This window comes from Bombina bombina, chromosome 1 (genome assembly GCF_027579735.1).
Source record: "Bombina bombina isolate aBomBom1 chromosome 1, aBomBom1.pri, whole genome shotgun sequence".
Lineage (NCBI taxonomy): Eukaryota > Metazoa > Chordata > Amphibia > Anura > Bombinatoridae > Bombina > Bombina bombina.
The window spans coordinates 835,407,459-835,551,637 of NC_069499.1; the positions used below are offsets into that span (position 1 = coordinate 835,407,459).

Below are 144,179 nucleotides of genomic sequence, written 5' to 3' on the forward strand. Positions count from 1 at the left end.
AATGAAAATCTTTGGATTATTGTGTTTCATGTCCCTTTAACTGAGAATTAATGCTAGGAGATGCATTCGGAAAATAGGGATGTGTTATATATTATATGTTAAAGGGACAGTCAACCCCAGAAAATTTGTTTTTGAAAATATAGCTAATCCCTTTATTACACATTACTTATTTTTGAACAACAAACACAGTTATATATTAATATACTTTTTACTTATGTTATTATCTTGTATCTAAGCTTCTGCTGACTGCCCCATTATTTCTGTTCTTTTGACAGACATGCAGTTTAGCCAATCAATGCTCACTCCTAGGTCACTTTACATGCATGAGCTCAATGTTATGTATATGAAACATGTGAACTAATGCCTTATAGTAGTCAAAATTTATTCACATTAGAGGCAGTGTTCAAGTTCGAAGAACTTAGCATATGAACCTCCTAGGTTTACCTTTCAAATAAGAATACCAAGAAAACAAAGCAAAATTGTGAATAAAAGGAAATTAGGAAGTTGGTTAAACTCGCATGCCCTATTTAAATCATGAATCATCTTTTTGGACTTGACTGTCCCTTTAACTATAGCTATGGTGTACATCTTTAACATTTAAAAATACACATGATAAATACATATGGCATTGATGTTTTCAGATATGTTTAGATTGTTTTGGAATAACAATAATGACACATGTATTGATCAAACGTGTCACTTATTCAAGTTGAAATATGGTCAGCCTATCTATAGCCATATATGGGAGGAGAATTCATTTTTATAAATATTAATATAAAGATATTCCTCATCTAAAATATGCGCATTACACACAGTGATTGATTTGGTTACACTACTACAATAAGATATAATTGAAATTGCAATACATGTGCTGTCAACATTACAATAAGATTTTTTTTAAATAAGATTATATGTCCTTGTTCATGTAAAAAGGACAAAAATGCTTTAGAAATGGAAATCCATTCCTTAACACTTGTGGTTAGCATCACTTAAAGGGACATGAAATACCAAATAAAAAAAGAGGATCCACAGAGAGAATACTATTTCCATAAAAATAACACTTTACAAAGATTATCTCATTGTATCAATCCTGGGATCATTTGTTAAAGGTGCATCAATTCACGCAGAGTTTACAAATGAACACATGGATGTGAAATTTAAAATATACATATATATATATATATATATATATACAAACATCAAGATATATATATTGTGACAGAAAGCAAGGCCTGGTTATAAATGGAAGATATTTAAGACCAAGCATTGTACATGCTATTTCTCCTTTCAGTTAAAACCCCAGGGAGAAAGAGTGTGTATTTGATTATGCAGTTGATAAACTGTGTTCTGGGTCCCTGGGGTTTGGGATAATTGGGGAGAGGGTGGGCCATTATCCCAGACAGCTGTGGAGCTGTCCAGCAGCTAATCACAGGTGTGGCTAATTAGAAGTTGTGAGGGTTTAAATAGCAGCCTCACTTAGGCCTTGAGAGAGAGTTACACAGCTACAGAAGCTGGTGTGTGTTTGTTACACTGTGTAAAAGACTTTTGTTCCTGTGAACTGTAAAAGGACATTATTTTTACAAAGCACTTGTGGAATGCTGTGAAGTGCTGGGACACATTTAAAAGTACTTAACTTTGCTGCAGAGGAAGGATTTCCCTCTTTTGAAAATGAACTGCCTGTTTGTTATTGCTGTGAAAAATAAAGCCTTTTAAACTACAGTGACTGTCCTGTGCTGCATTTGTGCCCTAGAAGACCATGGTTAAAAGTGTTTCCTGTTACACTGGGTGGAGAATCCGGGTAACCACGTTGTATGTCTGTGGGCATAATAATTTGCAAGCAACATGGAGGAAGTCATTAAAGCTTTGATCCATTCTAATGCTATACAGCAGGAGACTAACAGAAAAGCTGCTGAAAATAGTGCAGCACTGCAACAGTTGGCCTTGGCCCAGTCAGAGAGTGCTATGCTGCTGGCTAAATCACAGAAGGAGAACACTGAATTGTTGATACAACAGGTGGCTGCTGTGCAAGCTGAGACATTCAGGAAGACCCGGGAGGAGCAGCAAAGTGCTACACAGACTCTGCAACGAGAGGTTCAAGCCGTATAAGAAAGACTGAACTCTGAATATGTTGGTGGCAGCCAAGGTTCCAGAGTAATAAGGGCTAGTCATTATCTTCAAAAAATGACAGCAGCTGATGATGTTGAGGTGTATCTTTTGGCATTTGAACGCACAGCAGAAAGAGAAAAATGGCAGACAGTTGAGTGGGCGAGTATACTTGCGCCATTTCTTAGTGGTGAACCTCAGAAGGCCTACTTTGATTTAGAGCCAGCACAAGCCAGTGACTATGAGAAATTGAAAGCAGAAATCCTTGCACGCCTGGGGGTGACTTCGGCAGTCCGTGCACAAAGATTCCATTCCTGGATGTTTTCATCTCATAATTCTGCAAGATCCCAGATGTTCGACCTTATACACCTTGCCAGGAAGTGGCTGCAACCAGAGGTTAATTCGGCTACCAAAATAGTGGAACTACTGGTGATGGACCGGTTTCAGCATGGATTACCTGCTTCCCTGTGGCGGTGGGTTAATCAAGGTGATCCTCAAACAGCGGATCAGTTGATTGTATTGGTCGATTTATAGCTTCAGGAGAAGTTTTGCAACAATCTTCAATGGATCAGCCCCACAATCCCAAGTCCCAGAGCTCTACAAGAACTGGTAAGACTGTTCAGGGGATAAAGGGGATAAGAGAGCAGCAGGTGTATAGGCAAAACACCGGAGACATTTCCCCAGGAATTAAGGAAACATTTAAATATAACCAACCTGTAAGTTGTTTTAAATGTAATGAGGTTGGGCATATTGCTAGAGACTGTGATAAAGATGAATTGATGGACTGTAATGTTGCACATTCACTATTGTCTAATAGCAACAGCTCTGTTAATAATGATTCCCATTGGTGTACTGTGACGGTTAATGGTAAAGTGTCTAGGGCTTTGCTTGATTCAGGAAGTATGGTCACACTAGTGGCTAAATCTTTAGTACCAGATGCAGTATTAGATTATGGGGAAAAAATGGGACTTATCTGTGTTCATGGAGATAAACGGGAATATCCTACAGCTGAGGTGGAGATTGAGACTCAGTGTGGTAAATTAAAATATTGTGTTGGTGTAGTACCAAATTTAGCCCATGAGGTGGTGATAGGGAGAGATTTTCCAAAATTTCTGGAGTTATGGGAATCTCCAGAAATATGTCAAACTTCTGATATTTATGTATTTCCTTTCTCTGAAACCGATTTTGAAGGGGGTTCCATTGAAAAGGAGAAAAATAAGATGTATTGCCCTATGCCTGTATTAGTAGGTGATCAACCTTCTCAGAGTAATGAAGTACCAAGTACTAGCTCGGAAAATATTGATGATTTGATAGATCTGGTTGGTGGCCCTGGTAATTTTAAAAAAGCCCAATGGGAGGATCCAACATTGGTAGAGGCAAGAAATAATACCAGGGTTATAAATGATGTTGTGACACAGCCAGGAAATGTCTTACCCTATCCTTATTTTGAAGCAGTTAATGATTTGGTATATCGTGTAGAGAAGAAAGGAACAGACATCGTTAAACAACTTTTGGTGCCCCAGACTTTTAGGAACACTGTATTAAATCTTGCACATAACCACATTCTAGGGGGGCATTTGGGAGTTGAGAAAACCAAAGAGAGAGTTCTTAGAAGGTTTTATTGCCCAGGGATATTTGTAGCCATCAAGGATTATTGTGCTTCATGCCCTAAGTGTCAACTTACAGCTCCTGCTAAAGATTTTCGTAACCCTTTAGTGCCCTTGCCTATAATTGATGTGCCTTTTGAAAGAATTGCTATGGACTTGGTGGGTCCGCTGGTTAAATTTATGTCCAGGGTTACAAAAGAATTGTGTAAGTTGTTTGGCATAAAACAACTAAGGACCTCAATATATCACCCTCAGACTGATGGTTTAGTAGAAAGGTTTAACAAAACTCTCAAAAGTATGCTAAGAAAGGTAATTGACACAGATGGGAGAAATTGGGACCTTCTGTTACCCTATTTAATGTCCTCTATCAGGGAGGTTCCCCAGGCTTCTACAGGTTTTTCCCCATTTGAACTGTTATATGGGCGGCATCCCAGGGGATTACTAGATATAGTTAAAGAGACTTGGGAGCAAGAGACAACACCTTATCGAAGTATTATTGAACATATTTCCCAAATGCAGGATCGTATGGAAGCTGTTATGCCCATTGTAAGGGAACATATGGGAAAAGCACAGGAAGCACAAAAGTACAGCTACAACCATAATGCTAGAGCCAGTGTGTTTCAACCTAGGGATAGGGTGTTAGTTCTGGTCCCTACAGTTGAAAATAAATTCTTGGCTACTTGGCAGGGCCCATATGAGATAATTGAGAAAGTGGGTGATGTTAATTACAAAGTAAGTCAGCCAGGGAGAAGGAAACCTGAGCAAATATATCATATAAATCTGTTAAAACCTTGGAAAGATAGGGAAGTTTTAGTTGCCTTAAAACCTACAGAACTCCCTGTCACTGAACCAGAGGTAAATATATCGGAAACCCTATCTGTACATCCGAAGCGAGAGGTCAAGGATTTTATTAGAATAAACAAAGAGGTATTTTCTGTGGTACCGGGAAAAACTAATGTTATTAAGCATGACATAATAACAGAACCAGGGAAGAAGGTCTACCTATAGGGTCCCTGAGGCTCGTAGAAAGGCTATTAAACTGGAGGTAGAAAAAATGTTAAAGCTTGGGGTAATTGAGGAATCACAAAGTGAGTGGAACAGTCCAATCATGCTTGTTCCAAAGCCGGATGGTTCATTAAGGTTCTGTAATGACTTTCGTAAGCTTAATTGTGTTTCCAAATTTGACACCTACCCAATGCCTAGAGTAGATGAGTTAATAGAAAGGCTAGGAAAAGCATGTTATCTCACTACAATTGATTTAACGAAAGGGTATTGGCAGGTGCCTCTCACTAGTCAAGCAAAGGAAAAGACAGCTTTTTCAACCCCAGAGGGCTTATTTCAGTATACGGTGTTGCCATTTGGTTTACATGGGGCCCCGGCAACATTCCAGAGGATGATGGATAGAATTCTGAAACCCCATGTTCGTTATGCGGCAGCATATTTGGATGATGTTATAATTTATAGTACAGATTGGGAATCCCATCTTCCAAAAGTTCAAGCAGTACTTGATGCAATACGGTCCGCTGGGTTAACTGCCAATCCTGCAAAATGTACTGTTGGTTTACAGGAAGCTAAGTACTTGGGTTATACTATTGGTAGAGGATTAGTTAAACCTCAGACAACAAAAGTAGAGGCCATACAGAACTGGCCACAGCCTCTAACAAAAAACAAGTAAGAGCATTTATTGGGATAACTAGTTATTATAGAAGGTTTATCCCGAATTTCGCTACAATTGCGGCACCCTTGACAGATCTCACAAAAGCAAGGGCCCCAATTATAATAAAATGGTCCCCAGAAGCAGAACAAGCTTTTAAGCATTTGAAAGATGCCCTTTGTGCCCATCCAGTTTTGGTAACCCCCAATTTCGCTAAAGATTTTATTGTACAGACAGATGCGTCTGATGTTGGTTTAGGAGCAGTTCTCTCGCAGGAGTGTCAGGGAGAAGAGCATCCTGTTCTTTTCCTAAGCAGAAAACTTATTTCACAGGAAAAGAACTATTCTATAGTGGAGAAAGAATGCTGATGGGTATATATGTGTGTATGTATGTGTGTGTGTATATATATATATGTATATATATATATATGTATATGTATATATATATGTATATATATGTATGTGTATGTGTATATATATATTATATATATTATGTTATATGGGTAATTTGAATCTCACATATTAAGCATATTGAGGGTAGCCTTAAATCTTGTATCGAATGTTTATAATGCAGCACACAGTATCTCAATCTCATTGCAGCATTTCACAAGTTTCTTTTGTATAAGTTGTAACATATGGTTCTAATATTAGATCCTCTCTACAAATGGTTATATGGGCATATTCTGTTATGTGCTATAACAACATTCTTATTTCCTGCGGGCCCCTTATGCAGATCTGAAGTTAACTATGTTTTTTGTATATTTCCTGTGACCTCATGTATGACGTATACTGCTTATTGTATAAAGTATTAAGAAAGTAAACTGTTGCTTATATGCATTGCTGTTTCTGAATGTTGGTAAAAGGCTACATTTTTTTCTGGTGAAGGGTGACCTTTGACCTAGAGATAATTAATGCCAGAAACTACTGAAAGGATCAGCATAGTGATATTTTTTTTTCTCTCTCTTGTTGTAAACTTAAGCATTAAGCACAATAACTGGTAACGGAGTTCAACCATTCTAGTTAATGTGGTTTTTGCAAAAAGATTCAATAATTAATTGCTCTTAAAGGTAAAGGTATTGTATTTTTTTATTTTTATTATTTTTTATTATTTTTTTATTTTTTTTGTATTGTATTATATTTTGTTGTAAAAGTTTTAAAAGATAAGTTAGGATTTGAGAATGGGCAAATCCCAGTCTAAACAATTTCCATCACCTAAGCAAGGAGAAACATGTAAAGATTATGTGGGAAGGGTGTCGCCCGATGGGTTTATGTATATTATTCCTTGGGTTCAGAATATGGCAGAATGGACAGAAGCTATGAGAAGCTCTGATCCATTCCCCAGAGAGGGGGATAATGATAAATTTCATATGAACATGGTAAAAGGGTTGTGTCTAGGTGACGAAGAGGCATTTCCATGGTATAAAGGTGATCCAAGATGGAATATGGATTATATGAAAAAGGGTGGGGAAAATTGGCTGACTGTTGCTCCATACTGGCAATATATTGATATAGATGGGAATAAAAAGAAGGGTAAAAGTGAGAAACAAAGACAGAAAGCATATTAACCCCCCGCCCCATATAATGCCCCTCACCTACCTTTGCCATCATATAACAGACTATATCCTAGACTCCCATCCCCTAGTGACATAGATCTAGAGACTATTGCTATTGCCTCTGCTCAGGTACCCCAGGAATGGACCTTGCCAGGACCTTCTGTAACTCCCTGATACCAGGTCACTAAACCCCCAATTATGCCCAAACCCCCGATTAAGTTTGAACCAGTAACACCTTCCTACCCCCCTACAATAACCCCACAATATAAAAGAGGGAATGAAGAAGTAGAGGAGGAGGAGGCAGCTGTACCAGAAGCTAGTATGCCATTTCTTACTGTGGGGGACCAATTAATTATTAAACCTTTGTCCCCGGGTGAATTAAGGGAAATTACCAAGGGAGCCCCAAACCCCCGTCAACATCCATCAGCTTGTATTATGTATTTAAAAAGAATGTTACAAGGACAAAACATGACACAGACAGACATAAGAATTATCATTGATGCACTTCTAGACTATGACCCTGAATCAGGTTGGGAGTGGGGTAATGTAAAGAGTATTAGTAAATTGAGTCGTGATCCAACAATTAACTATGCCCTAAACACACGTGAAGGACTTGATGAAATGTGGACAGAATTAAGTATAGAAATGCATAGAATATGGAAGGATAAACAAAGTATGTCAATTGCACTAGCGTGCTAACAGAATACAAAGGAAACAGTAGTAGAATTTGTTAAGCATTTTTATAAATGCTGGAAGGAAGAGGCTGGAATGGAATCAGGAGATGCAATGGGCTCTCTGAAGGTCCAGACTTGCATTAGTAATATGCAACCTCAGCTTTCTTTGTTGGTAAAACAACTTGTCTCTGATTGGCCGGAGTTGACTCCAGCAGAATTCTTGAAAAGAATTCATGAAAAAGAAGGGGCAGGTTGTTTTGAAATCAGGAAATTAGAGGGAAAAAACTTTGCTTTTTATCAAAAGCAGAGTTTACAACATTGTGATCCATTCCAGGCCAGGGAAAGGGATAATACAGGGAGTAATAGAATGTATGTGAGAGGTAGAGGGAGAGCTAGAGGAAGAGCTAGAGGGAATTATACTTCAAACAGAACACATTGTTTTAACTGTGGGGAACAGGGACATTGGAAAAATGAATGCCCAAAACCCCCTAATAATTCTGGCCCCCCTTACAATTTCCGACAGTATAACAGACAGCCTTACATAGCCCCTGCACCCATGGAGGCACCCAAACACAACATACAATGGCCATAGGGGTGCCAAGAAGGTAGCACTCCAATTTTTCCAGTGGTGTCAACAAGTTATCATGAGCAACCATACTTAGTCCTAGAAGTGGAGGGAGAACCCCTACCATTTCTAGTAGACACAGGAGCTACATGCTCTGCCTTATGCTCAGATATGTATGATGGCATTACTGGAAAATCTGAACCTTCTTTAGGGATTAATGGAGTGCTGACTCAGACTCGCATCACACCGCCACTTAAAGTTAGGGTACCCTGTACTGGCCAACAACTTTTGCACCCATTTCGTATTATAACTGGGTGTCCCCTTAACCTTTTGGGTCGTGATCTTATGGGTCCCCTTGGTTTGAAAGTAGCTGTCACTAGACAGGGTGGGTTAGACGTGAGTCTAGGGTCCACTAACCTGTGTTTTTTTAATGACATATTGACAGATGTCCCATCCTTTGTATGGGCATCTTCAAAACTTGACGTTGGTTTTGTTCAGTGTACCCCATATAAAGCCAGATTAAAACCTAATGCTACTCCAGTGTTTATTAAACAATATCCATTGTCTAGAGAAAAGAAAGAAGGGATAAGACCCATGATAGAGGAATTCCTTAAACAAGGAATCCTCCGTCCAGTAGTATCTCCCTATAATACCCCCATAAATCCGATCCCAAAGAAAGACAATGAATATAGGTTAGTACAAGACCTAAGGGCAATTAATGAAATAGTAATCCCAATTGCCCCAATAGTCCCAGATGTTACAACCTTACTCACAGCCATTCCACATGACGCCTGTATATTTACAGTCATTGATTTAGCTAATGCATTTTTTTCAGTCCGATTGGACCCTGAGACACAGCTACTTATGGCTTTTTATTATGATGGGCGTCAGCTTACCTGGACACGCCTCCCTCAAGGCTATGTGGCCTCACCTGCGGTCTATTCGCTGGTGCTCCAACATACCTTGCGGTCATGGACTCCCAGCCAAGGTTCCGTCCTCCTTCAGTACGTCGATGACCTACTGTTGTGTAGTCCTAACCAGGAGGCAAATACAGTAGATACAATAAGTCTGTTAAAACACCTTGCTGCTGAAGGTCATAAAATAGCAAAACATAAGCTACAAGTAGGAGTGACAAAAGTGGATTACCTTGGTTTTATGCTTTCCCAAGGCCACCAGTCCATTAGTCCCAAACGAATCCAAGCGATTCAACAGATCCCAAAGCCAGTTACTAGAAAGGACATGCTCACCTTTCTAGGTATGATTAATTATTGCAGACAATGGATTCCTGAGTGCTCCCATCATGATTCCATTCTAAGGCAAGCCACAAAAGGGGATAGCCCTGAACATATACAATGGACCACAGACATGACTAAATCCTACATAGCTCTGAAGACTAGCATTATTAGTGCCCCTGCTTTAGGACTACCTGATTATTGTAAACCATTTCACTTGTATGCGAGGGACAATTGTAAATCCATGGCTGCTGTCTGTGCCCAAGAGCATGGTGGAGGCAATATGCGTCCCGTAGCTTTCTTTTCCAAAGTAGTTCCAATACCGGTACAAGGGATGCCGGCGTGTCTCCGAGCATTGGTGGCTTGCGCCATGGCTGTAGAGATGGTTGAAACAATCACATTAGGCCATCCAATAGTACTACACACTAGTCACCAAGTTTTACATCTTGTAAAAAATGTCACTACCCAACACATGACTTCTCAAAGACTTTCTGGTTATGAATGTATATTACTGAATAATACAAATCTGACTATTAAATATAGTAGTGTATCCTCAGGGCCAACTAAAATACTTAGTGCCTTACTTACAGGATCACCAGACTTTCCAACAGACCATGATTGTATAGAGGTAATACACCACATTACCACACCAAGACCTGACTTGATGGATAAACCTTTTGACCATGCTGATAATGTGTTTGTTGATGGTTCTTGTTCCCGACCTAGTGATGGTATTTATAAGACAGGCTATGCCGTTGTGCAACTACCAGACATTGTTCTAGATGCAGGCCCCATTCCTTATCCTTCTGTACAAGCTGCAGAATTAATAGCACTTACAAAAGCATGTAAATTGTTTGAAAATAAATCTGTTAACATTTACACTGACTCTCGCTATGCTTTTGGGGTTGTGCACGATTTTGGTATGATATGGAAACAACGTGGTTTTGTTTCAGCAGATGGCAAGACCATCTCTCATACAGACCTGATTAATGACCTTTTAGAGGCCATACAACTCCCAAAGGACATAGCGATCATACATTGCCGTGCACATACATACAAGTCTGACCCTATTTCCTTGGGTAATGCGCTTGCAGATAAAATTGCTAAAGAGGCTACTTATGTTTCTCATACACCCGGATCCACCATCCGTATGTATGCTGTTTTAGCCCCACCTTCATGTCCTACAGACCATATGCTTCTTGAACTCCAGGGACATGCCACTCCTAGTGACATATCTTTCTGGACTACTAATGGGTTAACTTTAGATGAGAATGGTTTGTTTTCTAAAGAGGGGAAGGTGGGCATACCGGAAAGCAGTGCACCACTCTTTATAGCACAAGCCCATGGTGTTGGACACCTAGGTATAAAACCAACAACTAACTTATTGAAGCAATCTTTCTACATTAAAGGTATAGGTGATCATTGCAAGGCATATATTAATAGATGTTTATATTGCTTACAGACCAATGCAACCATCCCCAATAAAGCCCAGCATGACCACTTACCCCCACCTACAGCCCCAATCACACATCTACAAATTGATTTTACACATATTCCAAAAACTGGCACTAAACAATTATATCTGCTTGTAATAGTTGCCAGAAGCTTTTGTTACCCAGAGGGAAGATGCAAAAACAGTCGCTAAAATTTTAGCCACTGAAATAATTCCCAGATTTGGTTGTCCGCTTCAGATTAATTCTGATAACGGTCCAGCGTTCATTAGTAAAATCACACATGAGTTAGTAGAATGGTTACAGATTAATTGGAACTTTCACATTCCCTATCATCCTCAAAGCTCAGGGATTGTAGAAAGAATGAATCGCAATATCAAGGAAAAACTTTTAAAGGTAACAGCAGGTACATGGGTTAAATGGCAAAACTATTTACCTGCGATTTTAGCAGAAATCAGAATGACCCCAAATAGGACAACCAGGTTGTCTCCATTTGAGGTCCTAATGGGTAGACCATTCCCGACTCCATGGGTAAAAGGCCCACTTATCATTAAAAATGGTGATTTAGTTTGTATTAAGGAACAATATGTAAAACAATTGATTGATAAATTGAATGGCATCTATGGTGATGTGTCTTCCCATTTACCTCTTCTCTCACAGGAACCAACCCATCCTTTCAAGCCTGGAGATCTGGTCTGCATTCGCCAGCTGAATAAAGCAAAGAAAGGAGGTTTCCCGTTCAGCAAGCCAGTCACTGTGATCGCTGTAACCAGGACTGCCGTACTGACTGACGACAAGGACATCTGGATACATGCTTCACGAGTGAAACTCTGTTCAAAGAGAGGAGAAGCGGGTGACAAGCTATCGGTCACCCCTCACAAAGGAGAAGTGGGTGATAAGGTATCGATCACTCCTCACAAAGACCAGGATGACGATCTCAATCATGGATCCAAGACATTTCTGCAAGATCTTCCTTTTCCTAATGGGGATATTGATCTTTGTGTATATCCCAATAGTATTAATAACGGCATGTTATTACTCACCTGAAGATGCTGAACACTTTACACCTATCTGTGATTTATTTAAAACAAATAATAACTCTAATCTTTTAGTAAGACCAAAAAGGTTTGCACCATTACATAGGACACCCCGTGTAACTGTCAAATGTTATAATTTGTTTGCTTGGTATGGTGATGCTAACCCCACACAATGATATACAACAGTGTAGCATGCAAGTTACGTCTTATATCAACTATACAAGCTACCTCTTGTCAGATCTTCCCCCCCCCCCCCCGTTTTATGGGAATGCCAAATAAATTTAGTTTCAGAATGAATTCACGTTCAAGTACACATGAACAAGATACAAAAATATTCGGAAACATACAATATTTTCTATCTTTTCTTTATCATAACAATCTAACAATGCCTAACATAACAACAATACAGGATGGTGGAAATCAAACTACAGTGATTACATGGCCTCAGAATACATACCTTGTATTTATGAGTACACGGTTTAGAAAGGGTAGTTCCTCAGATAGTGTGTATGGTGGTTTTATACAATTTTGTAATCCACACACAACAACCAGCATTACACAGTTACACACAATACCCCTTCCCCACACTTGTGTAAATACTACAACATTCTCCCATATGGTATACATTTCCCTGAATATTTCTACCCCAGATGTCTCCTTATGTCGCCCGTCACGCAAACAACGTGAGTGGTATGATACTTTGTTAGGAGGAACTGGTGTAACTTTAGGTGTTCTTAATGGTATTGATAGTGAAATTATACGTAACAAAATATCAACTGCTGGTGCAGATATTGGGTCAGCATTACATTTGACAGGTCAATGGGCTCCTACTATATATGAACCTCAACGAAAGGGTTTACAACTTGAATCTAGTATGTATAAATATTTGAATAACATCACAATGGCCATAGAGAATTTAGTCTCTGATAGTAGTAGTTGGAGCCTTTGTGGTTTACGTTATGTATATATGAGTCAGCAACGTTTAGATTTAGAAAACATTCTTATGTTAAGAGTGATAAACTACGCACCTTGTTAGAATTAGATAACCTCAAGCATAATGTATGGTTGAATATTGACACTTCTAGTGTAAAGTGCGTTGAATGGGAACATAATGGTTATGTTTCAAAACACTATTGTCTAGTATCAATTACTGCCTACACACCTGATGTTGTTAAATTAGCTTGTAAATGTTTTGCTTTACCTCATCCAGTTTTTAATCTCCTACATTCTAATTGGACGTGGTGGAAACCTACATTTATTGGTAAATATATAATCCCTGCTGAAAACACCACCACATCCCTTGAGCATTGTGATAGAACTGATCATGGCATGTAGACATGCCTCCCCAATCTTTGAACCCTGTTTATTAGCATCTGAGATTAATTCTTGTACGTGGCAGATATATCCAGAGAGTTTTTCTGTCATGCTAGAGACAGCCCCTCAAACTGTGTGTATGTCTACAAGTGTGCCAGTTGACATTCCTATTATTGACAGCCAGCTACCATTTTCTGGCTGTGTGTTTAATGTTAGCTTTTTGACTTGGGATGATAATAGTTACTTTCTGCACCCTGTACTTACTTTTCACGAACATACTTTCTTTGCACCCCATGCCCTACCTATTTCTTCTTATCAGTTACCTGTTTCTACCATCCTTCAATTAATGGAAGGTCACAAAGAAATGTTCACTCACCTACAAGGACATGCTAAAGCTATCTCTCATGGGGAAATACAAACCCATTTTGTTAAAAACAAATTATTAACAGTTTCATCAAAAATACAACAAGATTTAAGCCATCATTGGTATGATTTTTTGACAGGATGGTCCCCAACTGGGACAAAAATGGTTAAATTTGCTTTTTATCCTCTGCTCATTATTGTATTTTGTTTACTATTATTAACATTGTTTAACTGTTACATGTCTTGTACTTTACGAAAGAAAATATCAGGTATGATACAAGATGCAGAAAAAGTTCAACTGCAAAATTTAATTAGAGGTAGACAGATAGTTTATATTGTAGGAACATTACAGGTTATGTGATCACGATGTGATCAAAGAGGGGAATGATGGGTATATATGTGTGTATGTATGTATGTGTGTATATATATATATATGTATATATATATGTATATATATATGTATATGTATATATATGTATGTGTATGTGTATATATATATTATATATATTATGTTATATGGGTAATTTGAATCTCACATATTAAGCATATTGAGGGTAGCCTTAAATCTTGTATCAAATGTTTATAATGCAGCACACAGTATCTCAATCTCATTGCAGCATTTCACAAGTTTCTTTTGTATAAGTTGTAACATATGGTTCTAATATTAGATCCTCTCTACAAATGGTTATATGGGCATATTCTGTTATGTGCTATAACAACATTCTTATGCAGATGTGAAGTTAACTACGTTTTTTATATATTTCCTGTGACCTCATGTATGACGTATACATCACTATAAATTCTTTGTGTGTTCTTCAATAAAGGGGACTCTTGTGAAAACACTCAGTTGCATGTGTGTGTGATTTCAGTGGTCACCCCAGGGCCCTGAAGAAAACGTGTGCTGCACCCTTATCAGCCAGAGCAGAGCTAAGAAACAAAAGAAGTAACCCTACAAATGCCTTGCCATTAAGTGGGCTTTAGAGACCCTTAGGTACTATCTGTTGGGAAGAAAATTTAAATTAATAACATATAATGCTCCTCTCACATGGATGAGTCAGAATAAGGAAACAAATTCAAGGGTTACTAGGTGGTTTCTTAGCTTGCAACCCTTCAATTTTACTGTTGAGCACAGGTCTGGTCTTTTGCAGGGCAATGCTGATTGTTTGTCTCGGGTACATTCATTGATGTCCATGGTCGCTCAACCCACTGGGTGTGAGCTGGGGGGGAGGATATGTGACAGAAAGCAAGGCCTGGTTATAAATGGAAGATATTTAAGACCAAGCATTGTACATGCTATTTCTCCTTTCAGTTAAAACCCCAGGGAGAAAGAGTGTGTATTTGATTATGCAGTTGATAAACTGTGTTCTGGGTCCCTGGGGTTTGGGATAATTGGAGAGAGGGTGGGCCATTATCCCAGACAGCTGTGAAGCTGTCCAGCAGCTAATCACAGGTGTGGCTAATTAGAAGTTGTGAGGGTTTAAATAGCAGCCTCACTTAGGCCTTGAGAGAGAGTTACACAGCTACAGAAGCTGGTGTGTGTTTGTTACACTGTGTAAAAGACTTTTGTTCCTGTGAACTGTAAAAGGACATTATTTTTACAAAGCACTTGTGGAATGCTGTGAAGTGCTGGGACAAATTTAAAAGTACTTAACTTTGCTGCAGAGGAAGGATTTCCCTCTTTTGAAAATGAACTGCCTGTTTGTTATTGCTGTGAAAAATAAAGCCTTTTAAACTACAGTGACTGTCCTGTGCTGCATTTGTGACCTAGAAGACCATGGTTAAAAGTGTTTCCTGTTACAATATATACATATATAAAATAATTACTATGCTAATCATAATCTTGCAAAGATAAAGCTTTACGAAAACTATATCAAGAAAATGAATCAAATTAAATTAGAGATGTAAATATTAAATTCATTTACAATTGTATTACATAAATGATTCCGGAAAGACCATTATTTGGTTTCAGGTCCCTTTAAGGATTAACCACATAAACTAGAGATTTCAATCAATGACATGAATAAAGAGGACAAAGAATCGTGGAATGACATGTATTTTATTAGTATGTCAGAAAACATAAACAACGTTTAAAATAAATTGTTGAAAGATCATTAAAATTGTAGCCCCATTGGAGCCATTTGACAAGGTAAAAGAGTGCAACAGGCACAACAATAATAAAAAAAAGGCCAAATGGCAACAATAAAAACACAGAACATCAACATGTGGACGGAAGATTCTTATCTGCGCCCTTGGAGCATCTCCAGATCCTCCACTTATTGGGCATCCCCTTCATCGTCCTGTGCCTGTCCAGCTCCAGATTCAAGCATTAACTCTACATGCATCATACGTTGTAGAGTCAAACGCTGAACCTGTAGCTGGGCATGCAAGGTGTTGTTCATTCCTCTCAGGACAACTGCGTTTCTCAACACGGCCTGCTCTACGCATGCTAGAGCTTCTAGCGTGAGCCATGTTGAGTCACAGCCTAAAATAAAGAAAAAAAAATATTAATGATACACAACATAATAAAAAATGAGCAAAGATACATTGTCATCATAAAGACAAATCATTCTTTAAATTAATTTGTTGAAATTGATTATTTATACATTAAATATGTTATTCAGACATAAACCATTAAAGGGACAGTTTACTCAAACATGTTGTCCCCTTTAATTGGTTTTCAATGATCCACTTTTACAGCTTGAGTGTATAAAATCTTGTAAAAGGATTTCCATTGTACTTACATTGGCAATTTAAATAGTTTAGTTATACGGTGGTATCCACACCTATCCTTAAACATTTTGGCGTTGAGGCCAAGCTGTGTAAACATAGCATCCAGAAGAAATTACATTCCAACTGGAGATAATGTATGAAAATTTTTACATAAAGATTTAGATCCAAGTATTGGTGATTGGTATATGTAGTGATATCAAATTAAAGGGACACTGAACCAAAATATTTTCTTTTGTGATTCAGATAGAGCATGACATTTAAATGAAGTTTGTTTGTTTTTTTTTGTTTTTTTTTTTACTTAAAAGTTGCAAGCAATTTAATATAGGAACAAAAAAACATTATAAAAAAGATAATTTTCTTAATAGCTTTCTACAATTTTCTCAAGTTCAACCAAACAATTACTATTGAAGCTTAAGAAACCATTGTCTGCATGATTAGCTTAAAAGGCTGCAAGCATGTGCAAAAAATAAAGTTTAAATGTGCCAGCAAATGAAAATGTAAATGTGATCTTACTTATTCAGTCAAATTATGTTTTTTTTTTTTGTTTTTTTTTTTAAATAGGTTTTTATTGAAGTCATAAACAAATATAACAATAATGAAACGTCCAACAATGGTAACAAAGGAGAATAGTACAGAACTAATACCATGATCTTGCCAGGTAATCAACACAAGTTATGCCAACATTGTATACATTCAAAGATTCAAAGAGTAGTACTCCATGGTGAATGGTAAAAGAATGGAGAAGTGATAGCTGGTTAGTATTATGAAGGAGCATGGAGGTTTACTAGGCAGTAAATCTATCTAAATAGAAGGGGCATATAAATCCCGTTTATTAAAGGTATTAGTAAAGAGTTTGGACCATCTAGATTGAGACCTCATTTTTTATTTTTTATATGATATGTAGACTAGAGGTGACCCCACCTTGTGATAAATAAATACACCGTAAAATATTAATTAAGAAAATATAAAAGCAAGGAGGGGTTGGTTTTATGGGGGAAAGGGAGGGGGAAGATAAAGTATATTCTCCACATTATCATGAAAAGCATTTATAGCGTTATATAAACTAGTAAAAGAAAGATAAACATGGATTGGCTTATGTTTGGCCACTTATGGACCAAATTAGCGGGGAGAGGGATAAGGGGACGCAGCGGGCAGGAGCCGCTCAAAGTGGAGTGGGGAGGGGAATGGGGGGAGCGGAGCCAAAGAGGACAGGAGAGCAGGTATGAAAAGACTTATTAGATGGATATGAGGGTGGGCTTCACAGGGGGGACCCGTTATTCACATGACTACTGGGATGGGCATGGCTTCATCAGAGCAAAGTAATTATCTAAATATAGTGTTATGCTTATATAATGAGTAAGTGATGATAAATGCGTAGAATATGCGACCAAGGTAAAACCAGAGCTCAACTATGGGAAGTAAGGGGCCTTGCCAGTTACTCTGTATCGAATTATGGAAATAACTTGGCTCACCATATGGGGGCTTTGTATAAACTTAAGCTCATAGCAATATATGTGTTAGGGTATTGAATCAGTTACCTCCTGTGAAGGATTAAAGTGGTCGCACCTTAATGAAAGGAAAATAAAGCACATAATGTAAATACGTTAATGAGGGAAACAGAGAATACATATTATAACCATTAGCAATCGTATCAGTGCAGCTGAGCCCTTGTCACAGCACATATATATAGCAGGAGCTAGAGATTATAGAAAAATAGCATGATCTGCATACCTGCCTGAATGTCCGATAACACAAATATTAATACCAGAGGAACTGTATTAGCTATGTTTCTGCACACATGCTGTATCTATGTATTAATATTCTGATATAGAGCTCGACGCTACATTTCAGCTGTATTTATATATTAGAGTGCACCATACTGGATTTGTCACACAATACACACTGTCCCTTCAAACTAAAGGCCCTGAATTGTATATGTTACAATGCACAAGTCATATCTATGTACTAGAGGGCTTTCTATTCAGCTTGTTGCTGAACTCACTTTATACCCATGAACTAAAGGGATTACGCTACTTTTATTGCTATATATAAACTGTACCTATATGTTAGATATCAGTATGCAGGCAAGGGTGCAGTTCATAATAGAATGATATAATGGTTTGCATCTATATTGCAACTAGAAACTAACAGCATACTTAGGTATGTCATAAAAGCTGATAGCTATACAGAGATGAACTCAGAAAGAGGGAGATGCACATATTAGTAGTGAGATGAGTAAAATCGACATTCTGTGAACTGAAGGCCCTTTTCTATACCTTAGCAAAGAGATCTGATATGTATTAATCAACCTGTTTATAATCTAGTTGATATATCAGGCACATGGTTATATAGGGTTAGATATATGTAGAGCCATATAGACTCTAGCTCTGAGCCAACATGCACCTAGGTTACTGCTACCTCAGTAAACTGTTAATGAGATTGGCCAGAACTAGAAATTATGCTAGGTAGTCATTATTTAATAGTATGAAACATATCAGCCAAATACTGCTTAGTAGCATAACAAGAATTTAACAGAATTAGGCTCAGATGAAATACTAAGCTGATGCATAGTTAGGGTAAGTTATAAGAGTCCCAAAACCTCCTAAAGCAGCTGTGCTACAGCGTACACTTCTTACAACTATGGACTGGGCCATGAGAACTGCACTACAATAACTAGACTATAAAATAAGCCCACACCAGATTTAGTATTAATATAAACAGTAACATGCAGACCATAATCTTAAGAACAGAAAGGAGAAATCACCCAATACCAAACCACCCACGACATTGTATAGCTAGTAAAAATAGTAGAGCATTTACAGAGTATTAGACACATGCTATCTTACATACATTATGAAATTACTCAAACATGACTCTGGTATTTACTCAGTTCTTGCATATCAGGACAGTTCTAACAAAAATAAAAAAATGTTTTGAGACTTAGTCCAGTATCAAAGGAAAAATGCAAAGAAGAAACATGGAGAGTATGGAATTCAAACTGGAAACTAAGAACGATGCAAACTGACCAAGCTATATGATAACATTATGAATAAGCAAAGTTAGTTAAGTTCCTTTTACAGAATTTGCAGGCCGTTTTCTTAGGTTCCCTTACTAACCATCATCTAGACCGTTACTGGTACAGGCATCTGCAGACTGCTGGAAGTTATTAGTATTATGGCTAAGTACAATTATATGAAAATTATACTCTAGCACATCCTGACAGCTGGAGACAAAACAAATTTACCCCACTCCGGTCTTGAAGCTTGATAACTGACACAGGGGGAACTGTGGATCACACTGCAGGTCAGGATGACTCTTGTCTGGGGCCGGAGCTGGGAGAATCAAGGCAGGGCTCGGAAGCAGTGAGCTATCACTCAGTGATCCAGCGACAGGGCCTCCGCGGGAGGGCAGAAAATCAAAGGACTCCAGATCCTGGCCACAGAAGTCGATCGCCCCTCCGCAACCAAGGGGCCGGTGTAAGCGTGACAGCCTCTGCAGCAGTGTTGAGGTAGGTTTAGGTCCGGGATAAAATTGAAGAGTTACGAGCTGCAGACCTCCCTCCGGTTGAATTATGTCAGGCCGGAAGGCAGCCGCCTGCAAAGGCTTTACTGTGGTATAAACTTGCGGGTGGGTATTAGCCTGTCGTTGCTCCGCATTCGTGTACTGCGACCTCTTCATGTTGGGTTCACTCTCCTCTGTCGCTAAACTACAGTCAGAGGCAAGTTCCGCTCGTAGTGAGAGGAATTGAGAGTCCAGCTTGTCCCCTAGCTGCTGCAGGAACAGACTGATATCCGCCATTTTGGCCATGACTTCTCTCTGCGATGGTATGGCAGATCCACTAAATGATGATCGTTGTGGGGAGTTATATTGAGTGATGTTGTAGGGTATAGAGGTATAGCTGCTTCTTCATAAGATTATTGCGGCATAAGATTCATACTGTCCCCTAGGTCCCCAGACACTGGAGTATGATGCCGCGTGGTTATGTCCAGATCAGGGTGTTAAGTCTTCAGTAGAATTCTGCGTTTCTAGTTAACTCTGAGTTCAGCGAATGGCATTTTCTCTTGTAGATCTTAGTTCCCAGTGCATTTTGCAGAAGGTTATATATATAAAAAGCCATTTTCAAGCATATAAAATCAGGAGCTCAATCCAGGCACGTCTTACTCCCTTGATGGCTAGCTCCGCCCCCCATTTAAATGAAGTTTTAATTTACTCCTATTCTTAAAATGTTAAAATTCTCTAGCTATCTTTATTTAAAATGCAATAATGTAAGTTTATATGGCAGGCCATTTTTGGTGATCAACCTTGGTTGTCCCTGCTGATTGATGGATAAATTCATCCAACAATAAAGAAATTATGTCCAGAGTTCTGTTTTTTAAAAAAAAAATGATATGCATTTCTTTGTTTAAATAAAGATAGCAAGAGAATGAAGAAGAATTGATAAGAGTATTAAATTATAAATTTGATTAACATTGCATGCTCTATTTGAATCACAATAGAAACAATTTGCCTTCAGTGTACCTCTAAATATCTTATAATGTTGATTTTGAATGATACTTACAGCTGTGCCTGGGAAGGACAATCCGACACCCAGGACAATGAAGGTTGAGACAGGGGGAAGGGATGGGATTGGGTTGGGGAGGGATGGGCTGCCGCTCTGGGGTAGCCCGTACAGCTGGGGAGTGGTGAGTTGGGGGCTGGGCAGGTGGGGTAGCTGTACAGGCCAAAATACGGGGAGAGCGGCAAAGGGGGGCGAAGGGGTGTTTTTTGGGAGGGATAGGACAGGCAAAATGGGAAGGGCCAGGAGGGTCTTGGGCCTGTGGAGGGGCCTGGGAAGGGGCAGGGGCCTGGGAAGAGGCAGGGGACTGGGAAGGGGCAGGGGACTGGGAAGGGGCAGGGGCCTGGGAAGAGGCAGGGGCCTGGGAAAAGGCAGGGGCCTGTGAAGGGGCAGGGGACTGGGCAGGGAACTGGGCAGGGGACTGAGCAGGGGCAGAAAAATGATGCCCAGAAGTGGAGGATCCATCTGAAATATATAATAAAAATATATTAACATCTCATACATCATGAAATCAAATCAAGGCATTTCAACTTGATTATGTTTTCAATATACTTAGAAGTGTGTTTGAATTTCTAAACAATGATGACATAAGGATATGGTATGCATATAGGCACTCAGATGAATAGCAATGACTGTCTGTACAATTAGAAAATGATTATTGTGGTTTGGCCTGGATTATGCATGTGACATCATGATGGCATGAATTACAAATTAGACAAAAATGAAAGAATAATCAAAGCATATGTTCATGCTGCCTGATATAGAAAGGGGGCAGTAGTGTATTCTAAAAGAAAAAGAATATTCCTTTTTAAAGTGCAAAAGCTGTAGACTTTGAATTTCTTCAATAAAATGTTTTACAAGAAAAAAAAAAACATGTTGGTTACATGTTAGATATATTTCACATACCATCAGACTCCAAGGAAGCCTCTTCCTCCTCCGTCCCACATGTTAAATTAATCTCTGTAAAACATAACATGTTGTGTACACGTTAAGATCAGATATTATAACATATGTTACTGTTGCTCAAAGACACACATCAATGTTGCATTAAAGATATACACACCCAAAGTTATGATTTACATCATTTTGATGTAGCATACAAATGACATTAGATTTGTTGTTCTCAATTATTCAGAATTTCAATTTATTGTCTGTATTATTTTACAAATCATAAAAGCAGAGTACATTGAACATTTAAGATTTCTCATGTGTGTATCACTTGATGATTGTTGTCAAAATTGAAAATATAAACAAACATATGCTATCCATCTTCTGAATAACCAAGGTGTAGACTAAGAAACTTTGAGATCTTAATCTTTCAATATTAAAATAAAATTGATATATAATCAGAGGAGTTATTGTATGTTTGATTCAAATGTAATGCTTCATCAGAATTATGCTCATAATATTGATTACCAATACACCTTCAATGACATATAAATTAGTCAATGGACTTACCAGAAGACTGCAAAGGCAGCTCAGTGTCAGTGCTGTATCCCTCTGGGCTCCCCACAACAACTCTCTCTATGAATGATATAGATATATATTAGTGAACACAGTTTGGGCATCACTAAATCACATCTGTATCGATTTATAAGAATAATCAACTTCGAAATGTGAAGAATAGAGCAGTCATTAGAAGAAAAAATGCTTGACTGAATCAAGGGGATTATGAATAAAATGATGTATGTAACATATGTTTAATTTCTGACTATATTAGACATCAAATTAATCTCATATGATGCTATTGCATATCTAAATATACCCATTGATCAATGTTCTTCAAATAATACACACAAAAAACATTTGGAATAACAACTGTCGACAAATATAAACAAAGACATGGGGCACATCGAGCCATTTGTGCAATGTACAGTAATCTTGTATAGGACACAACACATATTGATCACAATACCAAACTGAATTGATTTGTACAAATATGTAATCATGGTGCTGTTAGAGTATGCTTATATCTATAAAGTAACTCCAACAGTGAATATGTGAATTATATATCAATACTGTTTAATCCAAAGAATGTAAGGATGAATTAATCTATTGTTTCTTAAAGGGACACTGACATCAATTCTTTCAATCAGTTTTCAAACTGTTAAAAATAATTTTACATTGACTCCTATTATAATATTTATTTTGCAACATTTTAATCTTAAAGGCAGATAAGCATTTTCTTTATCAATAAATATTGTTTGTTGAAGGTATCCACCAATCATGAAGAACAACCCAGGTTGGTCAACAAAAATGGAGCTGCAGATAAACTTACATTCTTGATTTTAAAATACATTTATCAAGAGAATATTGAAAATATGATTATAGTAGTAAATTATAAATTTGATTAATATTACATGCTCTATCTGAATGACAACAGTAATAATTTTTGCTCAGTGTCCCTTTAATAGAAAAATATATTGATTTGACAATGTTGCTGTTAATGAATTCTGTAGTCCATATGTTGATGTACTGAATGGGATGGAGCATGCAATTACAATCGAATATGTTAGTTAAGGATATCCTCAAGAATCTTTAATTATCCTCTCTTAAAGGGACATGAATCTCCAAATGTGTAATTGTATACTTTTTGCAACTATGTATTATCTGAACACATGATTTGAACATATGAAAATAGGCAAATTTCAGCATAAAAAAACAGCCGGTTAATCTCAGTAATGCATTGCTTAACCTAAACCAACCTAGATATGTTTTTAGAATAACGAAAACAATAGACTGAACCAATTTAGCTAATCAAATGTTGATAAAAAAAAACAGAAAATCACGTGTCGAAATCATTCAATGTAAAATTTAGTTGTTATGTCCCTTAAATGACTCGAAAAATTAAAAATATGTAATGTATATTTTAAAATTCGAAACATATGCAAAAATGTGTGAATGTGGTCAAAATGTATCCCAATAATATCAAGCAATACACAGGGGAAAAATATAAATTGGCCATTCAAAGAATCTTACAGTAAAATAAAGATATAAAGAATCGATGGGATATCTTAAAATAGTCCAACTTTCAGATTTGTATTACAATGTAATCCAAAATTTGTTTTTTTATACTTATTTTTAAATATTGTAAAAATAGAATTTGATGATCCATATAAATATCGATCAATGTGGATGTATTATGTAATGTTCTGTCCATGTTTCTAAGACAAATGTCAATTAAAATGAGACATACCATACTGTGACAAGCCCTGGCTTGAGGTTCCAGCACCAACATCCAGATCTGTAAAATATTAAATGAGGATTGGATATCATTAATACAAATCAGGCCATGTTTAAAAACTTTTATTTAGTACAAAATCACTGACAAACTAATAATCTATTTTTAGTCCCATGAGTTAATTGTTTCCTCAATTAATGTCATCATAAATATATCCTGTACTCTTATTTTCAATCTGTTATGTTGTTGACTGTAGCTTTAATTCATTTGTTGTGTTATTTCATTCTCATCAATTGATGGACATAGTTCATTGTTTATTTAGATTTTGATATTATATTTTTTATTATGTATAAGATTAAAAATAAGAATACTGTATTCTTCACATATATAATAATTAACATTTACATTTGACCAACATGTGTAAAGCGATGCCATTTACAGCAAACCCATGTTCACGTGTGTGCGCAATTCTATTTTTCGGGATCATTGCGCAATGATTCCAAGCGGAATTACGCATCAGTGATTTGACCAACATATGTAAAGTGATGCCATTTACAGCAAACACATGTTCACGTGTGTGCGCAATTCTATTTTTCGGGATCATTGCGCAATGATTCCAAGCGGAATTAGGCATCCGTGATTTGACCAACAAGTGTAAAGCGATGCCATTTACAGCAAACCCATGTTCACGTGTGTGCGAAATTCTATTTTTCGGGATCATTGCTCAATGGTTCCAAGCGGAAATATACATCCGTGAAATAAATTTTGATAAAGTAGTGTGATGAGTATCATTTCATAAAGACTTCAAATATATTTGCAATTGGGTGTATTACGAGATGAAAATAGTATATTTGTTAATATTGAACAAGAACAAAGAATATTTCTAACTGTCTTAGGATTCGATAGTTAATGTATGAAATGGCGGATGATAGTGATTTCACGGATGTGCAATTCCATTTTCGCTCTGTGACGCATATTCTGTAGAGCGCAAGAAACATTCCAATTTCATGTGTGACTAATCTAAATTCAGATATCTAAACATCATATGTAGGGTATGTTGCGAGATCTATATAGGTTGAATATGTGACTATATACACATTTCTTAAAAGTCTAATCAAATATTAATATATTATATGAAGTTGGATAGTTACCTGGTTCAGATTCTCCTTCGGCTCCTCTAGGCCACCGGACAGAGAAGCAGCTGCACTGGCCCCCGGGTCAGGACTTTCAGATCCAGCAGCTGGGAGGGAAGAAGAGGAGGGCGAGGATGGAGAGGATCTAAATCTTTTGGGGACCCGGAGACTGAGGAGCTCGCATAAAGTCACCTCATAAGGGAGTAGGTAGAGTTTCCGCAGGGGCTTATTTTTTTTTGCCCCCTCTTTTACGGGCTTGTACCCACTCTCTTATGAGGTCGACTTTTTTGGACAATCGCAACCTCATATCTCCGAATCTCCGCATGATCTGATCCTGGCTCCTCTGGACGCCCAACACCAATTGAACCGTATTGGTGATAGACTCCCAGAGGGCCTTCTTAACATGCGCATCTGTCGACCTCCTCTTGTTCCCAAACAGCTGGGGATAAAAGTCCTGGACGGCGTGGACCAGTGCAGCACTCTCCTGCTTGGTAAACCTGGGAGTTTTCATGCCTGCTAGCCCCAAAAAAATATTATATAGATATAATATATATACAACCTGCAGGCATTAGAGAACTGACAAAGATGGCAACGTGTAATGGACTTTTATATGGTGAAGTAAACATGAGATGCACCATGGGACATGTTATCTGTACATCTGATTGGATTAAAGTTTTAAATATTGTTATCATGTCTGTGAGACCATCCTGACTCAAGTTGTGTTTGTGTGATGAACTCTGATTGGCTGTTCCTTAATGTTTCATATCTTAGTAACTTCCATACACAAACCTCCTGGTGGTGCTGTTACTACATTTTTTCATGTAGACTTATTTGTAACTCATGGGCCTGTCATGCGGATATGTGTGACGCAGATTTAATATACGTGATCCATTAAATATTAATGTTTAAATTCTCGTTAAAATCTAATACTGTCACATTATTAAATGCTGTAGTGTCAGGCTTTTGGGTGTACTGTTTCCTTAATTAGAGTTCAACCAATCATATCTTACTTACTCCCATAAAACACCTGTTCACTAAACACACCTTGCTTAGTATTTTGTTATTTTCCTCAGAGTAACACTGAGCCTCTCTGATCTCTGGAAGGTTATAATTGAGTCTTAACTTATCAACAACTGAAGTTATTTCATTCAAGATCTTTCTACTACGGATCTCATATTTATTTCCAGCCTGTTGCAACATCTTTATTATTGGAAATCTTACTTTGGCAAGTACTTTCATTTATTCAAGATTGTCTGTTATTTGTGGAGTTACGTTACCTGTTTCATCTTATCAGCTCATATTATTTTCCAAACAAGTCTGTGGCACCCATAAAGAATAACCGGTTATTGAAGCTCTAAACTGTTAAACTTATTTGTTCTGTTACATTAACTTTATGTTTTTTCTGCTGCACCGGAGAATCGTGACGTCACACGCTGACAGTTAGCCGGCTTCAGCGTGTCTCAATTCCTGCTGCACTCGCAGCGTACAGAACCCGGAACTGTTTGTCTTTACTTACCGCACTCACAGTTTTCAAGGTACATTACCACGTTTGCATTTATAACTTTATCTGCAGAAGTTCTCCATTATATGAATCTATCAATATTACATTGGATAAGACTTACTTGCTGTGTATTTAATATCTCATGTTACGCATTCTATTGTAACTACTCCTTACTTAATTATTTAGAAAGTTTCACCTATTCCAAATCCTCTTGTATTATACAAGCCTGCTTATTTCTAAGATTTCTTTCGATATTGTTCCTATCTTGCAGATAATACTTTATTGTGTACTTTTTGCAGGGAAACATTAATCTTAGAATAACTGCACATATATCCATATGGGTTTACCAAGTAATAGTACTCTCAATTGATATTGTGCTACATACCTAAATCACTTGTAATCATACTAAGCAGGTTTGATTGTTACATAATACTAAGCCATAAAAGAAAATGGAACCTGCTGAAATTCCCCAAGTAGTCTATAACCTGAGTCAAAAGGTAGACAAAATGGGACAGGCTATCCTGGACTTACAGCTAGAAAATCAGGTTCTCAGAGAGCTTATAAAGGAGGTAAAAGAACAACAAACCCCCAGTTCTGAACCACAGATAAGCTTGCCAGAATTATATAATGGTGATAGGAAAACCTACAGGCAGTTTAAAAATGCTTGCTACCTGCTTTTCAATTTAAAACCAAAAACTTACCCCACTGACAGGGTAAGGGTTTTGTCCACAATATCTTTTCTAAGATCTGAACCCAGAATTTGGGCAGATCATTTGTGTGAAACAAATGACCCCCTACTAGATTCACTAACAAATTTTTTCCAAGCTATGGATGAGCTATATAGAGATACTGACATTCAACTAACGGCTGAACAAAAGATGAGGAGCTTAAAACAAGGAAAAAAGACAGTGGAGGAATATACCACTGAATTTAAGCTGTACGCATCAGACTCTGCATGGAGTTTGGTTTCTCTTAGAAACCAATTTAGATTGGGACTGTCTGATCCTGTCAAGGATGAGCTAGCACGTATAGAGCTTCCAAGTACCCTGGATGCATTAATAAAAGTCTCAACCCAAATCGACCGAAGGCTCAGGGAACGCAAAGCTGAACGTGGTCATTCAGATTCAACATTTAAAGCCACTATGTCCACCTTTGCACATACAAAATCACCTCCAACGGAGCATGTCACCCCCATGGAAATAGGAGTTATACGTGGACCATTAACCCCTGAAGAAAGGATAAGAAGAAGAACCAATCACCTCTGTATGTATTGTGCAAATCCCAGTCATACAGTTATGAACTGTCCAACATTACAAAAAAATAAAAAGAGTAAGTTTGTTCATATTAACAATACTCAAAGTATAGATAAACAAATTTCTTATTGCAAACTATCTCTCCTTTTGCAGTGGGACCTTAAGAGATTGTCTACCTCTGCCATAGTTGACTCTGGAGCCTTTGGAAACTTTATAGACAAATCTACTGTATTGAAAAATAAAATACCTATTGTATTAAAGAAAACACCAGTCTCAATCAAAGTTATTGATGGCTCTGTGATTGCAAATAGTCCTATAACACACAACACAATACCTATATTAGTTATTACTGAAGATGGTCACACCGAATATATAACATTCGATGTAATTCCATCACCTCATTTTCCTATAGTATTGGGTTTATACTGGCTTCAGACACACAATCCCCAAATTGATTGGTCCACTTTAACTGTTGCCTTCCAATCAAAATTCTGTGAAAACACATGCTTCCCACATCATAAAATACTACACACAGAATTAGAACAGATACAAATACCGGAACCATACCAGGACTTCATAGAGGTCTTTAGCAAAGTTGAGGCAGAAACTCTTCCACCCCATCGGGTTTATGATTGCCCAATTGAATTAATTCCAGGTGCAACATTACCGGTTGGTCATTTGTATCCATTGAGTCACCCTGAGTTGTTACATTTAAAACAATACCTACAAGATAACCTTCGGAAGGGTTTTATCAGACCCTCATCTTCACCCACAGCAGCTGGAATGTTCTTTGTAACCAACAAAGACACTTCCCTTAGGCCGATAATAGATTATCGAGAGCTTAATAAACGGACGGTAAAAAACCGATATCCGTTACCTCTCATTCCAGAATTAATTGAAAGATTAAGTAATGCTACCATCTTTACTAAGTTGGACTTGCGTGGGGCATACAATCTCATACGTATAAGGGAAGGAGACGAATGGCTCACAGCATTCAGAACTCGGTATGGACTCTATGAGTACCTAGTGATGCCATTCGGTCTCTGTAATGCCCCCGCAACGTTCCAACACTTTATTAATGATATTTTCCGGGATTTATTAGACATATGTCTAGTAGTATACTTAGACGACATCTTAATTTACTCCAACAATTTGTCAGAACATATAAAACATGTCCGTTGGGTATTAGCTCGGTTACAAACACATAAACTATATGCCAAATTAGAAAAGTGTTCATTCCACAATACCACTATCTCATTTTTAGGCTATACTATATCTCCTGCTGGTATCCAAATGCAAACCGAGAAGGTTGATTCAGTGAAAAATTGGCCAACTCCTAAAGATAAGAAGTCTCTCCAAAGGTTTTTGGGGTTTGCCAATTATTACAGAAAATTTATAAAGAATTTCTCATCAATAGTGAGACCACTCACACAACTTACTGGTTCAACCCAACAATTCCATTGGAATCAAAGTCATTCCAAAGTATTTGACTTTTTGAAACAAACTTTCACAGAAGCACCCATACTCAAATTTCCGAATGTTGATTTACAATATGTATTGGAAGTTGATTCCTCAGACTTTGCGATTGGCGCAGTACTTTCACAACAGAAAACACCCAAAGATCCTCTACATCCAATCTCCTACTTTTCAAAAAGTATGACATCAGCAGAGAGGAATTACGCAATAGGAGACAAAGAATTACTCGCCATCCGCAAATCCTTAGAATTTTGGAGAAACCTACTAGAAGGCGCAAAAATGCCCTTCATAATTTACACGGACCACAAAAACCTCCAATACCTGCAAAATAACAAGACTCTATCAGCTAGACAGGTACGGTGGAGTCTTTACTTTGCAAGATTCAACTTTCAAATCCTATACCGCCCAGCAAACAAAAATGGAAAAGCGGATGCACTCTCTCGACAACTATCCGAACCTATTCCTAACGAAAATCCTACTGCTATAATTCCTTCTGAACGCTTCATCGGATTAACTTCAGACTTTCTAACTGATATAAAGAACTCTTCAAAAAATTCACCCACTGACACTAAGGTTCCTTTGGAATTGAAAGACGGATTATACTACTACAAGAATATGATCTATATTCCTAAAGATTTGAGACAACAAATCCTACAACATCACCATGATTCACCCTTAGCTGGACATCCAGGGGAATCACGCACCATCGAACTTATAACAAGGACATATTGGTGGCCTCATTTGAAGGAAACTGTTTCAAGTTATATAAAGAGTTGTGTTACTTGTCAAGTATGCAAAACTGAGCGGAAATTACCTTATGGGCTTTTAATATCAATTCCAACATCTGACAGACCCTGGAAACAAGTAGGAGTTGACTTCATTGTGGATCTACCTCCGTCAAAGAATTATACCACTATCATGGTAGTTGTTGACAGTTTCACCAAAATGTCGCATTTTATTCCATTTCATAAGCTTCCCACTTCAGCAGAAACAGCTAACTTATTTATACAACATGTGATTCGGCTTCATGGAGTACCAACAGTTTTGATATCTGACAGGGGATCCCAGTTCACATCTAAATTCTGGAAAAGTCTCTGTCAATCTCTTAACATAACCCATCAATACACAACTGCATTTCATCCACAAGCAAACGGACAGGTTGAAAGAATCAACCAATGGTTAGATGAGTACTTAAGATGTTTTTGTTCCTACCAGCAAGACAATTGGATAACATACTTACCCTTCGCTGAATTTTCCTACAATAATCTAACCAATTCATCCACAAAATTATCTCCGTTCTTCGCAAATTATGGGTACCATCCAACCATCACTTCAGTTAGTACTACCCCTTCCAATTCTCCTCTGGTTGATGAATGGAATAATGCACTTCTAGACAATTTTCGGGTTATCAAGGAAAACATTTCAAAAGCTCAGAACTCCCAAAAGCACTATTATGATTTGAGACACAGACAACCACCTTCATATCAAATTGGAGACCAGGTATGGTTGTCAACGAAAAACCTAAAGCTACATCTTCCTAGTAGAAAAATGACACAAAAATTCTGTGGACCTTTCCCCATTACTAGGGTAATAAATCAGAATGCAGTCACTCTGGATTTACCATCATCTATGAGAATACATCCAACTTTCCATGTTTCCCTCCTCAAACCATACGTTCCTACTAGAAATAACACACCCCAATTACTGCCGACCAGTTCCATCCAAGACTCAGAAGTCTATGAGGTGAAAGAAGTACTTGATTCAAGGTTTTCCAAGGGAATTCTGGAATATTTAATTAGGTGGAAGGGATACTCAGAGGAAGATGACTCCTGGGAACCCGCATCTAATCTTAATGCACCTCGACTTGTTTCCCAATTCCACAGGAGATATCCAGATCGCCCCAGACTTCAAGCTGAGGATCAGCTTGTTTGAGGGGGGAGTCATGTCAGGCTTTTGGGTGTACTGTTTCCTTAATTAGAGTTCAACCAATCATATCTTACTTACTCCCATAAAACACCTGTTCACTAAACACACCTTGCTTAGTATTTTGTTATTTTCCTCAGAGTAACACTGAGCCTCTCTGATCTCTGGAAGGTTATAATTGAGTCTTAACTTATCAACAACTGAAGTTATTTCATTCAAGATCTTTCTACTACGGATCTCATATTTATTTCCAGCCTGTTGCAACATCTTTATTATTGGAAATCTTACTTTGGCAAGTACTTTCATTTATTCAAGATTGTCTGTTATTTGTGGAGTTACGTTACCTGTTTCATCTTATCAGCTCATATTATTTTCCAAACAAGTCTGTGGCACCCATAAAGAATAACCGGTTATTGAAGCTCTAAACTGTTAAACTTATTTGTTCTGTTACATTAACTTTATGTTTTTTCTGCTGCACCGGAGAATCGTGACGTCACACGCTGACAGTTAGCCGGCTTCAGCGTGTCTCAATTCCTGCTGCACTCGCAGCGTACAGAACCCGGAAGTGTTTGTCTTTACTTACCGCACTCACAGTTTTCAAGGTACATTACCACGTTTGCATTTATAACTTTATCTGCAGAAGTTCTCCATTATATGAATCTATCAATATTACATTGGATAAGACTTACTTGCTGTGTATTTAATATCTCATGTTACGCATTCTATTGTAACTACTCCTTACTTAATTATTTAGAAAGTTTCACCTATTCCAAATCCTCTTGTATTATACAAGCCTGCTTATTTCTAAGATTTCTTTCGATATTGTTCCTATCTTGCAGATAATACTTTATTGTGTACTTTTTGCAGGGAAACATTAATCTTAGAATAACTGCACATATATCCATATGGGTTTACCAAGTAATAGTACTCTCAATTGATATTGTGCTACATACCTAAATCACTTGTAATCATACTAAGCAGGTTTGATTGTTACATGTAGACATTTCTCGGTTTAATATCGGTCTGTTTCTTTAATACAAATACGTTGGATTAATACACATTTAATATTGTATGTATTTATTGTTCATAAAATCAATTTTGTGACTTATTGTGAAGTATTGACATTGCTCTATTAAATGTATTTATTATGCATATTGATTGTGTACTATTGCGTGACATTCCTCTGAATTGTTTAAAGATGCGAATCTCTTGTTGCAAGATACGTTTCCCACGCAACATTTCAGAATGCGCAATTTCTGGTTCTAATGTCCGTAACTTGGATAATCTGTTTATAAATGTTAAAATACACGTTTGTTTGATATTAGTAAATAAACCTCGAGCTTGTATTTGTCTGAACTGCTCATATATGTTATTGTGCAATGGCGTCTTTATTTTTAAAGAGACATTACAACAAAACAATTGTATCAAATGATCTGTAGAGATCAAAAATGTTTAGACTTTAAAATGTAACTCAATTTATCTTTTGATTTAGATATCCTTAACAGAAGAAATTTCAATGCACATGGTTGAGCCAATCACATAAGGCATCTCTGTGCTTCCACCAATCTTCATCTACTGAGCCCATCTCGATATGCTTTTCAAGCAAAGTATGTCAAGATAATGAGATAAGAGAAGTAAAAGACACTTTAAATCTCTTAAAGGGACACTGTACCCAAAATGTATCGTTCGTGATTCAGATTGAGCATGAAATTTTAAGCAACTTTCTATTTTAATCCTATAATCAAATTTTATTCATTCTCTTTGTATCTTTATTTGAAATGCAAGAATGTAATTTTAGATTCCTGACCATTTTTGGCGAACAACCTGGGTTGTCCTTGCTGATTGTTGGATAAATTAATCCACCAATAAAAAGTGCTGTCCAGAGTACTGAAACAAAAACCTTAACAATTAGATGCCTTCTTTTTCAAATAATGATAGCAAGAGAACTAGGAAAATTGATAATATGAGTAAATTAGAAAGTTGCTTAAAATTGTATGCTCTTTCAGAATTTCAAAATAATTCATTTTTGATCAGTCTCCCTTTAAGGATATTTTGAATTCATGTCCCTTTAAGGAGACATTTCCCAATAATGCTTGAAAGATCATAAACCTATGCACCTTCCTTTCTCAAACTTAGTATAACATGTGACTGAAGCATATTTAGATTACCTTCTGGATTGTTTTCCACACTGTGAATGAAATATATATTCTAATGGCTGTATTTCGCCATCTTCAGCTTAGAGGGACATTAAGCTATATGTTCTTTACATATTTTGAAGAATAATAGAATATTTAAACATCTTCATATTTAGTTTTATTCTCTCATTAGCTTTTAAGTATATATATATTCTTGGATTAAAAACATAGCTTCATAGGCTATTTTGATGCTGATTGTTGGTTGCACATAGATGCCTTATGTCATTGTGTAAGACATGTGCATTGATATATCTTTTTCAAAGTATATTTAAAGACTGAATGTAATTAAATAGTACATTCAAAATATTTTAAAAATTATTTTGTATTGTTTAAAATTCAATACACAATATATTTTTGGAATGTCCCTTTAAGGACCAAACCATTAGGAATATGTTGATTTAACATTGTAGAAATAAACTAAAGGGGAATGAAAATACATATAGATATGTGATGTCTAACCAAGAGGTAAGATAAAAATGTATGTGAAATTATATTACAAACTAGCTATAGTTAAATGAGCCTTTAAATGACTCAGCTAGAACAGAAAATCAATCAATATGGCATCCAATAACTAGCTTGTGCGAAATATGAAGTTAACTGACTTACCATTTTCATGATTTTTAAAGCTAGATTTATGAAAATAATGTTTTTGTATACCTAAGGAAGATACAAGATCTTATAAAACAAATTTAAAATTCAACTACACTGTCACTTTAATGTAAGTGAACCACTTTCCCTTCTTAAAAGTGAAAATAACAAAGTTGTTATGTCGAATTCTGACTACATATCTGAAAATATTATAAAATTTGAACATCTATAAATTACACAATAAAAGCATCGATGGATTTCACTCCCAAATTAATTGATAAAAGCCACTTGACTTTAACATTCTCTGAATAAGTGGATTTTAAAAAATTAATGCAATACACGATGCCTAATTTGATATTATGCATGTGCTTGTCAAATAGACAACTACCAGTCATGGGAGTCAAATATTTTTTTATTGACAGATTATATGGATATTTATTATAATCTGTTCAAAAGATGGTCTTTAATAAAAATAAAAGGTTTATTATTCAAAATTTTTAATATAATTTTTTTTAATTTTTTATATCAAAAAAATAAATAGAAATAGTGTAATTCATCACAGATGAAAATCTGAAAAAAACAAAAAAAAAAACATTAGATATTTAATACACACGTTGTAAAATATTCTTAAAATAAAATAAATTTAAAATCATCTTGTGTCTATGCTCTAACTTTGTGCAAAATTTTATAAAGATATTTTGGAATCTAAAAAACCAAACATAAAATCTATACCTATCCATCATTTCAAATACCATTATATTGTGTAATCAATATTACATTTAAATATCAGCATTTCCAATTATACCAAATAATGCATATAACATTTAAAAAATTTAAAAAACATATATGTATGCTGAACATAAATGTAATATTTCATGTCCATTCAAATACCTCTATATCAACTATAATATGTATTCCTTTGTCTGATTGTGATACAGAAGAATCCAATTATGAACAAAGTAGGGGTAATGTATATAAGCTACAGATATTCTAATATAGGGCATGTATCTTTTCAAAATATTTTACATTCTTCTTCCTGTGATTCTTAACTAGCATGCATTGGGCAAACCAACCTGGATTATGCATGGTCTTTGAAAGTCAATTCTCTAGAAAACAGTTTATCTTCAATAGGTGTCTTATTCATCATTTCCAAAATAGAGGACTGAAATACCATCTAAAAATAAAAAAATAATCTAAATGTCTCCAATTGTCAGGATATTGTCATATTTACCTTGATCATCGTGTTGTACTATGCCTTTAAATATCTACTGATCCTCATAACATCCACCCTATTTAAGGCTCCTCCCAAGCATGTCTCATTGCTTAGTATTGAAGCGTGACTTTGATTATATCCTGAGCCTGCTTAACTTGTTGCCTATTCTACTTGTTGTTTACCCTGCACCTGGAATACCTTACCGCATCTCATCCTACTAGTTTACCTCTGAGAGACGTGTTTCCTTTTTGTCTAAACAGACTTACCCTCTCTCCCTCGGTGGGTCTGCCTGCCTGCTTCTACTCACAGGATTCACCCGCATCTCAGCTCCACACTACTACGCGGTGACGTCATCCGCCGGCTGCTCACACGGCTCTGTCTCCCAGGCAAGTCGCCATTACTGCTCTCCCTGTGCACCAACGCTTAGGTTTTATTTTTTGCGGTAAGCAAGATCTTTTACTGATTTTTAATCTCTGCCACAATTTTGTATTACCTCTATCTGGGAATCTTTTATTTGAGCCTTTGAATTTACTTCTCATTAATTACTGCTGCCTTCCCTACGCTCAATCTGTTTTGCCTACCATTTTACTTTACCTATACAACCTCTGACCTGTTTGTACATATCTCTGCTGCAGTTACTTTTTCACAGTATCATTCCTGACACATGTGGCAGCCATAGGGATTATGTTCAGACGCTGTCAGTATATAAAATCATTGCAAAACAGGGAATCAGGTTTAACATTGTTGCCAGTTTACCCAAAATTGTTAAACTTACTCCTTTTATTTTTTTCTTTGCAAACATACCATATTTTTACTTTTCATTCATTCTAGCAGTTGCGGTTCAGAGATCTAAAGCTTTGTATTTTTCTTATCTCTTATTAGCCTTGCCTGACATAATACTAAGCCATCTAAAATGGACCCAGCTGGAATGAACACTCACATGCAAAATATCACTCAGAGAGTAGATCTCTTAACAGAGGCTCTCAATACTTTAAAAATAGAAAATGATACCATGAAAGCTTACATTAGAGATGTGGTAGACAAAAGAGTGTCTATAGTTGAACCCCAGGTCAGTACCCCAGAAAAATTTAGCGGTGACAGGTCCCAGTATAGGGATTTCAAGAATGCCTGTTTACTCATGTTCTCCCTTAAACCACATACCTACCCCACTGATAGGGCTAGGGTACTTACAGTTATTTCTTATTTGAGAGGCGAGCCCCGTACCTGGGCCAACACTTATTTTGAGAGTAATGACGAGATACTTAACACTTTAGAAAATTTCTTTACAGCCATGGGTCAGCTGTATGAGGACCCATATAAGCAGATTACTGCTGAAAATGCAATGCGAAGCTTAAAACAAAAGAAAAGAGTAGTTGAGGACTATATTGCGGAGTTCAAAAAATGGGCAAAAGACACGCAATGGAACAACCTTTCACTCAGAAATCAGTTCAGACTTGGCCTCTCAGATGGAATAAAGGATGAGTTGTCTAGATCTGATTTACCAGAGACTCTCGAGGCTTTAATGTCACTTAGCATTACTATAGATAGAAGGCTTAGAGAGAGACAGCAGGAGAGGTCCTATCATGAATACCCCCTGAAAAAACAACATGTAGCCACCACCAGCAAAACTGCTCCTGAACCTATGGATATAGGTTTTGTAAAGGGTCCTTTATCCTCCGAGGAGAAGATTCGTAGAAGGGCAAACAACCTTTGTCTGTACTGTGCCTTGGAGAACCACACCGTTAGAGACTGTCCTTCCCTCCTTAAACAAAATAAGGGTAAGATGCATACACAACCCACCTGTTGTACCACTCAGGTTCAAGCACTACCTTACCTAAACCTCTCTCTTCTCTTACAGTGGGACTCACTTCGGGTCAACGCTCCCGCGATTATTGATTCCGGAGCCACTGCCTCCTATATTGACACTGTATTCACGAAAACTAATAAAATTCCCCTTGTGCAAAAAAGGTCTCCTGTCTTATTGCGGGGGATAGATGGTAACCCAATCACATCAGGTCCCGTAACGTATCAGACGATACCCTTACTTGTTGTCACTCCTGACCACCACAGGGAATACATGTCATTCGATGTTATTTCATCACCTATCTCACCCATTGTTTTAGGCATAAATTGGCTTCGTATCCATAATCCTCAAGTAAATTGGTCCTCATCTACACTCACCTTTAATTCTGAGTTCTGTTCAACTACTTGTTTTCCAGTCAATATTTTACATACTTCCGAGGTTAATCAGACAGTTCTGATACCTGAGGTCTATAAGGATTATGCTGACGTTTTTAGCAAAACAGAATCTGACAACCTTCCTCCCCACAGGAAGTATGATTGTCCAATTGAGATCATTCCTGGTTCTGAAATTCCCACTGGTCATATTTATCCACTTTCAACCCCAGAATTATCTCACCTAAAAACTTACTGAGATGAAAATCTAAGGAAAGGTTTCATACGGCCCTCCACTTCACCAGCTAGTGCCGGAATCTTTTTTGTTAGGAATAAGGATGGCTCTCTTAAGCCGATTGTGGATTACAGACAACTAAACAAAATTACAGTAAAAAACAGATATCCACTACCCCTTATTCCAGAGTTAATTGAAAGATTGGAGGGCGCAAAATATTTCACCAAACTTGATCTAAGAGGAGCATACAATCTCATCCGTATTAGATCTGGAGATGAGTGGCTCACGGCATTTCGAACCCGATATGGATTATTCGAATACGTTGTGATGCCTTTTGGGCTCTGCAATGCGCCCGCTATTTTTCAACACCTCATCAATGATATTTTTAGGGATATCCTGGACGTCTTTATAGTCATCTATCTAGATGATATCTTGATATATTCTAAAACCTATCAAGAACACATCTCTCACGTCAGACAAGTTTTATCAAGGCTTAGAGGTAATTACCTGTACGCTAAGGCTGAAAAATGCTTGTTCAATTCACAGTCTATATCCTTTTTAGGATATGAGATCTCTCCATCTGGAATCCACATGGAGGAGAAGAAGGTTGAAGCAGTCTTAAAGTGGCCCATACCAACAACCAAACGCCAAGTCCAGTCCTTCATGGGCTTTGCGAATTTCTACCGCAAATTTATTAAAAATTTCTCCAAACTTGCCTTACCTTTGACTCTTCTTACGAAAAACACTACGCAATTCAAGTGGACCAAAGATGCACGAGCTGCTTTTGATCTCCTTAAGCAAAAGTTTACTTCAGCACCAATTCTCCGTTTTCCGGACACTAATTTACAATTTGTTCTAGAGGTAGACGCTTCTAACCATGCTATTGGTGCTGTTCTCTCACAAAGAGAAAATTTAACAAAACCTTTACATCCCGTGGCCTTCTACTCCAGGACTCTAAATAGCGCTGAACAAAATTACCCAATCGGAGATAAAGAACTCCTCGCCATAAAACTCTCTCTTGAACATTGGCGTCACCTTCTCGAAGGTACTACTATCCCAACGCTTATATACACAGACCACAGGAACCTGCAGTATTTGAAGGCTACCAGAACATTGTCTGCCAGACAGGTCCGCTGGAATCTTTTCTTTTCTCGGTTCAACTTCCTCATCACAAACCATCCAGCAGGAAAGAATCAAAAAGCTGATGCCTTATCTCGGTTAACCACTAATACTTCATCTCAAACGACTGATCAATCTATCATACCAACGGAAAACTTTGTCTCTTTCACCCTTGATACATCTTCCATACTCAAAAAGGAACAGTCTAAAGACCTTACAAAACCTCTGAACCTTATACAACTTGACGCACAAGGTTTGTACTATCACAATTCAAAGTTGTATATACCACCCTCTCTTAGAGCTACTCTACTTCGATCCGTACATGAATCTCTCTTAGCAGGTCATCCAGGAATTCACAAGACTCTCGAACTAGTCAAAAGGGACCATTGGTGGCCACAGATGTCTACAGATGTTAAAAATCATGTTCTCTCCTGTCCTACCTGTACTGTTTCTAAGAGGGATAAACAATCTCCCTATGGTTTACTTCTGCCTTTGCCCACTCCAAAGAGACCCTGGTCCGAGATAGCTCTGGATTTCATTGTGGATTTACCACCTTCCTCTAAAAACACTACTATTCTTGTCGTTGTTGATTTGTTTTCCAAGATGTGTCATTTTATTCCTTACACTAAACTTCCTACTGCTCTTGAGACGGTACAGTTACTCATCAAAAACATTGTGAAATACCACGGACTTCCTACTTCTGTTCTCAGCGATCGTGGAAGCCAATTTTCAAGCAAACTTTGGCATCATTTCTGCAAAACATTCTCTGTTGAGAAAAAGCTAACTACTGCTTATCACCCACAATGCAACGGTCAGACAGAGAGATGTAATCAGTGGTTGGAACAATACCTAAGACTCTTTTTTTCTTTTCAACAACACCTCTGGTCTGATTTCCTCCATTATGCTGAATTTTGCTACAATAACACCATTCATTCCACTACAGGTCAAACTCCATTTTTCATTAACTATGGCTTCCACCCCAAATTTCACATTCTCCCTTCCTCTACCAGTACTGTTCCTAGTATTTCCGATTTGTCTGACTCCATTTCATCCAACTTCAAGAACATTGAATCAACCATTATAGCTTCAAAACAACTCCACAAAGAATACTATGATCGTCGAAGAACACCACCTCCTGTTTACACAAAAGGTGACCTGGTCTGGCTCTCCACTAAACATTTACGTTTAAAAACCCCCTCGAAAAAACTCTCACCTCTCTTTGTTGGTCCCTATCCCATTGAACATGTTATCAACCCTAACGCTGTGCGCCTTAAACTACCCGATACCCTACGGATTCATCCGACATTCCATGTCTCCCTCCTCAAGCCTTATAAATTTCTTAGGGATTTCTCGACTCTTACGACACATCCCCCTGTCACTGTTGATCCTGATTTGGAGTATGAAGTCCATTCAATTTTGGATTCTCGTTTGCGCAGAGGGCGTGTTGAATATCTTGTTCATTGGAAGGGTTTTAGTCATGATGATAACTCCTGGGAACCATCAAACAATATCTCTGCTCCACGCTTGCTTTCACTTTTCCATCAGAGACATCCGGATCGTCCTAGGCCTTGAGCCCCAGGAGTTGCTCCTTGTAGGGGGGATTCTGTCAGGATATTGTCATATTTACCTTGATCATCGTGTTGTACTATGCCTTTAAATATCTACTGATCCTCATAACATCCACCCTATTTAAGGCTCCTCCCAAGCATGTCTCATTGCTTAGTATTGAAGCGTGACTTTGATTATATCCTGAGCCTGCTTAACTTGTTGCCTATTCTACTTGTTGTTTACCCTGCACCTGGAATACCTTACCGCATCTCATCCTACTAGTTTACCTCTGAGAGACTTGTTTCCTTTTTGTCTAAACAGACTTACCCTCTCTCCCTCGGTGGGTCTGCCTGCCTGCTTCTACTCACAGGATTCACCCGCATCTCAGCTCCACACTACTACGCGGTGACGTCATCCACCGGCTGCTCACACGGCTCTGTCTCCCAGGCAAGTCGCCATTACTGCTCTCCCTGTGCACCAACGCTTAGGTTTTATTTTTTGCGGTAAGCAAGATCTTTTACTGATTTTTAATCTCTGCCACAATTTTGTATTACCTCTATCTGGGAATCTTTTATTTGAGCCTTTGAATTTACTTCTCATTAATTACTGCTGCCTTCCCTACGCTCAATCTGTTTTGCCTACCATTTTACTTTACCTATACAACCTCTGACCTGTTTGTACATATCTCTGCTGCAGTTACTTTTTCACAGTATCATTCCTGACACATGTGGCAGCCATAGGGATTATGTTCAGACGCTGTCAGTATATAAAATCATTGCAAAACAGGGAATCAGGTTTAACATTGTTGCCAGTTTACCCAAAATTGTTAAACTTACTCCTTTTATTTTTTTCTTTGCAAACATACCTTATTTTTACTTTTCATTCATTCTAGCAGTTGCGGTTCAGAGATCTAAAGCTTTGTATTTTTCTTATCTCTTATTAGCCTTGCCTGACACCAATAGGATGCCTCCACAGCCTTATTCCATCAAATAGTTGCCACTTACCATGTGAACATGTCTTTGTATGTTTTTCAAGGTCAGCACATTTGAAAGACAATGCCAGACATGATCCCATTGGTATTCTTCACTTTCAATCTTGGATTCTTCACTTTCAGTCTGGGAATTCTTTACTTTCAGTCTTCGAATTCTTCACTTTCAGTCTTCGAATTCTTCACTTTCAGTCTTTAGATGAAGTAATCTCTCTAATGGCAGAAAAAGTGTGCTAAAAATATTATTACAAGTGTGTGAATCAGTTCTGTACCCCTCTCCCACCCCCCATTTCTGAAATCATTTCTGTCACTAGCTTACTAAGCGTGTGTAGCATCTTGTGTTATGTTCTATCAATCAAGTGTGAAGATGAGTCATATTGAGCAGAACGAACCTCTAATGTGTGACTTTGAATCTGACTTTGAACCATAGTCATGCTAGAGGATAGTCATGCTAGAGGATCCCTTTCTGAGTATTTAAATTTTAAGTAATGTGTAAACTAAATACTAGTTTTGAAAATGTATGCCATATGATGTATTTTTGTGTAAAATTCCTGCCAGCCACAGTCCATACATTTATACTTACCAGCTGATGTTGTCTTTAAAAACCAGGTGGCAAAGACTCACTACAGGACCCAATGACCAGAGTATCACCTATATTAATAAATGTAAAAACTTATCATTTGAGGAACAATCCTAACATGTTTGCACAATTCTCTACTTGTCATTTCCCTAGAGTTCACATCTATTGACAATACTCCAATCTAACTTCTATTATTTACCGTCTGAAGTGGCGGTTGATGATGTCTGCTCTGACATTGAGCCCCTCATCCTGGAATGGCCCCTCTAGAACAGGCTCGTCCTCCTCATCTTGGAGGAGGCGTCGGGGCGCCTGGACGGCCTGCAGCATCCCAGCCCGCTGTGCAATATTATGCAGGACGCTACAGGCTATAACGATCTTAACCACCTTCTAAGGGTTGTACTGGAGGGCTCCTCCCGACCTGTCAAGGCATCGGAATCTCATTTTGAGGAGCCCAAATATCCTCTCGACCACAGCCCTATTTCTCTTGTGCGCCCTATTGTAGCGCTCCTGAGCCTCATCAGTAGAGTTACGTAACGGCGTAATGAGCCAAGGCCGGCTCATGTAACCAGAATCACCTATAAATAATGAACAGAACAAAATTAAAATTTAATCCACAAAAATGTAATTATATTAAACTAATTTATTTGTGTACACGATAATCCAATAACAAATGTTTAAATTTAAAAATATTAATCTAGTTCAATCTTATTCTCTATCTGCCCATTTCAGCTAAGACATGCTACATATGCATATTTTGCATAATCCAGACCTTTGCTAAAATACAAACTAAATGGTTAAATTGCATTTTCAAGCTGCCCATTTAAGCTAAAACATGCTACATATCTGCTTTGAGCTAAAACTAGACATTTGCGTAAAGAGACAATGACATGGTTAAATTGCATTTGCAATCTTCCCATTTCAGCTAAGACATGCTACATATGCGTATTTCGCATAAACCAGACCTTTGCTAAAATACAAAATAAATGGTTAAATTGCATTCTCTATCTGCCCATTTAAGGTAAGACATGCTACATATCTGCTTTGAGCTAAAACTAGACATTTGTGGAAATAGACAATGAAATGGTTATGCGTATTTCGCATAAACCAGACCTTTGCTAAAATACAAACTATTTTAAAGCTGCCCATTTAAGCTAAAACATGCTACATATCTGCTTTGAGCTAAAACTAGACATTTGCGTAAAGAGACAATGACATGGTTAAATTGCATTTGCTATCTTCCCATTTCAGCTAAGACATGCTACATATGCGTATTTCGCATAAACCAGACCTTTGCTAAAATACAAAATAAATGGTTAAATTGCATTCTCTATCTGCCCATTTAAGGTAAGACATGCTACATATCTGCTTTGAGCTAAAACGAGACATTTGTGGAAATAGACAATGACATGGTTAAATTGCATTCGCTATCTGCCCATTTCAGCTAAGACATGCTACATATGCGTATTTTGCATAAACCAGACCTTTGCTAAAATACAAACTAAATGGTTAAATTGCATTTTCAAGCTGCCCATTTAAGCTAAAACATGCTACATATCTGCTTTGAGCTAAAACTAGACATTTGCAGAAATAGACAATGACATGGTTAAATTGCATACGCTATCTGAGCATTTAAGGTAAGACATGCTACATATCTGTTTTGAGCAAAAACTAGACATTTTCGGAATGAGACAATGGCATTGTTACATTGCATTCTCTATCTGAGCATTTAAGGTAAGACATGCTACATATCTGTTTTGAGCTAAAACTAGACAATTGTGGAAAGAGAAATAAATAGTTAAATTGCATCCTATAGCTGCACATTACACTAACAGTTTAAGACTACAGTGGCAATTGTCTAACTAATTAACCATGTTGTGCACAAATACTCACCAACGAGATACCCAGGTGGAAATTGTCTTTCCTCAAACTGCCGCCACAGGGACGACAGAGAGAGGATGCGGGCATCATGACAAGCCCCGCCGAAATTCGCACACACTTGCATAATCCTCATACGTGCATCACAAACATACTGCACGTTGAGGCTATGAAAATGTTTGCTATTTCGGAAGGGCAAGTCATCAGCTGGAGCATGCAGCACAATGTGGGTACAATCAATCGCTCCCAAGACATTGGGCAATTCAGCAATAGCAAAGAATTCCCGCTTCAGGCGCCTCCAATCACCATCATTCTGTGGGAATCCTATGTAATGCTTACTGACACGTACCATGGCGTCCAGAAAGTTATCAAACACCCCAGAGAATGTACCTTGAGACAGGCCATGCATGTACATCTCTCCTGATTGAAAAATCCCGGAGGCCAGGATGTATAGACAACTTAGCATCTTAGTGATGCCAGGGACAGCAGTATATTCGTATACGTGGCTCCAGATGAGGTCTAAGAACATCGTAAAGGCCAATGAGCTGTTCGCGATTGAGCCTATACTTGTCATAAACCTCGAAGTCACTCATGTTTTCCAAGGTGGGTCTTACCCTGTATACATGAGGACCAGACGAGCCGTTTGTCTCACTCTGAGCCGCCGAGGCTGCCTGATTCTGTCAACCGCTACTCGGGCAACAGCACCACCAGCAGCGTCTACCAGATCTTCGTCATCCATATTTGCCAAGCTTAGCAGCACAAAGCCAAACAGCAGAGCAAACACAGCGCAAGGAGTAACAAGGTATGCAAAACCACAGAAGCGAATTGATACAATGTCGATCACCATGGACGCTTTGGCCATGTTGTTTGGGGGATTTATAGTGCAATTAGTCCAATGGTACTGAGTTTGTAATAATTGCTGATTGTATACACTTGTTTGTATGTGAGCGGCGCGAATGCTTTCAAAGTGGGCGTTTTTTAAGGTGTTTGGTGAAATGTTGTTTTCCCCCAATGAATCTCAATGTGAAAGTGTAAAATATCACACATACAGTGCATGTTTGTAATGTTTGTTCATATGCGTAATAAATATAATAAATATTTATTAAACTCGATCTTATAGTAAAAAGCACACATCCACGCTAAACATGAATGAAAGTGCATAGTTGTGTATAATGTGCATAGAATGTGATCGATCAATGTTGCTGCAATATTGTTTGTAAAAGATAAAGTAACAGCTGACATCTGTAGTATTGTATATATAAGTGATTGGCGAGATGTCAATATTGTACGCGTCCCTTTAAAATCGCACTAATAATTCTGAACTTCCGGCTGTCATCTGTAGTATTGTATATATAAGTGATTGGCGAGATGTCAATATTGTACGTGTCCCTTTGAAATCGCAATAATACTGAAGATCTTCCTGCTGCCATCTGTAGTATTGTATATATAAGTGATTGGCGAGATGTCAATATTGTACGCGTCCCTTTAAAATCGGCATAATAATTCTGAACTTCTGGCTGTCATCTGTAGTATTGTATATATAAGTGACTGGCGAGATGTCAATATTGTACGCGTCCCATTAAAATCTCAATAATACTGAAGAACTTCCGTCTGTCATCTGTAGTATTGTATATATAAGTGATTGGCGAGATGACAATATTTAGTACGCATCCCTTTAAAATCGCCATAATAATGATGTTCCAAACTGTTGTTTACGTATATATGTTGTATTGAGTGCTAAAGTTCTGAAAGGGGCGGTACATTCGTAAAGCTGTAATGTGTATTGTTGAATATTCTAATGATGTCATCATATTATTAACCTGCCTGTGTATTTCTGAAATCCTCATTGTGTTGTTGTATTTGACTACATTGTTATTGTGTGCTGATTAAAATATAAATGTGTGCTTTGTGGTTGCGTGATGCGTGTTATGTACATATACGTATATATTGTGATTGTGTCCCACATATGCTGACTTCTCTAAAGCGGTCTCGCATTGTTGTTCCTTCCCATAAAGTGACAGCTGTAATCTGTTGTAATGATGTTCTTATTGTACGTAATTCCTAATGGTTTATTGTGATCGAATCATGATGTTAAAAGTACAGTAAAATCCCTATTTTCTGTTTCGTGATTCATAGAGAGAATGTAATGTGTTTTCCCCCCATCATTTGAATGCACATGTATGAGTGAATGATAAAAGTAAAGTATGTGCATCCATGACTGATCATGTGTTAAGCCTATGTTGATATGCTGTTGCTGCAAGCATATGAGTTGAATAAATGAAATGCAATAATAAAGGTAAATGAGAGGTGTTTCCAATTGTCTACTGTTTGTGAATCCTGAAATGTTGCAATTATTTTTGTGTCCGTTTAAATGTGATGTAATTGTTGAAAATGTTTGTTACTAGTGATGTTGATTTGTAGTTGATGCAATGTAAAAGTATCATACAATTTAATGTTGTTGTGAATTTTCCATAAGTAAACTCCATAAGTCCACCATAGGGAAATAGCCATTTCTTGATCTATTTGTCTTAGCTGGGTCTAATGCAGAAAAACATTATTTTCCGAATTCTAGAGCTGGTATTTAGAGTTTTTTTGTCTACGCTTTTTGCGTGTGTTAGGGAAATCTGTCTGTCGCGTGCACGAGCACGTCTTCCCCATAGAAGTCAATGGAGGCTCAAAATTTGGGTGTAAATAAAATCCAAGACTGGTTTTGAGCGTAAAGTGAGTGACGTCATTTTCTTGTGTGAAAAAGTAGCTAAATCGTGTTCATTTCGTAATAAATAACTTCTTTGTGTATGTAATGTGGTGTATATTGTTTGTATGCATCGATGAGTGTATGTTTGTGATAATATCATTAGTTAGATGTAGCTATATGAGTGTCTTTTCCCGTCTGTCAATGTAAGTCAATGGCAAAATGGATTTGTGTTGTTTTTTTTTCTAACACCCGAGATCTCACAACTTTGATCCTTTCTATTTAGATGAAAAAAGAAAACATATGAAAAATAAATATAGTGTAGTGTTTGTATAAGTGTAAGTGTACTTTGTGTAATATTTGTTTTGTGATTCGTGGATGTTTATTTTGTCGGTAGATGTTAACTCCTGGGTCTGAGCTGTCGGTAGAGATTTCTGCGTTCGGAAATTTTAGAGTGTCGGTAAGTGAACTCTAAATATCAGCGGGCGGTAAAAACCAGCGTTAAAAGCCCTATACGCTGGTTTTGACGGCTAACGCAAAACTCTAAATCTAGGCGTAATTTTTTTTTTTCAACAAGCTTTATTGACAAAGAAAATTTGATAACATACATTAAAGTCAGTTTTGAAACAAAATCAGTAATATTACAGACAATTCCCATGGACATTAGTAAAGAAAGCTTAGGACACTTTTCATCCACTTTAAGGTATACCATAAATCGTAATGTCCAATAGAAGAATAGAAAGCCTTCTGCATAGTCCAAAGCTTGTGGTATTTTTCTTATACAAAACCAAACAACAATTAAATAACAACAAACAAAAAGAAAAACATGTTACGTAACTCGTATGCATATAGTAACGCTTTACAAGGTGGAAATTGCAGTATGGGAAACAATATAAGTCGTAGGGTTGTTGTGTATGGTGTCACATAAAAACCTAGAGTAGCATTGATACTCCCAGATCTACTACACCCAGACCAAACGGGCTTCGTCTTCAAATGCACCTCCGTGGTAAATTTGCGAAGAGTGCTTCAGGTTATTGACCATTATTGGTCTATGGGGGAAGACTGGACTATGCAGGACTTGCCGGAGGCCTTCCTGCTGTCATTAGACGCAGAGAAGGCCTTCGACAGGGTGGAGTGGGCACACCTACGGGACACCATGCAGAGATTTGGTTTCGAGGGTCCTTTCCTGGAAGTCATCGGTAAGATATACACGAACCTGATTGCTCGGGTTCTGGTTGGCGGACTCTTTTCAGAGGACTTCCGTTTGCAGAGGGGAACCAGACAAGGTTGTCCCCTCTCGCCTCTATTATTCAACCTAGCGTTGGAACCGCTGGCATTGAAACTTCGACAGGTCTTCCCAGGTATCCGTGTGGGGGATATTCCTCTCCACGTGGCTCTTTACGCGGATGACATGCTGTTGTTTGTGGATTCTCCACAGACACACATACCGCAAATACTTCGCACTATCGTAGACTTCGATAGCTTCTCTGGCTACAAAATTAACACCAATAAATCGGAGGTGCTGTGGTTACACAGACACCCAAACTCCAGACACGATTACCCCTTTGTGGAAGCGAGGGGACACCTCACATACCTGGGAATTCACCTTCATAGAGATCCCTTAAAAATATACAAACTGAACATATCTGACAAATGTACTCAACTCGCTTCGCAGCTTTCGAGTTGGGTTAAACTACCCTTGGGGCTCTCGGGACGTGTAGGCCTGGTAAAAATGACTATCTTACCGAAATTACTTTATCCGCTGCTCATGCTACCGTTTCTCATGACCAAGGCGGACTTGTGGATGCTCACAAGAGCCATAACCCGCTTTGTGTGGAAGGGGGGCAAACCACGTATAGTGCTTTACAAACTTCATTCCCCTTATACTGCAGGAGGACTGGGTCTCCCCAATCTTAAATTGTACAATTGGGCAGCTCTGGCACGTCTGGTGACAGACTGGCAGATGAACACGGGACATTTCTGTGACACGAAACTAGAGGAAACAGTAACGGCGCCTATTGCGCTAACCTATCTACCGTATGGAGATGGGACCTTACCCTCTAAGATCACCAGGAGTATGCTGTATAGAGATCATCTAAGAGCATGGTATCTGATACACAGGTACCTGAAGATTGACGCCCCCTCCCCGAAATTTATTCCGATAATGGGAAACCCCTCCTTCCCGGCTGGAAGCGAGCACAAACCGTTCCGTGTCTGGAGGGAGCGAGGTCTAAAAACCGTCGGAGATGTAGTGGATCCCTTGCAACACATAGTGAGGTCTTTCCAGGAACTAAAGAACAAATTCCAACTCCCAAACGGTCACTTCTACGCATACTTACAATTAAGACACTATGTCTGCTCCTTACAGGCTTCCAACACAAGCTTCTGCGAGGGGTCACCCTTTGTGATATCCCAAACAATGTTTCGGCTGTGTAGATTCTCACTTTCCCATTTCTATACGCGTCTTTTGAGGCAGAGCGAGACCCTGATCCTTTCTAATATATTATCAAAACTCAATGATACATGCTCGGTGGACCTGACAGAACAAGACATAAAAAATAGCCTAGAGCACACGAGACAAGCCACATTAGCAGTGCACTATAGAGAAGCACAAACGAGACTGTTACATTCGGACTATATTACACCACACAGATTGTCCAAATGGGACAGACGACTACCCGACATATGTGTCAAATGCAGAGCAGCTGCCCCTTCATTTCAACATTACTTTTATACATGCCCCAAGATCAAAAAGTTCTGGGGACAATGTCAATACTGGTTACGGGTTACACTGGGTGTGGAGATTACGCTCACAAGTGCAGAGATCTTTTTGTTTAAATGGGACGAGACTCTCGTGCGATTTCATAGATTCCTCAAACTGTGCATGCTGCTTGCGAGACACTGCATCCTCCAGAGATGGATTACAAGACAGTCCCCGACAATAGCTCAGTTTAGGCACACACTACTCAGACAACTTTTCGTGGAGCAATACGATGCCAGACTAGACACCATGCACAGACTACGCCCTTTCCTTAGGAAATGGAAACCGCTTTTAGGTAAACTAGATCCACCCATACAGAGACAAATCTTGAAGCCCTTCGCCCATCTGGAGACAATACTTCAGTTAGATATGTCTGCTGACTGGCAACACATCATAGACGGTGCCAACGATCAAAGCCCTGAACAACCTCGGGTAGAATTGATGTTGTTTTAGCGGACAGTAACTTCAATTTTTTTTTTTTTCCTCCCCCTTCTTCCCCCTCTTCCTCCCACCCTTGGAGGATCATGTAGAGAACACAAGTTTTTACATACATGTGCATACTATTATTACCGCCTTTTCTTGTCCTTATCTTCTTAATATTGTTTTGTAGTTTGATAACTATGTTGTTTAAATGTTTGTTTGTTTGTTAAAAAAAATGTAAGAAAATATTGCAGGGGAACGATATCTGAAAGTATCATTGGACGATTTGGACCCTAAAAGTGTATGATGGACTACCATAACCTTACGCACTTAAATTCGTAGAGACAGGTTTCGTGGGGTGCCTCAGCGTCTCACACACCCTGGAGAAATGTTTAAATCTCTGTCAATTTATACCGCACACGATGTATTGTCTTGATGTTATTGTCCTTTCCTTGCAATAATAAAAAGAGAATTTAAAAAAAAAAACCTAGAGTAGCATCAGAACAGAACATACTCTTGAGCGAAACCTAGTTATCCATGTATTTCACAGAACTCAACCCCTAGTGAGAGGTTATAGTAGTGTTGGTTGTTTGTGAAGTGGTCACCTCAACCCTGTGGATATAGGTTTCCCAATATAAAGACATTGCACAATAGAAATCAAGTCTGTTAGTCTGAATATAGTGGTATTTCTCAAGGGATAAGAGGAATGAGACATTCTGTGTCCAGTCTTTTATAGTTTGGACAGCTCTCTGTTTCCATAGTCTCGGGACTAATTGCTTTGCACTGCTAAGCATAATATATAGTAGCGTAGACTTATATTTGCATTTAAGTCATGGAGGTTTGTTAAATAGTAATGTCAAGGGGTCGTACGGGATCTCATGTGCAAGAGCTTTTTGGATCTCAATATGCGTGATCTTCCAGAAGGGTTGGAGAATAGGACAGTCCCACCATATGTGGTATAATGAGCCGACTTGTTCACAGCCTCTCCAACACAGAGGGTCGGAAAGTCTGTGAATCTTGGCTAGCCTGCTTGGGTGTAGATACCATCTACATAATAATTTCATATTTGTCTCTGTGATGCTCATTGAGGATGGTGCTTTCCCCATGTGTTGAAAAATAGAGTCCCATGTCTCAGGGGAGACACTGAAACCCAGTTCTGATTCCCAGACTCAAGTGTATGATGGGAGGTTTCTAGAGTGTATAGTTGTTAAGATTTTATATGTCATTGAAAGAGCACCTTTTGTTGACTGTGTGGACCAGCAAAGCGTTTCAAAAGTCTTTAGACTCCTAACTATGTAAGCTCTTTCTGTGTGATGTGAGATAAAATGTGACAGTTGGAGATATTCAAACCACTTGTTGAAGTGTGGAATATTTCTCTCTACCAAAGAGGATTTAGGCAAGATGCTACCCCCTTCCAACATAGAAAAACACGGTAACCCTGCTGCAATGCCGTATGACCCATACACCCATACCTGTTGGCAAGGAGGGAAGTCCTTATTATGGAATAATGGGGTTAATGGAGAAGGTACTGTAGACACACTCTTTAGGGGTCTAGTAATACAATCCCATGTTAAAAATGTATCTTTTACAAGTGAGGTGGGAGATAACAACGTACTCCTATCATGCTTATACAACCAACATTGCGCTCCTAGACTCTTTGAGCCAGCTAGGTCATGTTCAAGTTTCACCCATTCTTTATCTTGCACGTTTTTACACCAATCTATTACCCTATTGAGGCATGCCGCTTGCTGATAAAACAAAAGATTAGGTACTCCGAGCCCTCCTCTATTACGGGGTCTATAAAGTGTGGCTTTTGCTATCCTGGGACGTTTGTGTACCCATAAAAAAGCATTGACTAATGTTTTTGCTGAGCTAATATATTGCTGGGGGAGATAGATAGGAACCGTCTGAAACAAATATAAGAAGCGAGGCAGAATACTCATCTTGAATGCTTGCACTCTGCTGAGCCAAGATAGGCATTTGTTCTGCCAACCCTTCAATTCTGCTCTTACAGATTCTAATAAGGTCTGATAGTTCAGCAGATATAGGGAGTCTCGTGTGCTTGGAATTTGAATCCCTAAATATTTGATGGAGGTATGCTTTTGCCTAAACTGGTATTGCTCTGTAATTTGGTTGGCCATTTGAACTGGGAGTCCCACACTTAAGAATTCTGACTTTAACATGTTAATTTTGAAGTTGGATTGGGAGCTATATATCTCCATTACAGGTATTAATAAAGAGAGTGATTGTAAAGGTGAGGTTAGTGTAAAGAGGACGTCGTCTGCATACATCGTTGTTTTCTATTGAGTATCACCTACTTGAATCCCCTGTATTCACAAATTTTTCCTAACGTTGGCAGCTAAAACCTCCATGGCCTGGATGAACAATAAAGGAGAAAGAGGGCAACCCTGTCTTGTACCATTAAGGATAGGGAAGGGATCTGAAATAGAATCATTTAATTTAATTCGAGCTTTCGGGGTATGATATAAAGCAAAAATTTGTCCTATGAGTTTTTCTCCTATTCCAAATTGCGCTAATGTGAGTTTTAAAAATAGCCAATCTAGTCTATCAAACGTCTTTTCGGCATCGATGGCCAGGAAGATAGAGGGAATAGTATGGGTTTGGGCATATGCGAGTAAATTTAGGATCTTGGTAGTGTTATCTCTTGCCTCTCTGTGAGGCACAAAACCCACTTGGTTTAAATGAATTAATTGGGGCAGCAGTTTGTTGATTCTTAAGGCAATGAGTTTTGCATACAATTTTATATCTACATTTAATAGCGAGATAGGGCGGAAAATAGCAGGGGAGTTAGTAGATTTACCCAGTCTAGGGATTACTGTAATGTGAGCCTCTAACATAGAGGAGAGGAAGGGGTGTTCCTGGTCGGCTATATTAAAAAGTGTACATAGGTGAGGGAGCAGGAAGGGTGCAAATATTTTGTAATAGGAAACCGTAAACCCATCAGGCCCTGGGCTCTTTCCCGCTGGTAATTGTTTAAGGGCCGCTGAGACTTCTGCGACTGAAAAAGGTGTCTCTAGGTAAGCTGCCTGAGCATCTGTTAACTGAGGTAGGGGAGTGTCTGTTAGGTATGCTTTTATGGTGTTTTCACTACCATCCGAAGGGTTGGGCCTCGGGAAGTTGTACAGTTTATAATAGTATGCTAAGAACTGAGAGAGTATTTCTGGAGTCGTGTTGACCGTCTTGTTTGCTGGTGCTGGAACATGCAAGGAGTTTACCCGCTCTATTGCTCTCAAAATAAATTTTTTGCTTTGTCTTCAGGGCCAGTGTATTAGCCTCTTGTATTAACTGGTCTTGCACCATTTTTCTAGCTTTATCTAAATTTCTCTAGGATATTAGTGTCTGTTGGGTTCATCCAATGAAAAAATGTTGTCAGGAGTACCAAAAAGTAAATTGAAAAGACTTGCTTTATTATTTTTGTGAATAAAACAAAACAAAAAGGGTTAACTAACCCCCAGGGTAAGAGTGATAAATAACCTTAGAAACACAGAAAACAAAAGGGCTGACCGGTTTCAGCGTCTGCCTTAATCCTAGTCTGCTTAAAAATTGTGTGTGTGATTCAAGTTTAAAAACCCACCTCTGTGATTCAATTGGTTAGGGTGTACACACCCATGTCTTGTTTCACCAATGATAACTTTCTATGGTCATTGTAGATTAGAGAAAACACCTGTGTTCCCTAGACAACTGAAAAGCTAACATGTATACTTCTGATTGCACAGTGAAAAACTATAGGCACTAAATGCTCTGCTGTGTAAAAAATAAAAAGACCTTTACACCAAATTCTGTATTATAATGTGCATTTTTATGGTACTAAAGATCGCTGTGTCTGTTCTCTGCTTGTATCAATTTCTTCACAATTGCTGCCTCGTTAGTTTTAAAGTAAACAGCATTTTTTTTTTTTTTGCTAAAGATCGCTGTGTCTGTTCTCTGCTTGTATCAATTTCTTCACAATTGCTGCCTCTCTAGTTTTAAAGTAAACAGCATTTTTTTTTTTTTTTTGTTACTAAAGATCGCTGTGTCTGTTCTCTGCTTGTATCAATTTCTTCACAATTGCTGCCTCTCTAGTTTTGAAGTAAACAGCCTTTTTTTTTTTTTTTTTTTTTTGCTAAAGATCGCTGTGTCTGTTCTCTGCTTGTATCAATTTCTTCACAATTGCTGCCTCTCTAGTTTTAAATTAAACAGACTTTTTTTTTTTTTTTTTTATTCCTCAGGGACACTGCCGATCTGTCTCATAAAGGCTTGTTTGCATGCCTGACAACAGAACCTAGACCACTCTCTCCTCCCTCCCTTCCAATGGAGAATTTGTTGCTCTCACGGATCATTGGGAAATGTGCTGTGTGACGTGAGGGGGGAGGAGGGGGGGTGTCAGGTATTCCTGTCATGTGTATATGTTTTACTGAGACGTATTGCTAGTTATTCTAGCTTGTATTACGAGTGCTTATTCACTTGTTGCCACACCTGCCTGCTCTATAAAGAAATTCAAACATTTTGAGATTAAGGTATACAAAACTGGATACGGGCTTAATATTATCAGTACATCACATTACTATTCTGAATTGACTTATTATTGCATGATCACTAGGCTGCCTTTAAGGATTACAGATACACTGCCTGCCAGACCCACTTATTTGCTCTGTAATTTGCTAATACACAATTTTGCTCAGCAACAGATATTAATCTGCAGGTATTAGGATGATCAGAACATGATATGTTTTTTATCATCTCTGTGCATTACATATCTATATTAACCTATTATTACCTCATCACTGTGTGATGTGTTGCTGACTGAAAATATATACTACCTATGCTTGGTCCTGACTTGTGTACTCAATAGCAAACCATTTTGGCATGGCTGTAACTTTGTAATTATGACGTGAACTTGTTAGGGGTTCTATTTATCTTATATTCTCGTATTAGCCTATGACTTAATTCAGTGTATGCTTGTGTTCTAACTTAGCTAAGAGATCAGTTGATGTTTTAAAGAGTAACCATGCTTTTTGTCTGACATGTGCCTTATACTTAATTAATTCTCCTCTAATGTAGCACCTATGGGCCTCCCAAACTATAAAAGGATCAGTCTCGGGTAGAGATAACATCAATAAAGAAAAGCTTGCAAGTCTACAACATTGTTTTCAGGGCTCAGACTATATTAAATATCCAGTAAGAGAACTCCAGTAGCTATAGTTCTGAAATAAATACCCATCGATAACCAGTAGGACAGGAACAGGAAAAGTTAAAAAAAAAAGGAGAAGAAATTTGGCCTAAAATAACACCCAAGATGCTGTTTTATAGGCATACTTTACCAAATTACCGTCCCCCAGCCTCGAGTCCCAATAATTAGCTCAGTCCCACAGAAAAGGTCACTCGTGTGCGTATCAAGGAGAAGAGCTTGGAGACCTATCCGTAGGATGAGCTCTCTGCTTGGAGGCAACTTTTTGCCACATTATTGGATCCGCCTTAACTGGCCTTTTCTTTGGAGGTTCTTGAGATTCTTCTGCAGGTAATCCAGTAGGGGCCTCAATTTCTAAGGCTGAACAAAATTCCCTGATGTCTTCTATAGACTTACAGGTTAATTTCCGATTTCCATGCAGGACGTATAAATGGAAAGGGAAACCCCATCTATATAGGATCCTCTTTTGGCGTAAGAGTGTGGTTAAGGGGGGCAATTCCCTTCTTCTCTGCAATGTCCTTTGCGAAAGATCCTGAAAAAATTGTAAGACAACACCTCTAAACTTAACCGGCTGATTCTTGCGGGAGAGGTTTAAAAGTTCCTCCTTTTCTCTGAAGTCCTTAAACTTCATGATAATATCCCTTGGTGGTGCTGAGTCGGAAGTTTTGGGCCTCAGGGCTCTATGAACTCTGACCCAGATATCCATCTGTAGTCGGTGAGGAGCTCTTAAGATGAGCGAAGAGGGCTGGAAAATAGGTCGGAAAGTCTTTTGGGAGCACCGACTCAGGAATGCCACGGATTCTGAGATTTTTCCTGCGGCTACAATTTTCAAGGTCCTCTATCTTGTCATGCAAATCCGATAGCAACGCAGTATGATGATTTGTGGCATCCTGAGTCATATTAATTTCCCCCTGCAGATGGTCTGTAAATTCCTCTAGTGCTTCCACTCTATTGCCCATAGAGTGCAAATCCTGTTTCATTTCTGCTATTTCCTCACGGATACAGGAGCGGATAATGTCCGCAATGTCCTGTTTGGACGCTAGTGTGGAAAGGATAGTATTTGGCACAGAGGTACTCTCCCCAGGGGCCTCCACATTTTTTTGTGGTGTCACCACCTTTATCATAGGTGACCTGATGGCTTCTGTATTCATAGTTGCTTTAGCTCCCGTAGGGGAGAAAAACTGATCAACCACGCTGTCCCTTTGACTAGTAATTTTCTGTGGTTTGTTGAGTTTTGCAGAGCGTTTAGGGTTCATATTTTAAATTTGTGGAGAACACAACGAGCATACAGTGGATACCCTCACAAACCGCTGCAGAGATGGGGCGAGAATAATAGGTGACTGTCCCGAATTAGCTCTTTATTGAAAATTAAGGCTATATAAAGAGGCTCTTGCCTGGGCAAAGGCGATCCAGGGGAGAACCCAGTGACAAAAGCTCAGCCCAATATTTATAATGTGGATCATTGGATTGACAATATAGTGATAAAGCTGTGACTTGTAGTTGTAAAGATAGAAGGTGCACCTGAATTGTCTCTATATACTTTCCTGAGCTTTCCTGAGATTCCAGCTGATCCCCACTCCAGCAATCCTCCCTTCTTTCATTTGTGCCTCCCAACAATACCTAGCCGTTAGCTAGTTATATGCCAAGCAAGTTAAATGCACACTTCAGCCAAAGCGTTAAACTTTTTATTTTTTCCCTGCCACGTGTGGCCTCTGGTTGCGTGTAGTGATGTCAATATGGCGGCCTGTTACGGGAGGACTGTAGAGTCCGGTGGCGTGTGGGTAAGTTATCTTTTGTGGGAAAGACGCGGGAGGGTTTAAGGGTCTAAGTCAGACAAGTTTGCGCATCGTTTTCCTCTCTCAGCTGAAGTCCTCTGCTGTCTGTTGCGCTGCAGCGTCTCAGGAATTACAGAGTGTGACACTGGCCGTGAGAGTAGTACTGGTCCCGTAGCATAGATGAGTAGTCTGTGATCTCAAATTCAGCACCTAGCCTCCCTAGGCGAGTATCTGTCAAGACTTCATAAATTTAAATGAAAATTAGCAAAAATGTGACCTTATGAGGCAGTGTTATTGGAGCTGGTTTCCAGAGCTATGGTGTTAAGCAGCCATCTTAGCTGCGGCCAGCTCCGCCCCCCGCCATCTAAATTTTTACCCCGTTTTAACTCTTCAATTTTTTACAGACTGTGAATGACAGCATGAGCAAGAACAAAACGTGTTGGGAAGAGGCGCTAAGTGTCTACCGCCACACTGCCTTGAATGCACCCGATCCCGTCTGATCTTGGAAGTTAAGCAGGGGCAGGACTGGTCAGTACCTGGATGGGAGACCACCTGGGAACACCATGTGCGGTAGGCTTTTTTTTCATTTTTAAAGCAGTGAAGCATGCTTCATATTTACTTATAGTAGCAATATTCTTTGAAACAACTGTATCTTGCAATTACTAAAAATCAGATGTCCATTGTATTAAAGATAATTATCTTTTGTAAAGACAGACAGGCAGGCAGAAAGAGGGGCAGGAAACTCTTTATCTGTGTATACTTTTTGTCATGGGTCAGCAAGTGATTCTGGGCCTGTACTGGAACTATTTATTAATTTATTTATATATTTGCCATCTAAATTTTAACCCCATTTTAACTCTTCAATTTTTTACAGACTGTGAATGAGAGCATGAGCAAGAACAAAACACGTTGAGAAGAAGCACTAAGTGTCTACCTCCACACTGCCTTTAATGCACCCGATCCCGTCTGATCTCGGAAGTTAAGCAGGGCCAGGCTTGGGCAGTACCTGCATGGGAGACCGCCTGGGAACACCAATTGCGGTAGGCTTTTTTTTTTTTCATTTTTAAAGCAGTGAAGCATGCTTCATATTTATTGATAGTAGCAATATTCTTTGAAACAACTGTATCTTGCAATTACTTAAAATTAGATGTCCATTGTATTAAAGATAATTATCTTTTGTAAAGTCAGACAGACAGGCAGGCAGGCAGGCAGAAAGAGGGGCAGGAAACTCTTTATCTGTGTATACTTTTTGTCATGGGTCAGCAAGTGATTCTGGGCCTGTACTGGCACTATTTATTAATTTATTTATATATTTGCCATCTAAATTTTAACCCCATTTTAACTCTTCAACTCTCTTTTTATAGACTGTAAATGACAGCATGAGCAAGAACAAAATGCTTTGGGAAGAGGCACAAAGTGTCTACAGCCCCCTGCCTTGAATGCACCTGATCCCGTCTGATCTCGGAGGTTAAGCAGGGCCAGGCCTGGTGAATACCTGGATGGGACACCGCCTGCGACCACCGGGTGCAGTAGGCTTTTTTTTTTTTTCATTTTTAAAGCAGTGAGGCATGCTTCATATTTACTGATAGTAGCAATATTCTTTGAAGCAACTATATCTTGCAATTACTAAAAATTAGATGTCCATTGTATTAAAGATAATTATCTTTTGTAAAGACAGGCAGGCAGGCAGGCAGAAAGAGGGGCAGGAAACTCTTTATATGTGTATACTTTTTGTCATGGGTCAGCAAGTGATTCTGGGCCTGTACTGGCACTATTTATTAATTTATTTATATATTTGCCATCTAAATTTTAACCCCGTTTTAACTCTTCAATTTTTTACAGACTGTTAATGACAGCATGAGCAAGAACAAAACAAATAGGAACGATGCGCTAAGTGTCTACATCCACACTGCCTTGTATGCACCTGATCTTGGAAGTTAAGCAGGGCCAGGCCTGGTCAGTACCTGGATGGGAGACCTCCTGGGAACACCAGGTGTGGTAGGCTTTTTTTTTCATTTTTAAAGCAGTGAAGCATGCTTCATATTTACTGATAGTAGCAATATTCTTTGAAACAACTGTATCTTGCAATTACTAAAAATCAGATGTCCATTTTATTAAAGATAATTATCTTTTGTAAAGACAGACAGGCAGGCAGGCAGGCAGGCAGAAAGAGAGGCAGGAAACTCTTTGTCTGTGTATACTTTTTGTCATGGGTCAGCAAGTGATTCTGGGCCTGTACTGGCACTATTTATTAATTTATTTATATATTTGCCATCTAAATTTTAACCCTGTTTTATCTCTTCAATTTCTTAAAGACTGTGAATGACAGCATGAGCAAGAACAAAACACGTTGGGAAGAAGTACTCAGTGTCTACCTCCACACTGCCTTGAATGCACCCAATCCTGTTTGGTCTCGGAAGTTAAGCAGGGCCAGGCCTGGTCAGTACCTGGATGGGAGTCCACCTGGGAACACCAGATGCAGTATTTTTATTTTTTTTCATTTTTAAAGCAGTGAAGCATGCTTCATATTTACTGATAGTAGCAATAATCTTTGAAACAACTGTATCTTGCAATTAGTAAAAATTAGATGTCCATTGTATTAAAGATAATTATCTTTTGTAAAGACAGGCAGGCATGCAGGCAGAAAGAGGGGCAGGAAACTCTTACTAAAAATTAGATGTCCATTGTATTAAAGATAATTATCTTTTGTAAAGACAGACTGGCAGGCAGGCAGAAAGAGGGGCAGGAAACTCTTTATATGTGTATCCTTTTTGTCATGGGTCAGCAAGTGAATCTGGGCCTGTACTGGCACTATTTATTAATTTATTTATATATTTGCCAAGTGTGCTAAGTGTGCTTCATATTTACTAATAGTAGCAATATTCTTTGAAACAACTATATCTTCCAATTACTTAAAATTAGATGTCCTTTGTATTAAAGATAATTATCTTTTGTAAAGACAGGCAGGCAGGCAGAAAGAGGGGCAGGAAACTCTTTATCTGTGTATACTTTTTGTCATGGGTCAGCAAGTGATTATGGGCCTGTACTGGCACTATTTATTAATTTATTTATATATTTGCCATCTAAATTTTAACCCCATTTTAACTCTTCAATTTTTTACAGACTGTGAATGAGAGCATGAGCAAGAACAAAACGCGCTGGGAAGAGGTGCTAAGTATCTACCGCCACACTGCCTTGAATGCACCTGATCTCGGAAGTTAAGCAGGGCCAGGCCTGGGCAGAACCTGGATGGGAGACCTCCTGGGAACACCATGTACGGTAGGCTTTTTTTTCATTTTTAAAGCAGTGAAGCATGCTTCATATTTACTGATAGTAGCAATATTCTTTGAAACAACTGTATCTTGCAATTACGAAAAATTAGATGTCCATTGTATTAAAGATAATTATCTTTTGTAATCACAGACAGAAAGGCAGGCAGGCAGAAAGAGGGGCAAGAAACTCTTTATCTGTGTATACTTTTTGTCATGGGTCAGCAAGTGATGCTGGGCCTGTGCTAGCACTATTTATTAATTTATTTATATATATATTTGCCATCTAAATTTTAACCACGTTTTAACTCTTCAATTTTTTACAGACTGTGAATGACAGCATGAGCAAGAACAAAACGCGTTGGGAAGAGGCATTAAGTGTCTACTGCCTCACTGCCTTGAATGCAACCGATCCCGTCTCATTTTGGAAGTTCAGCAGGGGCAGGCCTGGTCAGTACCTGGATGGGAGACCTCCTGGGAACACCAGGTGCGGTAGGCATTTTTTTCATTTTTAAAGCAGTGAAGCATGCTTCATATTTATTGATAGTAGCAATATTCTTTGAAACAACTGTATCTTGCAATAACTAAAAATTAGATGTCCATTGTATTAAAGATAATTATCTTTTTTAAAGACAGACAGGCAGAAAGAGGGACAGGAAACTCTTTATATGTGTATACTTTTTGTCATGGGTCAGCAAGTGTTTCTAGGCCTGTACTGGCACTATTTATTAATTTATTTATATATTTGCCATCTAAATTTTAACCCCATTTTAACTCTTCAATTTTGTACAGACTGTGAATGACAGCATGAGCAAGAAGAAAACACGTTGGAAAGAGGCACTAAATGTCTACCTCCACACTGCCTTGAATGCAACCGATCCCGTCTGATCTCGGTAGTTAAGCAGGGCCAGGCCTGGTCAGTACTTGAATGGAAGATCGCCTGGGAACACCAGTTGCGGTAGGCTTTTTTTTATTTTTAAAGCAGTGAAGCACGCTTCATATTTATTGATAGTAGCAATATTCTTTGAAACAACTGTATCTTGCAAATACTAACAATTAGATGTCCATTGTATTAAAGATCTTTTGTAAAGACAGATAGGCAGGCAGGCAGAAAGAGGGGCAGGAAACTCTTTATCTGTGTATACTTTTTGTCATGGGTCAGCAAGTGATTCTGGGCCTGTACTGGCACTATTTATTAATTTATTTATATATTTGCCATCTAAAGTTTAACCCCATTTTAACTCTTCAATTTTTTACAGACTGTGAACGACAGCATGAGCAAGAAAAAAACGCGTTGGGAAGAGGCACTAAGTGTCTACCGCCGCACTGCCTTGAATGCACCCGATCCCATCTGATCTCGGAAGTTAAGCAGGGCCAGGCCTGGATAGGAGACCACCTTGGAACACCAGGTGCGGTAGGCTTTTTTTTTCATTTTTAAAGCAGTGAAGCATGCTTCATATTTACTGATAGTAGCAATATTCTTTGAAACAACTGTATCTTGCAATTACTAAAAATTAGATGTCCATTGTATTAAAGGTAATTATCTTTTGTAATGACAGACAGACAGGCAGGCAGGCAGGCAGAAAGAGGGGCAGGAAACTCTTTATTTGTGTATACTTTTTGTCATGGGTCAGCAAGTGATTCTGGGCCTGTACTGGCTTTATTTATTAATTTATTTATATATTTGCCATCTAAATTTTAACCCTGTTTTAACCCTTCAATTTTTTAAAGATTGTGAATGACAGCATGAGCAAGAACAAAACGCATTGGGAAGAGGCACTAAGTGTCTACCGCCACATTGCCTTGAATGAACCTGATCTCGAAAATTAAGCAGGGCCAGGCCTGGTCAGTACCTGGATGGGAGACCGCCTGGGAACACCAGGTGCGTTAGGCTTTTTTTTTTTCATTTTTAAAGCAGTGAAGGATGCTTCATATTTACTGATAGTAGCAATATTCTTTGAAACAACTGTATCTTGCAGTTACTAAAAATCAGATGTCCATTGTATTAAAGATAATTATCTTTTGTAAAGACAGACAGACAGACAGGCAGGCATAAAGAGGGGCAGGAAACTCTTTATCTGTGTATATTTTTTGTCATGGGTCAGCAAGTGATTCTGGGCCTGTACCTGCACTATTTATTAATTTATTTATATATTTGCCATCTAAATTTAACCCTGCTTTATCTCTTCAATTTTTTACAGACTGTGAATGACAGCATGAGCAAGAACAAAACACGTTGGGAAGAAGACCTAAGTGTCTACCTCCACACTGCTTTGAATGCACATGATCCCGTCTGATCTCGGAAATTAAGCAGGGCCAGGCCTGGTCAGTACCTGGATGGATGACCGCCTGGGAACACCAGGTGCGCTAGACTTTTTTTGTCATTTTTAAAGCAGTGAAGCATGCTTCAGATTTACTGATAGTAGCAATATTCTTTGAAACAACTGTATCTTGCATATACCGTATTTTTCGCTCCATAAGACGCACTTTTTTCCCCTTCAAAAGTAAGGGGAAATGTCTGTGTGTCTTATGGAGCAAATGCAGGCCCGGTGCTTGCATATTTAGGCTAGGTAGCCACCTTAGGGCACTGTCTTACTGAGTTCCACTTCACGCTGCGCAATGTGCAGAGTGCAGACTATAGGACAGTGAACAATAAACACAAAGTCTGGAGCTGCAGTTAAAAATTCTTTGTTTTTTTATTCATTTAAGAGCAGTTACATGTACAGGTACAAAACATGCCCTTAGTGTCCATAGCTTTGGACACTAAGGGCATGTTTTGTACCTGTACATGTAACCGCTCTTAAATGAATAAAAGAACAAAGAATTTTTAACTGCAGCTCTGGACTTTGTGTTTATTATATCTGTGGGCCATTTCCTTGGAGCACTTGCAGTTGGTGTGCCCCTGGAGGTTGTCAAGTATCTAATGGTGTAAGCAAGCCACAAGGATTTCCATTTACCCACTACTGTGATTGGAAGTGTATCGGCAGGAGTCGTTCCCCCTCGTAAGTCGGCCGCGTCCTTTGACGTCATCACCGGGGCCATTGAATGTGAAGCTATCGCCAGTGCTGCAAACGGCAGCTGACGGCTTGTGGGAGCGGTGTAGCTCCAAGCTACGGAAGGCGGTTTGCTTTGAGCCTAGGAGAGAGGATCTCCCGAACGGCTCTTAAACACACCGGGCTTTAGGACAGTGCCGTGAAGAGAGGGTAAGTTTGTTCCAGACAAGGATGAGCAATAGTGGGGACTTTTGGGATCACACTTTCCTTGTTGATTGAACTACCGGTATGTTTGGTGCATTTGGCGCAAAGTTCCTAAGCTTTCACATATAAGGGACAAGTGCACTAAAGGGTCTCCCGGTCATAGGTGTTATTGTATCTGGCCCTTAATGTTTTAAAAATTGGCACTGCCTAAGCTGGGAATCACAGCTTTACCTGCCCTGCGGGTATGTTGTCCTGCACTACTTAATCGACCCGAGGGACACACATGAGACACCTGTAGATGTCTGGAGTCCTGCCCTGAGGAGAAGCAGACTCTTAAGTTAGTTTCACCTAAGCACCAAAAGGGTTAAGGTTACCCCTCTGGCATCTGAGTAATTAAAGACTTAAAGTTCCCCTTACTGGCATTGCCTCCTTGTCACCTATGGGGGTAGTATACCATTTGATTCAGAATATTTTTTCTTGTTTTCCTCCTCTAAAAACTAGGTGCGTCTTATGGTCAGGTGCGTCTTATGGAGCGAAAAATACGGTACTTAAAATCAGATGTCCATTGTATTAAAGATAATTATCTTTTGTAAAGACAGACAGACAGGCAGGCAGCGAGAAAGAGGGGTTTACTAAGGCACTACTATATATAGTGGTACAGGAATTATATTTTCTCTGAATAAGCCAGCTAAATATTGTCGCTGGGTTATATAATAAAGAGAGAGGTGGGCTGCTATGTACTTTAATTTCAGAATAGAACAAATCAGTATTATACTGACAAAAAATGTACATCTGTTTAGCACTCACATTCCTGTGATAGAATTATGTGGATATAGACTTTATTGAGACTTCTAGGTGGAGTTCAGAGCTAGATAATTAAAATTTAACTTTTATTCAAAATTATTAATATATATTACAAACATACAAAGACAAAAACTTTTCAAATTACCGTCTGCTGTAGAGATAGTTATCTTTATTGAGCAAATTCTCAGTAGGACTAAGCTCGTAACATATGTGTTGTAAACTATAGTGATAAACTGTCAATAGTTTAATGTTTAATTGCTTGGATTAATCACTGTTTTTTCTAAGTTAATAGTATACTAGTGTAGGTTCTTGGGCTATTCAGATAATGATAGTCTAATGTACAGTTAGGGTTTGAGCTAGGTGAGTTTTACTCCCTTTCACCCTGTATTCCCATTGAGTTGGACACTGTATCTAGGAGTGTGTCTCCACCCTTAATGTGACCTACAGCTTATGTTTTGCAAGGTAACTGCAATTAATCAGTTCATGGATATTAACTGATTATAGCTCCTGTACTTGTTACAGTAAAGGGACAATGCCTGTTATTGCAGAGGATTTAATTAATTTTCTAAATATCTAGGACTTGTTGTTACCTACATCAAACACTATTAGACTGATAGTGGATGTTGTGCTTCAATTTTGCCTAAATAAGTTATTTAGACATTGATGCTATGTATTAAATTTAATCACCACTAGGTGTCAGTGTTGTCCTTTAAATTACCCCTTATAACAAAGTCAGAAAAATCGTTCCGTATATACTGGGGACAATTGGATTGTCTTGGATGTAAGGAGCCTATGAAAATTATAGAGAGTACAGGTATACCTGTTGGCGCATTCCTGTCAACTTAGGAGTCTTGAGACTCTTATAAATATTATAGGGATATGTTGTAACTCGATAATAATAGGCTTGTAAGGAAAGGTAAACACTGAGCGAATGTTTAGAATTTTTTTCTTGCACATTCAGTCATTAATGTAGATAGAACAAAAGGTTACATTGTTATAGTGTGGATATGTTTGGTTACATAGTATCTCTCATTATTTGTAAGTCAAAATTCAAAAGAGTCAATGTATCTAGTTTTACTCTGCAATTTAAAGCTTTGCACTTTGGTGCTTACGATATTTATTTTGATGTTTTCCTTAGCTTCCACTTAGGTTAAGTAGTTACAACGTTTTTGCAAGTGTCTCTGAGTACATAGGATTCGGCTTAACATTAACTAGTTGTGTACTGTGATAACACTAAATATTTATTTTCATTATAGTCTCAATTAGAGCACTTATTTATTATGATAGATTATCAGTTTTCACCTTTGTATTCACTTAGGTAATTATAATACCGGTTTGTACCATTAATCAGTCTATTGTTAATGAATAATTTCACCAGAGATTGACCGGGCTCTACCTTTATTCTGTTAGTTGATAGATATTCTCTATAATGATTTGCCGGTTTATACCTTAATATTGTGATATCTTAATAGATAATTTCTAAGAAGATTTACCGGCCTATACCTTAGTTTAATTGGTTGTAAATATATAGTCTCTATAACGATTTACCGGCCTATACCTTTAAGAGCTGACCTGTTAATCTCGCAGATTTGTATCTTTAAAATGATATTGATGGTTATGTGTATGGGTTTACGGTCTATACCTTGGGTGATTCTCATAAAACTAAATAAATATAACAAAGTTAGTTTTTGTCTATATCTGGGTATCACATCTAGATTTGGGCTCACGGGTTACAGGTCTATATTAAGCTTAGGAGATATTGATTTTAAACTTGCAAGTGATAGGTAGTGTTAACTAATTTTCTAAAGTGGTTACCGGCCTATACCAGGTGAGCAATAATTAAAGTAGCACCATTACTGATTTTGCAGATTACCTTCTAACACTAGTAAAACATTACCGCTAAAAGCCGGTTACCAATTAAATACCAGTGAAAAATTATCTAAATGTTACTGCTTATAGCCTTTAGTAAAATGCATATAGATACTTAGGCTAAGGGGATGGCAGTATGCCAAAATAGTGTCAAACTGTAAGATAACCCCTATGCCTCCATTTGTCTCAAACAACAGACGAACTAAAATTTACAAAACAACACCTTCCCCTAACATGTTTCGCCAGTAACCTGGCTTTGTCAAAGGGTGCGGGCGCGCCTTTGTTTCAAATATTTATTGGCTCACTACTCCACCTCCCTGCCGGTTATTGGACCAATCAAAAGAGAGGAGACAGAACCACTGTGATTGTTTAACTCACTGAGATAGCAAAGTGGACATTGATTTGTTCATTTTTCCTTTTAATATTTTACCTGTTGTTAAGGTGGATTGTTAGGTTATGTATGCAATCGAAAAAAACTAAAATAAGGGGACTACTAATTATATATTCATTATGTTCTGAATTACAAGGATATGGTGTGGTGACATGACATTACTAGCTCCTGTAATAGAGCAAGTTACTCTTTTTAAATATGGTAATATAGTATTACTAGCTTCTGTAATAGAGCAAGTGACTCTTTTTAAATGAATAAAGTCACATAATTTCTTTAGATCACCTCACCTTATAAAATCCCACTGTATTAGCAGGGTTGGGCTAAACTCACACAATCACTATATCTATTAGAAAAGCACTTATGAGCATAACATTAGGTTATGTAACCCACACTCTCTTTATTCATTTATAAAGAGTCACTTGCTCTATTACAGAAGCTAGTAATGGAGGCATACAATTCCTAAATCAGTATGTGACAAGTATAACCTAGACAAGTCAGAACATAATGAATATATAATTAGTAGTCCCCTTATTTTAGTTTTTTTCGATTGCATACATAACCTAACAATCCACCTTAACAACAGGTAACATATTAAAAGGAAAAATGAACAAATCAATGTCCACTTTGCTATCTCAGTGAGTTAAACAATCACAGTGGTTCTGTCTCCTCTCTTTTGATTGGTCCAATAACCGGCAGGGAGGTGGAGTAGTGAGCCAATAAATATTTGAAACAAAGGCGGGCCCGCACCCTTTGACAAAGCCAGGTTACTGGCGAAACATGTTAGGGGAAGGTGTTGTTTTGTAAATTTTAGTTCGTCTGTTGTTTGAGACAAATGGAGGCATAGGGGTTATCTTACAGTTTGACACTATTTTGGCATACTGCCATCCCCTTAGCCTAAGTATCTATATGCATTTTACTAAAGGCTATAAGCAGTAACATTTAGATAATTTTTCACTGGTATTTAATTGGTAACCGGCTTTTAGCGGTAATGTTTTACTAGTGTTAGAAGGTAATCTGCAAAATCAGTAATGGTGCTGCTTTAATTATTGCTCACCTGGTATAGGCCGGTAACCACTTTAGAAAATTAGTTAACACTACCTATCACTTGCAAGTTTAAAATCAATATCTCCTAAACTTAATATAGACCTGTAACCCGTGAGCCCAAATCTAGATGTGATACCCAGATATAGACAAAAACTAACTTTGTTATATTTATTTAGTTTTATGAGAATCACCCAAGGTATAGACCGTAAACCCATACACATAACCATCAATATCATTTTAAAGATACAAATCTGCGAGATTAACAGGTCAGCTCTTAAAGGTATAGGCCGGTAAATCGTTATAGAGACTATATATTTACAACCAATTAAACTAAGGTATAGGCCGGTAAATCTTCTTAGAAATTATCTATTAAGATATCACAATATTAAGGTATAAACCGGCAAATCATTATAGAGAATATCTATCAACTAACAGAATAAAGGTAGAGCCCGGTCAATCTCTGGTGAAATTATTCATTAACAATAGACTGATTAATGGTACAAACCGGTATTATAATTACCTAAGTGAATACAAAGGTGAAAACTGATAATCTATCATAATAAATAAGTGCTCTAATTGAGACTATAATGAAAATAAATATTTAGTGTTATCACAGTACACAACTAGTTAATGTTAAGCTGAATCCTATGTACTCAGAGACACTTGCAAAAACGTTGTAACTACTTAACCTAAGTGGAAGCTAAGGAAAACATCAAAATAAATATCGTAAGCACCAAAGTGCAAAGCTTTAAATTGCAGAGTAAAACTAGATACATTGACTCTTTTGAATTTTGACTTACAAATAATGAGAGATACTATGTAACCAAATATATCCACACTATAACAATGTAACCTTTTGTTCTATCTACATTAATGACTGAATGTGCAAGAAAAAAATTCTAAACATTCGCTCAGTGTTTACCTTTCCTTACAAGCCTATTATTATCGAGTTACAACATAACCCTATAATATTTATAAGAGTCTCAAGACTCCTAAGTTGACAGGAATGCGCCAACAGGTATACCTGTACTCTCTATAATTTTCATAGGCTCCTTACATCCAAGACAATCCAATTGTCCCCAGTATATACGGAACGATTTTTCTGACTTTGTTATAAGGGGTAATTTAAAGGACAACACTGACACCTAGTGGTGATTAAATTTAATACATAGCATCAATGTCTAAATAACTTAGGCCTAGATTTAGAGTTTGGCGTTAGCCGTGAAAACCAGCGTTAGAGGCTCCTAACGCTGGTTTTAGGCTACCTCCGGTATTTGGAGTCACTCAAAAAAGGGTCTAACGCTCACTTTTCAGCCGCGACTTTTCCATACCGCAGATCCCCTTACGTAAATTGCGTATCCTATCTTTTCAATGGGATTTTTCTAACTCCGGTATTTAGAGTCGTGTCTGAAGTGAGCGTTAGAAATCTAACGACAAAACTCCAGCCGCAGGAAAAAAGTCAGTAGTTAAGAGCTTTCTGGGCTAACGCCGGTTTATAAAGCTCTTAACTACTGTACTCTAAAGTACACTAACACCCATAAACTACCTATGTACCCCTAAACCGAGGTCCCCCCACATCGCTGCAACATGAGTAAATTTTTTTAACTCCTAATCTGCCGACCGCCAACTACGTTATCCTTATGTACCACTAATCTGCTGCCCCTAACACCGCCGACCCCTATATTATATTTATTAAACACTAATCTGCCCCCCACAACGTCGCCGCCAGCTACCTACAATAATTAACCCCTAATCTGCTGACCGCAAAGAGCCGCCAGCTACATTATAGCTATGTGCCCCTAATCTGCTGCCCCTAACACCACCGACCCCTATATTATATTTATTAACCCCTAATCTGCCCCCCTCAACGTCGCCTCCACCTGCCTACACTTATTAACCCCTAATCTGCCGAGCAGACCGCACCGCTATTATTATAAAGTTATTAACTCCTAATCCGCCTCACTAACCCTATAATAAATAGTATTAACCCCTAATCTGCCCTCCCTAACATCGCCGACACCTAACTTCAAACATTAACCCCTAATCTGCCGACTGGAGCTCACCGCTATTCTAATAAATGTATTAACCCCTAAAGCTAAGTCTAACCCTAACACTAACACCCCCTAAATTAAATATAATTTTAATCTAACGAAATTAATTAACTCTTATTAAATAAATTATTCCTATTTAAAGCTAAATACTTACCTGTAAAATAAATCCTAATATAGCTACAATATAAATTATAATTATATTATAGCTATTTTAGGATTAATATTTATTTTACAAGTAACTTTGTATTTATTTTAACACTATCAATAAATAAATTGAATACAATACCTACAAATAACTACAATGAAATAAATTAACTAAAGTACAAAAAATAAAAAAGAACTAAGTTACAAAAAATAAAAAATTATTTACAAACATAAGAAAAATATTACAACAATTTTAAACTAACCAATCAGCCAATCAGATTGAGCTTGCATTCTATTGGCTGATCGGAACAGCCAATAGAATGCGAGCTCAATCTGATTGGCTGATTGGATCAGCCAATCGGATTGAACTTGATTCTGATTGGCTGATTCCATCAGCCAATCAGAATATTCCTACCTTAATTCCGATTGGCTGATAGAATCCTATCAGCCAATCGGAATTCGAGGGACGCCATCTTGGATGACGTCCCTTAAAGGAGCCGTCATTCTTCAGTTGGACGTCGCCGGATGAAGATGGGTCCGCAGTGGAGGTCTTCAGGATGGAGCCGGTCCTCATCGGATGAAGATAGAAGATGCCGCTTGGAAGATGATGGTTGCCGGTCCGGATCTACTCTTCTTCCCGGATAGGATGAAGACTTTGGACCCTCTTCTGGACTTCTTCAGTGGATGTCTAGCCCCCGCTTGGGTTGGATGAAGATATCGGAGCCAGGACGGATCGGTGTGATACCCGGTGAGGTGAAGACAAGGTAGGATGATCTTCAGGGGCTTAGTGTTAGGTTTATTTAAGGGGGGTTTGGGTTAGATTAGGGGTATGTGGGTGGTGGGTTGTAATGTTGGGGGGGGCGGTATTGTATGTTTTTTTTTACAGGCAAAAGAGCTGAACTTCTTGGGGCATGCCCCGCAAAGGGCCCTGTTCAGGGCTGGTAAGGTAAAAGAGCTTTGAACTTTAGTAATTTAGAATAGGGTAGGGCATTTTTTTTATTTTGGGGGATTTGTTATTTTATTAGGGGGCTTAGAGTAGGTGTAATTAGTTTAAAATTGTTGTAATATTTTTCTTATATTTGTAAATATTTTTTTATTTTTTGTAACTTAGTTCTTTTGTATTTTTTGTACTTTAGTTAGTTTATTTCATTGTAGTTATTTGTAGATATTGTATTTAATTAATGTATTGATAGTGTAGTGTTAGGTTTAATTGTAGGTAATTGTAGATATTTTATTTAATTAATTTAATGATAGTGTAGTGTTAGGTTTAATTGTAACTTAGGTTAGGATTTATTTTACAGGTAATTTTGTTATTATTTTAACTAGGTAACTATTAAATAGTTCTTAACTATTTAATAGCTATTGTACCTGGTTAAAATAATTACAAAGTTACCTGTAAAATAAATATTAATCCTAAAATAGCTATAATATAATTATAATTTATAGTGTAGCTATATTAGGATTTATTTTACAGGTAAGTATTTAGCTTTAAATAGGAATAATTTATTTAATAAGAGATAATTAATTTCGTTAGATGTAAATTATATTTAACTTAGTTAAAGTTAGGGTTAGACTTAGCTTTAGGGGTTAATACATTTATTAGAATAGCGGTGAGCTCCAGTCGGCAGATTAGGGGTTAATAATTGAAGTTAGGTGTCTGCGATGTTAGGGAGGGCAGATTAGGGGTTAATACTATTTATTATAGGGTTAGTGAGGCGGATTAGGGGTTAATAACTTTATTATAGTAGCGCTCAGGTCCGCTCGGCAGATTAGGGGTTAATAAGTGTAGGCAGGTGGAGGCGACGTTGTGGGGGGCAGATTAGGGGTTAACAAATATAATATAGGGGTCGGCGATGTTAGGGCAGCAGATTAGGGGTACATAGGGATAATGTAAGTTGCGGCGGTTTACTGAGCGGCAGATTAGGGGTTAATAATAATATGCAGGGGTCAGCGATAGTGGGGGCGGCAGATTAGGGGTTAATAAGTGTAAGGTTAGGGGTGTTTAGACTCGGGGTACATGTTAGGGTGTTAGGTGCAGACGTAGGAAGTGTTTCCGCATAGCAAACAATGGGGCTGCGTTAGGAGCTGAACGCAGCTTTTTTGCAGGTGTTAGGGTTTTTTTCAGCTCAAACAGCCCCATTGTTTTCTATGGGGGAATCGTGCACGAGCACGTTTTTGAGGCTGGCCGCGTCCGTAAGCAACTCTGGTATCGAGAGTTGAAGCTGCGTTAAATATGCTCTACGCTCCTTTTTTGGAGCCTAACGCAGCCTTTATGTGGACTCTCAATACCAGAGTTATTTTTATGGTGCGGCCAGAAAAAAGCCGGCGTTAGCTTTTCGGGTCGTTACCAACAAAACTCTAAATCTAGCCGTTATTTAGGCAAAATTGAAGCACAACATCCACTATCAGTCTAATAGTGTTTGATGTAGGTAACAACAAGTCCTAGATATTTAGAAAATTAATTAAATCCTCTGCAATAACAGGCATTGTCCCTTTACTGTAACAAGTACAGGAGCTATAATCAGTTAATATCCATGAACTGATTAATTGCAGTTACCTTGCAAAACATAAGCTGTAGGTCACATTAAGGGTGGAGACACACTCCTAGATACAGTGTCCAACTCAATGGGAATACAGGGTGAAAGGGAGTAAAACTCACCTAGCTCAAACCCTAACTGTACATTAGACTATCATTATCTGAATAGCCCAAGAACCTACACTAGTATACTATCAACTTAGAAAAAACAGTGATTAATCCAAGCAATTAAACATTAAACTATTGACAGTTTATCACTATAGTTTACAACACATATGTTACGAGCTTAGTCCTACTGAGAATTTGCTCAATAAAGTTAACTATCTCTACAGCAGACGGTAATTTTAAAAGTTTTTGTCTTTGTATGTTTGTAATATATTTTAATAATTTTGAATAAAAGTTAAATTTTAATTATCTAGCTCTGAACTCCACCTAGAAGTCTCAATAAAGTCTATATCCACATAATTCTATCACAGGAATGTGAGTGCTAAACAGATGTACATTTTTTGTCAGTATAATACTGATTTGTTCTAGACAGGCAGGCAGGCAGGCAGGCAGGCAGAAAGAGGGGTAGGAAAATCTTTATTTGTGTATACTTTTTGTCATGGGTCAGCAAGTGATTCTGGGCCTGTACTGGCACTATTTATTAATTTATTTATATATTTGCCATCTAAATTTTAACCCATTTTAACTCTCCAATTTTTTACAGACTGTGAATGACAGCATGAGCAAGAACAAAACGTGTTGGGCAGAGATGCTAACTGTCTACTGCCACACTGCCTTGAATGCACCCGATCCCATGTGATCTCGGAAGTTAAGCAGGGCCAGGCCTGGTCAGTACCTTGATGGGAGACAGCCTGGGAACACCATGTGCGGTAGGCTTTTTTTTTTTTTTTTAAAGCAGTGATGCATGCTTCATATTTACTGATAGTAGCAATATTCTTTGAAACAACTATATCTTGCAATTACTAAAAATCAGATGTCCATTGTATTAAAGATAATTATCTTTTGTAAAGACAGACAGGCAGGCAGGCAGGCAGAAAGAGGGGCAGGAAACTCTTTATCTGTGTATACTTTTTGTCATGGGTCAGCAAGTGATTCTGGGCCTGTACTGGCACTATTTATTAATTTATTTATATATTTGCCATCTAATTTTTAACCCCGTTTTAACTCTTCAATTTTTTACAGACTGTGAATGACAGCATGAGCAAGAACAAAACAGCATTGGGAAGATGCGCTAAGTGTCTACCGCCACACTGCCTTGAATGCACCCGATCCCGTCTGATCTTGGAAGTTAAGCAGGGCCAGGCCTGGTCAGTACCTGGATGGGAGACCGCCTGGGAACACCAGGTGCGGTAGGCTTTTTTTTTTTATTTTTAAAGCAGTGAAGCATGCTTCATATTTACTGATAGTAGCAATATTCTTTGAAACAACTGTATCTTGCAATTACTAAAAATCAGATGTCCATTGTATTAAAGATAATTATCTTTTGTAAAGACAGACAGGCAGGCAGGCAGAAAGAGGGGCAGGAAACTCTTTATCTGTGTATACTTTTTGTCATGGGTCAGCAAGTGATTCTGGGCCTGTACTGGCACTATTTATTAATTTATTTATATATTTGCCATCTAATTTTTAACCCCGTTTTAACTCTTCAATTTTTTACAGACTGTGAATGACAGCATGAGCAAGAACAAAACGCATTGGGAAGATGCGCTAAGTGTCTACCGCCACACTGCCTTGAATGCACCCGATCCCGTCTGATCTCGGAAGTTAAGCAGGGCCAGGCCTGGTCAGTACCTGGATGGGAGACCGCCTGGGAACACCAGGTGCGGTAGGCTTTTTTTTTTCATTTTTAAAGCAGTGAAGCATGCTTCATATTTACTGATAGTAGCAATATTCTTTGAAACAACTGTATCTTGCAATTACTAAAAATCAGATGTCCATTGTATTAAAGATAATTATCTTTTGTAAAGACAGACAGGCAGGCAGGCAGAAAGAGGGGTAGGAAACTCTTTATCTGTGTATACTTTTTGTCATGGGTCAGCAAGTGATTCTGGGCCTGTACTGGCACTGTTTATTTATTAATTTATATTTTTGACATCTAATTTTTAACCCCGTTTTAACTCTTCAATTTTTTACAGACTGTGATTGACAGCATGAGAAAGAACAAAACGCATTGGGAAGAGGGGCTAAGTGTCTACCCCCACACTGCCTTGAATGCACCTGATCTCAGAAGTTAAGCAGGAACAGGCCTGGTCGGTACCTGGATGGGAGACTGCCTGGGAACACCAGGTGCGGTAGTCTTTTTTTTTTCATTTTTAAAACAGTGAAGCATGCTTCATATTTACTGATAGTAGCAATATTCTTTGAAACAACTGTATCTTGCAATTACTAAAAATCAGATGTCCATTGTATTAAAGATAATTATCTTTTGTAAAGACAGACAGACAGGCAGGCAGGCAGAAAGAGGGGCAGGAAACTCTTTATCTGTGTATACTTTTTGTCATGGGTCAGCAAGTGATTCTGGGCCTGTACTGGCACTATTTATTAATTTATTTATATATTTGCCATCTAATTTTTAACCCCGTTTTAACTCTTCAATTTTTTACAGACTGTGAATGACAGCATGAGCAAGAACAAAACGCATTGGGAAGATGCGCTAAGTGTCTACCGCCACACTGCCTTGAATGCACCCGATCCCGTCTGATCTCGGAAGTTAAGCAGGGCCAGGCCTGGTCAGTACCTGGATGGGAGACCGCCTGGGAACACCAGGTGCGGTAGGCTTTTTTTTTTATTTTTAAAGCAGTGAAGCATGCTTCATATTTACTGATAGTAGCAATATTCTTTGAAACAACTGTATCTTGCAATTACTAAAAATCAGATGTCCATTGTATTAAAGATAATTATCTTTTGTAAAGACAGACAGGCAGGCAGGCAGAAAGAGGGGCAGGAAACTCTTTATCTGTGTATACTTTTTGTCATGGGTCAGCAAGTGATTCTGGGCCTGTACTGGCACTATTTATTAATTTATTTATATATTTGCCATCTAATTTTTAACCCCGTTTTAACTCTTCAATTTTTTACAGACTGTGAATGACAGCATGAGCAAGAACAAAACGCATTGGGAAGATGCGCTAAGTGTCTACCGCCACACTGCCTTGAATGCACCCGATCCCGTCTGATCTCGGAAGTTAAGCAGGGCCAGGCCTGGTCAGTACCTGGATGGGAGACCGCCTGGGAACACCAGGTGCGGTAGGCTTTTTTTTTTATTTTTAAAGCAGTGAAGCATGCTTCATATTTACTGATAGTAGCAATATTCTTTGAAACAACTGTATCTTGCAATTACTAAAAATCAGATGTCCATTGTATTAAAGATAATTATCTTTTGTAAAGACAGACAGGCAGGCAGGCAGAAAGAGGGGCAGGAAACTCTTTATCTGTGTATACTTTTTGTCATGGGTCAGCAAGTGATTCTGGGCCTGTACTGGCACTATTTATTAATTTATTTATATATTTGCCATCTAATTTTTAACCCCGTTTTAACTCTTCAATTTTTTACAGACTGTGAATGACAGCATGAGCAAGAACAAAACGCATTGGGAAGATGCGCTAAGTGTCTACCGCCACACTGCCTTGAATGCACCCGATCCCGTCTGATCTCGGAAGTTAAGCAGGGCCAGGCCTGGTCAGTACCTGGATGGGAGACCGCCTGGGAACACCAGGTGCGGTAGGCTTTTTTTTTCATTTTTAAAGCAGTGAAGCATGCTTCATATTTACTGATAGTAGCAATATTCTTTGAAACAACTGTATCTTGCAATTACTAAAAATCAGATGTCCATTGTATTAAAGATAATTATCTTTTGTAAAGACAGACAGGCAGGCAGGCAGAAAGAGGGGCAGGAAACTCTTTATCTGTGTATACTTTTTGTCATGGGTCAGCAAGTGATTCTGGGCCTGTACTGGCACTATTTATTAAATTTATTTATATATTTGCCATCTAAATTTTAACCCAGTTTTAACTCTTCAATTTTTTACAGACTGTGAATGACAGCATGAGCAAGAACAAAACGCATTGGGAAGATGTGCTAAGTGTCTACCGCCACACTGCCTTGAATGCACCCGATCCCGTCTGATCTCGGAAGTTAAGCAGGGCCAGGCCTGGTCAGTACCTGGATGGGAGACCGCCTGGGAACACCAGGTGCGGTAGGCTTTTTTTTATTTTTAAAGCAGTGAAGCATGCTTCATATTTACTGATAGTAGCAATATTCTTTGAAACAACTGTATCTTGCAATTACTAAAAATCAGATGTCCATTGTATTAAAGATAATTATCTTTTGTAAAGACAGACAGACAGGCAGGCAGAAAGAGGGGCAGGAAACTCTTTATCTGTGTATACTTTTTGTCATGGGTCAGCAAGTGATTCTGGGCCTGTACTGGCACTATTTATTAATTTATTTATATATTTGCCATCTAATTTTTAACCCCGTTTTAACTCTTCAATTTTTTACAGACTGTGAATGACAGCATGAGCAAGAACAAAACGCATTGGGAAGATGCGCTATGTGTCTACCGCCACACTGCCTTGAATGCACCCGATCCCGTCTGATCTCGGAAGTTAAGCAGGGCCAGGCCTGGTCAGTACCTGGATGGGAGACCGCCTGGGAACACCAGGTGCGGTAGGCTTTTTTTTTATTTTTAAAGCAGTGAAGCATGCTTCATATTTACTGATAGTAGCAATATTCTTTGAAACAACTGTATCTTGCAATTACTAAAAATCAGATGTCCATTGTATTAAAGATAATTATCTTTTGTAAAGACAGACAGGCAGGCAGGCAGAAAGAGGGGCAGGAAACTCTTTATCTGTGTATACTTTTTGTCATGGGTCAGCAAGTGATTCTGGGCCTGTACTGGCACTATTTATTAATTTATTTATATATTTGCCATCTAATTTTTAACCCCGTTTTAACTCTTCAATTTTTTACAGACTGTGAATGACAGCATGAGCAAGAACAAAACGCATTGGGAAGAGGGGCTAAGTGTCTACCGCCACACTGCCTTGAATGCACCCGATCCCGTCTGATCTCGGAAGTTAAGCAGGGCAAGGCCTGGTCAGTACCTGGATGGGAGACCGCCTGGGAACACCAGGTGCAGTAGGCTTTTTTTTTATTTTTAAAGCAGTGAAGCATGCTTCATATTTACTGATAGTAGCAATATTCTTTGAAACAACTGTATCTTGCAATTACTAAAAATCAGATGTCCATTGTATTAAAGATAATTATCTTTTGTAAAGACAGACAGGCAGGCAGAAAGAGGGGCAGGAAACTCTTTATCTGTGTATACTTTTTGTCATGGGTCAGCAAGTGATTCTGGGCCTGTACTGGCACTATTTATTAATTTATTTATATATTTGCCATCTAAATTTTAACCACGTTTTAACTCTTCAATTTTTTACAGACTGTGAATGACAGCATGAGCAAAAACAAAACACGTTGGGAAGAAGCGCTAAGTGTCGACCTCCACACTGCCTTGAATGCACCCGATCCCGTCTGATCGGGTGCATTCAAGGCACTGTGGACTGTGCATACTTTTTGTCATGGGTCAGCAAGTGATTCTGGGCCTGTACTGGCACTATTTATTAATTTATTTATATATTTGCCATCTAAATTTTAACCCTGTTTTAACTCTTCAATTTTTTACAGACTGTGAATGACAGCATGAGCAACAACAAAATACGTTGAGAAGAAGCACTAAGTGTCTACCTCCACACTGGCTTGAATGCAACCAATCCCGTCTGATCTTGGAAGTTAAGCAGGGCGAGGCCTGGTCAGTACCTGGATGGGAGACCGCCTGGGAACACCATGTGCGGTATCTTTTTTTTTTCTATTTTTAAAGCAGTGAAGCATGCTTCATATTTACTTATAGTAGCAATATTCTTTGAAACTGCAGTATCTTGCTGTTACTAAAAATCAGATGTCCATTGTATTAAAGCTTATTATCTTTTGTAAAGACAGACAGGCAGGCAGGCAGAAAGAGGGACATAAAAATCTTTATCTGTGTATACTTTTGTTCATGGTCAGCTAGTGATTCTGGGCCTGTACTTGCACTATTTATTAATTTATTTATATATTTGCCATCTAAATTTTAACCCCATTTTAACTCTTCAATTTTTTACAGACTGTGAATGACAGCATGAGCAAGTCAAAACAAGTTGGGAAGAGGCGCAAAGTGTCAACCTCCACAATGCCTTGAATGCAACTGAACCCGTCTGATCTCAGAAGTTAAACACGGCCAGGCCTGGTTAGTACCTGGGTGGAAGACCTCCTGGGAACACCAGGTGCAGTAGGCTTTTTTTTTTTTTTTTAAAGCAGTGAAGCATGCTTCAAATTTATTGATAGAAGCAATATTCTTTAAAACAACTGTATCTTGCAATTACTTAATATCAGATGTCCATTGTATTAAAAATAATTATCTTTTGTAAAGACAGACAGGCAGGCAGGCAGGCAGGCAGAAAGATGGGCAGGAAACTCTTTATCTGTGCATACTTTTTGTCATGGGTCAGCAAGTGATTCTGGGCCTGTACTGGCACTATTTATTAATTTATTTATATATTTGCCATCTAAATTTTAACCCCATTTTACCTCTTCAATTTTTTACAGACTGTAAATGACAGCATGAGCAAGAGCAAAACACGTTGGGAAGAAGCGCTAAGTCTCTACCTTCACACTGCCTTGAATGCACCCGATCCCATCTGATCTCAGAAGTTAAGCAGGGCCAGGCCTGGTCAGTACCTGGATGGGAGACCGCCTGAGAAATCCAGGTGCGGTAGGCTTTTTTTTTCATTTTTAAAGCAGTGAAGCATGCTTCATATTTATTGATGGTAGCAATATTCTTTAAAACAACTGTATCTTGCAATTACTTAAAATTAGATGTCCATTGTATTAAAGATAATTATCTTTTGTAAAGACAGACAGGCAGACAGGCAGGCAGAAAGAGGGGCAGGAAACTCTTTATCTGTGTATACTTTTTGTCATGAGTCAGCAAGTGATTCTGGGCCTCTACTGGCACTATTTATTAATTTATTTATATATTTTCCATCTAATTTTTAACCCCGTTCTAGCTCTTCATTTTTTTACAGACTGTGAATGACAGCATGAGCAAGAACAAAACATGTTGGGAAGAGGCGCTAAGTGTCTACCTTCACACTGCCTTGAATGCAACCAATCCCATCTGATCTCGGAAGTAAAGCAGGGCCAGGCCTGGTCAGTACCTGGATGGGAGACCGCCTGGGAACACCATGTGCGGTATGCTTTTTTTTTCCATTTTTAAAGCAGTGAAGCATGCTTCATATTTACTGATAGTAGCAATATTCTTTGAAACAACTGTATCTTGCAGTTACTAAAAATCAGATGTCCATTGTATTAAAGATAATTATCTTTTGTAAAGACAGTCAGACAGGCAGGCAGAAAGAGGGGCAGGAAACTCTTTATCTGTGTATACTTTTTGTCATGGGTCAGCAAGTGATTCTGGGCCTGTACTGGCACTATTTATTAATTTATTTATATATTTGCCATCTAAATTTTAACCCCGTTTTAACTCTTCAATTTTTTACAGACTGTGAATGACAGCATGAGCAAGAACAAAACACGTTGGGAAGAAGTGTTAATTGCCTACCTCCACACTGCTTTGAATGCAACCAATCCCGTCTGATCTCAGAAGTTAAGCAGGGCCAGGCCTGGTCAATTCCTGGATGGGAGACCGCCTGGGAACACCATGTGCGGTACGCTTTTTTTTCCATTTTTAAAGCAGTGAAGCATGCTTCATATTTACTGATAGTAGCAATATTCCTTAAAACAACTGTATCTTGCAGTTACTAAAAATCAGATGTCCATTGAATTAAAGATAATTATCTTTTGTAAAGACAGACAGGCAGGCAGGCAGGCAGAAAGAGGGGCAGGAAACTCTTTATCTGTGTATACTTGTTGTCATGGGTCAGCAAGTGATTCTGGGCCTGTACTGGCACTATTTATTAATTTATTTATATATTTGCCATCTAAATTTTAACCCCGTTTTAACTCTTCAATTTTTTACAGACTGTGAATGACAGCATGGGCAAGAACAAAACACGTTGGGAAGAAGTGTTAATTGCCTACCTCCACACTGCTTTGAATGCAACCAATCCCGTCTGATCTCAGAAGTTAAGCAGGGCCAGGCCTGGTCAATTCCTGGATGGGAGACCGCCTGGGAACACCATGTGCGGTACGCTTTTTTTTCCATTTTTAAAGCAGTGAAGCATGCTTCATATTTACTGATAGTAGCAATATTCCTTAAAACAACTGTATCTTGCAGTTACTAAAAATCAGATGTCCATTGAATTAAAGATAATTATCTTTTGTAAAGACAGACAGGCAGGCAGGCAGAAAGAGGGGCAGGAAACTCTTTATCTGTGTATACTTGTTGTCATGGGTCAGAAAGTGATTCTGGGCCTGTACTGGCACTATTTATTAATTTATTTATATATTTGCCATCTAATTTTTAACCCCGTTTTAACTCTTCAATTTTTTACAGACTGTGAATGACAGCATGAGCAAGAACAAAACGCATTGGGAATTGCCACTAAGTGTCTACCGCCACACTGCCTTGAATGCACCCGATCCCGTCTTATATCGGAAGTTAAGCAGGGCCAGGCCTGGTCAGTACCTGGATGGGAGACCGCCTGGGAACACCAGGTGCGGTAGGATTTATTTTTTATTTTTAAAGCAGTGAAGCATGCTTCATATTTATTGATAGTAGCAATATTCTTTCAAACAACTGTATCTTGCAGTAAATAAAAATCAGATGTCCATTGTATTAAAGATAATTCTCTTTTGTAAAGACAGACAGACAGGCAGGCAGAAAGAGGGGCAGGAAACTCTTTATCTGTGTATACTTTTTGTCATGGGTCAGCAAGTGATTCTGGGCCTGTACTGGCACTATTTATTAATTTATTTATATATTTGCCATCTAATTTTTAACCCCGTTTTAACTCTTCAATTTTTTACAGACTGTGAATGACAGCATGAGCAAGAACAAAACGCATTGGGAAGATGCGCTAAGTGTCTACCGCCACACTGCCTTGAATGCACCCGATCCCGTCTGATCTCGGAATTTAAGCAGGGCCATGCCTTGTCAGTACCTGGATGGTAGACCGCCTGGGAACACCAGGTGCGGTAGGCTTTTTTTTTATTTTTAAAGCAGTGAAGCATGCTTCATATTTACTGATAGTAGCAATATTCTTTGAAACAACTGTATCTTACAATTACTACAAATCAGATGTCCATTGTATTAAAGATAATAATCTTTTGTAAAGACAGGCAGGCAGGCAGAAAGAGGGGCAGGAAACTCTTTATCTGTGTATACTTTTTGTCATGGGTCAGCAAGTGATTCTGGGCCTGTACTGGCACTATTTATTAATTTATTTATATATTTGCCATCTAAATTTTAACCCCGTTTTAACTCTTCAATTTTTTACAGACTGTGAATGACAGCATGAGCAAGAACAAAACACGTTGGGAAGAGGTGTTAATTGCCTACCTCCACACTGCTTTGAATGCAACCAATCCCGTCTGATCTCAGAAGTTAAGCAGGACCAGGCCTGGTCAATTCCTGGATGGGAGACCGCCTGGGAACACCATGTGCGGTACGCTTTTTTTTTCCATTTTTAAAGCAGTGAAGCATGCTTCATATTTACTGATAGTAGCAATATTCTTTGAAACAACTGTATCTTGCAGTTACTAAAAATTAGATGTCCATTGAATTAAAGATAATTATCTTTTGTAAAGACAGACAGAAAGGCAGGCAGGCAAAAAGAGGGGCAGGAAACTCTTTATCTGTGTATACTTGTTGTCATGGGTCAGAAAGTGATTCTGGGCCTGTACTGGCACTATTTATTAATTTATTTATATATTTGCCATCTAATTTTTTAACCCCGTTTTAACTCTTCATTTTTTTACAGGCTGTGAATGACAGCATGAGCAAGAACAAAACGCATTGGGAAGAGGCGCTAAGTGTCTACCGCCACACTGCCTTGAATGAAACCAATCCCGTCTGATCTCGGAAGTTAAGCAGGGACAGGCCTGGTCAATTCCTGGATGGGAGACCGCCTGGGAACACCATGTGCAGTATTTTTTTTTTCCATTTTTAAAGCAGTGAAGCATGTTTCATATTTACTGATAGTAGCAATATTCTTTGAAACAACTGTATATTGCAGTTACTAAAAATCAGATGTCCATTGAATTAAAGATAATTATCTTTTGTAAAGACAGACAGACAGGCAGGCAGGCAGAAAGAGGGGCAGGAAACTCTTTATCTGTGTATACTTTTTGTCATTGGTCAGCAAGTGCTTCTGGGCCTGTACTGGCACTATTTATTAATTTATTTATATATTTGCCATCTAAATTTTAACCCCGTTTTAACTCTTCAATTTTATACAGACTTTGAATGACAGCATGAGCAAGAACAAAACACGTTGGGAAGAGGCGCTAATTGTCTACCTCCACACTGCCTTGAGTGCAACCAATCCCGTCTGATCTCAGAAGTTAAGCAGGGCCAGGCCTGGTCAATTCTTGGATGGGAGACCGCCTGGGAACACCATGTGCGGTATTTTTTTTTTCGATTTTTAAAGCAGTGAAGCATGCTTCATATTTACTGATAGTAGCAATATTCTTTGAAACAACTATATCTTGCAGTTACTAAAAATCAGATGTCCATTGTATTAAAGATAATTATCTTTTGTAAAGACAGACAGACAGGCAGGCAGGCAGAAAGAGGGGCAGGAAACGCTTTATCTGTGTATACTTGTTGTCATGGGTCAGAAAATGATTCTGGGCCTGTACTGGCACTATTTATTAATGTATTTATATATTTGCCATCTAATTTTTAACCCTGTTTTAACTCTTCAATTATTTACAGACTATGAATGACAGCATGAGCAAGAACAAAACGCATTGGGAAGAGGTGCTAAGTATCTACCGCCACACTGCCTTGAGTGCACCCGATCCCGTCTGATCTCGGAAGTTAAGCAGGGCCAGGCCTGGTCAGTACCTGGATGGGAGACCACCTGGGAACACCAGGTGCGGTAGGCTTTTTTTTTATTTTTAAAGCAGTGAAGCATGCTTCATATTTACTGATAGTAGCTATATTCTTTGAAACAACTGTATCTTGCAATTACTAAAAATCAGATGTCCATTGTATTAAAGATTATTATCTTTTGTAAAGACAGACAGGCAGGCAGGCAGAAAGAGGGGCAGGAAACTCTTTATCTGTGTATACTTTTTGTCATTGCTCAGCAAGTGATTCTGGGCCTGTACTGGCACTATTTATTAATTTATTTATATATTTGCCATCTAAATTTTAACCCCGTTTTAACTCTTCAATTTTATACAGACTGTGAATGACAGCATGAGCAAGAACAAAACACGTTGGGAAGAGGCGCTAATTGTCTACCTCCACACTGCCTTGAGTGCAACCAATCCCGTCTGATCTCAGAAGTAAAGCAGGGCCAGGCCTGGTCAATTCCTGGATGGGACACCGCCTGGGAACACCATGTTCGGTATTTTTTTTTTCCATTTTTAAAGCAGTGAAGCATGCTTCATATTTACTGATAGTAGCAATATTCTTTGAAACAACTATATCTTGCAGTTACTAAAAATGAGATGTCCATTGTATTAAAGATAATTATCTTTTGTAAAGACAGACAGACAGGCAGGCAGGCAGAAAGAGGGGCAGGAAACTCTTTATATGTGTATACTTTTTGTCATGGGTCAGAAAGTGATTCTGGGCCTGTACTGGCACTATTTATTAATTTATTTATATATTTGCCATCTAATTTTTAACCCCGTTTTAACACTTCAATTTTTTACAGACTTTGAATGACAGCATGAGCAAGAACAAAACACGTTGGGAATAGGTGTTAATTGCCTACCTCCACACTGCTTTGAATGCAACCAATCCCGTCTGATCTCAGAGGTTAAGCAGGGCCAGGCCTGGTCAATTCCTGAATGGGAGACCGCCTGGAAACACCATGTGTGGTATGCTTTTTTTTTTTCATTTTTAAAGCAGTGAAGCATGCTTCATATTTACTGATAGTAGCAATATTCTTTGAAACAACTGTATCTTGCAGTTACTAAAAATCAGATGTCCATTGAATTAAAGATAATTATCTTTTGTAAAGACAGACAGAAAGGCAGGCAGGCAAAAAGAGGGTCAGGAAACTCTTTATCTGTGTATACTTTTTGTCATTGGTCAGCAAGTGATTCTGGGCCTGTACTGGCACTATTTATTAATTTATTTATATATTTGCCATCTAAATTTTAACCCCGTTTTAACTCTTCAATTTTATACAGACTGTGAATGACAGCATGAGCAAGAACAAGATGCGCTAAGTGTCTACCGCCATGCTGCCTTGAATGCACCCGATCCCGTCTGATCTTGGAAGTTAAGCAGGGCCAGGCCTGGTCAGTACCTGAATGGGAGACCGCCTGGGAACACCAGGTGCGGTAGGCTTTTTTTTTCATTTTTAAAGCAGTGAAGCATGCTTCATATTTATTACTAGTAGCAATATTCTTTGAAACAACTGTATCTTGCAATTACTTAAAATCAGATGTCCATTGTATTAAAGATAATTATCTTTTGAAAAGACAGACAGGCAGGAAGGCAGAAAGAGGGGCAGGAAACTCTTTATCTGTGTATACTTTTTGTCATGGGTCAGCAAGTGATTCCCGGCCCGTACTGGCACTATTTATTAATTTATTTATATATTTGCCATCTAAATTTTAACCCCGTTTTAACTCTTCAATTTTTTACAGACTGTGAATGACAGCATGAGCAAGAACAAAACACGTTGGGAAGAGACGATAATTGCCTACCTCCACACTGCCTTGAATGCATCCAATCCCGTCTGATCTCAGAAGTTAAGCAGGGCCAGGCCTGGTCAATTCCTGGATTGGAGACCGCCTGGGAACACCAGGTGCGGTAGGCTTTTTTTTTTTCTTTTTTTTTCAAAAACTTTTTTTATTGAGGTTATAATAAAAGTTTTACAACATATTTATCCAGTAACAATGATAGCAAAATTCTGAAAGATACATCCTTATAGCATAAACATAGTTATAAACCAAAGAATAATGAACAAGAAACAAATGAGACCGCTAGGGTTAACCATGTAAATCAGGGATGTCAGTAACGGAATCTATGTTTGTACATAAAATAATGGAACCTCAGTTTTTTATTTTACATATGATAAATGTGGCCCAAGCCTATCGTGAGGAGAATTGTTAGGTTTGTTTATTCTAATAGGGTGAGGTAGGTGTGGGGCAGTATTTGTTTAGAAGCTCTAAGACCAGAATGGCCTAAAGAAGGGAAGAAAGAATTCAGCGGGCAAGAGCCGCTAGTATTAGAAAAGGAGGGGGAAAGAGGGGAATGAGGGGCGGAGCTGTCTAGAATGCCAAGTCAACAATGCGAATGGGGCTCTCAAAGGGCTTATTATACAGTTACAATTTTACAGGTGACATATTTAGAAGAAACTATTAGTATATATAGTGTATAGGTGACTGCTGTATGAGCTCCTCTCCTGGGGAAGTGCCAGCTCTAGGCGATGTGGGTAAAAGGGATATGGGTATGACCCGCAGGCAACCAGTACCGGCGGGAAAGGGAGAAGAGGAGCTCAGCAGAGGCCAACATTTTGTCCAAATATAGTTTTCCACACGGGGGGTGTGATTCATTAGAGGTCTAATTATCGCTAGAGGGCACTTTATTAGATTTATCATCGTACCTAAGCTGTGCCCACAGATTAAAGACATTGTAGTGGACTTGGCGCTACCCATAAACTGCATCTTTACACTGGAGGCCCTGAATGGTACTTGTTGCTGTACGCTAGCTGACCCTATATACCAACGGCACTATGTTGCACTAGCTACTACTCTATACACAGACTGAACCTTATGGGCTGGGCGTTAAGAAATCTAATACTTAGAGGCATATATTATATAAACCATAACCACCTATTATTAAGTAAGGCAGGCAGCTCTAGAGCTATATAAAATATTAGGAAATTTAACCTTCACCCAAATATGTCTCTCAAATAGTTAGGAGTCTAAAAGGCCTTTTCATAAAATAGAACTAAATTAGCCCTAAAAAGCAAGATCTCCTCACTTGTATATTGTCTAATGGTCAGTTTGTTATTTTAGCTATACGACCAAATAGTAAACTATATCTTAGCCAAAAAGAATGGTATGTAGAAGTTTTAATTTATAAGAATAAAAATAATGCCCTCTAGTCGCAAAAATGTGTGTAGACAGTTATCCCCCATCTGAAAACAGAAATCTCTCTTGTTCCTGCTGAGGGATTAAGTGTTTGATATAGGGGAAGACTAGGCATATGTAATACAAAGAACCCCTTTCAAAATCTGAGAGGAAGGGGAGGTGACTAAGTAACTCCTCCGCAGTTTTAGCATTTAGGGAGTAATGATAGAAAATAATAAATATGTTACTGAAGTACGCAGTAAGTGAGAAGTTCTACCAGACATACATAGGTTAGCTGGGAGCTATCAGGTTAATTACATTCAGTTGATTAGTGATGAACATATCTCAACAAAATGTATCTCACAGTTTAGCTGGACAATGAAGATGGAGAGCAATTTATAGGGAATAAACACTAACCTTGTACAGTAAATATTAACCCTATAAATTGGAAGCCGTGAACTAGGAGCATAGGGGGCAGACTTCAACCAAATATCTACATCCTTGAGTAAAACAAAATTGACACGTTTATAATATAAATGAAAAAGGTACACAGCTGCTAACCTCTTAAGAAATTCAAAACTGCATAGTTGTACACGTTTGAAGTGATGCAATATATACATGTTGTTGAGCCGTATAGTGAGTAGCATGTAATGCAGAACATTTATAAGCCATTTAAGCTAAGGCCTTCCAGTCTGCTAAAAGTTAAAGTATGGCATTAAACAGGATTGGAGATATAATCATAGCAAGACATAGCCTGCATCTTCACTAACAAAAGAGTGCAGGTGGTTGTAGACAGGTAATAAACCAATACAGGGTAAAAGTCAACCTTACCTAATAGAACTCTCATAACTAACAAAAACAAAATAAAAACCCTTTACAGCTAAATAGCAAGAGAGACATGTGTTAGAAAAATCCAGAGAGGTGCATCTCATGACCGCGGTTAGGGCTAGTCAAAAAATAAAATAAAAAGAGAGAGACTTCCTCTTATATTGAGCTTAGCCCCAAACATATAAACTGATCTGTGGTCATCTCGTGCCCCTGGTACCTAGGGACCTGTGTCAGATCATCCGGTAGGGCATACTACGGCAAAAACAATAGCCCTGCATGTGAAACATTTAATACATATACTGAGCATGTATATAGGTATATGGCTGCATAAGATATCCAATTAACCTGTGGTGGAAATAAACAGCTAGTAACATTACCAGCCTGCTCAAAAGTATGTTAGGTACAGAGTGTAGCAGAATGGACAGTTCCATAAGTTGTTTACTAGCGATACCTCTCCAGGATCTCATGTCTGAGCTGCCCAGCGCCTATTTTGTAGTGGCCGTATGTATGTCACTTAATAGTTGAATTTTGCCGCCTGGATCAAATGGGTCCTCCAACCGGCCAGAAGGGGTTGCAAAAAATATTAGTTGAGTGCTCAGCCACCAGCTCAACCCTTCCATCTCAAGGAAAAGATCAGAGCAACCGCTCAGTCCCACAGCCGAAGCCGAATGTGTATAGCTTTGCAGGAATGGCTTCCGGTAGATTTTAGCCATTGTCAATAGAGTTTGTGATGCTGCGGGACCCTGAAACTTTTCTGGCGCTGCTGAAGTGTTTTCAAAGTGTGCGGTAGATTGCGCGGTATCATCCAGACATAAATTTGCTCCGGGGACCTCATGTAGCACACGTTCTCCTTGTTCCCCTTGCTTGTTCCGTCTAACATCTAATCGGCCGTAGGTAAGGCAAGGGTCAGCTGATGGAGGAAGGGGTGAGCCAGCAGTAGTTTGCAGAGCGGCCAAACATGCCATAAAATGCTGGTCTAGGCGGATGGACATATCCTTCAAGAGAGATATGACCAGCCTCAGGGTGTCTGTCTGGCACACTGCGTCATAGGAACCCTCCATGTTGTTACAGCAGGCTAGGTAACTTATGTTATTTTCCTTTGCTGTATAGGTCACAGTTGTTCAGATTCCGCCCAAGCTCATAGTAGTGTTAACAAATCCTGTATTTGCGCTAATTGCATAGCAGAAAATCAGACCTTCATACTGATGCTAAATACTTAGTGCTTGCGGCTGAGTTCTGTGCTCACGTGGCAGCTTTAGTGCAAGTATTTCTAGCCAAAGTTCATCTTTCTGGCCACTAAGACTGATTTATAACTCGGCTTATGAGGTGGGCTACAATGAGTCCTTATTAGAGGGTTGGAATTATTAATATAATTACCAGAGAAATCCCCAGAAATAAATTTTAGAGCCGGAACTCCTGTAGTAGACGTCTGATCAGGTTTGTAGTCGGCTCCGCTCCCCCCCTTTTTTTTTTTTTTTTTTCTTCATTTTTAAAGCAGTGAAGCATGCTTCATATTTATTACTAGTAGCAATATTCTTTGAAACAACTGTATCTTGCAATTACTTAAAATCAGATGTCCATTGTATTAAAGATAATTATCTTTTGTAAAGACAGACAGGCAGGAAGGCAGAAAGAGGGGCAGGAAACTCTTTATCTCTGTATACTTTTTGTCATGGGTCAGTAAGTGATTCTGGGCCTCTACTGGCACTATTTATTAATTTATTTATATATTTGCCATCTAAATTTTAACCCCGTTGTAATTCTTCAATTTTATACAGACTGTGAATGACAGCATGAGCAAGAACAAAACACGTTGGGAAGAGGCACAGGAAACTCTTTATCTGTGTATACTTTTTGTCATGGGTCAGCAAGTGATTCTGGGCCTGTACTGGCACTATTTATTAATTTATTTATATAGTTGCTATCTAATTTTTAACCCCGTTTTAACTCTTCAATTTTTTACAGACTGTGACAGACAGCATGAGCAAGAACAAAACGCATTGGGATGAAGGGCTAAGTGTCTACCGCCACACTGCCTTGAATGCACCCGATCCTGTCTGATCTCGGAAGTTAAGCAGGGCCAGGCCTGGTCAGTACCTGGATGGTAGACCGCCTGGGAACACCAGGTGCGGTAGGATTTTTTTCCCATTTTTAAAGCAGTGAAGCATGCTTCATATTTACTGATAGTAGCAATATTCTTTAAAACAACTGTATCTTGCAGTTACTAAAAATCAGATGTCCATTGAATTAAAGATAATTATCTTTTGTAAAGACAGACAGGCAGGCAGGCAGAAAGAGGGGCAGGAAGCTCTTTATCTGTGTATACTTTTTGTCATGGGTCAGCAAGTGTACTGGCACTATTTATTAATTTATTTATATATTTGCCATCTAAATTTTAAGCCCGTTTTAACTCTTCAATTTTTTACAGACTGTGAATGACAGCATGAGCAAGAACAAAACACCTTGGGAAGAGGTGCTAATTGTCTACCTCCACACTGCCTTGAATGCAACCAATCCCGTCTGATCTCGTAAGTTAAACAGGGCCAGGCCTGGTCAGTACCTGGATGGGAGACCGCCTGGGAACACCATGTGCGGTAGGCTTTTTTTTCTTCCATTTTTAAAGCAGTGAAGCATGCTTCATATTTACTGATAATAGCAATATTCTTTGAAACAACTGTATCTTGCAGTTACTAAAAATCAGATGTCCATTGTATTAAAGATAATTATCTTTTGTAAAGACAGACAGACAGGCAGGCAGAAAGAGGGGCAGGAAATTTTTTATCTGTGTCTACTTTTTGTCATGGGTCAGAAAGTGATTCTGGGTCTGTACTGGCACTATTTATTAATTTATTTATATATTTGCCATCTAATTTTTAACCCCGTTTTAACTCTTCAATTTTTTACAGACTGTGAATGACAGCATGAGCAAGAACAAAACGCATTGGGAATTGCCACTAAGTGTCTACCGCCACACTGACTTGAATGCACCCGATCCCGTCTTATATCGGAAGTTAAGCAGGGCCAGGCCTGGTCAGTACCTGGATGGGAGACCGCCTGGGAACACCAGGTGCGGTAGGATTTATTTTTTATTTTTAAAGCAGTGAAGCATGCTTCATATTTATTGATAGTAGCAATATTCTTTCAAACAACTGTATCTTGCAGTAAATAAAAATCAGATGTCCATTGTATTAAAGATAATTATCTTTTGTAAAGACAGAGAGACAGGCAGGCAGGCAGAAAGAGGGGCAGGAAACTCTTTATCTGTGTATACTTTTTGTCATGGGTCAGCAAGTGATTCTGGGCCTGTACTGGCACTATTTATTAATTTATTTATATATTTGCCATCTAAATTTTAACCCTGTTTTAACTCTTCAATTTTTTACAGACTGTGAATGACAGCATGAGCAAGAACAAAACGCATTGGGAAGACACGCTAATTGCCTACCTCCACACTGCCTTGAATGCAACCAATCCCGTCTGATCTCAGAAGTTAAGCAGGGCCAGGCCTGGTCAATTCCTGGATGGGAGACCGCCTGGGAACACCATGTGCGGTACGCTTTTTTTTCCCATTTTTAAAGCAGTGAAGCATGCTTCATATTTACTGATAGTAGCAATATTCTTTGAAACAACTGTATCTTGCAGTTACTAAAAATCAGATGTCCATTGTATTAAAGATAATTATCTTTTGTAAAGACAGACAGGCAGGCAGGCAGAAAGAGGGGCAGGAAATTTTTTATCTGTCTACTTTTTGTCATGGGTCAGAAAGTGATTCTGGGTCTGTACTGGCACTATTTATTAATTTATTTATATATTTGCCATCTAATTTTTAACCCCGTTTTAACTCTTCAATTTTTTACAGACTGTGAATGACAGCATGAGCAAGAACAAAACACGTTGGGAAGAGGAGCTAATTGTCTACCTCCACACTGCCTTGAATGCACCCGATCCCGTCTTATATCGGAAGATAAGCAGGGCCAGGCCTGGTCAGTACCTGGATGGGAGACCGCCTGGGAACACCAGGTGCGGTAGGCATTTTTTTATTTTTAAAGCAGTGAAGCATGCTTCATATTTATTACTAGTAGCAATATCCTTTGAAACAACTGTATCTTGCAATTACTTAAAATCAGATGTCCATTGTATTAAAGATAATTATCTTTTGTAAAGACAGACAGGCAGGAAGGCAGAAAGAGGGGCATTAAACTATTTATCTTTGCATACTTTTTGTTATGGGTCAGCAAGTGATTCTGGGCCTGTAATGGCACTATTTATTAATTTATTTATATATTTGCCATCTAAATTTTAACCCTGTTTTAACTCTTCCATTTTTTACAGACTGTAAATGACAACATGAGCAAGAACAAAACGCATTGGGAAGAGGAGAAAGTGTCTACTTCCACACTGCCTTGAATGCAACTGATCCTGTCTGATCTCAGAAGTTAAGCAGGTCCAGGCCTTTTTCAGTAACTGGATGGGAGACCGCCTGGCAACACCAGGTGCGGTAGGATTTATTTTTTATTTGTGAAGCATGCTTCATATTTATTGATAGTAGCAATATTCTTTGAAACAACTGTATCTTGCAGTAAATAAAAATCAGATGTCCATTGTATTAAAGATAATTATCTTTTGTAAAGACAGACAGACAGGCAGCCAGAAAAAGGGTCAGGAAACTCTTTATCTGTGTATACTTTTTGTCATGGGTCAGCAAGTGATTCTGGGCCTGTACTGGCACTATTTATTAATTTATTTATATATTTGCCATCTAAATTTTAACCCCGTTATAACTCTTCAATTTTTTACAGACACTGAATGACAGCATGAGCAAGAACAAAACACGTTGGGAAGAGGCGCTAATTGTCTACCTCCACACTGCCTTGAATGCAACCAATCCAGTCTGATCTCAGAAGTTAAGCAGGGCCAGGCCTGGTGAATTCCTGGATGGGAGACTGCCTGGGAACACCATGTGTGTTACGCTTTTTTTTCCATTTTTAAAGCAGTGAAGCATGCTTCATATTTACTGATAGTAGCAATATTCTTTGAAACAACTGTATCTTGCAGTTACTAAAAATCAGATGTCCATTGTATAAAAGATAATTATCTTTTCTAAAGACAGACAGACAGGCAGGCAGGCAGGCAGGCAGGTAGGCAGAAAGAGGGGCAGGAAACTCTTTATCTGTGTATACTTTTTGTAATTAGTCAGAAAGTGATTCTGGGCCTGTACTGGCACTATTTATTAATTTATTTATATATTTGCCATCTAAATTTTAACCCTGTTTTAACTCTTCATTTTTTTACAGACTGTGAATGACAGCATGAGCAAGAACAAAACACGTTGGGAAGAGGAGCTAATTGTCTACCTCCACACTGCCTTGAATGCAACCAATTCCGTCTGATCTCAGAAGTTAAGCAGGGCCAGGCCTGGTCAATTCCTGGATGGGAGGCCACCTTGTGCGTTGTGCTTTTTTTTCCCCATTTTTAAAGCAGTGAAGCATGCTTCATATTTACTGATAGTAGCAATATTCTTTGAAACAACTGTATCTTGCAGTTACTGAAAATCAGATGTCCATTGTATTAAAGATAATTATCTTTTGTAAAGACAGACAGGCAGGCAGGCAGAAAGAGGGGCAGGAAACTCTTTATCTGTGTATACTTTTTGTCATGGGTCAGCAAGTGATTCTGGGCCTGTACTGGCACTATTTATTAATTTATTTATATATTTGCCATCTAAATTTTAAGCCCGTTTTAACTCTTCAATTTTTTACAGACTGTGAATGACAGCATGAGCAAGAACAAAACACCTTGGGAAGAGGTGCTAATTGTCTACCTCCACACTGCCTTGAATGCATCCAATCCCGTCTGATCTTGGAAGTTAAGCAGGGCCAGGCCTGGTCAGTACCAGGATGGGAGACCGCCTGGGAACACCATGTGCGGTATTCTTTTTTTTCTTCCATTTTTAAAGCAGTGAAGCATGCTTCATATTTACTGATAGTAGCAATATTCTTTGAAACAACTGTATCTTGCAGTTACTAAAAATCAGATGTCCATTGAATTAAAGATAATTATCTTTTGTAAAGACAGACAGGCAGGCAGGCAGAAAGAGGGGCAGGAAACTCTTTATCTGTGTATACTTTTTGTCATGGGTCAGCAAGTGATTCTGGGCCTGTACTGGCACTATTTATTAATTTATTTATATATTTGCCATCTAAATTTTAACCCCGTTTTAACTCTTCAATTTTTTACAGACTGTGAATGACAGCATGAACAAGAACAAAACACGTTGGGAAGAGGCATTAATTGCCTACCTCCACACTGCTTTGAATGCAACCAATCCCGTCTGATCTCAGAAGTTAAGCAGGGCCAGGCCTGGTCAATTCCTGGATGGGAGACCGCCTGGGAACACCATGTGCGGTACGCTTTTTTTTCTCCATTTTTAAAGCAGTGAAGCATGCTTCATATTTACTGATAGTAGCAATATTCTTTGAAACAACTGTATCTTGCAGTTACTAAAAATCAGATGTCCATTGAATTAAAGATAATTATCTTTTGTAAAGACAGACAGAAAGGCAGGCAGGCAAAAAGAGGGGCAGGAAACTTTTTTTTTTTTTATAAATTTATTTTTATTGAGGTTATTAGTGACGATGACAAGAAGAAAAAAAAACACTTAAACAATGATGTACAGATATGATATTACATCACCATACAAGACAATGTATATGGACCAACTACACATATAAGCGATGCATGTTCTTTACAAATAAGTAGCCATTGGGCAGGAGAGTAGTAATCCAAACAATAACCAGAGAGTGAAGTTTGAGTCTCTCTTTAAACTATTCGTGAGTCCCTTTAGTTATTCGGTGATGTACTTTCCAAGCTAATGAGGGAAACCTTCTTGAAAATGGAACTAAAAGAACATATATGGTCATGTTGGAACTTCAAGGATAAATATTACATTTCGCAAGTCAATGTCACAATATTCATTCGTACAATAAGTGGTGGTATGCAATGCTGGTTTAGAAGTGCAAGTGTCTAGGAATGAAACCTCATTTTTATATATTAGTTAGGGTTCCCTATGTTACTCAGAGAGGAGGCTACTTTCGGACCTAAAAATTCTAATGGAGGGTGAGAAGGGAAATTGGCATTTGTGAGGCCACTTTTGGACCTTAGTAGTGATTATGGGGGGGGGAAGCAGCGGGCAAAAGCCGCTCGAAATAAGAGTGGGGGGGGCGTGGCCAGTTAGAAATAAGCATCGATTTAAGTATAAGGGTATAACTAATGAGGAACAGCCAATTGGTTCCCTACACCTCTTTTTCAAAGATAATCTTTAATTAAGTCTTCCTAAAACCAACTGCAGCTCCCTTGGGCCTTATTAAGCTTATAATTTTATAATTTGAGGGGGATTAGGGTTTAGAGTGGCCGTTCTTGGACCTATAAAAGGTTAGTGAGTAGGTTGATACTTAAGCCTTAAAAGTAGATGGAGCTAAACAGATAGGAACTGAATACATGAGTGGTAATATAGTTAACTGAAGGTTAACAACACTAAACAGATAAGCTAAATATTTCCTATATTCATATATTAAAATTGAGTGACTTAAAATTACAGAGATGCTCATATGTACCCTATTGCTGGTACAATAGACTTCTAAAGGAAATGGTGCATCATTATGAGGTCATAGGAACCATCTGCGCTAGTTGCTACCAGACACTCTCATGCTAGCTCAGCTATATGTATTCTGTAGGGTATAGGCTGTAACTAGTTATTCAATGTAATAGATTACCTCAGAGCTAGGCACTTAGCCTCAAGATGGGAGCAGTCTTTATAATAGAATATGAACCTAAGTTAGTGTCTAGAAGAAATGCTGTACTCAATAGCTCCTGTTAGATATATTAATAATCTCAATACCGCTCTATAGAAACCCGTATGGGTCTTTGAATGATATATAGGAGTTATGGTAAAACTATTATCACAGGATGTCCCGCACATGCTCCTAGGTTATTTGTATAGATCAACATATGTACATCTACTATGGCTATAGCAACCTTATAACAGTGAGTGTAAATGATAGTGTCAGAGCAGTTTAACATGTATGGCTGACATTTTCAGTATGATGGAGAGAAGATTAAATAAGCGCAAACCAGAACCAGCCTATATAGGAGCCTGGAGTACCTCAACCCCCTCTATAGTGCAAAAGCTAAGTACTCAAACAGGAGCCATCAGATGTAAAATAGATTATTATAGGATATGCTTTAAATATGTGAGCAGCTAATATGGTGGGAGAGTTATGTGCATGTGGTAGTATAGAGGCTGGCAATCTAATAAAGTGAACTTACCCTCTATAAGAGTACTACCAAGCTTGTTACCTAAAGAATCCCACATATACTATCAAAGGAATAGCCGTGAGCTGGATCAAACTCTGTAGTATGTTCCACTACCATGCTAGTATATAGACTTGCAGGCCATGGACATGAGTATCATGTCATATCTCAAAAGGGAAAATGGCATGGGAGTAAGAGCAGAAATCACAATCAGAGACTAAGTGCAATTTGTATGATATGAGTGTAAGCATTAAGATTACAGAGTAATGATAAACAGGTGTAACTCAATTAGTAGTGAACTACAAGATGCATTCTCCATAAGGACTGGGAAGGAAGCAATTAAACCATGTGGGTAGATATAGTGAACATCAACAGAGATTAAACAATAAGTCCCAAACAGAACTTTACAGGCTTAATAGTAAAGGTTCAAGTGCTCATATACTAAACGGTATCTTAGAAGGTGTGTAAGCAGAAACACATTGAAGGAAATACATTTTAAGAGGATACAGTGCCTCCAAATAACAAACTTGAGGCTCATAAAAATATACATGGTGTAATGCTTATATCGCTAACTGAAAAACAAACAAACATGTGGCTGCTGATTCAGTCGGTGCAGATCATGAATCTTTCTAGACTCAGTCATGCGGGCAGAGTTCCGTGAAATGTCCAACAACCAACTGAAGAATCTCTGAGGGCAGACATCACATGTAAGTTATGGGCTTATGAGTGAATAAAGTTTCTACTATGTTCTTACCCTACTCCCATCTTGACTGTCAGTTTACCAAAGTTTATCAGATTGCACCGCTGCCTCTGCTCAAATCTACTCCAGCGACTGAAGAAGAGACCACAATCAGGCTGTAATGTGAGTCCACATGATGTGTAGGACTTTGTAGCAGATTTAGCGGACTGGAACCAAGGCAGTGCTTCTGTCGCGACTCCATTTTGTGATCGCTCTGCAGCTTGTGCAGACTCTCTTCCGATGCGACCGGCCTCATCTCTGCTGGGGTTGTCACTAGGCTTGGCTGCTCTATTGCTTTAGACATGTCAGCAGGATTGTTTACCTCCTCTCTTCCGAGCTGCACCGGATTAGACAGCTCCTCTATGGTGATCCCCATGCGGTCCGGTTTCAGTGTCAGGGCAGAGGTGAGTGCAGCTTTAAGGTTCCAGTTGTCACAGAATGAGGAGGTGGGATAGCGATCACCGGCAGGTGTGTAGAGATTATAGAGGTCATTGCTAGCTTCTCGTGGGGATCCCCGATCTTCTCTGAGAATGCCACGCAAGTCGCAGAAGTGGGCGTCTAGCTTAGCTCCGAGTTCCCATAATAAAAATACGATCTCTGCCTCCATTTTTTCTGTGCCGCTATGCAAATGTTTGTGTCCTCATAAAAAAAAAAGAAAAGTCTCAGGGATCCATTGAAGGCTGTAGGTGAGGCTGGACTTCGGCTTCATATTTACAGGTTTAATGAGGTATATCTATAGTCGGGCAGGCCAGGGAGGAGGTTAAGAATAATTTGAAATGGCATGCAGCTTATGTCTCAATAATATTAGTTTAAAGGCTCCTTTTTGATAAAGAGTGACTTGAGCAAGTCAGGCTTTGGCTTCTAATTCAGGCCATGTATGCTGAGGAGGTAGATGTGAAGTTTATCCTCCGATATATTGTAGATTGGATTGCTAGAGGCACGGAGCTCTCAAATGTGCTGCCATCCATGTTTGATGCTTGGACACGCCCCCAGGAAACTCTTTATCTGTGTATACTTGTTGTCATGGGTCAGAAAGTGATTCTGTGCCTGTACTGGCACTATTTATTAATTTATTTATATATTTGCCATCTAATTTTTAACCCCGTTTTAACTCTTCAATTTTTTACAGACTGTGAATGACAGCATGAGCAAGAACAAAACGCATTGGGAAGAAGCGCTAAGTGTCTACCGCCACACTGCCTTGAATGCACCTGATCCCGTCTGATCTCGGAAGTTAAGCAGGGCCAGGCCTGGTCAGTACCTGTATGGGAGACCGCCTGGGAACAACAGGTGCGGTAGGCTTTTATTCATTTTTAAAGCAGTGAAGCATGCTTTATATTTACTGATATTAGCAATATTCTTTGAAACAACTGTATCTTGTAATTACTAAAAATCAGATGTCCATTGTATTAAAGATAATTATCTTTTGTAAAGACAGACAGGCAGGCAGAAAGAGGGGCAGGAAACTCTTTATCTGTGTATTCTTTTTGTCATGGGTCAGCAAGTGATTCTGGGCCTGTACTGGCATTATTTATTTATTATATATCTGACATCTAAATTTTAACCCCGTTTTAACTCTTCAATTTTTTACATACTGTGAATGACAGCATGAGCAAGAACAAAACACGTTGGGAAGAAGCACTAATATTCTACCTCCACACTGCCTTGAATGCAACAAATCCCGTCTGATCTCAGAAGTTAAGCAGGGCCAGGCCTGGTCAATTCCTGGATGGGAGACCGCATGGGAACACCATGTGCGGTATGCTTTTTTTTTCCATTTTTAAAACAGTGAAGCATGCGTCATATTTACTGATAGTAGCAATATTCTTTGAAACAACTGTATCTTGCGGTTACTGAAAATCAGATGTCCATTGAATTAAAGATAATTATCTTTTGTAAAGACAGACAGACAGGCAGGCTTGCAGAAAGAGGGGCAGGAAACTCTTTATCTGTGTATACTTGTTGTCATGGGTCAGAAAGTGATTCTGGGTCTGTACTGGCACTATTTATTAATTTATTTATATATTTGCCATATAATTTTTAACCCCGTTTTAACTCTTCAATTTTTTACAGACTGTGAATGACAGCATGAGCAAGAACAAAACGCATTGGGAAGAGGCTCTAAGTGTCTACCGCCACACTGCCTTGAATGCACCCAATCCCGCCTAATCTCGGAAATTAAGCAGGGCCAGGCCTGGTCAGTACCTGGATGGGGGACTGCCTGGGAACACCAGGTGCGGTAGGATTTATTTTTTATTTTTAAAGCAGTGAAGCATGCTTCATATTTATTGATAGTAGCAATATTCTTTGAAACAACTGTATCTTGCAGTTACTAAAAATCAGATGTCCATTGTATTAAAGATAATTATCTTTTGTAAAGACAGACAGACAGGCAGGCAGGCAGAGGGGCAGGAAACTCTGTACCTGTGTATACTTTTTGTCATGGGTCAGCAAGTGATTCTGGGCCTGTACTGGCACTATTTATTAATTTATTTATATATTTGCCATCTAATGTTTAACCCCGTTTTAACTCTTCAATTTTTTACAGACTGTGAATGACAGCATGAGCAAGAACAAAACGCATTGGTAGAGCCGCTAAGTGTCTACCGCCACACTGCCTTGAATGCACCCGATCCCGTCTGATCTCGGAAGTTAAGCAGGGCCAGGCCTGGTCAGTACCTGGATGGGAGACCGCCTGGGAACACCAGGTGCGGTAGGCTTTTTTTTATTTTTAAAGCATGCTTCATATTTACTGATAGTAGCAATATTCTTTGAAACAACTGTATCTTGCAATTACTAAAAATCAGATGTCCATTGTATTAAAGATAATTATCTTTTGTAAAGACAGGCAGGCAGGCAGAAAGAGGGGCAGGAAACTCTTTATCTTTGTATACTTTTTGTCATGGGTCAGCAAGTGATTCTGGGACTATTTATTAATTTATTTATATATTTGCCATCTAAATTTTAACCCCGTTTTAACTCTTCAATTTTTTACAGACTGTGAATGACAGCATGAGCAAGAACAAAACACGTTGGGAAGAGGCGCTAATTGTCTACCTCCACACTGCCTTGAATGCAACCAATCCCGTCTGATCTCAGAAGTTAAGCAGGGCCAGGCCTGGTCAATTCCTGGATGGGAGACCGCCTGGGTACACCATGTGCGGTACGCTTTTTTTTTCAGTTTTTAAAGCAGTGAAGCATGCTTCATATTTACTGATAGTAGCAATATTCTTTGAAACAATTGTATCGTGCAGTTACTAAAAATCAGATGTCCATTGAATTAAAGATAATTATCTTTTGTAAAGACAGACAGACAGGCAGGCAGGCAGAAAGAGGGGCTGGAAACTCTTTATCTGTGTATACTTTTTGTCATGGGTCAGCAAGTGATTCTGGGCCTGTACTGGCACTATCCCAGATAGCATGTATATTTGCTGCAAGTTTAAAAATTAGTTGCTAATGTCTTGCTAGACTTGCCAAGATTTAAAAGTTTGCTGCACATTTGTAGCAAGTCTGCGTTGAAAGTTTCCAGAATAGACACACTTTATACATTTTCTGCAAATTTGCTGCAAGTGTGTATAACATGCAATTTTTTTCTTTAAAAATTTCAAATGAATTGTTAAACTCTTGCTAGACTTGACAAGCTTCAAAAGTTTGCTGCACATTTGTAGCAAGTCTGCATTGAAAGTCTCCAGAATAGACTTGCTTTATAAATTTGCTGCAAGATTGCTATAAGTGTGTATAGCATGCATGTTTTTTTTGTTTAAAATTTAAAATGAATTGCTAAACTCTTGCTAGACTTTCCAAGCTTTAAAAGTTTGCTGCACATTTGATGACAGTCTGCGTAGAAAGTCTTTAGAATCTTACAGTTGTACTCATAATAACACCATCTAATAATAATTATTAAAATAAATTATTGCATAAAAAAGTTATAAGGGCTCAAATATATGAGGTCTCAGGTGTTACTAAAAAACAAAACAGGCAAAGGGCTTTAACATAGATATATATATATATATATATATATATATATATATATATATATATACAGGTCTAAAGATGGATATGTATGTGGTATGTTTATACATGTGTATTTATGTATTTATATGTGTATTTACATACATATATACACATAAGTACATATGTACACACCTATGGACATTATATATATATATATATATATATATATATATATATATATATATATGCATTTGAGCCCTTAGCAGTTAAGTAGATGAAAACACGTGAAACATATTTATGCAATACTCATATATCTATGCCTATATATAATATACAGTATGATGCCTATATATAATATATAATGTTATATTTATTCCTATACATATTTCTATATATATCTGATGGTATTTTGCTAAAATAAATATTTATACACACATATATATATATATATATATATAGGTATAAATATTTATTTTAGCAAAATACTATCAGATATATATAGAAATATGCATATGAATAAATATAACATATTTTTCTATGTGAAGAACATTGGAATGTGAAATATATTTATATTTTCATGTCAGGTTAGCGCACTTGAGAATATGCGATCGTGTTTATGTTCAAGTAATGTGTTTTTACCAATTTTTTTGCTCCATTGATGCCTATGGGTGAATAGATTATTATGATATTGTAAGTTTGGCTTTTTACGATCGTCGGGTTAGCGCGCAAGTGAAAACAGCTTACTTTCAACTTGTAATACGAGCGCAACCCAATGCGCAAAAAAACTTAATTCTACCAGAGTTTACTCTCGCAGGAGCATTAAATACCGCTGCACTTGTAAGCTGGCCTATATATATCTATATATCATGAGTAGTTAATAGCTGCTCTAAATTAAAATTATGCACCTAATAATTCACTTCCTTGATTTTTCATAATTATTGATTGATTGATTATTGATTTCAAGATACTGATTATCAAAGTGATCAATTATTTTTAGCTATATTACTCAGGTAAATTTTTCATTAATTAAACTTACATTGAAGTCATAGGGGCATATTTATCAAGCTCCGTGTGTAGCTTGAAGCCCCGTGTTTCTGGCGAACTTTTAGACTCACCAGAAACACAAGTTATGAAGCAGTGGTCTAAAGACCGCTGCTCCATAACCTGTCCACCTGCTCTGAGGTGGCGGACAGACATCGCATGAAATCAACCTGATCGAATACGATCGGGTTGATTGACACCCCCTGCTAGCGGGGCGGTATTGCACCAGCAGTTCACAAGAACTGCTGGTGCAATGATAAATGCGGACAGTGTATGCTGTCGGCATTTATCAATGTGCGGCGGACATGATCCGCAATATCGGATCATTTACATCCGCACTATCATAAATTGGCGCCATGATGTTGATGTAATATTTTTTTGACTCGCGCACAGACAATTACAGACAATTCCCCTTACTAACACATATAGTGCCAGATTAGAAGTGGCACACTAATTTTTTCCCTATTGCGCACAATAAGTTGAATGTAAATATGCTTTTGAGTGAGCGAAGACTGATGTCTTCGCTCACTCAAAAGCATATTTACATTCAACTTATTGTGCGCAATAGGGAAAAAATTAGTGTGCCACTTCTAATCTGGCACTATATGTGTTAGTAAGGGGAATTGTCTGTAATAACCATCCTTTCAATACTAAACAGAAAAAGTTGTAATCTTGCTATTGTACCCCTACCATCCATCAGTTGTACAATATATACCTTTATCATCTCACTTAAACCTATCTATTCTGTTTCCCTATATACATATCTCACACAAGCTTTTAAGCAATAAAACTTGTCTGCTCGGACAGCTACAACTGTAAGACCGAAAAGCATGAATAGGTTTCTTACTACGTGACTCATATTCAAAACCGCGCCGGTATGAAGTGAAATCACACAAACTCTATTTTGGATTTTTTTTAGACCTTGTATTGTAATGTAGGAGTCTCTGTTTCACATAAAGAACACTACATAGCAATATACAGGGAGTGCAGAATTATTAGGCAAGTTGTATTTTTGAGGATTAATTTTATTATTGAACAACAACAACCATGTTCTCAATGAACCCAAAAAACTAATTAATATCAAAGCTGAATAGTTTTGGAAGTAGTTTTTAGTTTGTTTTTAGTTATAGCTATTTTAGGGGGATATCTGTGTGTGCAGGTGACTATTACTGTGCATAATTATTAGGCAACTTAACAAAAAACAAATATATACCCATTTCAATTATTTATTTTTACCAGTGAAACCAATATAACATCTCAACATTCACAAATATACATTTCTGACATTCAAAAACAAAACAAAAACAAATCAGTGACCAATATAGCCACCTTTCTTTGCAAGGACACTCAAAAGCCTGCCATCCATGGATTCTGTCAGTGTTTTGATCTGTTCACCATCAACATTGCGTGCAGCAGCAACCACAGCCTCCCAGACACTGTTCAGAGAGGTGTACTGTTTTCCCTCCTTGTAAATCTCACATTTGATGATGGACCACAGGTTCTCAATGGGGTTCAGATCAGGTGAACAAGGAGGCCATGTCATTAGATTTTCTTCTTTTATACAAGGGTATAAAAGAAGTACTCCACAGCGTGGCTGCCAGCCACGCTGTGGAGTACTTGGCGCGTGTGATGGAGCATTGTCCTGCATGAAAATCTTGTTTTTCTTGAAGGATGCAGACTTCTTCCTGTACCACTGCTTGAAGAAGGTGTCTTCCAGAAACTGGCAGTAGGACTGGGAGTTGAGCTTGACTCCATCCTCAACCCGAAAAGGCCCCAAAAGCTCATCTTTGATGATACCAGCCCAAACCAGTACTCCACCTCCACCTTGCTGGCGTCTGAGTCGGACTGGAGCTCTCTGCCCTTTACCAATACAGCCATGGGCCCATCCATCTGGCCCATCAAGACTCACTCTATTTTCATCAGTCCATAAAACCTTAAAAAAATCAGTCTTGAGATATTTCTTGGCCCAGTCTTGACGTTTCAGCGTGTGTGTCTTGTTCAGTGGTGGTCGCCTTTCAGCCTTTCTTACCTTGGCCATGTCTCTGAGTATTGCACACCTTGTGCTTTTGGGCACTCCAGTGATGTTGCAGCTCTGAAATATGGCCAAACTGGTGGCAAGTGGCATCTTGGCAGCTGCACGCTTGACTTTTTTCAGTTCATGGGCAGTTATTTTGCGCCTTGGTTTTTCCACACGCTTCTTGCGACCCTGTTGACTATTTTGAATGAAACGCTTGATTGTTCGATGATCACGCTTCAGAAGCTTTGCAATTTTAAGAGTGCTGCATCCCTCTGCAAGATATCTCACTATTTTTGACTTTTCTGAGCCTGTTAAGTCCTTCTTTTGACCCATTTTGCCAAAGGAAAGGAAGTTGCCAAATAATTATGCACACCTGATATAGGGTGTTGATGTCATTAGACCACACCCCTTCTCATTACAGAGATGCACATCACCTAATATGCTTAATTGGTAGTAGGCTTTCGAGCCTATACAGCTTGGAGTAAGACAACATGCATAAAGAGGATGATGTGGTCAAAATACTAATTTGCCTAATAATTCTGCACTCCCTGTAAAGATTTCTCAAAGTAAAATTTGTGTTTCTAATTTTTTTTTTTGGGCCTTGCCATACTGAGTGGCGAGGATTTTATGTTCTAGCTTCCTCTGAGTATTTTTTATTTACTCTCAAATAAAGAGACAATTGCAAAATTTGAATGTATTAAAAAAAAATGCAAGGCTAATTGACTTATACTTCATTTATTTTTTATTATGTAAATAGGTTTTACATTTACAATAGATTGTTTGAAATTACTATTACATTTTGAATTGTGTGCTATGTGAAATAGATTAAAATGTTGATGAGTGGAGGCCTACAGAATACATATTAAACTGCTATAACAACATTGCAGTTTTATATAGTTAGTATAAAGAGATGTTATCAGTAATACTTGCTATGTTAAAGTGATGGTAAAGTTGAGGTGTTTGCTAAACCTATCCCAAATACATATAGGCTATATTATATATATATATATATATATATATATATATATATATATATATATATATATATATATATATATATATTTTTTTATTATAGTTGATATTTTTAATTTTTTTGTATTTATTCCTAAAAATGTATACATTTTATTTTATTTATCTCTGCTTACCACTCCTTCCTTCAGACCTCCTTCTTTTTCCTGGTTTGTAAACTCAGTCACGTAAAGAGCCATCCCACCCACTCTCTACGTAGGCATCCAAACTCGTTCACGAGGTCAGCAAAGGTGCCCATGCTCAATTCTCCACTTTCTGCTCAGATGTAAACAATCACAAGATTCATTCTTTACAGATGGAGCAGGCAGCGGTGTTGCGGTACTCAGTGGATGTGATCATTATCCCCCTTGACTGAACGAGCTGAATGATTTATGATTCCCTGTGCTCTGACAGTGCATGCATTTTACATGAATGCGCACGGAACAGGCACAAAAGGAAGCACAAGCGTATAGCATCAAGGGGGCGTATTGAATTTGGAACTGGTAACCTATCGGCCGAAATATATTAATTGGACAGGAAGATACGTCATGAAAAAAGCTGAGGTTAAGATTAATATAGCGAGACAAGACAAAAGGAAGTTTATTTTTAACTTTTTTTCCAATAATATTTATATCAATGAAGTTTACCATCACTTTAAACTTCTCTGTCCTCTTTTATAAACAGATTTATGTAGGCCCCATTACCAGTGTTAAATTTAGTATTAATGTACCGTATATCCATAGGCAATTGGAAATTTGAGGCCCACTTTAGCATTTTTTTTAACCTTAAGATGGAAATATATTATGAACACAGCCCCCTGGTGTCAGGAAGAAGAAAAAAATGGAAAATGTAATGTTTTAATAAATCGTGCTCATGATTGATTACATCGTTAGCACGACATATTAAAGGATGTCCATTATTTAACGATTTAGTGCACATGCAACAATAAGTAAGTTGTGCGTACAAAATGAGTGTCACAAACAATGCAGTTACATTGTGCGCACAAATTAACTATGTGTGAACAATGTAACTGTATAATGAGAGCCTTTGACTCCAATAGGCGTGTAGGGTTTTGTGTGCCGAAATATTCATATACAACTACTGCCTGCTTCTGTACTTTGTGCACTTTTTTCCTACTTTTTAACAAAGGCAGGGCATAATACCCACATCTGCCACTGAAGTTCTCTCTTGCATGTAAAATATTACAAATAATAAGAACACTCTTGATTCCCAAAACTGTTACTAGGGTCTATGTCGTAAATATAATAAGGTGCATGATCAGGTCAGGAAATTATTCATGTTCATCTTGTCTAGATACCCCTGCTGTCTGGCCTTACCTTGGGCGGATGTGTATGTATTTGGTACTTGTAAAGCACAGCTAATCACCCGTAAGGGTCTCAAGGCGCTTCTCATTTTATTGACCTTGGAAGGATGAAAAGACTGAGTGGACCTTGCCGGGGATCGAACCTGCAACCCTAGGGCTGCTACAGAGCCACAATGCCTTAGCATGCTAAGCTATCTGTCCGGATATGAGTTTGCAATGCCACACCACACCTAAGCGAGGAGGAGACTGGGATAGCTAATTTGTGCGCACTATGTAACTGCATTGTTTGGGACACTTATTTAGTGTACACTCCTTACAGATTGTTGTGTGCACACAAAATAGTTAAATAGTGTACACACTTTAATATGTCTTGCTCACAATGTAATACATTGTGTGACTGTTGTATTAATGCATGGTAATAATTTTACCTTTTTTTTTTTTCTTTCTGACTCTGGCAGAGCTGTGTGAAGTTGGCACCCCATGTAATTAAATTATGAATACAAATATACCATTCGTTAATGCTACGTTAGTGCTGATTTGTGCTGCAAAAACAAATGTTAGTACCGGTTTTGTTTCTGAGATTTTGCACATTATCTTTTATCCCATGTGACTTCAATCTCCGCCCACTTTCCACCCCATCTAATTAAATCACAAAAAAATATACCATTCGTTAGTGATGATTTGTGCTGCAAAAACAAATGTTAGTGCCGGTTTCGTTTCTGAGATATTTCACATTATATTTTAGCCAATGTGATCTCAATCTCCGCCCACTTTACACCCCATGTAATTAAATCACGAAAAAAAGATACAGTTTGTTAGTGCTACATTAGTGCTGATTTGCGCTACAAAAATGAACAATTGCACCGGTTTGGTTTCTGAGATATCGCACTATATATTTCAGCCCATTGGACCTCATCTCATTAGTGCTACGCTTGAGTTTATGGATAAAAAAGGTAAGGATTCAATATGGAAATATATCTTTTTAATATGATTGAAATAATCCTGAAAGCTAACTTTTTTTTTTTAGGTACCTGTCCTTTTAATACATAAAAACTGTTAATTGAAGGTACACCTGTGTCTAAGTGCACATATTTGAAGAGACAGCTGAAACGGTGGCAAGTGTGAGGGTTAAAAATGATAATTGGCATGATAAGAGAAGCTTTTCAAGAAGTGAAAAAAGAAGACGTGAGAACATGCAGCAAACAAGATTAAACACAATGAAAGCTACTAAATAAAGGTAGGTGAAAGCTATTACTTGAAATTATCATTAACTGTCCCTTTGAGAGTTTTTGTGAACATGCATGTGAAGCATCATTAAAGGGACATGAATCCAAAATGTTTTTCTTCACGATTCAGATCATGTGATTTTAAACAACTTTCCAATTTACTTCTATTAGCTTTTTTGTTTTGTTCTCTTGGTTTCCTTTTTTATAAATGATACATAGGTAGGCTCAGTAGCTGCTGATTGGTGGCTGCACATATATGCTTGTTGTCATTGGCTCACCCAATGTGTTCACCTATCTCCCAGTACTGTATTACTACCTTTTCAACAAAAGATACCAAGAGAATGAAGCAAAATAGATAATATAAGTCAATTATAAAGTTGTTTAAAATGGCATCTTATCTGAATCATGAAAAAAAGATTTCCCTTTAAGTACACAACATAAACAGTGTGCATGTGAAACATACATAAAGAGATATGAAACCTTTTTTTATGATTCAGATTTAGCATAAAGTTTTTAACAACTTTCTAATTTACTTCAAATATCAAATTTGCTTCTTTCTCTTGGTTACCTTTGTTGAACTGCAAACCTAGACTCAGGAGCAGTAGTGCACTAGGAACCTAGATGAACGCATTGGGTGAGCCAAAGACAAGAGGTATATATGTGCAGCCACCAATCAACAACTATCTCCCAGTAGTGCATTGCTGCTCATGAGCCTATCTCAGTATGCTTTTCAACAAAGTATACTGAGCGAATAAAGCAAAAGTAAATTTGTAAGTTGTTTAAAATAGCATCAACTATCTGAATTATACAAATTTAAATTTTACTTTTCTGTCCCTTTAAGTATACAACATAAAGACTCATTTTAAACAGTGTATCTGCTCAGGGAACTGGTGATGGCACACATTGCATGGGCAGTGTGACTCAGCAACTGTTATGCACAACACCACTGGTATATAATTTTATACATATATCTGTGTTAATATGTGTATATACATATATTAACACATAAATATATGTACTATATATAAGAATATACAAAGTATATTTACTGGGGACACAATGTTCTCATAGCCTGCAATGTAAAGACACTTTTAGTGCCGTTTTTTTTTCCAACATCCCTTACTTTAGCCCCCAGAAACTGCCTGCTGCAGTTTTAAAAAAAATAATAAATAAAAATGCTACAATTTTTATTTTTTAATAAAATACACACCACTGTATTTTGGGGGCATTTGTGGCACATTTATAAAATTAACCAGAAATCTGATCTCGGGTTAATTTTATAAGCACTAACTGCTACCACCAGCTACTTGTAATGGCTGATTATTTATTGGCGTGTGATAAATTAGCGCTCCACTTGTAATCTAGCCCATTGTGTGCAATCTGGTCATACCACCACAGAGGGCGCTGTGGCATTTGATTGCACTGTCTTCTCATTACCAGTCTCACAGCTCTATGAGAAAGCTTTCTGTAATTGTCCTTGCAGAGTGCAGACATTTTGTGTTGTTCTTTCCTACTTACAGTTTAAGTTTGTAGCTAGCTATTTGAAATCAGGTAAGAATCAGCCATTATATTCCATATAGAAAAAAGTGTGAAAGATAAAGCAAGTTATAGAGCTGCTTGTGACATGTTAATTCCTTGTTTAGCAGGGGATAGAACATCAGTCTCACCATGTGCATTTTCATGCTTCAGTATACAGAGGAATGTCTTTACCTCATACTTTCCTACTTGAATATTTCAGTTATGTCTACTTACATTGTTATCCAGCTAAAAATAAAATCTGCATATTTACATTTCTGTTTGCAAACACATATTTTTATATTATATACAGACATAAGCATAAAAATGCTTATATAAAATTACTGTTTTAAATGAGAGGTTTTACTGTAAGTGTATGTGATGCATTTACACTCAGTAAAAAAACTTATTTGAAATGTTTGTTCAGAAAGCTGCTTACAGAGTGATCACTGTATAGTGAACTCTTTTACAAAGGAGAAGTGCAATTAGAAGGACACCATGTGCCTGGGAAAAGGAATCCATAAGCTTAGAAGCACATAGGTGCCTGTGGGAAATGGGATTTGTGTCCTCGGGTTTTTCTTTTTCTCCAGCGCATGGTTCCTAATTTCAGCCTGCCATAACAGCATAACTTACTTAAAGGGCCATAATACCCAAATGTTTAAACACTTGAAAGTGATGCAGCATAGCTGTAAAAAGTTGACTAGAAAATATCACCTGAACATCTCTATGTAAAAAAGAAAGATATTTTACCTCAAAAGTTCCTCAGTAGCCACCTCCCATTGTAAAGGATTTCTAAGCAGCAAATCAGTATGTCTGTCCCGGGACAACTGAAAGATTGAGCTTCGTGCACTCTCAAATTATTTCACCAATCAGGTAAAGGAAGCTTACTATGAAATCTCATGAGATCACAGTAAGAGTTCATGACTTCAGCACTGCTGATGCTAATTGGCTGCTGTTCATTTCTTCATTTTTTTTTTATTTTTACCTGCAGCTGGGAGCAGGTGAAGTATAACTTTTTACACAGAACTTGCTCTGCTGAGCTGAGGAAATTGTGAGGTAAAATATCTTCCTTTTTTACATAGAGATGCTCAGGTGATATTTTCCTGTCAGCTTTTTACAGTTATACTGCATCAGTTTCAAGTGATTTAGCATATGAGTATTATGTCCCTTTAAGAAGTCATTATACAGAAGATCAGGAGTTATTATCCTACTTTTGCAATCACTTCTGCTGCATTCATTGCCTTATGACTTTCAGATATGTTTGTGTATCATACTGATAATGTTATATGGTGGGAATTTCTGTGATGCAGTTCAGAAGTCTGGCAGGTATAATATTTTTGTGTTGTTCTTGCTGTGATTTATTATTTTATGGCAACTATATCCTGCTATGCAGATGTTGAAGGGTTAATAACGTAAGCATTGCTTGTTTAATTTGTTGCTGTGTTGTAAAAGTTATTATTCCTGTGCTAGTCACATGCTTGAGAGAAGAGGGGAGAGGTGATGAGGACCTTCATTTAACCAGCATTAAATAGACATTAAATAATAATCTTCAAGTAATAAGGATTTTAATCTAAGTGTTTTAACTTACTTTTTGAAAAGTTTCCACTGTCATACAAATAAAAGTTCCAGATTACAAGTGGAGCGCAAACTTTTGTGCAAGCGATAAGTTTGCTGTCATCGGGCTTACCGCTCTTATTACGAGTTGAAAGTAAGCTTGAGCATTGCAATTTACGCTAGTGATTACCATGACTTCAGAACTCTGTTTAACTGTTTTGCAAAACTAAAAAGTTGCACGAAATACAACAAAAATACATTACAAAGTACAGTTACACTCATAATAACACTATCTAATAAAAACATTTTTTTTAAAAATATTGCACACAAAAGTTAAAAGGGCTCAAAGACAGGTAGTCTCAGGTGTTAGAAAAAAAAGTCAGGCAAAGGGCTTTAACATACATGTCTAAAGATGTGTGGTTATATAAGTGTACATATGTATTTATATGTGTATATATGTATTTGGAGATATATATACACATATAATACATATGTACACAGTCCATATATATATATATATATATATATGTGTGTGCACTTTGGAGCCCTTATATACCTATATATAATTTATATATATATATATATATATATATATATATATATATATATATATATATATATATATATATGGGGTGTGCATGACTAATATTTTTACAATCGACTAGTCGAAAGTACCCCCTCTTGCCAGAAAATAGGTATTAAATGCGAAATATATTTAATGTAATTGTAAAATTTTTCTTTTTTTTTTAATTTACTTTTAAAACCTAGTAATAACACGTCATCATAACTGCCGGCAAGTGAGACAATCAGCAATCAGTAGTAGGCTTAAGCTAAAACTACGGGCTGGTAGTCTGGCTACGGGATGTTTTTGACTATCAAAATATAGCAAAATTTAATATATCAGTAATCGACTAATGCCGTACTAGTCGATTAATGAGAGACCGATCGATTAGTCGACTAGTCTAACTCAGCCCTAATATATATATATATATATATATATATAGGTATTATATATATATATATAGGTATTATATACTTTGCCCAAAAAACTTCAGATATATGTAGAAATATTTATCTATGAATCAATAGAACATATTCTGTTATGTGACGATCATTGGAATTTGAAATATTTATATTTTCATGTCAGGTTAGCACACATGAGAATAAGCTATCAGGTTTGCTCGAGAGTGTGCTGTTTTTTTTTCTTGTTTTTTTTTCCCTTGACTTCTATGGGGGATTATGTGAACGCACACGCAATATGTAAGCACTCGAACAAAACATTTTACTTTAAACTCGTAATACGAGCATAAAAAAAGCTTACTTTGAGCAAAATTAACGCTTAGACGTAAGCGTTAATTAGCAATCCACTTGTAATCTGGCCCAAAGTCTCTAAATTATATTTAAAACACTTGCAGCAAGAAAATTAGATTTTAAACCAACAAAATCTACTAAATAAATACATGCTTTCGGCATTTATCATTGCACAAGCAATCATTGTGCATTACCGCCCCCTGCAGATTTGCTGCCAATTGGTAGCAAGCAGGGGGTGTCAAGCAACCCGAACGTATGTAATCGGACGTATTGCTGTCCGCCGCATCAAAGGCGGCAGACGAGTTAAATAGCATCGGTCTTAAGATCGCTGCTTCTTAACTCCTGGTCCTGTTTCCAGCAAGCATGAAGGCTCGCGCAGAAACAGGTACATTAAGAGCCATTCGGCCCTTAATAAATCGGCCCCCTTTACTCAGCTATTGCATAGAATATGAGTTAAAGGAACATACAAATTATATTTTTTGAGTTTGCAGTTAAAAGAGTATATTTTAATATGTATTTTTGTTTGTTTCTTAAAATATTGTTGTTCCAGTGTTGAAAAATAATTTTTTTTGTTCCTATGCCCATGGGTGTGTATATGCACTTCCTGCCGTAACTTGTTTTTTTGTGAAAACCCCCCAAACATTTTAACATTTAAATGTCACTCTTTCATATACTTGAATTTTTATTTCTTTTTACTTTTCAACCCAACATTTCTCATACCTTATTTTCAGATTTGTAGGTGACACACATTTTAGTGACTGTTGTGCAAAGCTGTGGCAATTGCAATTGTCATTAAAAAATAATGTATAATATTTTTATGTTCTTGCTATGATTTATTATTGTAGTTTATGGCAACTATATCCTGCAGATGTTGAAGGGTTAATAATTTAACCCTTGCTTGTTTAATTTGGTGCAGTGTTGTAAAAGTTATTACTTAATGTGTTTTTTTTTTTTTTTTTTTGTTTTTTACTTTTCAAACCAAAATTTCTCATGTGTCTTTATTTTCAGATTTTGAGAGGTAACAGCATTTTATTTACTGTTGTTCAAGCTGTGACAATTGCAATTTGCAGTTAAAAGTAATTTATATTTTAACTTAGCTATTACTTAGATTTGATTTAAAGGGACATTAAACCCAAGATTTGTCTTTCATAATTCAGGTAGAGAATACAATTTAAAGCAACATTCCAATTTACTTTTATTATCTAAGTTGCTTCATTCTTTAGATATCCTTTGTTAAAGAAATAGCAATGTACATGGGTGAGCCAATCACACAAGGAATCTATGTTCAGCCACTAATCAACAGCTATTGAGCCTATCTAGATATGCTTTTCAGCAAAGGATATCAAGAGAATAAAGTTAATTAGATAATAAAAGTAAATTAGAAAGTTGATTAAAATTGCATGTTCTTTCTAAATCATGAAAGAAAAAAATTAGGGTTCATGTCCCTTTAAAGGGACATGACACCCACATTTTTTCTTTTAGAAAGAGAATGTAATTTTAAACATCTTTCTAATTTACTTATATGATCTAATTTGTTTTATTCTCTTGATATTCTTTGCAGAAAAGCATATCTAGATATGCTCAGCAGCTGCTGATTAGTTGCTGCACATAGAAACCTTGTGTGATTGGCTCACCATGTGCATTACTTTTTCTTCAACTAAGGATATCTAAAAAATGAAGCAAAATAAATAATAGAAGTAAATTGTTAAATGTTGTTTACATTTATATTCTCTATCTGAATCATGAAAGAAAGATTTTGGGTTTAGTGGCCCTTTAAGCATCCTTTTTATTCCTCTTATTAATCCATCACATATCTTGGAGGTAATCTAAAATTGAATTGTGTAATAGGTCTTAATTCTCAGATTTTTGAGAGTCTATGCCTATTTTTTAATAACTACTGTTGAATTGGCAAGCATTGTATATTTATTTAATTCTCTGAACCTGTCTGGTGATCTTATTGTTCTACTATACAATTAAGCCAACATTCTGAGTTTCAGTATTTTATTATTTTTGTGAGTTATTTATTAAAGGGACACTGAACCCAAATTTTTTCTTTCGTGATTCAGATAGAGCATGCAATTTTTAACAACTTTCTAGTTTACTCCTATTAATTTTTCTTCGTTCTCTTGCTTTCTTTATCTTAAAAAGAAGGCATCTGAGCAATTTTTTTGGTTCCGAACCATGGAAAGCATTTGTTTATTGGTAGGTGAATTTACCCACCAATCAGCAAGAACAACACAGTGTGTTCACCAAAAATGGTCCGGCATCTTGCATTTCAAATAAAGATAGCAAGAGAATGAAAATAATTTGATAATAGGAGTAAATTAGAAAGTTGCTTAAAATTGCATGCTCTATCTGAATCACGATAGAACAAAATTGGGTTCAGTGTCCCTTTAACATCTATTCTTAAAGGGACATTATACACTAGATTTTTCTTTGCACAAATGTTTTTTTAAATGATGCATTTATATAGCCCATGGTAAAAATGTATAGTTTTGATTATCTTTAACATTCTGCTGAATTTCAAACCCCAGCTTGCTCCTGTTTGTGTAAAAGGTCTTTTCATTTACAGGGGAGGGGGGGTCTTTTTGCTTTCAAGCCCATTTCAGTGGGTGCCCAGCCTAGCCTTTTTAACAGTGCTAAACTGGAGTAAGTTTTTAAACTTTTTATACTGGATTTTTAGATCAGTATCTCTGCATATTATTCTTTAAAAGAAAAACTGAAGTCTAAAAACAGACCAGTCAAAGAGAGTAAATGCACCTATGTTGAAGTTTCAAGGGATTGTTATACCCAAAACTGAACTTAAAAAGAGGAGTTGTGAAATTTTATAGAAGAATTAATATTTCAGCTTAGGCCCTATTTTAAAACATTCACTAAGTTTGTTCAATTTTGGACATGCATGGATACGATCCTAATGTAGGCAAAAGTGACAATAGTACCTTCTCTGTACTGTTCTCTTTTACAAATCTTTACGCTTGACCAGGTTTTGAGGCATATTCCATCCTTAGCAGATAGCTAAAGGGACATGAATCATTTTGAAATTCTCACATAAAATGTTTAATTATACAAACATTTGCAAAATACTTGGATGATTTATTTTACACCTTTTCCTATAATACTATTCTTTTACAATAGTATTTAATTGACCAAACTCCACACACTACTTTTCATATTTGGAGGATCTAATTCAGTCACAATTCAATACACCACTAGGCTAGCAACTGCCCTCTTGTTAGCAAACAATCGTTTGTTTTGCAGTTCATTATCTAATCATCTCTGCTAAAGCAGTTAACTCTTTGAGTGCTGATATTATTATCCACTCCATTGCAATTTATTAGTTTAAAAACGTGATTGCGGAATTGTGCCATTTTCTAAGTGATCACAGTGGAGGCTCCTCCATATGTGCACATTCGCACGTGAACCCCCCAGGGGCAAGGAAGGAGGGGGAAAAAAATGACCAAAAATAAAAAATAAAAAAAAAGAGCAAAAAAAAGTTTGTTAAAAAATTTGTTGAATAAAATATATTTTTCCTAATTAATTTATATTGTATTATATTATCCCCAACAAATGCAGTACTGTTTGCTGTACACATATACATTACCCATTACATAACCCTCACTACACAAATAAACAAGCTAGGAGGAGTAGGATGCAGGAGCTAGGACCGGGTGGACGACAGAGTGAGAGCACACAGTATTTGGCTCGGCTGAGACATTGACAGCTGACGTCACACCACGCTTCACTAGCCACTCCTCTCCAACATCAGGCTGCTGTGCACTGTCTGCCACTAACCTAACCCACATCGCAGTGATCCGATCGCACGTGCGGTTAGAGAGCCCCTATGCCTGCACAGTGATCTATGCATTCACTGTGCAGGCATAGCTCCTCCCAGCCCGGCATTGCCTATAGAGGCTTAATCGCACAAGCTGAAGTGTGCGAGTGGACTTCAGCCTGTGCTCTGCCTCCTCCCACTGCCTGAGCCAGCTTCTGTGATACGCTGTTGCGTACACATCATGGCCCCCACGAGGCTCCTCCCCCTCAACGGCGCGAAAATCTCATTGTAGAGATAGCCGTTGAGTGGAGAGGAGCTGTCAACAGAGGCAGTGAGCTGTGAGTAGCGTGCAGATCAGTCATGGATAATGCTCACTGTCAGAGTGAAGAAGCATAGCAAGGTATAGAGGAAAACTGAGTTTATTATAAACTGACTGGCAATTTGAAATTGTTTCTTGATTGATCTTAAAGTTAATATTTATGAATATGCACATACCGTCCTTCCCCTTGTGTCGGCCATTTTAGCTCTCTAAACAAAGTGTGAACTCTTAACTGACCACCGCCGCCAACACTAGCTCACCCTTACCTTCCCTGCTTAAATTTGTATACGTCTCAGGCTCCACTGTCTGGAACAAGTTCCTTGTACAGTACAGACAATGCACTCAGCTCAGCCTAGCCTGCATAATCACGCTGTGAGCAACAGTGTGTGCTCAGGCAGCTTGAATGACAATATTATATTAAAGTTAAATAATCTAATATTGTCATTAAAGCACTGCAGCCTGAGCGCATACTGTTCCTGAGCGCAATGATGCCGGCTAGGCTAGAGCTGAGTGCATTGTCTGTAGTTGTTTACCAACTTCCTCTGCTCTGACTTAGAGAGTCATCGTGAGCCTGCTGCCTGAGCCTCATCAACAAGCTGCTTCCAGTGCTGCCACCATCCATCGCAAGCAACAGCAGCCAGGAGGTCACAGAGTCAGACAGAGATCAGCAGGCTGTTAAAGTGTCTCAATCTCACTCTGAAATAATTTACAACTCCAGGTCAGGACATTGCTTTCTTTTCTGATGCAGATGGTTAGTTTACTTTCAGCTGCTTCGTTTAAAATATATATAGCAGAGAGAATGCAGGGGAGAAATGTGAGCACATGTGTTTGTGTTTCTATAGCCTCCGTTAAATCTGCTTCACCTTGTTGTGACTGGGAAACTTATAACAGTCAGTCAGTGTCAAGAGGTTTACACATCTGTGGTTGCACATGTCACTGTGTTAGAGAGGGGCATTTATATTGCTGTTTCAAACAGTTCTTTGACATTCCTCCAATGCATTTCCTTATCTGATAGCCCTTGCCCTCTGTGATAGATGAGGATCTGACAGTCAATAGAATTATGTTTGCTGATTGTCTCAGCTCAGGAAAAATGAGTACAGTGAAAAATAAGACTGCTGAAATTTATTTAATTGTTTTGTTAGATGTCCAGTTTTTCTTGGTACAATTTGCACATTTGAAATGCTATTTTATTTTATTCCATCAACCATTTATATATACTGCATTAAAATGACAATGACCAAAGTTTGTAAATCAAATTCATCTTCTCATATTTTGCAAATATTAAATAAATAGCAGGGACTGGATTGTCCCACCATGGATCAGTGTTTGAGATTTTATATACCTGTATATAATATATACATAGGCTCCTAGATTCTTGGGCTGGCTCTAAATTTTAAACATGTAGTGTTTTTTTGTTTGTTTTTTTAACTTCTGTGTCCAAAAAATACTGACCACTTTCAGCAGTTTATAAAAATGTTAAAATGATGGTTCAGACAGCTCATTCAATCAGTGAATTCCTCTAATTAAGAAGAGCACTCTGAATGTTGTTCACTGCTGTCTGAGCCACCATTTAACTTTACCTCAACTACATTTTCTTTTATATTAAAATGTACAGATATATACTGTGTGTGTGTGTGTGTATGTATATATATATATATATATATATATATATATATATATATATATATATATATATATATATATATATATATATATATATATATATATATATATATATATAAGCCAACTTCAGTGTCTCAAGGTTCTGCCTTTGTCCCCATAAGAGTCTCTGTACAGTCACTTGTGGAGCAATTATATACTTTATTAAGTATTTACAGTGCACTGGAGAGTATGTTGAAAGAAAGTGAATTCTGCATATAAAAGTTCTGTGTATATATATATATATATATATATATACACATACATATATATATATATAAAGGGGCGGGGCTTTAATAAAGGGTGTGGTCTTGTGCACCCCCATCTTTAAAATTCACCAGCCGCCACTGAGTGATCACCTTCATCATAGAGGGATATATGGCCTCTCATCTGAAATAGAGTAATGAGTGAAATAAGGTGTCGCATGTCCCTCTAGATCAGAGGTAGGTAATCTATAGCACTAGTGCTGAACAAAGCGCTCAAAATTAATTTTAAAGGGTGTTTGGGTGCTTCCAGGATGGTGGTGGTCAGAAAGGGTGACATAGTTTTGTTTTTGCACAGTTTTTCCTTTAACCTCTTAAGGACATATGACGGAATTTTTCCGTCATAAAACAATTAAGCAAACTGAAAGCTGTGTCCTTAAAGGGTTAAACAGTGTACATTTGTATGCTGCTTGTTATGTTTGTGCGATGCAGCCAGGTACTGCAACAGCCAAACCCAGTGCTCTGAGATGTTATGAAGACAGATGTCTTACACAGGGTATGCAGAGTGAGGGGCTGATGTCTGTGTGTTATGTGAGCTATGTGTGTTTGAGAAATCGGACTGAAAAATATGCTTGCAGATATAAAAAAGTGCTCTGAAGTTTATCTAGCAGACTTAAAGTGACAGTCTACACTAAAATTATTATTGCTTAATAAGATAAGATAACGCCTATACTACCCATTCCCCAGCTTTGCACAACCAACATTCTTATATTAATATACTTTATAACATTCAAACCTCTAAATGTCTGCCTGTTTCTAAACCATAATAGACCACCTCTTAATTGCATGCTTTTTTATTTGACAGTGCTGCGTAATCTGTTTGCGCTCTACAAATAACCGATAATAATAATAATAATAATTTGCTTTTCACAACATGAGACTGCTAGTTCATATGAGCCATATAGATAACATTGTGTTCCCAATGAGTTATTTAGGTTTTAGCACAACACAGTACTAAATGAAAGTCAATAGATAATACATTTAAAAAGTCATGTTATCAGGGGGCTGTCGGGAGAGGCTTAGATACAAGGTAATCACAGAGGTAAAAAGTGTATTAATATAACAGTGTTGGTCATGCAAAACTGGGGAATGGGTAATAAAGGGATTATCTATCTTTTAAAACAATAAAAATTATATTGTAGGGGGCGGAGCCAGCGCTCAAGGAGAGTGGACGTGCCTGAACTAAGCTCCTGCTGCTTTTAGATTAAAATGTTTATTTTGCCAATCCACATCTAGGAAGATGAACAATATTTAACTTAAAGCTACCATCTGTATTATGCTCAAATTTGCGGCAACTATGACCTTAGGAACTCGGGCTAATTCAAGCTACACAGTAATGACCTAGCAGCCGGACTGCACTAATTCCTCCGGTCATTAGATTCTAACTACATTACGTACACAACTGTCGCCCTGCATATCCATGACTATGGAGGAAGAAAATTTTATTATATGTAAGATGCTACTGGGACTAGAGCGGAAGATGTCCATGAGGTTTCACACTTTGCTTTCGATAGTGAGGGATATATGCGTGGAGTCGGCCATCTTGGATTCAGAGGCATACGCTAAAGTAAACGGCCAGACTGGAGAAACCCAATTAAGCCTTCTGACTAGAGGGAATGTACCTGATAGTTCGCAGTTGAGCTCTGATACTAGTTCTGTACCTCTTACCTCAGCCTCCGCTAAGGAAGATGCAGCCGGCTCCCAACGGGAGACTGAAAAGGATAGCAGTACAGCTGATGGAGTTGTCGGGTTTGGTGAGGTATATCCGCTGGTTCCCTACGATCAAGCTTTCTATGCTTCTCATTTTAAACTGCCCGGATTCTGGGGACAAGCTGGCAGTCTGGAGAATTGAGAATGAGCGGCGATCTTGTAGAATGGCTGCTAGGTCACAGATGGATGCAGCCGGACTGAATCTGCTTTGTTGGGAGGCTCACTTTGGGTGCGAGTGCCCCATTTCCATGCAACCCTTAATAGACACTTCCACATCAGTGCAACTCCAGTCTGGTGAAATATGTCTGTTTGGAAATCACTGTTTCCTTTTGAAAGATTGCCTGGTCATATCACTGCAAGTTAGACACTTTTGCTCTTATGCCCCAGCAGGCATAGGCTAATATTTCTGAATCTCATGTAGTTGGGGTTGCAGGAACATATGCCTGTAATTGTAATCCACTCTAAGCTACTCCCTATTTTTGCTGACAAATGTTGACTATACAGTTTGATGTCTCCAAAGTTATTGTTATGAGTGTTTTTCTCATGTTAGCTATTCCTTTAGATACCCTTTCCTATGGTATGTCCTATTGATAACATACATGGCCCCATCTAACAAGAAAGACTGCCTGCTGTTAGCAAGTTAGTGTATGATTGCATTCAGTGAGCAGTCACTGCAAACCCAATCTCAAGTCTATTGCAATGCTATGTGTTTTTCTTCTGGTACCTGTGACTAATCGGAAATTTTAACAAGCACTGCTTGCATTACATGATCTATGTGACTTTAGAATAATGCTTGGCTTTTCCTATATTGCTTATATTCTGCATTATTGTATCTCAGGATTGCATTGTGTGCCTAGTTCAATTCTCTCTATGGAATATGTCAACATTTTAAATGCCTCTAGATACTTAGCTTTTATGGCACTTGTATGTTATACTGCTAATTTGTTTGTGTTGTATGTCACCTCCTTTAGATTTTTGGCTCTTCGGGCGCATGTTTATTACATTTTACTAGACTGTATGTGTTTTGTATTATCTCCATAGGATATTTGGCTATCATGACACATGTCTTTACACTGCGCTTGAATGTTTATGCTGAATGTTACTTGCACTAGATATTTAGCCTCCATGGTGCATATATATAACGCTTTACTGGAATGTCTAGATTTTCTATTACTCCCTCTAGATAACTAACTCTCATGACACATGCATATCATAGTACGCCAGTGTAGCCGTATTGCATATTGTTACCTCTAGCTAAATATTACACTGCACTAATAGGCTTATATTACATCTTCTAGGCACTTCGCTCCCATGGTAGGTATATATATCAAGGCGCTAGCATCTCCGCGTTATATCTCATCTCCCCTAGATATTCAGCTCTTTTCGCAAATGTATGTTATGCCGTACTAGTATGTTTCTGTTATACATCACCCCCTTTAGATATTTATCTCCCATAGCACAGTCATTTCACATTGCTCTAATACTTTCTTGGCTTCATGTCCCCTCTGGAGGATAGTTGGCTCTCATGGAACATGTATATCACTATGCACTAGTGCTTTTGGGTTCCATTTTACTTTTTCTGGACAGATAGTTCGCATGGCGCATATACACTGCATCCCACTAGTAATCCGTGGTTTATTTTCCCTCATCAACATATTTAGCTCTTCATATTATCCGTAGTAATGTCAGTGAGCATACATGTAATCTAGACTCTCCCTAGTATATTCCGGTTCTCTATAACGTGTTTAATAATTATTGTTGTCTATATGGGTACACGTGACCTCTCTTTTACCTAAGTGTTGTGTTATATTTATATCTGTTACTGACTATAATTTTCTGTGACTATACGACTGTTATTCCTAATTTATCTATGCTCCCACTCACATTTCTAGCACATAATAGTTCTCTTGATTGAGCCTCTCTCCTCCCTTTCCCGCCGGTACTTATGCCTGCGGGTCATACCCCTTCTCCCTCTCCAACATCGCCTAGAGGTGGCACTCCCCTAGGAGAGGGGCTCACCCAGAAGTCCCCCAAACCCCCCAGTCTCCAATTAATCTGACGTCCCCACTCCATATGACAATATATTATATGACTCTAGGCCCCCTCTATAGGAACATAAGGGTCTAGATGAGTGTGATTTTATTTATTTTAAGTAAAAACGCCCTAGTCCCACCTAAATTTGTCCCTAGTGTAGACATACTAACTGGCTCCGCCCCTCCGCCCCCCCCACCCCCCCTTATTACATTTTGAGCGGCTCTTGCCCGCTGCATCCCTCTTCCCCATATAACTATAGAGTCACCCCCTCCCTAGTTTTACCCTCATCTGATTAGCTACCTTACTTGTCTTTGTATATAGCTAGGAGAGGATCATTTTTGCTTATATTACATCTGTTATACTCTAAAACAAAACTGAAGTCTTTTTATGTGATAGCCCATATTGTACGGAAATGTTTGAGATACTAGAATACATTGTCTCCTAATTATGCTCTGTACACATTGTTTCGTGAATGTTTTGTGACATACCTTATACTCTGTACTGGTTTTTGACTTCAATAAAAAGATATTTAAAAAAAAAATATATATATATATTGTAGACTGTCCTGTTAAATGATTTTGATTTGCTAGGGAGAGGGTTCACTGACCATTTAAAAAAAGCTTTGGGAGGGCTGTTTTAGGATATTGATTGACAGATTAAAATTAGGAAATATATTTTACAATATCTCAACAAATAAATCAGACTAAAAAGTGCAAAATCTGGAAATTAAATTATGCTATACTTGCACAATACACAGGTTCCTCAGATTTGTCACAAACTATAAAAACTTGTCAGGCCAGTTAGTCCTTTCTTTGTCAGTGCTTATTTCCTGCTCTGGCAAGTGACAATGTTAATGGGTGGGGCCATAGGAGGAAACCCACAGATCTGTGGACTACAGTGTAAACTATCCTTTCTTCCATTGTATTGAAGGTAGCCTGCACTAGAGAGGTCCAATAGCAGCCATATCATTAAAATCATTATGGCTACGTAACTCACAGTATTCCTATATCAGCAGCCATATGCACAGTATCTGCTGCGGACAGGGGTAAAATAATCTTTGGGACATTGCACCCTTACCATCTGCCTTAGCTAGGCATATGGGAGGAATAACAGACTTAGGACAAAGCTATCATATCCTGCTTCTCCTTAATAATGACCGTACACAGTAACACAATCTTCTGTAGTTAAATAGCTGTTTGGAGTGTTGTGTGTCTCCATAATGTGTTGTTTTATTTTTAAATATTTCTTATTTGATGGATTATGGTATTTAAGAAAATCAATTTTACGCTGTGTACTGAAGATATGTTATCCCATAAAACATGGTCATGCACAAAGTATAATGTACAAAACTAGGATGCAAAAGGGTAGTTGGATTACTGTTATCTTTTGAATTGTCCTAATTATTATGTAATAAATAAGTTGTTGACTTTGTTACATGTTGGGTTTTTTTCATTACAGAAAATGTCATTGCCACGTCAAAAGATTTTTCTGTCACTTTCTCGACAAGGGAAGGCAAAGAGATTAAAAAAACTTGTGCAAGAGGCCCATGGGGAACATGTGCAAGAGGCCCATGGGGAACATGTGCAAGAGGCCCATGGGGAACATGTGCAAGAGGCCCATGGGGAACATGTTTTATCCTTCGATGAGCCTTCTACTATTACTTTCCCTAATGCAGACCCATTAGTAGTAAAAGATATTTCTACAGATGTGTTGCCACACAATGACACCGCAACTACATCTACCCCATCTCCTGAAGGGTATCAGCATGACAGTGTTCCAAACCATCAATATAGGGTTTTTGACTTGATTGAGGAAGACCCCTGTAGTGATGATGATATTGATGATGACAATGATGTCTTCAAAGACTGTTTTGAAGATACAAAATCCAAAGAAACATTTCATCAAGATCTGCAAAACTGGGCTGTTAAGTTTCGTATCTGTAATGTGGCCTTATCTGCACTCCTTTGTATTTTACAGTGTCATATATGTTTCAAGTCTGTGTTACCCTTAGATGCTAGGACTTTTTTGAAAACGCCTGTGTCTGTAATGGTGAGAGATGTGAGCCCAGGGCAGTATTCACACATTGGGATTACTAAGAATTTAAGGTTACTTTGGGTACAAGTCAAAGAAGTAGTGAATTGCATAGAACTGATGCTTGGCATAGATGGAATCCCTCTTTTTAAGAGCAGTCGAGGTGAGCTGTGGCCAATATTAGCATCAGTTTGTAATGTCCCATCGCTGAAAGGAGTTGTTTTCCCTGTAGGAATTTATTATGGCAGTGGAAAACCAAAAAGTTGCCAAAGCTTCCTTGAAGATTTTGTGACTGAAGTTACAGACCTTGTAAAAAACGGAATCCAAATAAAAAACATCAGGTTTGGATTAAGGATAAAAGGTTTCTGTATGGATGCTCCTGCAAAGGCCTTTATTCTTTCAGTGAAAGGGCATTCTGGTTACAGCTCGTGCACTAGATGTAAACAAGAAGGAGAATATTATTGTAACAGAATGACATTCCCTGAATTTAACTATATTCCAAGAACTCATGAGGAATTCTTACAACAAGCTGATCCTTACTTTAACATTTCTAAAACTCCATTAACATCCTTACCAGATCTGAACTTCATCACTTCATTTCCTCTTGATTACATGCATCTTGTTTGTCTGGGTGTCATGAGGACTCTCATGTATATATGGAAGTTTGGTCCTGTCCCTCTTAAATTTCAGCAACACATCATTGACCGTATATCATTAAACCTTCTTTTATTTCAGTCCTACATCCCATGCGAGTTCAATAGACGACCACGATCTTTAATGGAACTTAAACGCTGGAAAGCAACAGAATTCAGACAATTTTTGTTATACACCGGCCCTCTTGCGCTCAGAAATATTTTTTTACCACACTTTAAGAATATCTACCTAAATTTCCTTTCATTACATGTTTCTTTCACAATACTTTTGAGTCCTAAACACTGTGAACGCCACCGTGATTATGCAACAAATCTCTTGTTACATTTTCTTCAATCTGTCAAGCGCATATATGGACAGGAATTTCTTACTCACAACTTCCATGGACTCCTCCACATCCCAGATGATGTTCTATCATTTGGCCCACTTGACAGATGCAGCGCATTTCAATTTGAAAATTTTCTGGCTGTGCTTAAAAAACTTGTTCGAAAAGGTGATAGGCCACTTCAACAAATCATAAAGAGGCTTTCTAAAATGGAAAACGCAAAATCATATCTTCCAAATATTAACAGTACATTTTCACAAGCCATTTATTCCTCACTGCACATATCAGGTCCATTATTGAATGGTTCAGATATTGGTGAACAATACCGATGTTTGAAAGTAAGTGCTGTGAAAATAACAACTTCACAACCTAACCATTGCTGCAGATTAATTGATGGATCCGTTTTTATTGTAAAAAACATAGTCCGTTCATTGACTCATGAAATGTGCATTGTTGGACACAAATTCAAAAAACTTGAAAATTTCTATGAACAGGCTCTTTGCAACAGTACTGGATTAGGAATTTGTAAAGTTAGTGATTTAGATACTGAACTTATTTTAAGAAAGGTTGTAGACATAAGTGAAAAGTTGGTGCTACTACACCTAGAAGGGGACTCTGTTGTCTTCCCTCTCTTACATTTAGATTAGGTTGCTCTTGTTATATAAACTAACAACGCATTCAAAACTTTAAAATGACTTTTATAACGTCTGTTAATTGGGAACATTTTATGGATGAGTTTTCTGTGCCACCTTTTGCACTGTATATAAATAATTAGTATTTAATAAATAAAAAATATATGTATATTTGTTCATGTTTTATTTTTGTTATGCTTCAGTTCAGTGTACTTAACTTATCAGCATTATATAAGCAGTAGATATTTATTCAAATTTTATATTTTCCTCTCATTCAGATTTAATTGCATTTTAATACAAATAAAAAAATACATTAAAATAGGTTGAAGTTCACAGTATATTATATTTAAAGTGCAAGCTTTTTTTTTTTTTACAGATAGTTATACTAGAAGCTATCACTTAAAATATTTTTGTACTTATGTTATTCTATTAATATTTACAGCATGATTTACAAGAGGTAGCCCAAAATTCATCTGTTAACGAAAATATAAGTTGAACAGAAACAGTTTAAAAACAAGTTATTTAAAAGTATTCTACAGGATGGGATGAATATTTTGTCAGTTACATAATTTAGGGGATAGGGCACACAATCAAGATTTTTTATTTTTAATCAAGCATTTATGGTTTAATGTCATATTTATTATGTCGATGTAATTTTCTCCATTTCTTGGATTTATAAATGGTATTTTTACAAATAAAGATAAGATCTGTTAAGATTATTTTTGTTACAGGTGAAAATGACTGAAGCAAAGACATTTGCCATAGTCAAGTTTATAAAGGAAGATGATGCTCCAGGTATTATCCCACTTTCATGGCTGGGGTGTGATTCATCCACTTGTTACTACCCAGAGGCCAAAACCGACCAAACGAGGGAGCGCCTCATCAAGGATGCTGTAAGTCCACAGAACAAAACATACAAGTGGACAAGCTGCAAAGTGCACATTATGCACTTGTATTGTAAGTACTAGCTTTTTTTTTAAGTTGTATATTCAATTTATTGATGCTCACTAATACTTTTATTTTAAAGTCAGTTTGCCTTCACTATTTTTTTAATATGTTCTTGTTTGTTTGTGTTTTAGCTTCATATGCTTTGGCAAGGAAGAACCTCAAAAAATCTGAGGAAACCTCAGACCTAGATACTGAGCCAGACAACAGTGAAGAAAGGCCAAGAAGAAAAACAAGGAGAACTAGTTTTTACCTCCCTGGAGAAGAGGCTGCAGAAGAAGCAGTAAGACCTAGCAGAGGAACAGGGCATTCATCATCTTCTACACTACCACCTTTCCCTCAACCAGAGTCCATTCATGAACCTGTTTCTGGATCTTCTCTTTTCTTGCCACTGCCATCTTCTCCTACTACAGACATTTTCTCTGAGGCTCCATCCATCTCTTCACCAGCAAACTTGATTGTCTTAACTCCATGTTCTTCCCCTTATAATCAACCTACCACCCATGTTTTAACAGATATTTCTCACTCATTTATAACACCTTTTCTACATGAGACCCCAATTGCAGAACCTCTGCATGCCTCTTCTTCACCGAGCACTTACTCTCAAAGTCGTTTATCCATGTCTTTTGAACCTACTCTGTCTACTCTACATTCTTCTGATCAAGCACGCCTGCACCACAGTTCCCAATATTCTGGTTAGTTTCTATAAAATTGCTTTTTTAATCTTCATATGCAATGTATGTAACTTTTAAAATCTGTATTATTTTTCTTTTCTTTAAAGGGGCAGTAAACAATTATAGTTTCAGGCAATACGTTGTCCTACCTTTATTTGTAGATTTAATTTGTGTGGACATAGAAGCTTTATTGTCTGCTCCAGGGAACTAAGACAACAGCAGGTTTAAATATAATAAACAGTCTATTTTGAGAAAGAGGTGAGCTAATTTAAACCTTACTTAAAGGGACACTGAACCTAATTTTTTTCTTTCACGATTCAGATAGAGCATGCAATTTTAAGCAACTTTCTAATTTACTCCTATTATCAAGTTTTCTTTGTTCTCTTGCTATCTTTGTTTGAAAAAGAAGGCATCTAAGTTTTTTTCTCGGTTCAGAACTCTGGACACCACTTTTTTATTGGTGGATGAATTTATCCACCAATCAGCAAGGACAACCCAGGTTGTTCACCAAAAATGGGCCGGCATCTAATTACGTTCTTGCATTTCAAATAAAGATACCAAGAGAATAAAGAAAATTTGATAATAGGAGTGAATTAGAAAGTTGCTTAAAATTTCATGCTCTATCTGAATCACGAAAGAAAAAATTTGGGTTCAGTGTCCCTTTAATTAAAATTTTTAGTGACATACAAGTGGGTGGCTGCAAAGTAATACTGGCTACATCTTGCATAGCAAAAATGAGAGAAGAATATTGTCTGTGCACAAACTCCCAATTTTAAAGTGCTACAGCAAGGACAAAACATTTAGCAACATTTTACAAACAAAAGCTGACCTGCCAGCATCAAAGTTAACCTTTTGTATGTTAATTGTTTTGCAATTAACAAGCCCACCCTTTCTCATTAGATATGGTTTGTATAAGTATAGAACTCACCTAGCATTTTTTTGCATTGACATTGGCAGTTGAGCTTATGGGGCCTATTTATCATTATGTGAGCGGACATGATCTGATATTGCGGATCATGTCCGCTGCACATCGATAAATGCAGACAGCATACGCTCTTGGCATTTATCATTGCACCACCAGTTCTGGTGAACTGCTGGTGCAATACTGCCCCCTGCAGATTTGTGGCCAATCGGCCGCTAGCAGGGGGTGTCAATCAACACGATTGTATTCAATCTGGTTGATTTCCAGCGATGTCTGTCCACCTCCTCAGAGCAGGCGGACAGGTTATGGAACAGAGGTCTTTAGATTGTTGCTTCATAACTTGTGTTTCTGGAGAGCCTGAAGGCTCGACAGAAACACGGGGCATCAAGCTCCGTTCAGAGCTTGATAATTCGGCCCCTATATAATTTGGCCAAAATATTCTACTAAAAAAACAACCAAACTTTTTTCATATAAGTATAGGGAATAGGTTCAGCTAACCAGTATTCTTTTGTTTGTAAAATGTGTCTAAATATGTTTTCCTTGATGCAGACCATTAAGATTGGGCGTTTTTGCACATGCAATATTCTTCTCTCTTTTAACCCCTTAACGACCGAGGACGTGCAGGGTACGTCCTCAAAAAAAAAAAAGGCAGTTAATGCCTGAGAACGTACCCTGCACGTCCTCGGTTTGGAAAGCAGCTGGAAGCGATCCTGCTCGCTTCCAGCTGCTTTCCGGTTATTGCAGTGATGCCTCGATATGGAGGCATCCTGCAATAACCCCCCTTGGCCATCCGATGCAGAGAGAGCCACTCTGTGGCCCTCTCTGCACCGGACATCGATGGCCGGTATCGTTGGTGGGTGGGAGCTTACGTGGGAGGCGGGTGGGTGGCCATCGATGTTGTGTATGGAGTGGAGGGGGGCGGGATTGGGGGCGGGACCCACGGGGGCGCGCACGGGAGCGTGCGCGTGCACGGGGGTTGGAGGGCGGGCGCTTGCACGGGGCGGGAGCGGGTGGGAACCGCTACACTACAGAAAAACATAGTAAAAAGTATTAAAAAAAATAAAGTTTAAACTTTAAAAAATATAATCTAAGAGATCTGGAAGGGGTGGGGGGTTGGTCTTGGTGGGGGGGAAAGCTACACTACAGAAAATTCCTTTTTTTTTTTAATAAAATGGCAAATTTTTTGCAAAACTGGGTACTGGCAGACAGCTGCCAGTACCCAATATGGCGCCCATTAAGGCAGAGGGGAAGGATTAGAGAGCTGTTAGGTGGGGGATCAGTGAGGTTGGGGGTCTAAGGGGGATCATACACATCAGCATATGTAAATATGCTTTTTTTTTTTTTTTTAAAAAATGGCCAAATACCTTTTATTTTAGTACTGGCAGAGTTTCTGCCAGTACTTAAGATGGCGGGGACAATTGTGGGGGAGGGAAGAGAGCTGTTTGGGAGGGATCAGGGGGTCTGATGTTTCAGGTGGGAGGCTGAGCTCTACACTAAAGATACAATTAACCCTGCAAGCTCCCTACAAGCTACATAATTAACCCCTTCACTGCTAGCCATAATACACGTGTGATGCGCAGCGGCATTTAGAGGCCTTCTAATTACCAAAAAGCAATGCCAAAGCCATATATGTCTGCTATTTCTGAACAAAGGGGATCCCAGAGAAGCATTTACAACCATTTGTGCCATAATTGCACAAGCTGTTTGTAAATAATTTCAGTGAGAAACCTAAAATTGAGAAAAATTTAACTTTTTTTTTAATTTGATCGCATTTGGCGGTGAAATGGTGGCATAAAATATACCAAAATTGGCCTAGATCAATACTTGGGGTTGTCTACTACACTACACTAAAGCTAAAACTATCCCAAAAAGCTCCCTACATGCTCCCTAATTAACCCCTTCACTGCTGGGCATAATACACGTGTGGTGCGCAGTGGCATTTAGCGGCCTTCTAATTATCAAAAAGCAACGCCAAAGTCATATATGTCTGCTATTTCTGAACAAAGGGGATCCCAGATAAGAATTTACAACAATTTATGCCATAATTGCACAAGCTGTTTGTAAATAATTTAAGTTAGAAACCAAAAGTTTGTGAAAAAATTTGTGAAAAGTGAACGATTTTTTGTATTTGATTGCATTTGGCGGTGAAATGGTGGCATGAAATATACCAAAATGGGCCTAGATCAATACTTTGGGTTGTCTACTAAAAAAAATATATACATGTCAATGGATATTCAGAGATTCCTGAAAGATATCAGTGTTCTAATGTAACTAGCGCTAATTTTGAAAAGAAATGGTTTGGAAATAGCAAAGTGCTACTTGTATTTATGGCCCTATAGTTTACAAAAAAAGCAAAGAACATGTAAACATTGGGTATTTCTAAATTCAGGACAAAATTTAGAAACTATTTAGCATGGGTGTTTTTTTGTGGTTGTAGATGTGTAACAGATTTTGGGGGTCAAAGTTAGAAAAAGTGTGTTTTTTTTCCATTTTTTCCTCATATTTTATAAATTTTTTTATAGTAAATTATAAGATATGATGAAAATAATGGTATCTTTAGAAAGTCCATTTAATGGCGAGAAAAACGGTATATAATATGTGTGGGTACAGTAAATGAGTAAGAGGAAAATTACAGCTAAACACAAACACCTCAAAAATGTAAAAATAGCCTTGGTCCCAAACGGACAGAAAATGGAAAAGTGCTGTGGTCATTAAGGGGTTAAATATAACAAATTCACACAACTATAGGTGAGAGCTCAAGATTTGAATTGGTACTAAAGAAAGAAAATGAGATTAAGAACCAATGGGTTCTAACACTAAATAAAGGTAGGAAAACCGAATTATTACTTGAAATATCATAGTTTACTGCCTCTTTAAAATAAATTTTAACTTTACGTTTATTTTGAATTAGGCTTACCATTGCTCAGCTGAAGGTTTATAATAATCTAGGGCTAGATCACAAGTCATAAGTAAAGTTAACTCATGTTATAGTAAACTTACAAACTCCATAATAGTCTGTGGAGATAACTTTACTACTGCATGAGTTAAAGGGACAATCAACACCACAATTGTTTTTGTTTAAAAAGATAGATAACGCCTTCCCAGCCATTCTACAGCTTTGCACAACTAACATTGTTATATTAAAATACTTTATAACATTCAAACCTCTAAATTTCTGCCGGTTTCTAAACCACTACAGACAGCCTCTTATCACAATTTTTTTTATTTGATTTTCACAACAAGAGACTGCTATTCCATGTTGGTCATATAGATAAGTGTGCTCTCTCCCATGCAGTTCTGCCTGACACTGCGCTAGTTGGCTAAAATGCAAGTCAATAGATAATAAAGAGCGATGTGATCAGGGGGCTGTCAAAAGAGGATTAGATACAAGGTAATCACAAAGGTTAAAAGCATATTGAAATAACCATGTTGTTTATGCAAAACTTGGGGGATTATCTATCTTTTTGAACAAAAAAAAATTTGGGTTTAAAATAATTATTTATATTGTCCAGTGAAAAGATTATTTTTAACAGAATATTGTGACTTACTGTCTAAGAAAAACAAATTACCTGAAACAAAACATTTATCTTTAAAATAACTTAAAGTGATGGTAAATCCTAGTGTTTGTGAAACACTAGAAATGACTATTGGAACAAATATAGGGGACTTTCAGTCATGAAGTATAAAATACTTCATGCTGAAAGCTCCTTTATTTGTTTCAAGGGTTCGTCGCACTAAACTGCTCAAGCAACCCCTGTTTTGCTAAGAAGTGACATTTCCACCTCTTAGCAAATAGCTGTGCATTCCAGCAGGTGCCAAGACGGATTTCATGCACAGCTATTGGCTAAGAGGTGAAAACGTCACCTCTCATCAAAACAGCGTTCTGCCGACTGAAAGTCCCCTTTATTTGTTCCAATGGTCACTCCTAACGTTTGTGAAACGCTAGGATTGACTTTCACTTTAAATGGACAGTCTACTTGAAAAGTTTCATTGTTTCAAAAGATAGATAATCCCTTTATTACCCATTCCAGAAGTTTGCATAACCAACACTGTTATATTAATACACTTCTTACTGCTGTGATTACCTTGTTTCTAAGCCTGCCTCCTTATTTCAGTTATTTTTATAAGCTCTCATTTCACCAATTAGTGCTGTCTCATTCATAACTATTGGAGTGAGCACAATGTTATCTATATGGCACACATGAACTAGCACTGTCTTGCTGTAAAAAGCTAATAAAATGCATTGAAATAAGCGGCAGCCTGCATAGGCTTATGAATAAGTCTATCAGCCTACCTATGTTTAGCCTTCAACAAAGAATACTAAGAGAAAAAAGAAAATTTGATGCTAAAAGTAAATTGAAAAGTTGTTTAAAATTGTATGCCCTATCAGAATCATGAAAGTTTAGATTTCAGTTTACTGTCCCTTTAATATCTGTCAATCCATTTACACTTATATTGATTTAATGTGATTATACATGTTTATGACATTACTTGCATAAGAACATAAAATTATCTTTTGACTCTAATAACTAATTTTTATAGAAATGCATATGTTGTATATTGTTTTACCTTGATATAAGGCCGAATCTATAAAACTATGCTCTAAACCGTTGTGGAGGCTGTTAATACTAAGGCAATAACACGATTTTTTAATTGCAGTAGGCCCTGGTTGATTTTTGATTGAATTGTTAGGATAATCATAGGGGGCATCTAGAGTTAGAGAATGATAATTTGACTGAATGATTCTGATTCACTTTTTTTTCTTCTTCAGCTACAGAGGACAGAAAATGGGCAGCTGTTCTGCAGTGGATGGCAGACATTTCGAGTAGGCTTGATCGAATGGAAAACATGTTGGCAACAACAACACAGATAAATGCACCTCCAGAAGATGAAGATGAATATGACACATCCATGTTTAGTCTTTTGCCACTTAAGTGCTTGCCAGATTTTGAAAAATTTGAGGACAGCTTGAAAAGTAGAAAATCTCTAAAAAGCAAACTGGTAAGTCCAATTTACATTTAGCCCCTTTGGCTAAATGTTGGCTGCTGTCAGAACTAATGTGCATCTTATGGAATCAATGATTGCTAAAATTCTGTAATCTCTTACAGACCAAAATACTTATTCTTCTTTATAGTTACAATCCTAGGTTCCTTACACAATCTTTTGGTGGCATAAATTGGCAGAATATGTCTTTATTGAAGGGCAAGTTTTTTTTCTCATAGTCTAAGCTTGTAAAGTGCTCTGAAAGGCAGCTTAATGCAGGGTACAATTATTATTTTGACATGAAATATATTAACTAAAAATGTCTTATTTTGCAGATAAGAGTCCTCAGGAGTGTGGGTGGAAAAGATGCAAACACACTGTTATGTAACATGATGCAACGATTAATGAATGATGAGGTGGCTGAAGTTTATAACATCTCTGGAGCTTCAACAAAAGGTGCTAATAAAAGGGCTTTTATTGGCACTCAGCTGTGTAATTCAGTCTTTGGTGAGTCAAACTTTTTTATGTGTTTTATAATCTTCAATTATACCAGGTTTTGTACTCTTAAGTAAAATTGGTGGCACTTTGTAAGCTATGCACTTGGGCCAATATTCCATGGGCTACACTAAACTGGTGCGCTTACTAAAGGTTTAATGCAGGGAAGAGCATGTTAACACAGCAGGTTTAATGTGGTATTCCATGGGATGCATGCGTTAAAAATACCTGCACTTAAAAGGCATGATAAAAGACTTTTTTAAATATATATTGTATTAAACTTTGCACATTTTGCAATAGGATCAATATTGTTAACCATATATGGCATCAGAAGCTTAACATTTATATTTATTTCTGAGAGTCCACCACCACCATCCATTACTCATGGGAATTACTCTTCTCTACCACTAGCAGGAGGCAAAGATTAGTGATGTCGCGAACCTAAAATTTTCGGTTCGCGAACCGCGGACTCGAACTTCCGGTATTGTTCGCGAACGCGCGAACCGCCATTGAATAAAATAGGCAGGCGAACTTTAAAACCTACAAGGACTCTTTCTGGCCACAATAGTGATGGAAAAGTTGTTTCAAGGGTCCTAACACCTGGACTGTTGCATGCTGGAGGGGGTTCCCTGGCAAAACTCCCATGGAAAATTACATAGTTGATGCAGAGTCTGCTTTTAAGCCATAATGGGTCTAAATCAACTAACATTCCCAAAGTGGCTGTCTCAAAACATCCCGGACAGAAGATAGATTGATAGTGATAGATAGGATAGATAGATATACATAGATTGATAGTTAGATAGAATCGATAGAAGAGAAATAGATAGATTTGTTAGATATATAATTACCCTAATAAATTCTAATAATCAAACATGCATTCTTGGACCCAACTAGCTTGTGTCAATTAGTACTTTTCTTAGCACTTTAATCCCTGTTCCCCCCCCCCCCCTATCGTGGGAGTTCTATATGGCCTGCCAGATTACCCTGAAAAATTATAATAAGACATGTGGTCTGCTACCTATTTTAACGAGGTTGTGTTTTAAGTAGCACTTTAATCTCTGTAACTCCCCCTATTTGGTGAGGTCTATACGGCCTGGATGATTACCCATACAAAATATAATAATAAGACATCTGCTCTTGGTCTGCGACCCATGGTAACTATGTTGTGTTAATTAGTAATGTCTTTCGCATTTTAATAGCTGTTACTCATACTCACCCTATCGGTGGAGGTCTATATGGCCTGCATGATTACCCTTACAAAATATAACAACCAAACATATGTTCTGGGACCCATGGTAAGTAGGTTGTGTTATGTAGTACTGTTCTTTGCATTTTCATACCTGTTACAACACCAAATGGTGGCAGGTCTATCTGTCCTTCATGATTAGCTTCACCCAAACCCAAAAAAAAGCCGAGTGTTCTTAGACTAACACCCATGGCTAACTCTGTTGTTTCAATTAGTACTATTCTTAGCACTTTCATCCCTGTTACGGGCGGTCTACATGGCCATCATGATTAGCCGTACAAAATACTACAATCCAACCTTTGCTCAGTCTTCATAGGCCCTTCATTGTCTGTATTTGATAGTACAGTTCTTATTATTTTTATTGCTGATACAACACCGAATGTTGTCAGCTCTATATGGCCTGCATGATTAGCTGCACCCAATACAAAAATAAATCCAAGCGGTCTTGGATTAACACCCATGGCTAACTCTGTTGTTTCAAGTAGTACTATTCTTAGCACTTTCATCTCATCATCCCTGTTACTTCCAGGACTCTCGGTGGTGGTGGTCTACATGGCCATCATGATTAGCCTAACCAAATACTACAATCCAGCCTTGGCCCAGTCTTCCTAAGGCCCTTCATTGGCTGTATTTTGGTAGTACTGTTCTTATTAGTTTAATAGCTGATACGACACCGAATGTTGTCAGCTCTATATGGCCTGCATGAATAGCCGCACCCAAAGCCAAAAAAAAGCCAAGCGGTTTTGCACTAACACCCATGGCTAACTCTGTTGTTTCAAGTTCTACTATTCTTAGCTCTTTCATCTCATCATCCCTGTTACTTCCAGGACTCTCGGTGGTGGTGGTGGTCTACATGGCCATCATGATTAGCCTAACCAAATACTACAATCCAACCTTGGCTCAGTCTTCCTAAGGCCCTTCATTGGCTGTATTTTGGTAGTACTGTTCTTATTACTATGGTGGTCTACATGGCCATCATGATTAGCCTAACCAAATACTACAATCCAACCTTGGCTCAGTCTTCCTAAGGCCCTTCATTGGCTGTATTTTGGTAGTACTGTTCTTATTAGTTTAATAGCTGATACGACACCGAATGTTGTCAGCTCTATATGGCCTGCATGAATAGCCGCACCCAAAGCCAAAAAAAAAGCCAAGCGGTTTTGCACTAACACCCATGGCTAACTCTGTTGTTTCAAGTTCTACTATTCTTAGCTCTTTCATCTCATCATCCCTGTTACTTCCAGGACTCTCGGTGGTGGTGGTCTACATGGCCATCATGATTAGCCTAACCAAATACTACAATCCAACCTTGGCTCAGTCTTCCTAAGGCCCTTCATTGGCTGTATTTTGGTAGTACTGTTCTTATTACTATGGTGGTCTACATGGCCATCATGATTAGCCTAACCAAATACTACAATCCAACCTTGGCTCAGTCTTCCTAAGGCCCTTCATTGGCTGTATTTTGGTAGTACTGTTCTTATTAGTTTAATAGCTGATACGACACCGAATGTTGTCAGCTCTATATGGCCTGCATGAATAGCCGCACCCAAAGCCAAAAAAAAAGCCAAGCGGTTTTGCACTAACACCCATGGCTAACTCTGTTGTTTCAAGTTCTACTATTCTTAGCTCTTTCATCTCATCATCCCTGTTACTTCCAGGACTCTCGGTGGTGGTGGTCTACATGGCCATCATGATTAGCCTAACCAAATACTACAATCCAACCTTGGCCCAGTCTTCCTAAGGCCCTTCATTGGCTGTATTTTGGTAGTACTGTTCTTATTAGTTTAATAGCTGATACGACACCGAATGTTGTCAGCTCTATATGGCCTGCATGAATAGCCGCACCCAAAGCCAAAAAAAAGCCAAGCGGTTTTGCACTAACACCCATGGCTAACTCTGTTGTTTCAAGTTCTACTATTCTTAGCTCTTTCATCTCATCATCCCTGTTACTTCCAGGACTCTCGGTGGTGGTGGTCTACATGGCCATCATGATTAGCCTAACCAAATACTACAATCCAACCTTGGCCCAGTCTTCCTAAGGCCCTTCATTGGCTGTATTTTGGTAGTACTGTTCTTATTATTTTAATAGCTGATACGACACCGAATGTTGTCAGCTCTATATGGCCTGCATGAATAGCCGCACCCAAAGCCAAAAAAAAGCCAAGCGGTTTTGCACTAACACCCATGGCTAACTCTGTTGTTTCAAGTTCTACTATTCTTAGCTCTTTCATCTCATCATCCCTGTTACTTCCAGGACTCTCGGTGGTGGTGGTCTACATGGCCATCATGATTAGCCTAACCAAATACTACAATCCAGCCTTGGCCCAGTCTTCCTAAGGCCCTTCATTGGCTGTATTTTGGTAGTACTGTTCTTATTAGTTTAATAGCTGATACGACACCGAATGTTGTCAGCTCTATATGGCCTGCATGAATAGCCGCACCCAAAGCCAAAAAAAAGCCAAGCGGTTTTGCACTAACACCCATGGCTAACTCTGTTGTTTCAAGTTCTACTATTCTTAGCTCTTTCATCTCATCATCCCTGTTACTTCCAGGACTCTCGGTGGTGGTGGTGGTCTACATGGCCATCATGATTAGCCTAACCAAATACTACAATCCAACCCTGGCCCAGTCTTCCTAAGGCCCTTCATTGGCTGTATTTTGTTAGTACTGTTCTTATTAGTTTAATAGCTGATACGACACTGAATGTTGTCAGCTCTATATGGCCTGCATGAATAGCCGCACCCAAAGCCAAAAAAAAGCCAAGCGGTTTTGCACTAACACCCATGGCTAACTCTGTTGTTTCAAGTTCTACTATTCTTAGCTCTTTCATCTCATCATCCCTGTTACTTCCAGGACTCTCGGTGGTGGTGGTCTACATGGCCATCATGATTAGCCTAACCAAATACTACAATCCAACCTTGGCTCAGTCTTCCTAAGGCCGTATTTTGGTAGTACTGTCATCCTTTTGAATAAAAGATTACAGTAAAGGCATTGATTTTAGAAACCCACAGATCATTATTTGCAACCGTGAATTTAGAAAAAAAAATTGATTACACAGCCGTGACACTTATTTATGCTCAGGCCTTTTTAATACGAGGGTCCCGGAGCCTCAACCGAAACAACAGCATGAAAGAGGAGATATGTCATCCTTTTGAATAAAAGATTACAGGAAAGGCATTGATTTTAGAAACCCACAGATCATTATTTGCAACCGTGAAATTAGACAAAAACATTGATTAGACAGCCGTGACACTTATTTATGCTCAGGCCTTTTTAATACGAGGGTCCCGGAGCCTCAACCGAAACAGCATGAAAGAGGAGATATGTCATCCTTTTGAATAAAAGATTACAGGAAAGGCATTGATTTTAGAAACCCACAGATCATTATTTGCAACCGTGAATTTAGAAAAAAAAATTGATTAGACAGCCGTGACACTTATTTATGCTCAGGCCTTTTTACTACGAGGGTCCCGGAGCCTCAACCGAAACAACAGCATGAAAGAGGAGATATGTCATCCTTTTGAATAAAAGATTACAGGAAAGGCATTGATTTTAGAAAGCCACAGATCATTATTTGCAACGGTGAATTTAGAAAAAAAAAATTGATTACACAGCCGTGACACTTATTTATGCTCAGGCCATTTTAATACGAGGGTCCCGGAGCCTCAACCGAAACAACAGCATGAAAGAGGAGATATGTCATCCTTTTGAATAAAAGATTACAGGAAAGGCATTGATTTTAGAAAGCCACAGATCATTATTTGCAACCGTGAATTTATAAAAAAAAATTGATTACACAGCCGTGACACTTATTTATGCTCAGGCCTTTTTAATACGAGGGTCCTGGAGCCTCAACCGAAACAACAGCATGAAAGAGGACATATGTCATCCTTTTGAATAAAAGATTACAGGAAAGGCATTGATTTTAGCAACCCACAGATCATTTATATGACCCGTGTAATAGAAAAAAACATTAATTAGACACCGGTTACACTTATTTATCCTCAGGCCTTGTTAATACGAGGGTCCCGGAGCCGCAACTGAAACAACAGCATGAAAGAGGACATATGTCAATCTTTTTGAATTATAGATTACAGGAAAGGCATTGATTTTAGAAACACTGAGATAATTACTTGCAACCGGGAAATAAAAAAAAAAATTGAACAGACACCCAGTACACTTTATTATCCATAGGCCTTTTCAGCAGAGGCTCCAGGACCCTCAACAAAAACAAGAGCAGGGAGCTGGGCATAGGAGTACAATGGAGTGTGACAATAATAATCTGAAGGTGAAGATTGCATAGTTGTGGCATTTTAATTTTGTTATCGTGGGAACTTAGTACTTGCAATGGCCTTGCTCTGGTGAATCCATATCGCAAATGTGTTATTTAAGGCACTGTTTGTCTATTTTTTTGAATATCAGCATTTGTTAAATGAAGCTCAACTTAGGCTGGTGAGAAACGACCTTTCTTCTGGCTGTTTGCAAATGTTGTGGCTCTGGACAAACATGTGAATAAGGGGCCATCAGCCATATTCTGCACGCAACCCCTTTGATGATTGACGATAAACATGTGTCACCTGCAAGCAGAGCTCGTTACTTCTGTCTAAATCATCTTCCTGGTATGGACAGGCCACTGTTTCCCACAGCAAGTACGAATTTTGAAATACAAGATTGTCTTGAGTATGGTAGGAAACCAAAGTTTATTTAATTCAGTACTATCTATCACCACAAAAAATGAACTTCTGGAAGCAACAAAAATGCCAGCAATTTCATGTGCTTATGGATGACAAGGACTTCATGTCCTTTGGTGCACAGAGATGGAGACGATTTTTGCCCTCCCTGTACACTACCCAGATGTCTCAAACATCACCAGAAACACAATACAGCCACTCTTGTGAAGTTCCTGGTGTTCCGGTAGCCATCTCTTTGCGCTCCTAAAGGAATACTTTATCAGTGTTTTTGTATACATCCGACAACAGCTTTGGAGACTGTGGTGACGCACATGTTATTTACTGTTGTTCCAGCTGTGGCAATATCAATTGGCATGAAAAAGTTAAGATTTGTGGGTTGTGGAGCCTATAGCTGTTAAGGTAGGACGTGTGTTTGAGGAGCTCCAGGTCTTACAAGTTACTTTGGAGTTAGTTTTCAACCTTAATTTAATTTTCTTTTTGGGATTCATAGTCACACTTTCTGGGGCTATCCAAGAGGAGCCTGGTAAAAGCAGTAGTAGTCACCCCTTATATCAACGGGTAAGGAGACCTGTTTTTTGCGTTTCCAATATTGCGCCGTACCCCAAACTAATCCTGAATGAAAAAAATAAAAATAACAATTTGGACTAGTGACGCACATTTTATGCACGCTGTGGCAATTGCAATTTGCAATAAAAATAATCTGCTAACAACAACCACTACCTACGACCACACCTGACTCCTGAAGTCATGCTTCAGTTATTAAGTCAAGTTAAATTATTTTTTTTTCTTTATTATGCGCAGCAGAGGCTCCAGGACCCTCGACAAAACCAGCAGCAGGAAAGAGGACATATGGCATCCTTTTGAAAAAAATGATTATAGGAAAGACATTGATTTTAGAAACACAGAGATCATTAGTTGCAACCGTGAAATCACAAAAAACTTTGATTATACACCAAGTACACTTATTTATCCTTAGGCCTTTTTAGCAGAGGCTCCAGGACCCTCCACAAAACCAGCAGCATGAAAGAGGACATATGGCATCCTTTAGAAAATTAGATTACAGGAAAGGCATTAATTTTAGAAACACAGAGATCATTAGTTGCAACCGTGAAATCACAAAAAACTTTGATTATACACCAAGTACACTTATTTATCCTTAGGCCTTTTTAGCAGAGGCTCCAGGACCCTCAACAAAAACAAGAGCAGGGAGGTGGGCATAGGAGTACAATGGAGTGTGACAATAATAATGTGAAGGGGAAGATTGCGGAGTTGTGTCATTTTAATTTTGTTACTGTGGGAAATACTAGCAATGACCTTGCTCTGCTGAATCCATATTGCAAATGTGTTTTTTAAGGCACTGTTTGTCTATTTATTGAATATCAGCATTTGGTAATTGTAGCTCAACTTAAGGCTGGTGAGAACTGGTGCTCTGGACAAACATGTGAATAAGGGGCCATCAGCCATATTCTGCACGCAACCCCTTACCCACAGGGGAAGAATATAAATTGGACATTCAAAGAATCTTACATTAAAATGAAGATATCAAGAATAGATGGGATCTCTTAAAATCTAAACTTTTTCTGATTATTATTACAATGTAATCCTATCTTTTTTTTTTAATTCTTATTTTGAAATCTTTTAGAAATCAATTTTGAGGATACATATAAATATGGAACAATGTGTATTTTTTATGTAATGTTCTGTCCATGTTTGTAAGACAAATGTCAATTAAAATGAGACATACAATACTGTGACAAGCCCTGGCTTGAGGCTCCAGCAGCAACATCAAAATCTCTAATATATTAAATGAGGATTGTATATCATTAATACAAATCATGCCAAGTTTAAAAACTTTACATTGGTAACAAATCTATTCAAAAATATTAATCTTTTGTTAGTCCCATGAGTTAATTGTTTCCTCAATTAATTTCATCATAAATATATCCTGTACTCTTATTTTCAATCAGTTATGTTGTTGACTGTAGGTTTAAATATTTTTTGGGGTTATTTCATTGTCATCAATTGATGGACATATTTTATGATCGATTTTTATTTTGCTCGTATATTTTTTCGTATGTATAATATTGAAAATAAGAATACTGTATTCTTCAGATATATAATAATTCCCATTTCATTTTGACCAACATGTGTAAAGCAATGCCATAAGTGGCATTGCTTTACACATGTTGGTCAAAATGAAATATAACGCATCCGTCATTTGACCAACATGTGTAAACCCATGTTCACGTGGATGCGCAATTCTATTTTTCGCGATCATTGCACAATGATTCCAAGCGGAATAACGCATCCGTCATTTGACCAACATGTGTAAAGCAATGCCACTTACAGAAAACCCATGTTCACGTGGATGCGCAATTATATTTTTCGCGATCATTGCGCAATGATTCCAAGCGGAATAACGCATCCGTCATTTGACCAACATGTGTAAAGCAATGCCACTTACAGCAAACCCATGTTCACGTGGATGCGCAATTCTATTTTTCGCGATCATTGCGCAATGATTCCAAGCGGAATTACGCATCCGTGAAATTAATGTGGATAAAGTAGTGCGTTGAGTATCATTTCATAAAGACTTAAAATATATTTGATATTGGGTGTATTACGATATAAAAATAGTATATTTGTTAATATTGAACAAAGAATATATATAACTGTCTTAGGATTCGATACTTAATGTATGAAATGGTGGATGATAGTGATTTCATGGATGCGCAATTCCATGTTCGCTCTGTGACGCATATTCTGTAGAGCGCAAAAAACATCATTCCTATTTCATGTATCAATAATCTAAAATCAGATATCTAAACATCATCTGTAGCGTATGTTGTGAGATCTATATAGGTTTAGTATCTGTCTATATACACATTTCTTAAAAATCACATAAAATCTTAATATATTATATGAAGTTGGATAGTTACCTGGTTCAGATTCCCTGTCCGCTCCTCTCAGGCCACCGGATGGAGAAGCAGCTGCCCTGGCCCCCGGGTCAGGACTTTCAGATCCAGCAGCTGGGAGGGAAGAAGAGGAGGCCGAGGATGGAGAGGACAGAAATCTTTTGGGGACCCGGAGATTGAGGAGCTCGCATAAAGTCACCTCATAAGGGAGTAGGTAGAGATTCCGCGGGGCCTTTATTTTGCCCCCTCTTTTACGGGCTTGTACCCACTCCATTATGAAGTGGACTTTTTTGGTCAAGCGCAACCTCATATCTCCGAATCTCCGCATGATCTGATCCTGGCTCCTCTGGACATCACACACCAATTGAACCGCATTGGTGATAGACTCCCAGAGGGCCTTCTTAACAGGCGCATCTGTCGACCTCCTCTTGTTCCCAAACAGCTGGGTATAAAAGTTCTGTACGGCGTGGACCAGTGCAGCACTCTCCTGCTTGGTAAACCTGGGAAGTGACATGCCTGCTAGCCACAAACAAAATATTATATATATATATATATATATATATATATATAATATATACAGGCTGCAGGCATTAGAGAACTGACAAAGATGGCAACGTGTTATGGACTTTTATATGGTGAAGTAAACATTAGATGCACCATGGGACAAGTTATCTGTACATCTGATTGGATAAAAGTTTGAAATATTGTTATCATGTCTGTGAGACCATCCTGACTCAAGTTGTGTTTGTGTGATGAACTCTGATTGGCCGTTCCTTAATGTTTCATATCTTAGTAACTTCCATACACATACCTCCTGGTGATGCTGTTACTTCATTTTTCATGTAGACTTATTTGTAACTCATGGGCCTGTCATGCGGATATGTGTGACGCAGATTTAATATACGTTATCTATTAAATTCTCGTTAAAATCTAATACTGTCAAATTATTAAATGTTGTAGACATTTCTCAGTTGAATAACGGTCTGTTTCTTTAATACAAATACGTTTGATTAATACACATTTAATATTGTATGTCTTTATTGTTCATAAAATCAATTTCGTGACTTATTGTGAAGTATTGACATTGCTCTATTAAATGTATTTATAATGCACATTAATTGGGTGCTATTGCGTGACATTAGACTCTAATGTTTAAAGATTAAAATCTTGCGTTTCAAGATACGTTTCACACGCCACATTTCTGAATGTTCAATTTCAGGTTATAATGTCCGTAACTTGGATAATCTGTTTATAGATGTTAAACTACAGGTTTGTTATTAGTAAATAAACCTCGAGCTTGTATTTGTCTGAACTGCTCATTATGTTATTGTGCAATGGCGTCTTTATTTTTAAAGAGACATTACAACAAAACTATTGTAACAAATGATTTAGAGAAATCTAAAATGTTTTGAATAAAAAATGTAAATCCATTTATCTTTGGATTTAGATATCCTTAAAAGAAGAAATTTAAATGCACATGGTTGAGCCAATAACATAAGGCATCTCTGTGCATCCACCAATCTTCATCTACTGAGCCGATCTCGATATGCTTTTCAAGCAAAGTATGTCAAGATAATGAGATCATAGAAGTAAATACACTCTTGAAATCTCTTCTAGGGACACTGTACATAAACATTTTTGTTTCATGATTCAGATTGAACATGATATTTTAATCAATTTTATAATTTAATCCGATTCTCACATGTTAATAATTATCTTTGTATCTTTATTGGCAAATCAAAAATTACATTTTATATAACGGACAATTATTTCTGAACAACCTGGGCTGTCCTTGATGATTGTTGGATAAATTAAACCACAAAAATAAAATAAAGGTCTGTCCAGAGTACTGAAGCAAATAAATTATCAATTTCATGCTTTCTTGTAAAAAGTAATAGCAACATAACGAGGAACATTGATAATCTGAGTTAATTCTAAAGTTGATTAAAATTGAATACTCGTTCAGAATGTATAAATAAAGTCTCCCTTTAATTATATTTTGAGTTCCTGTCCCTTTAAGGAGACATTTTGCAATAATGCTTGAAATATCATAAACCTAGGCACCTTCCTTTTGTAAAATTAGTATAACATGACTAAAGCATATTTAGATTAACTTGTGGATTGTTTTACACACTGAATTAAATATATATTGTAATGGCTGTATTTTGCAGTCTTAATCTTAGAGGGACATTAAGCTATATGTTATTTACGCATTTTGGAGAATATTATAATATTTGAAGAACTTAATATTTTTTGATATTCGATCATTAGCTTAAAATTATATATATTCTTGGCTTAAATACATATCTACATAGGCTATTTTGAAGCTGATTGTTGGTTGCACATAGATGCCTTATGTCATTGTCTAAGACATGTGCATTGATATCTATTTTTCTAAGTATATTGAAAGACTGAATGTAATTAAATAGTACATTTAAAATATTTTAGTAATAATTTTGAATGTTTTAACATTCAATACACAATATATTTTCAGAATGTCCGTTTAAGGACCAAAACATTCTGAATGTTGATTTAACATTGTAGAAATAAACTAAAGGGGAATGAAAATATATATAGATATGTGATGTCTAACCAAGAGGTAGGATTTTAAAAATTACATAACATTAATACCTATAGTTAAATGACCCTTGAAATGAATCCACTAGAACATAATAAAAATTAACATGGCATCCAATAACTAGCTTGTGCAAAATCTGAAGTTAACTCACCTACCATTTTAATAATTTTAAAAATAAAAATTATAACAAATATGTATTTAGATACCTAAGGAAGATACAAGATATTCTAAAAGAAAATTTACATTCAACAACACTGTCACTTTAATGTAAGT

The 144,179-nt window shown here is 37.9% G+C and overlaps 13 non-coding genes and 23 pseudogenes across 13 annotated transcripts; all 36 read left to right on the forward strand.

Annotated features, from left to right (window-relative positions):
- The first annotated feature begins 57,114 nt into the window (after positions 1-57,114).
- Positions 57,115-57,233, forward strand: LOC128646154 (uncharacterized; annotated as a pseudogene).
- Positions 57,234-57,584: 351 nt separating this feature from the next.
- On the forward strand, positions 57,585-57,703 carry LOC128646151 (uncharacterized; annotated as a pseudogene).
- An 849-nt stretch (positions 57,704-58,552) lies between these two features.
- LOC128646227 (uncharacterized) lies at positions 58,553-58,661 on the forward strand (annotated as a pseudogene).
- A 364-nt stretch (positions 58,662-59,025) lies between these two features.
- LOC128646251 (uncharacterized) lies at positions 59,026-59,144 on the forward strand (annotated as a pseudogene).
- A 1,161-nt stretch (positions 59,145-60,305) lies between these two features.
- On the forward strand, positions 60,306-60,424 carry LOC128646233 (uncharacterized; annotated as a pseudogene).
- Positions 60,425-60,771: 347 nt separating this feature from the next.
- LOC128646185 (uncharacterized) lies at positions 60,772-60,890 on the forward strand (annotated as a pseudogene).
- Positions 60,891-61,238: 348 nt separating this feature from the next.
- On the forward strand, positions 61,239-61,346 carry LOC128646250 (uncharacterized; annotated as a pseudogene).
- An 834-nt stretch (positions 61,347-62,180) lies between these two features.
- On the forward strand, positions 62,181-62,299 carry LOC128646192 (uncharacterized; annotated as a pseudogene).
- A 10,425-nt stretch (positions 62,300-72,724) lies between these two features.
- On the forward strand, positions 72,725-72,843 carry LOC128646153 (uncharacterized; annotated as a pseudogene).
- A 361-nt stretch (positions 72,844-73,204) lies between these two features.
- On the forward strand, positions 73,205-73,323 carry LOC128646278 (5S ribosomal RNA). Its single transcript, XR_008400241.1, has one exon. It is a non-coding gene; the product is annotated as a 5S ribosomal RNA (ribosomal RNA).
- Positions 73,324-73,680: 357 nt separating this feature from the next.
- LOC128646118 (5S ribosomal RNA) lies at positions 73,681-73,799 on the forward strand. The gene has a single exon (XR_008400193.1). It is a non-coding gene; the product is annotated as a 5S ribosomal RNA (ribosomal RNA).
- Positions 73,800-74,156: 357 nt separating this feature from the next.
- On the forward strand, positions 74,157-74,265 carry LOC128646257 (uncharacterized; annotated as a pseudogene).
- Positions 74,266-74,626: 361 nt separating this feature from the next.
- On the forward strand, positions 74,627-74,745 carry LOC128646261 (5S ribosomal RNA). Its single transcript, XR_008400226.1, has one exon. It is a non-coding gene; the product is annotated as a 5S ribosomal RNA (ribosomal RNA).
- A 356-nt stretch (positions 74,746-75,101) lies between these two features.
- Positions 75,102-75,220, forward strand: LOC128646274 (5S ribosomal RNA). Its single transcript, XR_008400237.1, has one exon. It is a non-coding gene; the product is annotated as a 5S ribosomal RNA (ribosomal RNA).
- Positions 75,221-75,576: 356 nt separating this feature from the next.
- Positions 75,577-75,695, forward strand: LOC128646286 (5S ribosomal RNA). Its single transcript, XR_008400248.1, has one exon. It is a non-coding gene; the product is annotated as a 5S ribosomal RNA (ribosomal RNA).
- A 357-nt stretch (positions 75,696-76,052) lies between these two features.
- Positions 76,053-76,171, forward strand: LOC128646384 (5S ribosomal RNA). The gene has a single exon (XR_008400314.1). It is a non-coding gene; the product is annotated as a 5S ribosomal RNA (ribosomal RNA).
- A 354-nt stretch (positions 76,172-76,525) lies between these two features.
- On the forward strand, positions 76,526-76,644 carry LOC128646152 (5S ribosomal RNA). The gene has a single exon (XR_008400216.1). It is a non-coding gene; the product is annotated as a 5S ribosomal RNA (ribosomal RNA).
- A 355-nt stretch (positions 76,645-76,999) lies between these two features.
- LOC128646273 (5S ribosomal RNA) lies at positions 77,000-77,118 on the forward strand. The gene has a single exon (XR_008400236.1). It is a non-coding gene; the product is annotated as a 5S ribosomal RNA (ribosomal RNA).
- Positions 77,119-77,714: 596 nt separating this feature from the next.
- LOC128646212 (uncharacterized) lies at positions 77,715-77,833 on the forward strand (annotated as a pseudogene).
- A 355-nt stretch (positions 77,834-78,188) lies between these two features.
- On the forward strand, positions 78,189-78,307 carry LOC128646220 (uncharacterized; annotated as a pseudogene).
- Positions 78,308-78,671: 364 nt separating this feature from the next.
- On the forward strand, positions 78,672-78,790 carry LOC128646155 (uncharacterized; annotated as a pseudogene).
- A 360-nt stretch (positions 78,791-79,150) lies between these two features.
- On the forward strand, positions 79,151-79,269 carry LOC128646189 (uncharacterized; annotated as a pseudogene).
- Positions 79,270-80,580: 1,311 nt separating this feature from the next.
- LOC128646150 (uncharacterized) lies at positions 80,581-80,699 on the forward strand (annotated as a pseudogene).
- A 356-nt stretch (positions 80,700-81,055) lies between these two features.
- Positions 81,056-81,174, forward strand: LOC128646171 (uncharacterized; annotated as a pseudogene).
- A 1,788-nt stretch (positions 81,175-82,962) lies between these two features.
- On the forward strand, positions 82,963-83,081 carry LOC128646279 (5S ribosomal RNA). Its single transcript, XR_008400242.1, has one exon. It is a non-coding gene; the product is annotated as a 5S ribosomal RNA (ribosomal RNA).
- A 1,301-nt stretch (positions 83,082-84,382) lies between these two features.
- On the forward strand, positions 84,383-84,501 carry LOC128646282 (5S ribosomal RNA). Its single transcript, XR_008400244.1, has one exon. It is a non-coding gene; the product is annotated as a 5S ribosomal RNA (ribosomal RNA).
- A 356-nt stretch (positions 84,502-84,857) lies between these two features.
- LOC128646231 (uncharacterized) lies at positions 84,858-84,976 on the forward strand (annotated as a pseudogene).
- A 4,105-nt stretch (positions 84,977-89,081) lies between these two features.
- On the forward strand, positions 89,082-89,200 carry LOC128646390 (5S ribosomal RNA). Its single transcript, XR_008400318.1, has one exon. It is a non-coding gene; the product is annotated as a 5S ribosomal RNA (ribosomal RNA).
- Positions 89,201-89,544: 344 nt separating this feature from the next.
- LOC128646196 (uncharacterized) lies at positions 89,545-89,663 on the forward strand (annotated as a pseudogene).
- Positions 89,664-90,022: 359 nt separating this feature from the next.
- LOC128646172 (uncharacterized) lies at positions 90,023-90,141 on the forward strand (annotated as a pseudogene).
- A 360-nt stretch (positions 90,142-90,501) lies between these two features.
- Positions 90,502-90,620, forward strand: LOC128646252 (uncharacterized; annotated as a pseudogene).
- Positions 90,621-90,975: 355 nt separating this feature from the next.
- On the forward strand, positions 90,976-91,094 carry LOC128646176 (uncharacterized; annotated as a pseudogene).
- A 1,783-nt stretch (positions 91,095-92,877) lies between these two features.
- LOC128646169 (uncharacterized) lies at positions 92,878-92,996 on the forward strand (annotated as a pseudogene).
- A 4,298-nt stretch (positions 92,997-97,294) lies between these two features.
- Positions 97,295-97,413, forward strand: LOC128646320 (5S ribosomal RNA). Its single transcript, XR_008400270.1, has one exon. It is a non-coding gene; the product is annotated as a 5S ribosomal RNA (ribosomal RNA).
- Positions 97,414-98,238: 825 nt separating this feature from the next.
- Positions 98,239-98,357, forward strand: LOC128646200 (uncharacterized; annotated as a pseudogene).
- Positions 98,358-98,712: 355 nt separating this feature from the next.
- LOC128646163 (5S ribosomal RNA) lies at positions 98,713-98,831 on the forward strand. The gene has a single exon (XR_008400217.1). It is a non-coding gene; the product is annotated as a 5S ribosomal RNA (ribosomal RNA).
- Positions 98,832-144,179: the final 45,348 nt, after the last annotated feature.